Source organism: Platichthys flesus, chromosome 8, assembly GCF_949316205.1.
Source record: "Platichthys flesus chromosome 8, fPlaFle2.1, whole genome shotgun sequence".
NCBI classification, from domain to species: Eukaryota; Metazoa; Chordata; class Actinopteri; order Pleuronectiformes; family Pleuronectidae; genus Platichthys; species Platichthys flesus.
In genome coordinates this window covers 6,280,770-6,405,574 of record NC_084952.1, presented here as the reverse complement: position 1 = coordinate 6,405,574, position 124,805 = coordinate 6,280,770, and the positions used below count along the sequence as shown (strand labels likewise).

General features: G+C 40.7%; 13 protein-coding genes, 1 long non-coding RNA gene and 1 other non-coding gene across 17 annotated transcripts; 7 read left to right on the top strand and 8 right to left on the bottom strand.

The window, feature by feature from the left end:
* Nucleotides 1-10,338: 10,338 nt before the first annotated feature.
* bod1l1 (biorientation of chromosomes in cell division 1-like 1) lies at nucleotides 10,339-23,525 on the bottom strand. Its single transcript, XM_062393478.1, has 30 exons — nucleotides 23,300-23,525; nucleotides 22,482-22,606; nucleotides 22,186-22,376; nucleotides 21,550-22,044; nucleotides 20,826-20,975; nucleotides 20,553-20,704; nucleotides 20,364-20,460; nucleotides 19,808-19,934; nucleotides 19,660-19,723; nucleotides 17,745-19,548; nucleotides 17,588-17,649; nucleotides 17,351-17,474; nucleotides 16,832-16,954; nucleotides 16,701-16,744; nucleotides 16,568-16,619; nucleotides 16,403-16,461; nucleotides 16,250-16,325; nucleotides 15,915-15,973; nucleotides 15,735-15,804; nucleotides 15,452-15,498; nucleotides 15,170-15,338; nucleotides 15,001-15,074; nucleotides 14,571-14,697; nucleotides 14,219-14,271; nucleotides 13,995-14,082; nucleotides 13,768-13,847; nucleotides 13,459-13,561; nucleotides 13,191-13,314; nucleotides 12,690-12,761; nucleotides 10,339-11,333 (listed from the first exon to the last, which is right to left on the bottom strand). The coding sequence occupies exons 1-30, from the start codon at nucleotides 23,414-23,416 to the stop codon at nucleotides 11,210-11,212; spliced, it is 5,052 nt and encodes a 1,683-aa protein (XP_062249462.1). The 5' UTR covers nucleotides 23,417-23,525; the 3' UTR covers nucleotides 10,339-11,209.
* An 887-nt stretch (nucleotides 23,526-24,412) lies between these two features.
* Nucleotides 24,413-24,494, bottom strand: trnal-aag (transfer RNA leucine (anticodon AAG)). Its single transcript has one exon. It is a non-coding gene; the product is annotated as a tRNA-Leu (tRNA).
* Nucleotides 24,495-24,722: 228 nt separating this feature from the next.
* On the bottom strand, nucleotides 24,723-28,157 carry aurkb (aurora kinase B). Its single transcript, XM_062393480.1, has 9 exons — nucleotides 28,041-28,157; nucleotides 27,147-27,185; nucleotides 26,900-26,981; nucleotides 26,772-26,817; nucleotides 26,461-26,649; nucleotides 26,095-26,233; nucleotides 25,838-25,986; nucleotides 25,575-25,749; nucleotides 24,723-25,334 (listed from the first exon to the last, which is right to left on the bottom strand). Exons 1-9 carry the CDS (start codon nucleotides 28,044-28,046, stop codon nucleotides 25,161-25,163), a joined length of 999 nt encoding a protein of 332 aa, XP_062249464.1. The 5' UTR covers nucleotides 28,047-28,157; the 3' UTR covers nucleotides 24,723-25,160.
* Nucleotides 28,158-28,649: 492 nt separating this feature from the next.
* On the bottom strand, nucleotides 28,650-32,851 carry LOC133958591 (F-box/LRR-repeat protein 12-like). Of its 2 annotated transcripts, XR_009921708.1 has the most exons (4): nucleotides 32,677-32,851; nucleotides 32,458-32,533; nucleotides 29,656-31,575; nucleotides 28,650-29,526 (listed from the first exon to the last, which is right to left on the bottom strand). XR_009921708.1 is itself a non-coding variant. In XM_062393479.1 (3 exons), exons 1-3 carry the CDS (start codon nucleotides 32,775-32,777, stop codon nucleotides 30,532-30,534), a joined length of 1,221 nt encoding a protein of 406 aa, XP_062249463.1. In that variant the 5' UTR covers nucleotides 32,778-32,851; the 3' UTR covers nucleotides 28,650-30,531. The 2 variants fall into 2 exon arrangements, 1 of the variants encoding a protein (XP_062249463.1); XM_062393479.1 differs by having other exon boundaries at nucleotides 28,650-31,575.
* Nucleotides 32,852-33,832: 981 nt separating this feature from the next.
* Nucleotides 33,833-38,978, top strand: cops6 (COP9 signalosome subunit 6). The gene is made up of 10 exons (XM_062394201.1): nucleotides 33,833-33,947; nucleotides 35,822-35,947; nucleotides 36,064-36,195; nucleotides 36,381-36,469; nucleotides 36,631-36,693; nucleotides 36,801-36,848; nucleotides 36,949-37,063; nucleotides 37,521-37,613; nucleotides 37,866-37,966; nucleotides 38,515-38,978. Exons 1-10 carry the CDS (start codon nucleotides 33,905-33,907, stop codon nucleotides 38,653-38,655), a joined length of 951 nt encoding a protein of 316 aa, XP_062250185.1. The 5' UTR covers nucleotides 33,833-33,904; the 3' UTR covers nucleotides 38,656-38,978.
* Nucleotides 38,979-39,694: 716 nt separating this feature from the next.
* On the bottom strand, nucleotides 39,695-41,261 carry LOC133959154 (uncharacterized). The gene is made up of 4 exons (XM_062394250.1): nucleotides 41,207-41,261; nucleotides 41,065-41,109; nucleotides 40,806-40,966; nucleotides 39,695-40,441 (listed from the first exon to the last, which is right to left on the bottom strand). The coding sequence occupies exons 1-4, from the start codon at nucleotides 41,259-41,261 to the stop codon at nucleotides 39,695-39,697; spliced, it is 1,008 nt and encodes a 335-aa protein (XP_062250234.1).
* A 1,798-nt stretch (nucleotides 41,262-43,059) lies between these two features.
* On the bottom strand, nucleotides 43,060-51,949 carry mcm7 (minichromosome maintenance complex component 7). The gene is made up of 15 exons (XM_062393766.1): nucleotides 51,756-51,949; nucleotides 49,730-49,809; nucleotides 49,021-49,185; nucleotides 48,785-48,909; nucleotides 48,486-48,666; nucleotides 48,262-48,399; nucleotides 48,017-48,166; nucleotides 47,790-47,904; nucleotides 47,525-47,656; nucleotides 47,091-47,174; nucleotides 46,634-46,845; nucleotides 46,282-46,547; nucleotides 45,996-46,164; nucleotides 44,914-45,023; nucleotides 43,060-44,389 (listed from the first exon to the last, which is right to left on the bottom strand). The coding sequence occupies exons 1-15, from the start codon at nucleotides 51,784-51,786 to the stop codon at nucleotides 44,164-44,166; spliced, it is 2,184 nt and encodes a 727-aa protein (XP_062249750.1). The 5' UTR covers nucleotides 51,787-51,949; the 3' UTR covers nucleotides 43,060-44,163.
* A 787-nt stretch (nucleotides 51,950-52,736) lies between these two features.
* Nucleotides 52,737-71,826, bottom strand: LOC133959153 (cohesin subunit SA-1). Its single transcript, XM_062394249.1, has 31 exons — nucleotides 71,815-71,826; nucleotides 69,176-69,292; nucleotides 68,375-68,599; nucleotides 67,500-67,596; nucleotides 67,102-67,178; nucleotides 66,526-66,730; nucleotides 65,639-65,790; nucleotides 65,186-65,383; nucleotides 64,683-64,781; nucleotides 64,117-64,196; nucleotides 63,293-63,400; nucleotides 62,525-62,621; nucleotides 62,126-62,228; nucleotides 61,826-61,929; nucleotides 61,040-61,132; nucleotides 60,715-60,807; nucleotides 59,974-60,174; nucleotides 59,461-59,528; nucleotides 59,294-59,381; nucleotides 58,874-58,954; nucleotides 58,148-58,240; nucleotides 57,846-58,014; nucleotides 57,426-57,559; nucleotides 56,924-57,025; nucleotides 56,401-56,534; nucleotides 55,764-55,886; nucleotides 55,066-55,244; nucleotides 54,250-54,442; nucleotides 53,814-53,909; nucleotides 53,582-53,669; nucleotides 52,737-53,289 (listed from the first exon to the last, which is right to left on the bottom strand). The coding sequence occupies exons 1-31, from the start codon at nucleotides 71,824-71,826 to the stop codon at nucleotides 53,239-53,241; spliced, it is 3,660 nt and encodes a 1,219-aa protein (XP_062250233.1). The 3' UTR covers nucleotides 52,737-53,238.
* On the top strand, nucleotides 70,362-83,378 carry gpc2 (glypican 2). The gene is made up of 11 exons (XM_062394585.1): nucleotides 70,362-72,138; nucleotides 73,998-74,156; nucleotides 75,268-75,402; nucleotides 77,718-77,893; nucleotides 78,005-78,085; nucleotides 78,462-78,627; nucleotides 79,334-79,464; nucleotides 80,195-80,341; nucleotides 81,409-81,545; nucleotides 81,818-81,990; nucleotides 82,526-83,378. The coding sequence occupies exons 1-11, from the start codon at nucleotides 71,961-71,963 to the stop codon at nucleotides 82,795-82,797; spliced, it is 1,755 nt and encodes a 584-aa protein (XP_062250569.1). The 5' UTR covers nucleotides 70,362-71,960; the 3' UTR covers nucleotides 82,798-83,378.
* A 2,336-nt stretch (nucleotides 83,379-85,714) lies between these two features.
* On the bottom strand, nucleotides 85,715-95,183 carry LOC133958655 (integrin alpha-6-like). The gene is made up of 25 exons (XM_062393560.1): nucleotides 94,889-95,183; nucleotides 94,681-94,802; nucleotides 94,137-94,216; nucleotides 93,775-94,045; nucleotides 93,343-93,462; nucleotides 92,982-93,195; nucleotides 92,120-92,316; nucleotides 91,712-91,800; nucleotides 91,474-91,601; nucleotides 91,274-91,363; nucleotides 91,119-91,183; nucleotides 90,645-90,790; nucleotides 90,394-90,540; nucleotides 90,123-90,244; nucleotides 89,879-90,035; nucleotides 89,042-89,125; nucleotides 88,882-88,961; nucleotides 88,721-88,795; nucleotides 88,264-88,366; nucleotides 87,982-88,158; nucleotides 87,795-87,896; nucleotides 87,158-87,268; nucleotides 86,952-87,056; nucleotides 86,621-86,746; nucleotides 85,715-85,973 (listed from the first exon to the last, which is right to left on the bottom strand). Exons 1-25 carry the CDS (start codon nucleotides 95,062-95,064, stop codon nucleotides 85,932-85,934), a joined length of 3,129 nt encoding a protein of 1,042 aa, XP_062249544.1. The 5' UTR covers nucleotides 95,065-95,183; the 3' UTR covers nucleotides 85,715-85,931.
* Nucleotides 95,184-99,691: 4,508 nt separating this feature from the next.
* LOC133958661 (uncharacterized) lies at nucleotides 99,692-103,568 on the top strand. Its single transcript, XM_062393566.1, has 6 exons — nucleotides 99,692-99,763; nucleotides 99,895-100,214; nucleotides 100,428-100,778; nucleotides 100,939-101,061; nucleotides 101,183-101,241; nucleotides 101,869-103,568. The coding sequence occupies exons 2-6, from the start codon at nucleotides 100,157-100,159 to the stop codon at nucleotides 101,968-101,970; spliced, it is 693 nt and encodes a 230-aa protein (XP_062249550.1). The 5' UTR covers nucleotides 99,692-99,763; nucleotides 99,895-100,156; the 3' UTR covers nucleotides 101,971-103,568.
* Nucleotides 103,569-104,674: 1,106 nt separating this feature from the next.
* On the top strand, nucleotides 104,675-107,263 carry LOC133958656 (uncharacterized). Of its 2 annotated transcripts, XM_062393562.1 has the most exons (6): nucleotides 104,675-104,736; nucleotides 104,869-105,198; nucleotides 105,412-105,762; nucleotides 105,925-106,047; nucleotides 106,168-106,226; nucleotides 106,860-107,263. In XM_062393562.1, the coding sequence occupies exons 1-6, from the start codon at nucleotides 104,694-104,696 to the stop codon at nucleotides 106,995-106,997; spliced, it is 1,044 nt and encodes a 347-aa protein (XP_062249546.1). In that variant the 5' UTR covers nucleotides 104,675-104,693; the 3' UTR covers nucleotides 106,998-107,263. The 2 variants fall into 2 exon arrangements, with proteins under 2 accessions (XP_062249546.1, XP_062249545.1); XM_062393561.1 differs by having other exon boundaries at nucleotides 104,677-105,198.
* A 3,841-nt stretch (nucleotides 107,264-111,104) lies between these two features.
* On the top strand, nucleotides 111,105-113,437 carry LOC133958657 (uncharacterized). The gene is made up of 6 exons (XM_062393563.1): nucleotides 111,105-111,176; nucleotides 111,307-111,636; nucleotides 111,778-112,128; nucleotides 112,289-112,411; nucleotides 112,531-112,589; nucleotides 113,221-113,437. The coding sequence occupies exons 1-6, from the start codon at nucleotides 111,134-111,136 to the stop codon at nucleotides 113,356-113,358; spliced, it is 1,044 nt and encodes a 347-aa protein (XP_062249547.1). The 5' UTR covers nucleotides 111,105-111,133; the 3' UTR covers nucleotides 113,359-113,437.
* A 2,465-nt stretch (nucleotides 113,438-115,902) lies between these two features.
* On the top strand, nucleotides 115,903-119,250 carry LOC133958659 (uncharacterized). Its single transcript, XM_062393564.1, has 6 exons — nucleotides 115,903-116,053; nucleotides 116,185-116,517; nucleotides 116,712-117,062; nucleotides 117,226-117,348; nucleotides 117,468-117,526; nucleotides 118,105-119,250. The coding sequence occupies exons 1-6, from the start codon at nucleotides 116,011-116,013 to the stop codon at nucleotides 118,204-118,206; spliced, it is 1,011 nt and encodes a 336-aa protein (XP_062249548.1). The 5' UTR covers nucleotides 115,903-116,010; the 3' UTR covers nucleotides 118,207-119,250.
* A 1,719-nt stretch (nucleotides 119,251-120,969) lies between these two features.
* Nucleotides 120,970-123,416, top strand: LOC133958662 (uncharacterized). The gene is made up of 6 exons (XR_009921713.1): nucleotides 120,970-121,042; nucleotides 121,173-121,502; nucleotides 121,644-121,954; nucleotides 122,115-122,237; nucleotides 122,357-122,415; nucleotides 123,048-123,416. It is a non-coding gene; the product is annotated as an uncharacterized LOC133958662 (long non-coding RNA).
* Nucleotides 123,417-124,805: the final 1,389 nt, after the last annotated feature.

The window sequence follows — 124,805 nt, the reverse complement described above, 5'->3', positions numbered from 1 at the left end:
GAAGTCTTTGGTGAATGGGTCTATTTTCTGCACATGAATGTTCAATGACCGAACCTGCAGGCGTCTGTGCCGCAGATTTATTTTTTCATTTTTTAAAGACGAAATAAATCTGTAGTGCTCGGCCTGTATCCTCGGATGCACGTTGGATCACTGGTCATTTGATAAACGCTTGCATAGTAATGAAAAATAAATGGTTGTGCGTTTTAAATATAGACGCGAAAAAATAAACTGCTCTTCAACTTTATCATAAAAAGAGAATGTGTCGGAAAAAAATTCACCCGCAGCTCAACTGCATGTGAATAACGAAGATAAAACCAGTCCGGTCATCATATTGACCTGCTGGTTTAAGCAGCGAATTTTTACCAGCGCTGCTGTGACCTTGTGCAAACCCGTTGCGTGCATATATTATACCATCTAGTGGCCACTGGAAATACCTCCTCGTCTTGACATTTGGCACCTTTAGGGTCAGCTCACTGAACTTTACGCAGCGCAACCGAGCCTCTATTTTGCGCCTCGACCACGTTAGAAGCGTAATTTTACCGAAAAGCACTTATTTCAAGAGAAAACCTCAATTTGAAATGTTCTCTCAGCAACTTAAGCGTCCAGTGTATCAGCTGGGAAGTTTCATCCCAAAAGCCGTTAACTGGTTTCCACTCCTGCTCCGTGAGACCAGTCTAATGCTGCTGCGTAAAAACCATGGGCCATTGTCTCTGGGCTGGATGTGATGTGACCTTGGGGATAAACGTCTGTAACTTTCACCACAAGCAGTGAAAACACAACTGGGGAAAAAAAGAAAACGCGCAAACCACTGACACCGTCTGGATATTTTCACATACCCTGCTGCCCATGTTCTCCCAGAAACTGCTCAATCCGCCGGCCAACGCACAAGTGGTCCATCACATAGTTTGTATTGTATAGAACAAGAAACTTTCTTCCCTCCCTGGTTTGTGTTGGCGTTTGTCCTAAAAACTGACCCGTACACAGGACTTTACCCTGGGAAAAAATGGAAAATAAATACAAGTGTCTGCCAGTTCTCCAACAGAGTGGGCCAGTGTGTGCCTATCAGTGTGATGTCGAGCAGAGCACCGCGGGTTGCACCGTGTTTTGGTAACCACACTGCGAGGAGGAGTAATACGCAGTAAGTAGTTGTAAGTGGCAGGAAATGTAAACAGCAGCAGCAGCAGCAGGTTTTCATTCAGACAACTGTTGGAGCAGCTCATCACAAAAGAAGAAGAAGAAGAGACAAGACTCGCATCATCCTCACGTTCATCACAGCACCTGAGCAGGTATTCGGGATTCAGCTGCTAAAAGTAATAAGCCTCATACAACATGTCTGAATAAGCTGCAGCGAAAAACTGTTGTTATTCAAGTAAAACTACACCAGCAAAATATATTAAAAAAAATCATGGGTAGATTTATAAGTTGAAATATGTAAATACTCCACCACATCAAATAAGTAAATTACGAACAATTGCTGTGATTCAGACAAGAATCACTGAATGATTTGAGCACATCTATAAAATCTAACTTTGTTGGAATTTTATCTGATCAACAGTTTGTTGAGATGTCAGTAATGAAAATCAGTCATGTGAACAGACCAAGTCGGTTAACTCTATTCAGAATTAGGCTTGAGTCACTGAAGACTTGTGGATGAAGTAGCCAATAAATAAATGTAAAAATGCCATTTCTTAAAATACTCAAGTATTACCAGCAAATTGTACTCAAAGTATTAAAAGTACTCATTATATAAAATGGCTCCTGTCAGTGTTAAACTATTATATTATCGGGTTATTCTTACAGAGCAAAACAGTCACATATAATCCGTATGTCTATTGGGACTATAAATGTGTGTATTTAATGTAAATACATATGTAAAAGAATATTAAATTATGCCTGTTATTGCTATTTATCCCATCTGGATTTAAATTGAGTTTAATATAAATAAAGTGAAGAACAGCGACCAACAATAAGTTGTATTTTCCATCTCTGGTCTGTTGTCTAAACAGATAGCATGGTTGGAGAAAGAATAAACAGAAATAAAACATGTTGCTGTGTGTGTGTGTGTGTGTGTGTGTGTGTGTGTGTGTGTGTGTGTGTGTGTATGTGTGTGTGTGTGTGTGTGTGCGTGTGTGTGCGTGTGTGTGTGTGTGTTTACAGTCGACATGAAGCTGCTGCTGGAGCAAAAGGGCTCCCTCTCCTGGTGACCACGAGGACCTGCCTGCACAGACAGAGGTGATGTGGAAAGATGAGATGTTCTCTGAATAATAACTGTGCCGGGAAGAGGTGGGTTGTATCTGGGCCTGTTTTTCTACCTTTAATATCCTCAGACACGGTGTCTGCCCTCCTCGGAGACACTCCCCCCACTTTCCCAGGGAAGAAATAAACTTTAATGGCACATTATTACATTTGCCTCCACCCTCCTGCACCCTGAACGCCCCCCCCCCCCCCCCCCCCCCCCCGCCCCTTTCTCTTGCCTCTTCTTGTGACTTTCATCTCATGGTGCCTGATGCGGCAACATGCCAGTTTCTGGGGCAACATCTCTGTTTCCCCTCGTCTCCAGGGTGTGTTTACGACGGCTCTTTAAGTTCTTCTTTCTTCTTCTTGCGTGCTGGTATGAACAAGGAGGCTCACAGAATGCCATACCCCCCCTCCACCTCCTCTTACTCCTCCTCCTCCTCCTCCTCCTCATGTGAGAATAGCTGCCAAATTGTGTTCAGGTGGAGCCGCCTGTGAGAGGGCACTGCCAAGAGTCATTTGCAGTAAATGCTCCCAAAACACCATCTAGATTTCTCACCAAATATCAGATTGACCGTGATAGCAGCCTTAATCAACCTCAACGTTGGAAAGTGGAAGGGTTGCGGGTGGGGCCTGGGGGGGGGGGGGGGGCTACTGCCAGCTTTAAGTATGCTTTCAGTTACAATTCGAACCCTCTCTGCGAAGGAAAAAAGTGATCCTTGCATGCGATGGAGCACTAAATAGAAAAGCCCTTGGGAGAGAATGCTTAATACAGTAAATGGAGCCAAGAGACAAGCGGAGAGAGGTTCCCTCCTTCTCGTGGAAGAAATTCAAAACATCTCAGCAATGGCTGCATCACTGCAGACACAGGGGCAGGAGTGGAGGGTGTGTGTGTGTGGGGGGGGGGGGGGGTGGCCTGCTGTTACACTCCAATTAATGTGTAGATAGTGAAGACGTGATTTATAGGTTATTTTCGGCCCCAGCTTCCATCCGCCTCTGGCACGCAACAGATAACGCACGCAGCTCAAGCAGATCATGAAAGGCTCCTTGCTCCTGGCTGAGGGGCCTTTCTCCTCCGCCTCACGCCTAAATACAGACATCCTTCAAAAGCAGCAGACCCCCTCCACTGGTTCTCCTGTCACATGCTAAACAGCACTTCTGAACACAGGAGTTAATGTAGTTGTGAAAGCTTTAAGGACCATTTAGAAATTCTTCAGATATTATGGGCCCTTTTCTTTTCAGACGGTGAAGTGGGTGTCGGGTTTCCTGAAGACAAGGAAGACATATTTACAGGTTTGTCTCTGACAGCTGCTTGAAGTTCAGAGGAGGGAGCCATGGCTGTTATTTTGTTATCTATCAGTCTGTTGATCTTTGGATGAATCCATTCGTCTGGGAAAGGGGTTGAACATCACAGTTTACAAGGAGGAATCTTTGAACATCTGCACAACAGTCAGACACAGATAAAACATTGAGATGAAAACAGAGGACAGAAGAATCAAGACGCTGGATCTTCTGACTCTTCACTTGATAAATGATTCAAACATTTCCATTCATTGTAGTAAAGGGACATTTCTCTTAGTGCCTTATTGTCTTATTAATATGTTTTAATAGTTTTTTGGGGGAAAACGAGCTTCATGGGAATTTATTAAATTTAATGTAACAATTGATGACCAAAATACTTATTTCTCTCAATAAAGGAATCATTTAATCAACTGATATAGTAAATAGACTAAATCGCAATTTGTTTAGTGCAAGTTACATTCACCCATTCACACACAGATAGCGTGTTTATATGTAGAACTTTTGAAATCACACACATTTGCAGTGGTAGCTCGGCCATTTAGGGTCAGTAACGTGCCCAGATCTTACCCACTTCAGCAGGTGGATGGAGGGGCCGGGCATCAAACCACCGACCTTCTAGTTAATGGACGACCCGCTGATCCACAGCTGACATCTTAGTATGAAGTTTTAGATAGTTTAAATATGATAACGAATATTTAATGTTGTGGATACTTGAGACTTTCAGGGGCTTCAACTGTGAAATGTTGCATCGACCACAATGTTTACGTTTGAACTAATAAACTGTCACCAGCAACAAGTTGACATTTAAAAAAGTAAACAGGAGCAAGTTCACTTTGTGCAGCAGAAGAATAAGATGGGTTTTGCCTTGAGAAGCTAAGAATCAGCATTCAAAGAGAGCATTATATTCAGTGCCAGTCAGCGAAGCCAAATCCCCAGTAGAGGAAAGACCACTCCCAGTGCACAGAGGCAGCGGCAGGAGCGAGCGAGCCCCGTTCACCCCAGCAGCAGCAGCCTGGTCGAGGATCCCCCCCTCCGCTCCCCACCACCAGTTCCCTCTATCCCAGTTGACAGCTGTGTGAAACCACCGCCTCTGCTCAGCCCTCTGCTGGATGGATGGAGAGCCCCGCTGCTCCCCACCAGCTTAGGGCCTAATAGGAGGGCGGCTTGAGGAGGGGTTTGAGGCCGTTTATGTCGCTGGTGTCTCGTATCAAAGTGTAGAAGTCTCCCTGCTCTGAGCTTCACATCTCGATGCCAGTGCTGAAGTGAGGGTGGTGCCGTGCCAGAGCCCAAACAAGCAGAGCCGACCCATTACGAGGCTCCGTGGAGGGTTCTAAGTGTTAAAAAACGTTGAATTCTCCGAAAAGTCTTAGATACTTTCTGCTGCCTGCTGCTGCCACTTCTGTGTAAGTCATGGTTGCAGGTGGTTGGGAGACGTTACACTAACAAACTACATGTGAGATTGTGGCTGCGGTGAATTGTGCATCTTGATTTAACTGATCTGTGAAAACACTGACAAAGAAAACTCATCACCTCGAAATGGGTAAATGAAGATTTGAGCAAAATCTTGGATTAAAAACAAAATTATTTACTGGTTAATTTATGTATCCACTTCTGCTTATTAAATGTGAGGTTACATTGCTTTAATTGACTGTATCATGCATTATTTTATAAGTTTTAAAGTCAAAAATGCTTGTGCACCATCTTGTTGTTTCTGTTTGAACATTTTAGCTCATATTTTAGTTTATTTAAATGCTATATTTCTGAAATGATCAAATAAACAAAGTTCTGTGTCCAGTGGGAAACAAATTATAATGATTTGCTTTCAGTCTGTGACATATATATCTCTAACTAAGCAAAATCAATTGGCAGATATACTTGGATACGTTTTTAAAACATTCTTTAGTTAAAGTTTACAAACCTTTTATAGTTCCAGCTTTTAATGTGTGAGAATATCTCATCTCATTTTCATCCGCTTATCCGGGGTCGGGTCGCGGGGGGAGCAGCTCAAGCAGGGGGCCCCAGACTTCCCTTTCCCGGGCCACATTGACCAACTCTGACGGGGGGATCCCGAGGCGTTCCCAGGCCAGTGTTGAGATATAATCTCTCCACCTAGTCCTGGGTCTTCCCCGAGGTCTCCTCCCCACTGGACGTGCCTGAAACACCTCCCAAGGAAGGCGCCCAGTGGGCATCCTTACCAGATGCCCGAACCACCTCAGCTGACTCCTTTCTAAGTGAAGGAGCAGCGGCTCTAATCCGAGTTCCTCACGGATGGCTGAGCTTCTCACCCTATCCCTAAGGGAGACGCCAGCCACCCTTCTGAGAAAACTCATCTCGGCCGCTTGTACCCGTGATCTCGTCCTTTCGGTCATCACCCAGCCCTCATGACCATAGGTGAGGATAGGAACGAAGATCGACCGGTAGATCGAGAGCTTTGCCTTGCGGCTCAGCTCTCTTTTCGTTACAACGGTGCGGTAAAGGTGTGAGAATATGTTACTTTTTAATGTTATTTGTCTTAAATAACTGTGATTAATCTTTAATTATTCAATGATTAAGATAATTAAGGATTTAAGTAAAAGCATTGATCACTTTGGGATCTGAATATCATCCACCACTTTATTCTTCACTCCCCTTCCTCATTCACCCTTGATATGCCAACTCATCAGCCAATGAGAGCCTGCCATTCCACAAAACCCTACAGCCATTGGCCTAGAATTGTCACGTGCCCCACCCCTACCTGTTCACTAACGCTTTGGACATTTCAATACTTTCTAGGAGAGACGCTGTCTAAATCGAATGCTTTCACCATGTCGTTGCTCAGTGCCCGTAACATGTGCGCGATGTAGCTTAACCTAAACCAACTAACTCGACTTCGCACTACATTACCCATCACTCATGGCACACATATGCAGTCCAAACAAGCAACGTATTCCAAGTGTTTTCTTCTCTGGCCAGTGTCTCGGCTCCGAACCGTAGGTGGGAGCTCAGCTCACTGGTCAGGGCCAGCCCTGGTAATGTTGGATCAGAATCTTCTGATTCTGATCTGATTCTGAACCCAGCCGCCAGCAGGGGGCAGCCTCAGGACATCACAGCAGACTGTGATTCTTGTATCGTTCAAAGACAAGGTTGGAAAACGTACTGGGTTATTCTCTAACAATCATCCAGTATCTAAAAGGCAAAAATCTAAAAGTAACTTTTAAGTAAGGCTGTCAAATATATGTAGTAAAGTACAAAATATTTTCTCTGAAGTGTTTACCAAAAGCAGCATAACATGACACGGACACACGCACATGGTAATTTGGCCATCTACTTATAGTGTTTAGTTCTTCACAGTTTTCATCAGGCTGTGTAGCCTAGTTGGTAGAGCGTCCGTTCTTCAATAAGAGTGATCCGGGTTCGAATCCCACTCCTAACCATCTTTATACTGGAATTATATATCGAGTTCTAAAATTAGGTGAGATATCGCTTATTAATTGCAAACTATATTACACTATGTAAATTTAACTTAATTAAATATAAAAAAAAGGAAAACATTTAATTGAAAAAAAAAAAAAAAAAAAAAAAACTGCGCGCGCAATTTCTGCGCAGTAGGCTTCTGCGCAGGATGTGCGCAATGGGCTTCTGCGCAGATGTGCGCAGTAGACTTCTGCGCAGCATATGCGCAATGGGTTTCTGCGCAGATGTGCGCAGTAGACTTCTGCGCAGCATGTGCGCAGTGGGCTTCTGCGCAGCATGTGCGCAATGGGCTTCTGCGCAGATGTGCGCAGTAGGCTTCTGCGCAGCATGTGCGCAGTGGGCTTCTGCGCAGCATGTGCGCAGTGGGCTTCTGCGCAGCATGTGCGCAATGGGCTTCTGCGCAGCATGTGCGCAGTAGACTTCTGCGCAGATGTGCGCAATGGGCTTCTGCGCAGCATGTGCGCAGTGGACTTCTGCGCAGGTTGTGCGCGCGCAGTTTTTTTTTTTTTTAATTTAATTTAATTTTTAATTAAATTTTTTTATATTTAATTTTATATATTTTTTTTTTTTTTATATTTAATTTCTCATCATCATCATTATCATTTCTCCGCGCTGGTTCAGGGGTAAATGATGCTGGTCTTCACAGGAGATTATTTTTGTGTGTGGCCGCGGAGCCCCCCGGTTCTTCCCGGCACTACGCTGCCGGTGAGAACAGCCCAAGTATTTAACATGTACGAGGAAAGGAGGCGGACCGCTTTTCGCAGCGCTTCTACCTTCGGTGCGTCCCCGGGGTTAGAGAATGATGGTGTGACTTAATGTATCGTTTTACATTGCAGGTTTCACGTCATGAGAAATCAGTGTCCTATGTCGCCTGTACCAGGAGCCGCCCCTGTCACTGGCACTGGTTATCTTGGCTCGATGTCTGTAACCAGCCGTCCGGACCGCTCCGTGAAGAAGGAGGAGGAGATGTTTCTTTACTTGGAATGAGGCCACTCTATTTCTCGGATATACAGCAGGAGCAACACTCGCATCACCTCCAGTTGATCCGTCACTTCTCGTTATACACACACTTTTAGCGTCTTTACCCACAATACCCTGGTGCACTACGTCACACACTACAAACTTTCCTTAAAGGGGCAGGCCATACCTGCAACACAACAGCTCTGGTCTCATATACAGATGGCAAGAGAAAGCAGAGAGGGATTTTTACACACTGTCTGATAAAGATTCCGACAGTAAAGGCAAGGGGTAGTGATGGATAAGGTTTTCTTTAACAAGTTAAGTCTTTCATTCTCACTTTCCACCTTTAAACTATGACATGAACTAGTTAAAAATTTAAATGGTGAACTATGAACGTGAACTATTCATGTTTACTTGTATGAAGTGAAATTTGAACTAGTTCATGAGAGGTGTAAACTTGCACAACACTGCCTTCCGGGTTCTGCAGGTTATAATACGAGCTCACGATGATGAATAAAGATAAAATTCTTGTAATAAATCCGTAAAGGAGCAACTTCTCTATGTCACTTGTGAGGTCCCAGGGTAGTTCGAAGAAAAGATCTCTGTTGTATATAAAGAATTAATGTAAATTTTGAAATAAGAAGCATCAAATTCTGCTTCTCAACATAAGTTTAAAAACCATTTTCCCCAAAACACAAAATAAGTGTGCTCTATCTCTTCATGTTTCTGGATAATCCACAGTAACAAAATATTGAAAACTGGTGATTTGCATAAACCTGGATTGAAAATTGTATTGTGTAAAATCCATTTTTAAAAGATGTTTTTTGACGTTTGGTGCATAAATCAGTTAGAAATTGAAATGTGCAAACAGTAGCAGACAAATGTTATCGTCAAACATGTGACACATTTGAAAAAATTAGAAAAAAGTATAATGAATAGTCTTGGAAAAGTACCTCCAGACTGTAGATCTGCACAGGGACATTTAAATCAGCAGATTCAAGTTTGCTGCCTGTAATCCGTCCAACGATCCTCAAACTGCTGACTCTCAGCAGAACGCAACCGCTTGGCACTTTCTAAAATCATTTTGAATTACAATGCAAATGACCATAATAAAATGACGTCTCCAGTGGCATCGTGCAGTGAAAGGAGCGCTGTTGCTCTGCCAGGCCTGGTGCCCGAAAGAAAGCTGATCCGTGACCTTTTAAACAGTTTGGTGCTAATTTTTTAAAGGCTTGGATTGCAGCACCAGGAAATACCTGAGAGAGGTGCACCTGGAGGGAATCAGGTTCAGCCGTCTGGAACAAGTCGGGACCACAGGAGCTTTTCTGCAACGTCTCTGAGCCTCAGGTTCAGGTGCAGCGATTAAAGGGTCCTAACGTGATAATGACGGAGGAATATTTCATTCTGAGTTTGTCAGGTTTCTCCTCCATTAGCAGGCAGGAATGTCCTCTCTTCTCCTGCAGGCCGAGGTGATTGGTGGAAGTCTCTGGTTATTTACACGTTACAGACAGCACAATCCATTCAGCCAACGGACGAGATAATGTTTGAGACATAATAGTGATGGGTTAATAAAAAACTGTATATTCTGCTCTGTGCTCGGATTTAGCTTTTCATAAACAAAGAACTCCAAAGGTTTCAGTTTCCTTTCGCAGCTATAGACCTGAAGTATCATGTAAGTTTATCCTGGACACACAAACAGGTTTTAATAAGACGATATGTGGATTAAATCACATGGAAGTGTAAAAGTTTAAACATATTAAAACTCTGAATCCTCTACTGAACAATTCAAAGACTGGAGGACAGATATACAGGAGGATCCTTCCCTGGATGACTAGGGTGTAATATGTGCTAAGTTAAATAAACAGGAAATCACTAAAATATAATTTAACTGTGTGCTTACATCTCCATCAGAGTGATGGTTTAAAAATAATATCCTAGATATGCGCACATTATTTCACTGCATGGATGTAATGTTACCTTTGATCCGCAGATATTTCCTTTTGGGGTTAGATCTCGCCCCAGTAGTCACACTGGGGATTAAACAGATTAGCTAATGGTTTAGTGAAATAAGTAATTGTTGTGCTACGGACAAGATAACCTCCAAGCTGATAAGGGAAAGGGAAACCGTTGGTATCTCCTGGAGCTGCGTGACTCAACCAATAAGGAATGTTAATGTTTCGGATATGATAAGAAGCAACGTTAATGGAATTCAGAGAAAGATCTGGTCTTTAAAAGTGGGATTACACAGGATCATCCACCGGCTCTTTGCTCAGTGTCAGATATAATGTGCCTGTCTGGAGAAAAGGGAAAGAAGGTGAAAGGGAACAAACATCTTTTGGAAACAAGTGATTTGACAAATAATTAGAAATAGAAATAACAGATCACAAGTAAGAACCTAAAGTGTTTTATATTTGTTTCAAAGAATAAAAAAGGAAATCAATATTCAGCATTTTTACATTAATGAAAAAACGGTGTTAACATTAACAGACGGGTGAGATATCATTATACTGACATACACTGAACTCCAAAACAATACAAAAATGTAAACTACCTTCATGAGAGACAGCACTTTATCTGCAGTGAGTGTAGAAAATATGTTGTGAAGAAGACTGAGTTTATAGAACGTGTTCCGTCATCTTTTTCCTTTCAGTGACTGATACAAATGTTATTTCAACAGAGAGATACAAGCAGAGTATTACGTATAAAAATAAAACCTTAAAAAAGAGGGAGAAACATCTCCTTTCATTCACAGAATGAATAGAAAACAATAAATTCACCAGGGATTCTCAATGCCTCGGTGATTTCTACCTTCTACAACACAACAAATCACAAACAACATGAATAACTATGATGTCTGTGGAGGTCTCTGTCCGACTGACGGCAAATTTCAATCAATCCTCTTTATCTCACAGCACAGCGGCACATTACGCGTCTGATTGGCCAGAAATACTCTGGTTCAGTGGGCATTACTGAATGATCACAGGAATGATGGTGTCTGATCCGAACCACATGTTATTCAAAGTATTCTGGGGGATTTCTCCAAAAGATCCTCAGGTTTACACCTAGCCAGAAGAGGAGAGTGTATAATACTACCCAGAGCTTTTTAAACATCTACAGTCAATGAAGCAGAAACACTTTTAGGTGCTAATGCTCTGCGGAGGCCCCTCTGACCCCCCCAACACCAACACCAAAACTGACTTGAATATGGAGCGCAGCAAAAACAGTGCAGGGGCAAACGGGTCCGCGGCTGTCAGAGGCCTCAGCGTTTGGCTCTCTTGGAAGGGGGCTCCTCTGATTTCTGTCCTCCCCGGGTTCGCGCCGCAGGGGGGCTGGCCTCCCGTTTACGGCCCCCCTTAGCCGCCGCGGCCTGGCCCCTCGATCCGCTGCGGGGGGGGGGGAAACCAAGCAGCAAGTCAGTGCGTTTGTCTTAAGTGTCGTACGAAAGGCTGTAAATGTTTGTCTTCGTTAATTCAAGAGTTATTCAAGAGAAGTGTTGCAATAACCCCGAACGAGCACAAAGACGGGGCTTGGTGTGTTTATGTAACCGCTGGACAGAGCCAACGGCAGGAGGCCGATTTCAGAAGAGCGTTTAGGACTTGAGGACTTTTGAAATGTTCAGGAACTAGATGAATTTAGATTTCTGACTAAATCTGCTCTGAAACCACACATGGACACAATAAAAAGAAATAAAACTAACCCTAAAATAAGGAAGTGAGACAGTCGAAATACATTTTCTCACAGACGTGACGAAAAACACATTTGCATATTCATGAATGAAACAGTGTCCTCCCGAAAACATACGTACTGAGGAGGTGTGTTTCAGAGGATTTCTAACCTGGACATTTTGAGCCATGCATTTTTGTTGGGTCCACTGGATTCTACCTGATCTCTAGCAACGGTACTTTTTTTAGTGGACGTTGGAAATTTAGTGAACAGTTGGAGTGTTGGAAATCAGCCTATTATCCGTAAAGATGAAGAGACTGAGAAATACAGATGTTTTGAAATGTTTGTTTGACAGATTGTACTTACCAAAGAATATTGGCTGATTTGTTTTATATTTATGACCTGAAGCTGAAACAAGCATTTGACTATTAGAAAAATAATCCACAATGACCATTGATAACCGATTAACTGTCAGTTATTTTCCAGCCTCTGGGATAAATATTATACCACAGACCAAAGGATGATTAATTCAGTAATGGTCAGATTAATCAATAAATAATCACCCCTGGCAGACCAATTAGTCATTCAAATATATATATATATATATATAATTTATATGTTGTGTCTGTGGTGATCTATGAGTGTATTGAATTTATAGGAAAATCTATGCAGTTCATTAGTAGGAAATTTATTAATTTTTTAGGTGCAATTTGTGATAATTTATGTTGTCAGACTATTTCAGGATTTCCTTTGATTTGTCATGTAATTAGACACAAAGCCTCCTCTTCCTAAATCCAATGTAAAGAAGTTGACTTATTGTTGATAGACTGTGACAATGCACCTGTAGACTAACTCCCGGTGTTTATCATACCTTTCCTTTTCAAACAGCTCTGGCACTGCAGCAGGATTTCTTATTTTCATTCTGGACGCAAATAACTTGAAAACGTTTTGAAAATTCCAGGAAGAGGTTTGGTGAAACGTCCTCTTTCACAGGGCGGCAGGCGAGCAGGCGGGTTTCTGTCGGATTCTCCCAACGAGCTCGCTGGTTCTGCAAAACCTCAGTGAAACAAACTCACCGTGTGCCAGCTGCGGTCTCCTCTTTGCCGCTCTGTCGACTTGCCCGGGTGGAGGGTTTACTTGGCTTGTTTCTGAGAAGCAGTAAAAACAAATATGAAACAACAGTTGTTGCTTTAGTACTAAATCTCCTCGGCTCCGGTTTAATAGGATGTGACAGTGATGATGCCTTCAGAGTGCAAACACTCAGCTGGGAAATTATCAAAGATGCATTCATCACATCTGACTTCAGAGGACTTCAGCTGTACAGGCTCATGATACAGAGCCTCAGAGTTTTAAGTTGCTGTCTTTGCACTGACGACCTTGATTTCATGACACGTTATGAAATACAAACCTGTCGTCTGTTGATTTACAGAGCAGAACTTTTACTGTAGATGATCTTAACAGACAAACTAATCAAACTGTGTTTAAAATGCATGTTTGTGTTCAGACCTGATATGTTCTCAGTATGTTTCTATCAGAACGGTGGTTGTGATTGTTGTGTCCATGAGCTGTTACTTTACCTTTCAGCCTCCAGACGAGACGCTAACCGTGTGGTCGCTCTGGTTGCAGTTCCTTTCCCTTCCTCACCGTCCTCCTCCTCCTCTTCATCATTCTGCTCACTTTCTTTGTCTTCTGCCTTTTTCTCTGTGGAAAAGATGATTGACAGTTATGGAAAACAAGGATTTTATTTACGTGGGCTAGAAACATATTTTGAAAGCGACAAATTGCTTTTTTGAATATAGAACTTTTGCCTGATAATACTTTCAAGCGAGCAGTAAATGTTCTCACCTGAATCGTCTGTGGCTGCTCCTGCTGCCTTCGAGGGCCGCCCTCTCCGGACACTCCTCTTTGGGGTCATGTCCTGGTCCTCCTGCTGCTGCTCCTCCTCAATCTGTAGAGAAAAAATAACAGGCTCTTACTAAAACATATTGTTTACATGAATCAGATTTCAGTTTCTTGGGTGAAAAGAATAAACAAGACACTATTAGACTTTTAAAGGAAAGCGGTTAAAATCAAATAGTTCATGTCACTAAACAAAGCTGATTCAATGGATTCAGGATATTTCAAACTAACATTTATATTAATATGCAAACGTACATCATCAGGTTTCCTCTCACTGCTGCTGCCCTCCTCTTTGACCTCCTCCTGTTCCTCTGACCGACTCACTGAAGAAGCACCTGAAAAAATGAATGTACAATTCAGAGACAACAATCATTCAAGTAACTTGTTCTTTATAACTGATGTGGTTAAAGGCCTCTGGTCTAATTTCACTCTTATATAACTTGTATACTGTACTGTGGGTGATTGTATGTGAGCTTTCTTACCACTGTCTTTTTCTGACTCATGCTCACTTTGCTCCTGTTGATTGTTTTCCTCCTCTTCGTCTTCCTCCATCTTGTTTTCCTGGGTTTCCTATATGAACACATATCAAGACACACAAATTACAATGTGGATAAAGGAAACTCCATCTTTCATGAAAGGGATAAAGGAAGTGGATAGAGATGAAAAAAACAGGATCCTGAAGAGATAACATAACAACAACTCTCACCTCCACAGATTCATCCAGCTCTTCTGACCTCTTTCTCTTCAGTGATGGTTTACCTGGAAGAGAAATATAATTTATGAAATCTACTTCACACTTTTGCTCATCATCTCTTCCTGAATACGATCAGCCAGAAAAAAAATGGTTTAGTTTTTACTAATGGAAAAGATCCCAGTCCCCCCTCATAAAAACTCCAGCTGCCATATTACAGGTTGTTTTACAGGTTGTTAACAGTGATGACAGCGAAGTAGAGACACGCAAATTTGTGCAAATATTAACTGTTGAGATTTGGTTCACCTATTCTTTACGTTGGTAATTTCACCTCAGACATGTGACTTGAATTTAAGAACTAACTCACGGATTTCAGTCGTCTCTCTTGAGCCTGAGTTCCCTGCGTCTTCACAGTCGTCTGGAACAGGAGTCAGCAGGTGGACCGGACTTCCCTGTTCATCACTTTCCTTTGGTGCACTTTCACCTTCAGTTGTCTAGAAATTGGGAAATTTAAAAAATAAAAAAAATTCATGGATCCTGTTGAAATAAATCAGGCATTTATATTTTTGGGCCTGATCGAGTTTAAGGGGACTGTAGTAGAATTTTCTACAGAGCCAATTGGGTGCAGGACACCAATTTGGTCCATAGGTGTCATCATTGGGCTTTAAGTTACTTGTCATATTGGTAAGAACTTTCACTCAAGGTACACATGTTGAACATCGAACAGTGTCAGAAGCACAACAAATAAACCTGGTACTGTTACATGTTGAATACACGGTGCACTGCTCTCAACAAACCTTCTCTTCAGGTTTGTCTGAAGTGGTTTGATCAGCGTCCTCCTCGTCTTTACCGTCGTCTTTCTTCTGATTATCTGAAGTCAAAAACCAACAATAGAAACTTAAGATACTTGTAAATAATTCTATACTCAACAACGACTATATTTCTTATTTAAAGGGTGCAGTTTACCAGCAGTGGTTTCTTTGGATGCGGCTCCTGAACGTCTCCCCCTGCGGCTCGGAGCCTCCTCAGACTTTTCCGGTTCTTTAGGTCGGTCCTTCTCCATCTCCTCTGATGATCTGGATGATCGTCCCCTGCGAGGTGTTTTGACTTCTACGACCTTCTCCTGCTCTGTTTCCTGTTAATATTATTTTTCAAAGTGAGCTAAACAATATCGACTCAAGTTAAACTGAAAAATGAACCCGTAAGGGTTGATATTTCTTACATTACTACAATGAAGGTTGTATTTACCTCAACAGACGGTTGATTCTTACTTTGCTTCTCATCCGTTTCATCACCTGATGAAATACAAAAACATATTAATAATCGGTTGAAACCCTCATCAAGACAGGTCAGTTACTCAGTGGATTCAGTTCATCCATGAATGGTTAGAGGTTAATATTGTTTTTCAGAAATTATTATTAAAAAGCTAATAATATTAATTCTTAAATCTTATGACAATTCAAATAGTAATATGGTTGCACAAGGTCAGACAAAATAAATTGGAATAATCTCTGAATCTCTGCTACTTTACCAGATTCCTTTACTGCTGCATCTTTCTGACTGGACAGTTTTCTTTTACGTCTTCCTCTTCCCTCCGTCTTCTCCTCATACAAAGTAAAGCGGGCATTAGAACAGACTGACATTTAGCAACACCTACATTCACATAATTACGATCTGAATTTCATCCATGCAGTCCCCGAAAGAAAATTACCTTCTCTGATAGGGTGGATCCGTTCTCATCGTCATGGCTGTCTGTGCTGGATATGCTGCCTGAAAAAGACAAACAATAAGTGATGAATGAGTGAAGTGGAAGAGAAAACTGCATGAAAATCCGTTTCTGTTGAAACTCCTGAAGGTCCAGTGTGCTCTTTATGACTCGTGTGAAAAAACAAGACAAGAAAATTACTTTAAATAATAATACACACAAAAATAAACCCATAATCCTTGTAAAACATCCCCTGCAGTTTTTTCAAACTGTAAATTATCTTATTATTAATATTATTAATTAAAGTGTTCAAAACTCTTTCTATAGGTCACATGACTCACTGATCTGTTTGACGAGTTTGGACTGAGGCCCAGGTTTTGTGACCTCCTCCATCTTCTCTGGAACATCAGTTTCCATCTAAACAAAGTTCATGACAACATAAGGTCAACAAAGTAAAACATAATTCAATGTGAGTATTAAGTTTGAACACTTACAGATTCATTCTTCTCATCTGCAACATTTCCCTCTTCCTGCTTCTTACTCTCATGTTGGACTAGTGGTGAAAAGAAGTTGGAACATGGATTTGATTAATTCCCTTAAGATTTGCATTGCATAAAGTTCTATTGTTTTGTATTTGTATCTGTTGATAAAATATTTACTGTTGTCCGTTTCCATCTTGGCCGGGTTCTCCTCAGGGACCTCCTCCTTTGCCTATTGAAAGATATATTTGAATTTTAGTCTCAATTGAAAACACGCGATTAAAATTTGTGAAACACTGATTCCAATCCTCACCTCGGGGCTCGTCTTTGTGTCTGAAGGATCTGGATCACATTGATCTACATTAAGGAAGGGGTATTAAATGAATGATTACAAATAAAACCATGTTGTTCTTTTAAACAAGTCACAAGATTTCAAGCAGTCACCTTGTTTACTGGAAATGTCAGAGACTTGTTCTGGGGCATCAGAAACAGCAGCCTCTGAGTTTTCCTCTGAGATTCCTGTGACCTCTTCTGTCTCAGACGCAACAGCATCAGCAGCTGAAATGTCTAAGAAAGTAATGAAGTTAAATCTTTTATCTACACTGTAAATATTGCATATATTCATGCCACTAAATATTTTATGTTATACAAATACTTGTCAAACTTTTTTCTTTAACAGTAAATTACAACCCGTGTGTGTGATTTTGTACAACAGCTTGTGTATATCTTTTGGGAATGGTTTTCATTTAAGTCATTAATGTGTTCTACCACACCCCCAAATTAATTAAATTATGTATTATGTATTTATGTTATGTGAAATAAACTTAACCAAACCATGAGGTTGATGCACAAAGACTGGTCGGTGTAAAAGATTCTAATTTTCACATTCACAAAAACAATTATATTTGCACATACAACAGAAAAATACAACAGGAAAGATTCAGCTGAAATCAGTAAAGTTACCTTCTTTGTGGGCTGCTGGTGACGCCAGCTTCTCATCCAGCTGCACTTCAGGAGTCATTTCTGCCACGTTGACTTCATCGTCTTTCGAAGAAGCCTGAGGTTCAGTCGAGGTGGTGTCGTCCTCCTGTGAGACAATATTTCAATTAGTTACTTTTTCTTTTGATCAAAACGACGTTTACTGGGACCAGCAAAATTGTTTAATGCATTTGAATTTCACAAAGATGAAAGCTTCTTTACCTTTGGAGCAAGAGTCTCAGAACTTTCAACCTTTGACGCAACCGTTTCTCCCTTAGACTCATCTAGAAGAAGATTCATTTTTGGGATTTTAATTATGGAAACACTCTGACATGCTTACAGAGATAATTATAAGTATCTTCCTTCTTTTCACACATACCTGCACGTTTTGTTTTTTCATCAACAATCTCAGCAGTTTGTTGAGATGGAGTCGGTGACGTCTCAGTGGCTGTGATCTCAGCTACAGCAGCTGTTTGCTCGTCTGCTGGAGGACGCGGCTCTTCCTCTTCAGCCACAGTTGTCTCCATGGGTTGTGCGGCTGTCGGCTCCACTTCTGCTTCTACCTTCGTATCTTGACTTACTAGCCTTTTGGCCATTGCGCTGGCAGGATCCATGGACAGCAGAGTCAGAGCTGCCTCTTTCATTTTCATGTCTGCATCGTGAAGCGTTATCTCAGTGGTCACCTCCTCTTGAATGTTCTCAGGTGGAAGTCTGGCCTCTGCTGAGGTGCAGACAGCCATGAGAGCCAGCAGGGCGTCGGCCTCGGCCGGCACAGCGGGCACGTCGCCCAGTCCCGACTCTGTTTCTCCCTCGGTCGGCTCGGGGGTGATGTCACTTAAGGCGTCGCAGGTGTCGTCTGAGAACGAGGAGGTGACGGTGGTGGTGACCGGCTCAGAGTCAGTGCTTGTGTCTTGGGGAATAGTTTGTTTCTTCTGCGGCTCTTCTGCCTCAACACTCACTGAGGAAGTGGAGGACTTCGAAGATTTATCAGACTTTTCCAGTTTGTCCTCTTTCTGTGTTTTCTTCCCTTCTTGACTCTCATCTTTCTTTTCTGGCACTTTGTCCTTCTTCTCTAGTTTTTTCTTCGCACTCTTAACTTCTGATTTCTCCTGTGAAGGTTCTTCGGACACTTTCTTCTGTTCCTTCAAGTTCGCCTCTTTTTTCTTCTCCTTCGTGGCCTCAGGTTTGCTGACAGATGCACCTCCTGCACTTTTGACATCTGAACTCTGAACTTTCTTATCAGTCTTTAACAACAACGGAATCTTATTTTCCTCTTTGGATTTTGATTTTGATTTTTCCAGGATTCTTACTTTCTCTGTTGTCTTGACTTTTTTGGGATCTTTCTCTGTTTCAGAGCTGGACTTCTTCTGATTGTCTTGATCTGGTTTAGTCTTCTCCTTCTCACCCTCTTTATTATCTGTTGCAGGTTTGAGTTTGTCTCCTGGCCTGTCCTCAGTGTGGCTCTTGGACCTTTTCAGGCCTTCCTTGGGGTGTTTATCCTTCTTCTTGCTGCCGTCTGACCCAGGCTCCATGTCAGACCGATCCTCGGAGGAACCAGCAGAGTCCGGGCGGAGCAGCGGCTTGAAATCACTTTTAACTGAAGGTTTCTCTCCTTTAGTCTTTTCCCTTTCCTTGCTTTTATCCTTTTCCCTAACTTTGTCCTTTTGTTTGTCCTTCTCTGCCTTGACAGCCTCAGTGGATGGAGCTTTCACCTTCTTTGGACCCTCGTCAGCGACGCAGTCAGACGCCTTTACTGCAATTTTCTTCTCACTTTTAACCTTTGGTTTCCTCTCACCTTTCTCTTCAGAGGGCCCTTTCACACCTTCCTTGTGCTGAGATTCTTCCGCCTGGTGTTCAGATTTCTTCTCCTGCTTTTGTTTGAGTTTGGCACATTCGTCAGAAAAGCTGCGCTCTTTCTCTTTGCGTTCCTTGGAGTGAGGTTCTTTACGCGACGGACGGTCAAACTTTCCGAGTGACCGTTGTTTAAGAACCTCCTGGGAACCTTGTTCCAAATCCAGGATGAAGGAGTGTGTCCGGCTTTTGTCAGAAACCTTTTTGGTTTCACTGGAATCTTCTGAAACGCTGCCGCTCGTCCTTCTGTGTCTCTCGTCAGATGAGGCAGATTCTGAGAGATTTCTTATCAATTTTGGTTGTGGGGTCTTTGAAGTAGAAGATTTCCCTTCCTGATTTCAAAGAACAACAAAGCACAATGCTGCTTTATTACACTTCACCAATCCAAAGACACAATCCTGACCTGTGGTGAATCTGCTTTACTCTCGACAGGTTTCACATACCACTTTCCTGGATCCCTCTCCTCCTGTGTCTCCTTTCTTCCTGCTAGTTACATCTCCCTCTTTCCTGAAGCAGAAAATAATGCTTTTATTGAGAGAGTGTACACTGCAGCAGTTATAGGAATTAGAATCTGAGTTTAAAATGACATACCGCGAGTCTAGTTTCCTCTTCCTGTTGAGAGCCATCTTTTTCTCCAGAACTTTCCTTTCTTTGCGAGCCTCTTTGGCCCTGGGTCGCTCCGCCCCAGCAGAGTCCCCACTCTTTTGTTTTCTCCGATCTGTGTTGGAAATAAGCCTGGTTAATGATGTGAAAGTGAAAGTACACAGAGATAATTTGAAGACTTGTCTTTTAGATGGGGATAATGGGAACACACAGCAGGACCAAGCAATATAACACACAACACTGCTATTTAATTTCTCTGACTTAAAGTGGGAGCATGTTTGAAGAGAATCTCGAGGAAACTGTAGTGTTACAGAAACAAAGCTGTGACGAGAGAGACTACAAGTTTAAGGTAAGAAATTTAAGCCCAAGTAGAAGAAAATGATTTTTTCTTTTACCAGACTAAACCTTTATTAGTCTAATATTACTGAAAAATTTCCGTTTTTTTAGATCAAAACATGGGATGAGAAAAATGGAGGAAGACTCTGAATGAAATCAAGCCCACAGCTTTCAAAGTAGACGGCCAACATGTGAGAAATATAATTACCTTGTTCTTCCGCCTGTAGTGCTTTCTGTTTACGCCTTTCTTCCATTCGCTCTCTGTTCTGCTGTCTCTTGAAGAGCCGGTCCTCTTTGTCTTTTGCCTATGAGACACAGTAAAGGAAACAGACACAGATGAATGACGAAGGAGCATAAAGATTCATGTTCATGATCCATTAATTAACCAACAACTTACTGCAGATCTCCGACGTTCCTCCACAGTGACTTCATCGTCCGAGTCACTATAGTATCGGGAGTAGAGGAAGGGCTTGTGGACGTAGGCCTTTCGGCGAGGCTTTCGCTCCTCTTCACCGGAAGCATCTTTCTCTCCTGCTCTCTCATCTTGATCTAGAGAAAAACACAAACAAAAGCTCACAATCAAGCATCTGAACAAGAACATCTGTAGTAGAGGCCATATTGAACACTTCATGATACAGTTAATTATAAACACAAGTAAAAAGGTTGAGACCATCAGACGAAAGTTCCCCATCTTTGGACGAGTCCGATGGCAGCTCCTCATCCTCACTTTCTTCCTCGAATGACGACAGGTCGCTTGTGTGGACAGAGCTCACTGTGATGTCACTCAGGCCATCCAGGTCGGAATCTTCCAGAGAGTATTCTATAGTGTGATCAAATATATAGTTGAAGAAGGAACCAGAGTCAGCTGATCAACTATCTACACATCTCTTACAAATATTCACATTAATGTTTTAGAAATAAAGAAAGGGGAGAGGCAACGGTGGATCAGATATCCATAAAAATGACAAATGTATTTATTATTCTCCATTGAAAAATCTGAAGCTGACATAATTGAATGCCATCAGAATTCCCTAAAGCCTGTTGTGAGATTGTCACATTGATTTGCGTCACCAACAGTTTACAATTAAATAAAACATATAAAATAAGCAAATCCTAACATATTCAGAGCTAGAACAAGCTAAAACTCAAGAGGTTTTGGTAGATAAATTACTTTAATGTGCTGACACATAACACTGTGTTTAACACCAACATTCACATAATTACGATCTGGATTTCATCCACACAGTTCTCGAAAGAAAATTACCTTCTCTAACAGGGTGGTTCATTTTTTAACAAATAATTGAAATGGAAATGTGGTTTTATGAGGAATAGGTTCTGAAGGCAGGTTGCTTTGCCTGTATTTACAGAAACATGCAGAGAACCGATGAGCTCACCTTCCTTGATCCTCTCTTTGGCTTTCTGCTTGGCCTGACATGTCGATTTCTGGATTTCATCGTCCTGCTTTTCTTCTGAATGTTTGCCGATGATTCGGTTGGCGGCCTTTTCTTTCTGCTCTTCCGTCTGCTCCAGAGCTCCTGCCTCCTCATCCTCCATCTTCACCTCTTCTATTGACCCCTCTTTTCCCAGATCCATCTGGTTCAGAGTGTCCTCCGTCTTCACCTCCAGCACCTGGATCTCAGATGCCACCTTCATTACCTCTGACTCTTCCCAGGTTGTACCTTCATCGAGGCTGTCTCCCTCCTCCACGATGACCATGTCCTGCTCGCCGTCCTCCACCAGATCCATGTCGTCGTCTGAAGCTTGGCCTCTCAATCCTTTCTCGGTGCCTGAGCTGGCCCGGACACTCGCTTCCTGATTGAGAGAAGTGATCGTGTCCAGGATGGACATGGCGTCACTGGCTGCTGTCGTCGTTGGAGCAGACGACGAGGCTGTGAATATATGAATATGTTAACAGCTGTTCAATGTGCGATTCGATTGGAAAATTATTTCAAACCACAGGATGAAGAGGGAGAACGATTTTTCTCCTTTACTGGTCAAACATGCATAGCTAGACATGATGTGTTGTTTACCCTGCTCAGGAATGCTGCTGTCTGGCTTGGTCTCTGGTAAAGGCGGCGGGGGCAGTGGCTCTTCAGAGTAGCTGCCCGGCGACAGAAATTCACGAACCACCCTCTCAACTTGTGGCCGAAAAATGTGGTTGATTTTGGGATCCACCACCTGGGCCACGATCCTGTCCACCCCCTGCTCCAGCATCCCGGATCTAAGAAGAACAGTTTGATTCTACTTTCAGCAATTTGCACATTAAAACTAGACATTTAACATCTAAGCGGAGAAAGAAAAAAAAAAATGGTCCATGGTCCCTTACTGGAGCACCAGCTGTCTGATGTTGTTTCTCAGCTGGTTCTTGTTCAGATGTGGGCTCCATGTGTGGTTAGAGAGGTGATTGGACACAAAGTTGTCCACTCTTTGTTTCAGGTTCAAGTAAGCGGGCTGCAGGAGAAAAGGCAAGAGAGTGATCACAGATTAGGAGCAATTAACTTTGATATCTGCTAAAAAGCTGTGGATTAATGAATCAATCAATTGTTAATGTAGTACTAAGTAGTGTTTTGCTAATAAACACTAGCTTCTGATAAAGAATTCATCCACATATTTCTGTGTGGTAACTGGTTTAACTGACAATAATAAAATCATATCACAAAACGTATCCATTCAATGCTTTATTGTCACTATTGTCACAATTTGGTCCAGCGTGCATGGTTTTCAACTCCAGACATAAATAAATAAATGTTTGCTTTGCAGATTTGACATCACAAACCAGTAACACACACCGAGCTGCCACAGAAATGCATCTCAACTGTTAAACGTTAGGATTTAACATCACCTTACTCCCTTAGCCTCTGACTTGAAATAGTACTAAATGAATAGGAATGAATTAAAAACTGTAGCTAGCTAACATGTTAGCCCTTGACATGTAGCTACAGCTCCCTGTTAGCAGAAGCAGTAAAACTAATGAACAACACTGTTTGTTTCCTAATAGCATGTTTGTTTACTGCTAGCATGAAGCTAAACGAGCTCCAGAATCAAACCTGCACCTGCAGAACAAAAAAAACTGCTTTAACCGCTTCCTGAATTCAGACTTTATTGTTAAACATCCCGGGATCGTCGGGTTATGAAGAAGTTTACCTTCGTATCGACGTCTGCCAGACATTCCCTCCTGAACTGGTCGAAGAGCCCCTGGGTTTTCAAATGACTGACGATCATGGAGACGAGCTGCGGGTCTCCCGGTGGTAGACCCGCCATGTCTGAGCCGAGCGGAGGGTAAACTGCTTAAACGAGAGAACACTGGTACAACACGGGCTCATATCAGACCGGGACGCGTCTCGACTCTGTTGTGGTTCATGAAGTTCGAGTCAAGCTGGAGGCGGAAGTGAACTGTAACATGGTGATTTTGAACCGGAAGAGCTTTCAAAACGCGGTTTCCCCTACCAAAGTAAAGGTTCAGTAAGCGAGAGGGAAATTAGATTCTCGCCCAATATAATGACTTATGTTTAATTATGTAGATTCTCAATGTTGAGGGATACGAAGAAAACAACTAAATAAGATATTTGCAATTTTTCTATTTAAACTAAAAACTGAAAGCAAGAGTTGTTTTCCTGTTTTGTATAAGTACAATTATCATATTTAATATATTTAAAGAAATCCTTGACAGATATTTCACCCAGTCTTGAGACTCTCACTGCCTTTATGTCAAGTTTCAGAAGCTTTTACTGTAGAAATGTATAGAAAACTTAAAGGAAGATTTGCTTCTTTTCACTCAAATCTTGCTCATATATATAGTATCCTCGAGAGGTGACACAGATGTTTCACCGGAATCTTGTTCATGGTGACTCCCACTGCCTGTTTGTCAAGTTTCAGAAGCTTTTACTCTAAGTTTAAAGAAGGTTGAAGGGAAACTTAAAAGGCAAGTGTGGCTGTATAATTTGTTATTGGTTTGTAGTCACCAGATCACATGAAGATATAAAAAACGTTCCCTATGTATGAATTTTATTTAATAGTTGGGTATCTTATATTTAAAACTCTCTGTAGACGTGTTAACTTTAACCAACACAGTGGCACATTGTGGTTATTTAGCGACCTCTAGCGTTCTGATCCATATAAAGTCGGATCAAATAAACGACATTCACGTTAAAGGACGCTGATATAACGGTGATTAACTACAGCACGCGCTCAGTGAAGAGGCGCTGGATTATTTGACGGAGAAATATGATAAAAGTAAATTAAACGAAATCAAAAATATGGCAGCGGCGGGATTCGAACCCGCGCCTCCGAGGAGACTGGAGCCTTAATCCAGCGCCTTAGACCGCTCGGCCACGCTACCTCCAGGATAACGTCTGAATCATACGTTCTACAAATACTACTCAATATATATGTTGTATCGTGTACAAATCCACATCAAAAGGTAACTGACTGAATCGCTTTTGTAAATTTAGCTGATTCTGTATTAGACCACTTGCTTAATAATAATAATAATAATTTGTACTACAATGTTTGGTCCTGCAACCACAACCAAATGTGAATAAGGCAAATCATTTTCTAGATATCCACAATAGTTTTATATCATTTATTAGAGTTTGAAGAAAAGTCTTCAGGGAAACAAAACACACTTTCGACCCAATCCCTCAGTACACATCATCTTTAACTATTAGAGAATATATTCGGTTCGAGGCAGGCGGTCTAACAGCACTTTGGAGTCAGCTTCCTCAGATACAGAAATCCAAAACAGAGCTTTTCATTTAAAAAGAGGAGCAGAAAAGGTTTGACAATAAAATAACAAACACCTCCGAGGCAAAGTACTAGACATAGATAATAACACCACACTGTACAACATAAAAAGTCGGTATGCATGTATACCCATCATAAAATGTGCCAGAATAATGGCAGTTTAAAGCCAATGGCAGTGAAGTCAAAAGGTGCCGCCCCAGAGTCTCTTGTGGAGGATATAAAACACCCCTCAGAGGGAGGTAAGAAGGCTGGCCAGGTGGACTCAGGATTTCTTGGAAGGGTAGGTCGGGGGTAGGAGCCGGTGGGAGTTGGCGCGCACCCATGGATGGTCGATGACGCTCTGTAGTGAGAGGCGGTCGATGGGGTTGTGGCGAAGCAGTTTGGAGATCAGGTCCCGGGCACCGTCTGAGACAATCTTGGGGAATTTCAAATCCACCTGAAAATGACAAGAAGATACTTATTCATTTAATCAAGCGTCAGCAAAACCACAATATTCAAATTCATTAGACTCTTTGCACAAATAGATAATTTATGTGAGATTTCTGGATAGAAATGTGTGAATTTCCTGATACACTATAAACATTAAAAAGATAAATTGTTTCAGTTGTCTAGATAGCTCATACGACTAAAAGATTGGCTCATATTATTTCATTAGACGCCAAGAAAGAACACCAACCTTCATGATTCTTTTGTACGTGTCTGAATGGCTGGCGGTTTCAAAGGGGGGGTTGCCCACTAGGCATTCATAGCAGAGGACCCCAATGCACCAGAGGTCCACCTTCTCACTGTGGGTGTGGCCCTCAATCATCTCTGGGGGGAGGTAATCCAGTGTCCCACACATGGTGCGGCGTCTAAGAAGGTGTAAAACAAAAGGTGAGCAGGAAGTAGCAACAGTTTCTAATTGAGCAAAGGTGTGCATTGGTGATGCAGATTCCTCACCTTAGAGAAGGTGCATGAACAGACCAACCAAAGTCGGCAATTTTCAGTTCCCCACGATAGCCGAGAAGCAGGTTCTCTGGCTTGATATCACGATGGATCACTTTCTTCTCATGGCAGTACATTAAAGCATCAGCTATCTCCTCCATGTACTACAAAATTAAAAAAAGGTTAGCGGTGAATTATAACGGCAAAATGCCAACATACATTACAAGCAGTGCACATGGATTTTTTTTTTTAGATCTTTGTTAATCTCTTACCGTGGCAGTGCGCTGGTCATCAAATCTTCCACATCTCTGCAGCTCTTTGTACATTTCTCCACGTGGGGCATACTCAAGTACTAAGAACACCCTCTTGCGGTCATGGAAATAATTGTAGAAGCGCAGGATGTTCGGGTGCCTGAGGAGAACATTGAGTTTATTTTGAGGTAGCCTGTTGTTGACGCTATTTCCAAGACCAAGAGAAATTCATTTTATGTCTTTTGTGAATTAATGGCTAAACCACAAAACACTCAAAGTGTGAGGTTACATGATATTTTATTTCTTTCAATGACTATTAGATCAAATAAATACATAAATAAAAACATTACATTTGTGACGCAAAACAGTATTTTTCAGGAGACTTACTTAAGATGAGCTTGAATCTCGATCTCCCTCCTGAGTTGATGCTCCACACCTTCCTTCTCCATCTGTGACTTGAACAACACCTTCAGTGCAACGATGGCCTGCAGCTTCTTTGCTCTTGCCAGGTAGACATTTCCGAACTTGCCCTTCCCCAGTGGTCGACCGATGTCAAAGTCATCAATGGTAACTTTCCTGTGGAAAGGAGCAAAGACAGACATACTCATGTTAACCTCTCAAATAGCAAAGGCTCTTGGATGGCTGGTTGAAATCATCCATAAAAACACAACTGGAGATGGACTAGTGATTACACTTACCTTGAAGTTAAACTGGAGGATGGGCCAACTAACTCTCTTCCAGGGCCTACAATTGAAAATACAATCAAAACAGGCATTTTTCCCGAGGACAGTTGTTTCTGTAAGTAAGGAGGGAGATTTCTTTTTACCTGCGATTGCACTTTTGTCTGTTTCTGCTCGAGGTTTCACCAGAACACGCTGTGGCCCAGAAACCATGTTTGGGGTTGCAAACTAAAATTCAAAAAGGCAAAAACACAAACTTGCAGCTATGAGTGACCCAATGACCAGGTTGGAAGGAACTAAAACAGTGATCACTGACAACACATGAAGTTTAAATTCATGCAGAGATAAATACAGATAACAAATCTAAATGTGTTTACAATTATAACTACGTACCGGTCTTTGGAAGCCCCTGGGCTCATTATTTTCCTTATTCTGTAAAGAAACACACAGTGGACATTAACTTACAGCGTATTTGAGCTACTGACTGCGTCTCTCTTGACATTCAGGCGTTATCTTAGCATTGAGTCATGTTACTTATTTTAGACAATGCCAGAGGTATGCATGTATCAACTGGTCCTGAGAATACCCAAGATGGCAACTTCATCAGGGTTCTTCTCTGTGTAGACTGTGGCTGGCTGAGAGGTGAAAGAACTCAACCGGTTTCCCTGTTTGCTTGAAGACTTCTTGAATGTCCTTGATTTCCCATGTTCGGATTAGGACTGTACACGTCTGGTATTTTATTATTTCATTTCAGGATGTGTGTCCATGCATCAGATTAGACGATCTCAAGAAATAGTGTGTGTAAAGTTAAAAAGGTACCACTACAATGATAACAGAACCACATTTCGGTGCAATATAAAACCTGATTTATTACCACAGCATTGTCATATTTCAGGATGTGATTTAAATAATCCTTACAGATAAACACTATTTTATCTTCACGTCTCTGTGGTTAAACAATGACGTTAGGCCCCAGTCCAAGTAACACTGTTTACCTTGGACCCGGACTCTATGCCCTGACCCCAGTTCAACAGCAGCGGTTAATTGACATTATAAATCCGCACTTTAGTATTTCCTTCGTCGTGTGTTCACTTTATATTCAACTTGTTGTCATTGTCCGCTAGCAAGGCGTTATGCTACATGTAAGCTAGCTGTGTAGCGTAGCTCCCACACCAAACGTTAGCCACGCAACTCGAACCCGCGTCCACCGAGAGAAACGGTTACAGGTTCCGAGCGGAAGTAAAGTTCTCGTTTCACCATCAGAACCATTGAATCCTTGATAGTTACCTGCATGGTGGCGTACACACGGAGCGTTGCCTCAGTGAAGCTCAGTCCGCTGGTTTCTGCTTCCTGCGCCGCCAACGTTTTCAAAAAGCCAGCCTCGACACACGCGATTGGTTGGTGCGTTTCACACGGAAGGCTCCCATTGGCCAGAGTCACTGCGGGAACACGCCTGTGATTGGTGTATACCGGTGCTACTCAGACAGAGAACCGCCTTCTTCTCCTTTTCCTTTTTCAGCAACAATGGCGGTGTGTTTTAAATATGTATTTAAAATTTTGGATGTAAATATTAAAACTTTTTTATTCCACTATGAAACTATTTTAGAAAAACACATGAAATTAATAAATTAACTATTCAAATGAAGGAACATTTCTTATCAATACTTTTCTTACACATATGTAATTTCCTGAAACATATCATGTTTTTCGGACTTATTTGAACTAGACAACACTAATATCTGAATAATAATTGTGTTTCCTTTTCCTTTTCTGGTTCGTTGTTTTTTTAATGTATAACATAAAGTCATTGTCTCTGAACTGCTGTAACCTTTAATGAGGTTTTTGGTGAATGATGCAATCAAATCACAAAATACAAGACAAATACACCAACTTTTATTTGCTCAAAATAGATTTATTCAAAACCAGTTTCTCATTTAAGATTTCAACCTTCTTTGTTATTTACATGAGAAATCATGTCAAAAACAGTTATCTATGACCTCCCTTTACATTTTTTTCATTTCATAAGTTCTAAAGGAGTAAAATAAAATAAAATAGAAACAAGACTTTACAAAGAGGACTTTAAAAATGGTATGCTGCTCTTCAACAAACACAAAACCTGACAAACACCAAAACCACTGCTTGTGACAGACACTTTTCTCTGATCAGTGGAAAGGGTGTCAAAGAACAGGAAACAGGTGCATCATATCCTTTAGTTTGTTTCAAATCTCTCTCATTGTCGCTTGCAGCTGCTCATGTCTCTACAGGCAAACAGTAATACTTACAAATGTTGTGTAATATGCGAACTGAGTATTCAAAATACTTTGGTTGAGTTTGGAAGTGACTTTCCACGGATGTGCATTGTAGATGGTGGGTAAAGATCTGACAATATAAACCATGACACAATGTTTTGTTAACATTACCAATGTCACCAAACCCTTTACTAACCTGGCAGTTCCAAGTTTAGCAAGGCTGCTTTGTGGCAACACGATTTTCAGAGTATTGAAGTCCCACAATTTGTCTTGTATAGCCAACATTGTCATGTAGTTATATTATTCAAAGAAATATTTTCATACTTCATCGTTAAATCTAGCTCCATGAAGAGCACATACAGCAAACAGCCACAACATTAAAACCTAACAGCTGATTATCTAGTTACAGTGACAGCCGTCAAGAAGTGGGATGTGTTAGGCAGCCAGTGAACACTCAGTTCTTGAAGTTGATTCATGTTTTCTTTTTCATCATTTTGACGGCCTGATGTGTGTGAGTAATTTACCTGCAGAAGAAATAGCACCAGGAAGGACTATGAGAAAATAAAGCAAGCCAGCTAGAACAGTGCAAAGCTCTCTGGTAAAACTTAGCTCCTGGTATTCAGGTAGACCTTAGTTTGACATGTTCCACTTACCTAAAGATTGTTGCAGGCAGCATTCCCTGGTGGCAGTGGTCTCCCTCACCAGGGGAATGTGCCCTGGCACACAACAATCATCACAAAGTTCAAGGTGTTGACTTGGTCTCCATCAAGCAACTGTGTGACGTCATGAAAAGAAAAATCCATGAAAATGAATCTGATGCTGCCGATGGGCGGCTGTGGATCATGAGGTCGGTAGTTCAATCTCCAGTTCCAGTGATGCACGAGGAAGTGTCCTTGAGCAAGATACTGAGCCACAAATTTCCTCTGATGGCTTTGCTGACGGTGTCTAAATGATGTCTGATCTAAAAATACATTGTGTACAGTAGTTCTGTGCCTATGTGAATGGGTGGATGTAACTTGTGCTGTAAAGCGCTATGAAAGAAAAAGCCCCGGTGGAAACCTTGCATCGACGGATCAATTCTATTCTGGCTCCACAAAGGGGACCTTCACAATTAGAGGCAAGTGGTTGTCTGAGTTCATGTTTATATTGTGGAAGGCTGTGCATCTTATGTTCTATTTCACATATCTAGAAACCACAGTTTTGCAAAGTTGAGACTTGTTATTCCTCTAACTAATGGAGTTAACAGATTCAAAAGACATCAAGTCTATTTAATTACAGCTAACTTTGATTTCTTCAGTTTCACAGAGTACTTGCTTTTTTAGTTATTTTAAAACTTGCTGACTCATAAGGTCTGAAAACATAAATGCTGCACTGGTGAGCTGGTTCATATGAAATAGTCGTATCTTGTAAGCTGATGTGGGCAATAATAAAAACTTAAATTGATAATTACATCAATGATGCTATTTAAAATGGTATATGCCTGTGTGAAGGAGATTTCATTATTTTGGCCAGCAGCAGTTAAGATGTCATTAATCTGCATTAATCTGAATGGAGCAGTTGGTGAAAACTAGTGCGCAGGATGGCAGCAGGACAGCCAGTGAGCGACGCAGACTAGGAATAGGATCATTCATGTCCTGTGCCTTGTTGTCCTCATTGCTGCTTTCTTCATCTGCAGCTTCCTCCCCTTCCTGCTCTTCTTCACCACCACCCTCCCCTTCCAACACTGGTGGACCCTGCCGAGGCTGGAAGGTCACGTCCAAAAACTCCAGCTGGCAAAGTCCCCGGAGCATCCGGCAGCTCCGGACTATCTGCATCTCGCTGAGGGTGCAAGCCCACAGGCACAGACTCTTCAGGTCCTTCAGGCGGCTGGCACAGAGCAGGCCCGGCCCCACCTCTTTACCACCCAGCCTCAGTTCCTCCAGTCCGAGCCATCCTGCCCCTAAACCCAGGGAGGCCATCTGTAACTGGTAGCCCTGCCGCCCAGTGATGCCTATTTCCAGAAACTTGAGCCTGTAGAGCCCTTCGACACCACAGACGCCCTCCTTGGCAGCACAGTTCCTGAGCCCATTGGCAGTGACGCGAAACGTGTCTCGCAGCTCCAGTCGATGGAGCCTCTCCCATGATATCAGACTCTGCAGGTGCTGGTCCGTGAAAGAGGGCACATTGTTGAGGACTAAGGTCTCAATAGGAATCCCTGATGGAGAGCCAAGCTTTTTTCCTTTCTTATCCTGTCCTTGCCGTTGAGCACCAACACTGGATGTGGCTTCTGCTCTTTCTTGGGCAGGTGAAGAAGGCAGTGCCTGGTTGAAAAAGCTGCGAGGCAGCTCACAACCACGCAGCTCCAGCACCTTTAAAGATGGAGGTAGGACCTGGCAGCTGGACAGGCTTCTCAGGTCTGCGTGCAGGAGGTAGAGCTTACTCAGCCGAGGGCACTTTGTGGCCAAAGCTTTGAGCCAAGACTCAGAGAGAAAGGTGCCGCCTCGGGCCGAGAGCAGCAAACCACGCAACCTTAGGCACCTTAGTCCACAACCCAGATACTGACGCAGCAGGACCCAAAGAATACGGGACGTCACCTTACACACAGTGGACAGTCCATGAATATGTGTGTGTATTGAGAGTGGAGGATGGGAGGCAAAACAGAGAATATGTCAATAATTTCACAGACACACACAATCCATCTGTTATAGTGTTTACTTCAAAAGAGGCTTAGGGCAAGATACACACTAAGGTATTTTTAAGTGATTAAAAATACTGCATTAAACATTACATTTCACATTTAAACATTAAAGATTATTTTAAATGATCTAAAAACACACAAGAGATAAAAATACATGTCAGGAGGAGATGTAAGTGCATGGAAATCAACTCTGTGGTGCAGAGAGTGAAGCTAAATGTCTCAATGTTTAGTCTGGACCCTGGAAATCATAAGCAAAGCCGTAAGTGGTCAAAGAAGGTCAGAGACATATTTTATGTAAGAGTCCTCCAACTCTTTTATACAATGACCCACTGGAAAACAGAAACCTGAACATTTAAGTAAAGTATTCAGGATCCTTGTTTTGTTTCTCAGGTCGTTTGTGTTAAACACACAATAAAGATTAGACAGGACCGATCGTAACTAAGAACGTAGCGTAAAGGTCATCCAAATGCGAATGTCGGTTTGATGTGTGTAAATTTAATATAATCACAGCCTTAAAGAGACAAGATTGTCAGTAATCCCATGATTCTTGGAGGTTCTGTTGTCAGTGATTTATTGTGAGCGACAAAGTTACTCAAGGATTTTTAACTTAAAGGCTTTCAGTCACTCTCAGGTTTTCTTCTTTATCGCCAAATAAAATGGGGAAGTTGTTGAAGCACCTGGTTTTGTGTGAGAAATGTGTCTATTGTTGTGTGGCTGTGTCTAAACACCATGACGTATGACAAGATCAATGAAAAAGACCACACTGTCAGTAACTTACTCCTTTCCAGGCGGTCAGGTCGACAAACCTCCACAGCCGCTGGTCTTTAACGAGGCGTTTCCATCTCTTGCACACTCTGGGGAAGTGAACACAACAAACAATGTCATCATGTGACTGGAGTCCGAACAAAGACAGAGGTGGCAGGTTTCTGTCTCACAGGACGAGGATCTGGTTGAAAATGGGTAAAAGCCTGTGACAGCAGGGTTACATGTGTCTCACCGTCCAGCTCGGACGAGTTCCCTCACGCTCAGGAACGACAGCACGTCTATCAGGATGTTCTCGGGGAAGTAGTCCAGGTTACAGCTTTTAAATTCTTCCATTTTGTAAACAAAACTCCTCCGGACCCCTCGACACGGCACTAATAACGCGACGCACAGCGGTTGCGCACAAACCAACAATTCCCCCGGAAACAGCTACCCGGTGACTCTCGGCCCTAGCGGAAATAACCGGATGCATTAAATATAAATGTTGTATTGCTTAACGTTACGTGTGTGCGTTCAAATCTTCAGCTTTCGTGTTTAATGTAAACGAGGTGTAAATATATGACGATAATAATGTGGCAGCGCTTCTTTTAAAACACCCTGATGTGAGACGTGAGTTTTGGGAAAGACATCAAGGAACAAACTTCATCTTCTAATGAACTACTGAAGAGAAACATGAAGAAAATAAAAAATACATTTCAATTTTAGTTTTTTTTATTTTGTCTGCTGCCGATCCACTGCTCCACACGCCAGTCCAGAAGAGGGCAGTAATGCGCCTATGAACTGATTTGCAATCCGCCTATTAACATACTATTATGAATGATTATTAATACAAAATGACAAACATCATAAAGAGAGGTTGAAAGGGTAGGTGGCAGAATAAATGGGGGGAAGAAACATGAAAGGACGATGGATTTACCAAAGTCTAAGTATTAATTTTGCAAACAGTACTTTGCTAAAAAAATTGGGGGAAAATCCTAAATGTGATTATTGTGGGCAAGAGGAAACAGCTCATCATGTCACTGTCAATAAAAATTAGCAAGAAAGAAGGCATCTAATGGTAAACCTTGGCAAGATTTAATGTACATTTTGATTTAGGAGACGCTCTGTTATCGAATACTTTTCATTATCTAAGAAAAACTAATATTATTTAGAGCATATGTGTTTTTTCTCAATGTAATTCATAATATAGTTAGAATTTGTATTTGTTACATCACCAGTTTCATATTTTGAGTTGTACACTTGCACTATCTATCTATCTATCTATCTATCTATCTATCTATCTATCTATCTATCTATCTATCTATCTATCTATCTATCTATCTATCCTGATGCACACTCCACAACAGCAGGTGGCAGCAATGCCTCAAATCCTTGTTCACCAACCGCCATTAAAACACAAAGAAGAATAAGTAGACGTTGATGACGTCAACAGTCCACTGCGCCTGCGCGGATTACCGGACAAGATGGCGACCAGCAATGGTGGAGGAATGGAAGTGGATGGGGCAGGCGAGTATTTCTCACTTATCTCCCTGTTTCTGCCTGACACCGACACGAAGCTGTGCCCGGACGGAGACGTGTCTCGCACCGCAGTGCTTCCGGAGGCCGTTAGAGCCGATCTGCCGCTTGAGGCCGCGGGCTGCTCGCTGTGCGCGGGTCTGGCGTGAAGCAAATCTCATGTAGAAATGTGTCAACAAATGAATCACTTCGGATGTGAGATCGGTTCTTTTCTGGCGTGTCTCTACATCGTGAATCGGTGAAGTCCACCTGAATCCGTCCGCCCACGTGGGTTCACATATGAACTCTTATTACTGAGCCACAACAATGACCACATGTCAAAATACAGATGTGGAGCCAAAGTAGCAGCACATCTGCACCGTTCGTTGTTTAAACATCCACCCAGACCTGTTTAAAGGAGTATAAACTGTTAGTTACTCTTGTCTGACCAGGTTCTCAACATTAAAGTCAAAGGCTGGGTGATACGGTCAAAATTATATTGCGATAAACATGTTCATCAGTCATCAGTGATGACCGAAAGGACGAGATCACGGGTACAAGCGGCCGAGATGAGTTTTCTCAGAAGGGTGGCTGGCGTCTCCCTTAGGGATAGGGTGAGAAGCTCAGCCATCCGTGAGGAACTCGGATTAGAGCCGCTGCTCCTTCACTTAGAAAGGAGTCAGCTGAGGTGGTTCGGGCATCTGGTAAGGATGCCCACTGGGCGCCTTCCTTGGGAGGTGTTTCAGGCACGTCCAGTGGGGAGGAGACCTCGGGGAAGACCCAGGACTAGGTGGAGAGATTATATCTCAACACTGGCCTGGGAACGCCTCGGGATCCCCCCGTCAGAGTTGGTCAATGTGGCCCGGGAAAGGGAAGTCTGGGGCCCCCTGCTTGAGCTGCTCCCCCCGCGACCCGACCCCGGATAAGCGGATGAAAATGAGATGAGATGAGGAGATGTTCATCAGTAGATATTGATAATTGTCTTGATAAATTAAAGACAGAAGTTTGCTTCTCAGTGAAGGTTGTGGTTTTAAACTCTTTATGATCTGAGGATGACAAACAATTAATGCACGTGAGGTGGATCCTCACTGTGCTTAAAACACAAGCAACATAGCTCTTGATATACTGTTATTGATGAACATTATATTGATGCTGTTTTATTGTCCGGCCCCAGTATCATATTTTAAACGCTTTAATTCATCTCTATTCATTTTCTCTCCAGAGTTCATGTACATCTTGTTTATTTTAACAGTTTATATGATGGACACAATATCTTTTACTTAATTATAAAGTCCTGTTCTCCTGTGTTAGAGTCCTATTGGTCAACGAGTAGCTCCAACCTAGTGGGAATATCAATAAATGACAACAAATGTCTCTTAATTGGTAATTAATAAGAAAAACTTATGGTGGTTCAACAGACTTTTTGACAAACAAGAGGTTATAATGTAGAGCTTTTAATGAAAAGGTTTCACAGAGGAGCTGATTCAACGTCATGGTCATTGTGCAGATTTCAGTTTGTGTGCTGCTGTTGACCTTTATTAAAAAGAAGAGGTGTGTTTGTTCAACAGTGCCACAAACTACATCCTCCAGAATCCTCAAACCGATAAATCAACACAAAAGGTGCTTTACAACTTCCCCGATCCCGGGATGACTTCTCACATCTTGTTCTGTTCAACCAAAGATCCAAAGTTAAATCTATTTGTGATTGTAAATCCTCATATTTGAGAAGCTGGAGCCAGTAATTATTTTGAATCTTTGTTTGATAAATGACTTAAAGAATTAATCAATTATTAAACAAATATCACAATCTATGAATTGACTTTTGCATTGTCGCTGTTGCTGTATTGTAAAAGTCATATTTTGTGTGTGTGTCTGTGTGACTGTAGCCAGCCCCAGTGTTATGGCCGCAGGCGTCACCGGGAGCGTGTCTGTGGCCTTACATCCTCTGGTTATCCTCAACATATCCGACCACTGGATACGTATCCGCTCACAAGAGGGACAACCAATGCAGGGTACGTATGATGCCCTCTGCAGGAGTAACGGCACATCAGAAACCAGTGCATAGCTCATCTCATGTTCTGCAACTGAGCGTAATGAAACGGCTCATTTGGTTTTCTCTCCTGCTCAGTGATCGGGGCCCTGATAGGGAAGCAGGAGGGTAGGAACATCGAGGTGATGAACTCCTTTGAGTTACTGTCTACAACCGTAGATGATCGAGTGCATATTGACAAGGAGTATTACTACACCAAGGAAGAGCAATGTAAGTGCTGTGTATGTGTCATGGGCAAGAATGTGCTTCAGTTGTGTATGTGTTTACTTTATTTTCTGCATAATGTTTGTAAAGCACACAACATCACCAAGAGACATCACAGATCACTTAATGATAAATAAGTGTCAGTGAAATGTGGTTGTAATTCTTCTGTAACATTGAATGTGATCTCTCAGTCAAACAGGTTTTCAAAGAAATGGAGTTCTTGGGTTGGTACGCCACGGGCGGGCCTCCTGACCAGTCCGACATCCACATCCACAAGCAGGTAGGATAAAAGTTACAGCTACAACATGTACAGTAAATATGAATGAAGGCAGAAGATGAACAACCTGAGATCATCCCATTTTCAGACAGTGGCACGTGGCTCGATTATTTGAAGTTGTGCTCAGCACCCGTTCTACCGCTTGTTTCCTTCCCCTCCCTCAGGTGTGTGAGATCATTGAGAGCCCTCTCTTCCTCAAACTCAACCCGCTGACCAAACACACCGACGTGAGTTTCCCTGCATTCTAAATCCCTTCAAGAATTCAACAACTGCCCGATTATGTTCCGCATTCAGATCCAGCTGCTCGAAAACAACATGTCCTCTCTTCTTTCAGCTGCCTGTTAGTGTTTATGAATCTGTGATTGACATCATCAATGGCGAGGTATGGTATATTTACATATCATCCATTTTTTTCTTATGCAGTAACCGGATTTCTCTGAACAAACCGCTTTATCTCATGTGTGTGTTTTATTTCTGCCCAGGCGACCATGTTGTTTGCTGAGCTGACGTACACTCTGGCCACAGAGGAAGCGGAGAGAATCGGTGTCGACCACGTAGCTCGAATGACGGCCACTGGCACAGGAGAGAACTCCACAGGTTTGTCGACAGAATTGTAACCACAGCTCTGCTGCTTTAAATGTTAATGACAGTGAGTGAGCTCACTTTCTATCCAGTGTCCGGTTGGAAACCTTCTCACTAGTTTCCAAAGCCGCCTGTTTGTCGGACAGTTTATTTAACAGTTACCAGTAAAAGCCCTTATCTCCACTCTTATCTCAGACTGATGATGAATTCAAATCAAATGGATATTACAGCTTGTACCTACAATGTCTTACAATAAGCATTCTTGTACAGATTGTAACAGATTCTGGCGAGTATGTATAAAGTCTAATTCTTCAGGTAGTACTGAATGAATTTAAATAACTGTAGATAATTGTGAAACACATTACAAGCGCCCTTATTCCATTCCTTAATACTTAATGTAAAAACATTTCATTGAAAATGAATTCTGCTTGAAAACGTTTTTTACTCTGTTTGTTTTTTTTATGTCTGTTAGTGGCTGAACACCTCATAGCCCAGCACAGTGCGATAAAGATGCTCCATAGTCGGGTGAGGATCATTCTCGAGTACGTCAAAGCCGTGGAATCAGGTGAGTGGGACTGACAAGGTTTTTTAATGATGCACTGTGAACAAAGAATGTGGAAATATGTCTGGAAAACATCTGTTTCTAAATGAGATGTTTCCCTTCCGCACTTTTACACCATTCAGTGAGGCCCCACTTTGAACGCAGCACCATAATTACCAGCTCCAGTTTGATAGCATCATCTCAGCTCTTTTTTTATTGTCTCTTCATAACAAGCTCTGTCTTTTTCTCTCCCCCATCTGCCTTCATGCGCTGCAGGAGAGGTGCCATTCAACCATGAGATCCTTCGAGAAGCAAACGCCCTGTGTCATAGACTGCCGGTCCTCAGCACCATCAAATTTAAAACTGACTTCTACGATGTAAGCAAGCTTTTAGTCTCACGTACACACTTAATGACTATTGTTTTACATTAAAATATCAGATTTTAAGTACACTTGGATGATGCTGGTGAAGATGATGACTTGGTATCTGCGATAAGGGCCAGTGTTGATATGCTGTAAACAAACACATGTGCTTTCCATAGTGGAAAATATGCGTCATGTCCTGCCTCTGCCCAGCAGCCACTGCTCCCCTGATTGTTCTGGATATTTTCCCGTCTATCTCCTGCTGCATTCTTTATATGTGAAAAGCAAACTGAGAAAGAAAATGTCCTGAAAATTGGGGCCGGACATTTTGCAGAGTTCTTGTCTGAAAACAGTTTATTACACTCAGCCTCAGGCCCATTTATTCTGACTGAAAATAGAAATCCTTTGAAACAGATATATTCTTTCTGAATCTGATGATTCTCTTGAAATAAATGTTCTCTGCGCCTTTGGTCTGGATAAAGACAAGACAGTTGTTTGAGATGATTGTAGTGAATCCTGATAACAAATGCTTCCTGTAACTGTGCCTCCTGTTTTCCCTGCAGCAATGTAATGACGTGGGCCTCATGGCCTACTTAGGAACCATCACCAAGACCTGCAACAGTATGAACCAGTTCATCAACAAGTTCAACGTCCTGTACGACAGACAGGGCATCGGCCGGAGGATGAGAGGACTCTTCTTTTGAGCTGGCGGTCAGCTAAGCCAGAGACAAACAAGCACTGCAGTTTAATTTCTCTGTTTCGTCTTTTTATTTTCTGTTTGTTTGTTTTTTGGTTAGCTAAGACAAATTCATAACCAACAGTAGCTTTTCAAACCAGTTTACCATTTTCATTTACAACCACGAGTGTATCCAAGAGCACTTAATTACGCCGATCAGTAAGAGATTTGTACAAAACTCTCGGGTCAACACAGAAATGAATCCACTGTACATGATCGTTATATTATTTTACCCTGTTTGTTTTATCGTTTCTGTTTGTAATAAATGATCTGCTGATTTTCTTCATGGGACTTTAGTTTGTCTTCTTCCTGAATTTAAATGATTATAAACAGCATAGACACAGAACACGACTCGTAAAAACGTCAGACCTGCACTTTTAAATGAGCCTGTGAAAGAACAGTAACTATGTGGAGCGCTGCTACAGCTTCAGGTTTATTGTCAGGAGTGTTTGCAGTTAGCTGGTCCCTTGAAGTGTGTCCCCGCTGTGCGATCGCCTCGGGAGGTTCTGGAAAGATGGGCATACGCAGCAGGAAGACGGGGGGGGCAGTTATGGCTGCAGAGTCGGAGGTCTAACTGGAGTCAGCATTTACATAAACCAGGTGTAATGACCCCCTGCATACCACAGGTCTACTTTACTGGTCTGCTCCCACCTGCCATGTGGCAACAGCTTCCTCTTTGGGTCTTCATGCAGTGTTGTAAAAACATATTCAAGGACAGAATACTTCTCGGGACAGTTTTGAAACATTTTATTAGTCATTAGTCCAAAATACATAATTTGCATTACATGCTTGTGTTGACTGCTTTCTTACATGCTGACATTTAATATGTCAAGTTGTCACTTTAGTGAGGTTCATACAAATATTGCAACTTATCAATGCTTTTTCTTTTTCTGTGACGGTGTAGTCGCAGGGAAGCTGCAAGATAAAAGTGACAAAAAAAGGAACTTGTGCTACTTAAATGTTTTCAATGAAAAGTCTTGTGTTTCCTCTGACACCTCCCAGACGTTTTACTGGCTGGCCTCCGCAGTCTCATCAGCAGGTTCAGAAGGATCCACAGGCTCGGGGTACTTGAAGCGGACCGGGTCGTACAGCTCATCCCTGGGGTCGTAGGGCATAGGGTAGTAAGGGTAAGGGTAGAATTTTGATTTCTTCTCGATGGGTGCAGGAGGTGCTGGTTCCTCCTTCTTCTCCTCCATAGGTGGTGGTGGTGGGACCACACCCTTCCCTTTCATAGGCCTGGGTGGGCTGTCCACCAGGCAGTCGGGGTCCCAGTACGGGTCACAGTCGTACTCCATGCCCTTGAAGGTGCGGACGGGGGCAGGGCCAGACTTGACAAGGACCGGTGGAGGCGGTAGGACAAACTTCTTTGGTGGAAGAGGTTGAAGCACTGCCACAGGGGCGGGTGCAGCCTTCTGAGGGGTGCAGTGGGGGTGAATGCGGGGGTCGCAGAGCACTGGAATGGCGCCGCTGGGCAGGTAGACGATGTGGGGCTTGCAGAGCGGGTCCTTCTTGTTGCACAGATAGAGCACATCGGCCTGGGACATAGATGGAGCAGCAGGGAGTGGAGGGGGGGTCACTGGGGGCGCGTTGGGCCTCGGGACCCCTTTCATGGGAGGTGGAGGAGGAACCCCCTTCATGGGAGGTGGAGGAGGAACCCCCAGCTTGTTCTGGTAATAGGAGGCATTGGGGCCGTAGGTCTGCTCCAGTTGCCTCATCTGCTGGTAGAGCATCCGCAGTTTGTCGATCTCATAGAGCTGAGAGGTGGAACAAAGAGAGACATTGAAACCAGAAGGAAAAAACACTCATTTGTAATAACTATAATAAATAATAAATAAATACAATTCACCTCTAGAGAGTAAAAAGATTTAATCAATCAGTGAGTTCCATATTTTACAACTGTGTTTTAATTTGTTATTTAGGCATAATTTGAATTCCGATTATTTATATTTTGGCAACTAATTTCTGTTCAGTGAGGTGTCTTTGCAAAAGAATTTCTCCTTTTCTCCTTATTACAGAAGTCAGGCAACTAGAATGAGAAGTTTGAGGGCCAGAGGTGGTGTGTCCACCTGACCACATCACCATATCCTGACATGAAGCCTATAGACTGTTGTGTCTTACCCCCTCAGTGTGTCCGATGCTGCTGTAGTATCGGTAATAAGCCTGGAAGTCGGGGTTTCCTCTGTGCCATCTGGGGTCCGCGTTGCGTTTGGGTCTGGAGTGAGTCAGGAAGCTGTTTGCTTGCTCTGAGGCGATGTTAACGTGACTGACAGGAACCATCTCTGTTGACAGAAGAGGCGATCACTTTTCAGTTACTGCTGCACAGAGGGGCAAAAAGTTGACTTTTAAACTGAAAAGGGATTTTAAGCTCAGAAGTTACCGTCCTGCTCGATGGAGTTCAGTAATGATTTGGCCTCCATCAGCCCTGGAAGAGGAAACAAAACATGTGTTAGATGTTAATGTCCCAAAATCATGAGACATTTACTTTTCAGCAGTTATACAATAAAGAATTAGACACTGACCTGGGAGCAGCATCAGACAGCAGAGAGCCCCCCCCAGCCATAATGTCGAAATCATCTTGAACAACTGATACAGAAAAAATAAATGTTGCTTGAGAAAATATGTAAAGTTCACACAAAATACTTGTTTTCTTATTATTAAAGTTTAAATTAGACATAGAAAATGTATTAACATATCTATCCAACATTATTCACAAGGCTAGACAAGTTTTAAAAGGTAAAAAAGCACATTTTGGGGTTTTCTTACTCAAATTGAGGCTGTGTAAGATTTAATAAAAGTGTTTTACACAAAGGAAGGAAAAATTTTAAGAAGACTTGTCTCCAGATTTATCTATTGTCCCATCAGGTTCTTATGAATTGTGATGAAAAAGCAGTTACACCATGTTAACTGACTACCATCCAGTTTCTAGTTCAGGATACTGAACAACTCTGTCCCATCCGTCCGTGTGTCACTCACCTGGCTCAGTAGGCTGTGTTCACTGGACCAACTGGGCTGACTGGGTTAAATACAGAAGCCAGTGTCAGTCACACTGACGCATCATCTCCCGTCCAATGGGATTTCACCGAACCTGAGACCAAACTCTGGTCCCCGCCTCTCTCTTTAATACCGTTTAATATGAGGCCCTGTGGCGCCAATTAAGAATAATAAAGCCCCCGGACTTTAGCAGCAGAGTCATAACGAGAACAGACTTCAAATGGAAACTCCCCCATTAAGTCTGAGAGGAAAGCATCACCTGCTGGGACGACTGCAACCGTGGGGGAAATGCTGCCGACTAACACAATGTCTCAGCCAATCAAAAAAAAACTGCAAAGCAGCATAGATGACAACTCACACAACCTCAGCGTAGACATGAGTCGTAAAGAGGATTCTGAAACACTCACAGCTCCTGAAGGTGCTTGTTTTTGGACCCAGAGAACACCTGCTTTAACAAAGAGTGGCTATCACCTTCCTCTGGGTCTGAACATGTCCACGATAAAAAATCTGAAGTGCTTAAATTTAAACTGCATTCTTACAGGAGGCCGTCATACAGGATATGTGACATGTCTGAACTTCACTGCGTGTGATGCACGGTCCCTGGGTTCAACTACTTAAGGTGTTTTAGTGTTTTAAACATGATACATGGTGCTAATATATACACGACGTGAGTTGAAAGTAGCCTATAATGACTGTCTTAGGATACTCCTGAAGAAACCCAGGAGTACTAGAGCCAGTGAGCTGTACTGTAATATGGGTCTAACCACCTTCATGCCCTTGCTGAGGAACCTTACTTTTAAGTTTATGAGTCGGCTGGACCGCTCTACACATTTTATAATTGATCTGATGAGAGATCCTGGCCGCAGCTCTGTCAAGTACAAATCTAGGATCTGGGAACACTGGCATGAGCGCCTTTTTTAGCCCTTCTTTCCTTGTATATTTATATGTAATTTATTGTTTGTATGTATTGTTTTTTTTACCATGTGGGCCTTGAGCCTGTAAAAAAGTTTATATATATAACAAAGGCAGTTTTTACATTGTTTTTGTTACTTTGATCAATCAACACGATTCTCTTATATGATGCACCATGATGTTGCATCATCTCAAAAACAAACTACTCAACACCAGTCTCCAAATATGTGGTTTTCTCATCAAGATCCATAATTATTTCCAGACAAATTGGTGGAACTGTAAAAAAAAAAAAAAATATCCTGTGATGTTAAAGTAATAAAAGCTGGGGAGACAAATTACATCCGGCCCTAAAATGTTATGTTTTTTCTTGGCTTCCTTCCACAAAGTTTAGTGGAAATCTTTCTGGTAGTTTTTGTGTGATCCTGCTAATGAACAAACAGACAGACGGGGTTAAAACAGCTGCTCCATCTTGATCAACAATAAAATGAACTTTAATGCATTAGGAATAATCAAACAGTACAATGGAATTGGCCCCACTGATGACAAGCCCTTTCCATGCACAGTTTCATGCTGTCTTTGCTGATACAACTTTTCAAACGCAGGCCTTCATATTGAGTTTTTATGTTTTACATCACAGAGGATTGACTTTGGTGTTAAACTCTACATAAAGGCTTTTTTTTCTCCTCCAACTCTTTTTATAGAAAGTGAACGATGATGGAAACAGCGTCTGGTTTCAGCTCCTTGTTCTGTTTAACAAGGAAGGTGTGTGAGGTGTTAGTGGAAGCTGCAATAAGGTCAACAGAGCTGCTCCAGTAACATACCAGAGCTGTTTCAGGTTTAACAAACACTGAAGGTGAAACTTCAGCAGGAGGGTTCATAGTGTTGTGAGGACACGGACTCAACATATAAGGTATGAATGGAGAGATCGACCTGTGCACTGACTGATTGTTACATGTCATTTTAGTAAAGATGATTCTTAGGTATCAACGTGCACATAAGATTTTAATTATCTGCATATAGATGTGCTCTGAAGAATGAAAGAGAAAATTAGGTATTTTCAGGAATGACAGGGTTTGTTGAGACACCTAAATGAAAAGCAAACTAACTAAAACTCTCATGAGTAACCTCAGGTGTTTGAGAGACGTTCATGTGCAAACACACATGACAAAAAGAACCAAATACAGTTTATTAATGAACCATCAATTTATTTTAAAGGGAGTCACAATACAAGGCTCAACTGTAGTTTCTCTTGCACGGTTTGAATTTTTAAATGTACAGAAATAATCCACTTCAGCAGAAGCTTTAAACTCTAAACTGCAGATCACAAAATAACAAGTTCTGAAAGATATTTACAAGTGTGTTACTGGTGAACAGGAATCTTAAAACACTGAATCTCCGACAGCAGATTCTTGCAAAAATAGTCGAGCTTAAAATCATCCAGGTAATGCTCGACTTGCTTGAGAAAATGCTGAGGAAGGGAAAAAAAGAGCCTCAATAGAAGTCTGTAGAAAACAAAGAGTTTTCCCCTCGGGTGGCTGAAGCACAGCGTGCGTGGAGACGTGTCCCAGGTTCCTCAGACGAAGGTGATTCGACTGCGGGCCTGGTTGAGCTGCCACACGTTCAGCTCCTCGTACTCCTCCAGGGCCTCCTGGAACTGGTCGGGGGTGAAGCCACGAGTGACACAGCGCTGCTCTGCCTCGGCCATGCGGACTACGCCGCCAGCTCCACCGCGGCCGACCACGCCCTCTGTGGCGAGCTCACGAACCAGAGAGAAGATGACATCAGCCGGTCTCTGGGCCCTGTGCAGGAAGAAGGACAATGCTCACTTTTAGACCATGGTAGAACAAACTTGTTCGCTGACAAGGAGATGAGTTTCATCTATTTCTTTTTTAATGTAAAAGATAGTTGAGAATTTTATTTATTAATTATATTTTTAGGCATTTTGCCAACTTTGGACAAGTAAATAAAACAAACTCCTAAAACATCAAACTACTTTGACGGCTTCAGGAGAAACATGGCTCTTCCCATCGCCATAAAAAGCCTCTTGGAAGTTTTCGAGTGCCTCTTCGAGATCAGTTTATGGTAAAGGGGCTTGAACATGTTAGCCGTCTGGACGCCTGACTCGGTGAACATGCTGCCGTGAGAACAGAGCTCTATAAAACCCAGAGACGTTTTACAGCTTCCTGCAGGATATACAGCCTCTGTTACAGGATTATGAGGGTCTCGTAAAGACGACCACATCCGGTCACTCGAGATGTGCGGAGCTGCCGTTGACTTCATTTCGATGTCGAGACAAGACTGAGATTCCGGTGCGAACACTGACCTTGTGGTGCTGGACTTGTCAGCTTGTAGCGAGTCCTTTGACATCTCCATCAGTCTCATGGCCTCGTTAACATCCTCCTTTTCCACAGTGTCCATCATACGAAGACGAGCCTGGGGAGGGAGGAGAGGAGCAGACGTCCTGAAAATCCAGTTAATTCATAAACAGGAAATTCTAGCTTGACCAAAGAGTCCATCTTGATTACGTAGGCTGCGCTGTGCCGGCACTGTCAGACCGAGACAAGTGCAATGCCCTCTGGGACCGTCGGCAATTGCCCAAGTCTCCGCCTCTCAACACCAGCAAGTCTCTCTACAAGTTGAAATTCAGACATCTGACCAAGAAATACTAAGAAAGACAGAAGCTTGATACTGTAAAGCTCAGGTTGTTGGATGGGACACGTTGATGACAGCTCTGGTCATGGTCAGTTTTGCATGGGTTTGCACAGCTGCACCTAAAGCACACAGGCTGACTGCCCACCCTGCAAAGCTGGTCAGGACCAGATAAACCTCAGTATCTCACATGTAGGGTTACGAAGGTGCAACAAGGCTCAGTTGTTGTGGAGCTGTAATACATGTACTGTTCAATTCAAGCAGTTGCCTTCACACATACATTGTTGTGGGAGCAGTCTGCCCCCTGCTGGAAACATTAGTGGAGCACATGGCCGACCTGTTTGCCTGAAGTGCTGGTTTTGCAGTAGGTTGATGATGCTACCTGCACAAACAGCACTTTTGGCAACCAGAGGCCGAGTCAACAGATTCAACTCGTTCAGGAAGCAGGAGCATTCCTTAAATTAATAAATAATTACAAAAGCTTTAATACAGTTTTAACAGCTCATGCATATAATTAAACAATTATTTTCAGTGTGAGGACTAGAGAGCTTCTGTCCAGCGTGAGAAATAAGTGCTCACATTGCAGTAGGCTGGGTTATCATCACTACCTGCACTGTAAGCACTTTATCTCACACTGGACTATTGAAAGCACAGGGAGATAAAAACCATATAAATATTTTAACTCCATATTTGGCAGCTTTCAAACGATACTGTGATTTGATCTGTGGCCAACTTAAGTGGGGGTGCATTTCTCACCAGAGCAGTGGCTATACGGAGGATGGAGAGGAGGGTTCGGGCGGAGGTGAAGGTGGTGTCCTTGCTCACTCGCGCCTCTTTCCTCATCTCCACATAAGCAGCGGTGATGTAATCAGCCAATGCTTCAGGCACCACTGGCTGCCGCTTCTTACAAACACCGATGTAACGTCTGGAGAGGAATTTTAGTCATCATTTAGTTTCTGGGTTTGGACATTGTACCGTTATAACTCACAAGTCTTTATTATTTAAGTAAAACAGCAGTAAATACACTGCAGATCATCATCACCTCATCAGCTTCATGTCGATGGGGGTGAAGTGAGTGGGCGGCTGGCGGCAGTGCTGGTGGACGTAGGTGATGTGCTGGGCCAGACGCAGGTCAGCTTCGGCATCTGGCTTGTCCTGGATCAGCCAGAGAAGGTCGAACCTGGAGAGTAGAGCGGCCGGCAGCTGAATGTTCGCCTCGATGCTCTTCTTGGGGTTGTAGCGGCCGTAGGCGGGGTTAGCTGCGGCTAGAATGGAGCACCGGGCGTTGAGGGAGGTCATGATTCCGGCCTGGTAGAAATAGACTTGTGTTTATCAAGCCTTACATTTAAATTTAGTAATAGATTTATCAAACCACCCATTGTGCATGTCTTTACCTTTGCAATAGAAATGGTCTGCTGCTCCATCACTTCGTGGATGGCTGTGCGGTCAGCGTCAGCCATCTTGTCAAACTCGTCAATGCAGCAGACGCCCAGGTCGGCGAGCACCAGGGCTCCACCTTCCAGGGTCATTTCTCCAGTAACGGGGTCACGCATCACGGCTGCAGTCAGACCGACTCCGGATGAACCACGACCCGTTGTGTACTGACCTGAAAGTCAGACGGAAAAATTATCAAATGAGACATGAACACAAAAAATCGTTTTCCTTTTTTGTTTTTATTAAAACCAAAAATTGCAAACGAAGCCCAAACTCAGCATTTTAGCAAAAACAACCTCTACTCAGCTCGTCTCTAGTCAGACATCACACTGAGTTAATATTTTACTACGTAAAACCTAATGGAAAGAAAATGGATGACCAGATCAAATATTTAACAAGTTCCAGGACTTTACTCACTTCGAGGAGCCAGACGGTCGATGTAGCACAGCAGCTGGGACTTTGCGACTCCGGGGTCTCCCATCAGGCAGATATTGATGCTGCCTTAAGGAGGAAGAGCATTGTAAGTTACTGCAAAATGTCAAAAGTGCAAGTATTTGAGCTACATGTGAATCTACATACATCTATTGAGCCCTTCAAATGGATTTGGCATGTAATGAACCTACATGTTTTAACTCATTTAACAAATCCTTTTCCGGCCTTTGAGAACATTTGCTAATTGTCTGAGTTAAAAAATTGAATTTCTCATGATATGAAGGAGGTGGGATTAAAAGAGGGATTTATCACCATGACCCAGTGGGAATCGAAACATTTTCCCACTGGTAGGTGTGTAACATTTATTTCCCTCTGATAAAGGGCCTTGATCATACTGTTGACTTTATGAAGAAGCTCACCTCTGATTTTCATGCCTTTGGGAGCCTGCTCCACCCCCCCAACCAGCAGCAGCAGCAGAGCCTTCTTCACGTCTTCATGTCCGTAGATCTCTGGTGCTATGGAACCAGCTAGTTTCTCATAAAATCCTTCATCTGCAGCAGAGAAACAGTCACTTTAGTTTTATTTAAAAGAGTGAGACGAGTATCTGCATTGGCAGGTTTTGGCAGTGATGTGGGTGGATGTTACTGAATCGCCCACACAATCCCCCCCCCCCCCCCCCCCCACCTGTGATGCCGCGCAGCTCCTCGTCATTCAGCTCCTCGTTTCCGAGCGCATCATCCTCCGTCTTGTTCATGAGGGTGATGCTGTGGGCCTCCATGTACGTCTCTGACAGAAGACCCTAAAACAAAGACATTTAACGGAGGGAGACTTTTAACATAAAAAAAGAAATATATATATAACCTGTTAAGTCCCATCTTTTTATAGTTTGAGTTTGTGGTGAAACCACTCACCTGTTGTGCTTGCATGAAACCTGAGCGCAGAAGAGGAAGGAAGACGCCTGTGATGGCCACGTGGTCGCCTGGCTGAGCGAGACGAGTGTTCTCTCCGCGGGCGTACACAGACATGCTCCTTGGAATATTTCCAACAGGCACTTGATCGCTCTATAAAAATACAACAATAACCTGATGAGAAAACTGGCCCCAGGTGACCTGCTTTAACACAATTGTCCGACATATGGGTTCGATTAGCTCCTCACCTGTTCCTGAATACGAATCTCCTGGAATTTCACGAACTTGGAGCCTCTGGTCTGCAGGTAGAGACGACCCCCGGACTTGTTGGTGACACACTCTTGACTGGGACACATGATGAGGGGCATGAAGGAGGGAGACTGGATCTATAGAAGAAGAAGACATTATGAGACATGTCAGATCATTTCAAATGTCATCACAGGATGGATAACAGCATCTAAATCAAACTTACTGGTTGATAAGTCTCCGCACCACATTGGTCACATGTGTATGTAGCTACTGCCATCATGGGTTTGACCTCGGTGGCGCGGGTGACGATGCCTCGAACCGGCACGAGGTGTCCAATGCTGTCGGCTCGGACATCACGCACCACTTTAGGTTTGGACGTAGTGGGAGACTTAAAGTACAGCTCGCTGTGGACGGAAGATAAAAATAATAAGAGAAGTGCTTGTACATAACAAATTAAGTATCACAGCTGGCATTGCAGATCCAACAAAGGCACATCAAATTCCACTTTGAGTCTGAACTTACAATCGCCTCATGAGTTCAGGTGGGTATTGGTTACGTGGGTCTCTGGTGTCTGCTGGGTCGCGACCCCTCTGTTCCATCATCAGCCTGTGCTCAATGTACACGTCCAGGGAATCTTTGGCCACAATCTGGATTGAACCACAGCACAAATGTCCATTTAAAAATAAACTCAATATAATGGTTGCATTATTGTTAACGAATTGGTTTTATACTGCATCAACTAATCAAAATCGACTCACATCTCTCTCTTTGTACTCTGGCAGCAGCTCGTGGACTGCGTCGGCAAACAGGGCGGTGTAGCGCTTGGCGTTCTCACATACGCTCTCCACCAGCTCGGGGTCTTCCTCAGCCACATCGTCAAGATCCACAAAGATAGACACCTGCTCCCTGTGGGCCAGCGCCACCTGAACACACAGATGAGGGCCTAGATCAGCAGCCGCGTCTTCACAGATAATGATGAATAACGACTTTATAGCCAATCCCCATTACATTGGCCTGCAGATCTGTGTGCCTTGTAAACACTGTTTGTATTCTTTTTACATTGTAAGTGTATTGTTTAATATGTTCATTAAATTTCACTATCACCTTTACTGCTATAACAAAAATGTTCCCAAACTGGAAAACTTAATAACATTATAATGTAGATAGAGTGAAATATTTATTAATAATCAAACTCACATGACATAATTAATAAGCGATACTGGCTCTATCGGGGAAAAAAAAAAAATCAAAACATTTTTATTCAAATTTATTTAGAGTAATATCTATTAAACAAAGAAGCAAAAAAAAAAAAACAATTAAGGGGACAAGAGAAAACTGTTCAGAACATAAAGTCCCCAAATGTACTCTGTTTTAAAAAAAGGATCTGTCAACAATCCTCCCTAGGATCAGGAAAAACAGTTTCTCTGAAAGCTACGCCCATTTCCACCGTGTGTTTACTACACTTACAAGCTGAGCTCCATATTTGAACACCTTCTTCCCGTTATCATCCTCCGTGTAGAACTCTTGCAGGAACCTTTTGCATTTGTCTGCAAAACACAAAACAAACAAAAACAGCGTTAGTTTGACTTAACAAGTGAAACAACACAAAAAAACAACACAAACACATGCCACGTCCATCAGAGGTTGTTATTGTTTATCAGCTGCACGTCCACACCAAAAAGAAATCCCTGTGTAGTCGCGTTACATGTTGATATTTCTTTGAAAGTTAAAATCAGGTTCGTTGGTTAAACACTTGAAGTTGATGAAGAGCAGCGGCAGTGGGCCGACGCGCTGGAAGCTAACGTGTTGTCCTGCGACGACCCCCCCTTTGTTGAGCAACATGGCATCCTGTAATCTCGATGAGTCACTATTGACCAAAGAAAAAGACACAAACCGACACGGACTCACCGCGCGGAGCTCATCTCCCTCCGCGGAACCTTTCTACCGGAGTTCCAGAGAAACACGCGACAACGCGCAGCTTCGGGGCGCGAGAGAGTCAACACAACAGACGCGCTCCATCTTTAAAAAGAGGAAAACATCCCCTCACTTCCCCAAAGACACGCAACTGAGAGCAATGTGTGAATCTGCGCGTGGCGGGGGGGAAACTGACCTGCACGCGGGGGACGGATTCGAACCACCTACTTTGACGCAGCGGCGGAAGACACGCAGCTCCGCGTTTTTATTTCTCCGCGCGAGGATTGTTATTGTAAACAAAGCAGCACATGGCTTTTGTGCCCCGTCACTATTTGGATTCCTCCGCGGAGTGCGTCCGCCAGGAAAAGTAATCCCGACTGTTGTTTTCAAAAGAGCCAGTCAACCAGCCATCTTCTGACGTTAGCCTCGGTTAGCTCGTAGATGCTAACACACATCCCCATGTTAACCACTGTGGAGACGAATCAGAGTCGAACTCCCTAACAGCGGGTTTTACGCAGCTGTTGTATTCACATTGGAGATCGTGTAGAAGTACATATTTATACAATCAATAAAAGTGATTACACACTGTTCCCACTTGCTTAAGTTGAAATACTACTACGCTCGGTGCGTGTATAAAACGACACCTGCCTTTAAGCAAGACGCCAAAAACCAGCTGTAAACATTAAGAAACAGCTAAATACAAAACTAGTGTAATTCACAGCTAGAGGGGGCGCTAACTTGCTAGCATGCTAACGTTAGCAGGGGAAGCTAACTCAGTGAACGTTTAGTGGTAGTCTTTTTTTAAGTTTTAAAACACTTTAAACGAGCGTAAACAAGAGACGCCTCAAAACGTGATAAATTCAACCATAGCGCGGAATAGCGTCGGATGTCGTATTGACGCTACGTGGTTTTAAACGTCCACGTTGACTTTGCGTCCGCCGCTTTTTTGCGGTGTGAAATAAAAGTGGAATCACGAAACGAGCTAGCGTCTTTAAATCGAGGCTAACACCCGCCAAGATGTCGGTGCAACTTTAAAAACACGTGCACTGCGAATAACTATCCCACTTCTCTACAGCTGTTGTGTTAACAAACTTTCTAACGTGACTTTGATGCTAACAATGACTGTTTCCGCCTCCTCTGCAGGAGCAGCCGAGGCTGGTGTAGGACATGTGCTTGAACAGTGGCGCCTGCTCCTTTGTTAAAGCGGATCCATCCGGGTCACTGTCAGCAGACACACACACACACACACACACACTAACACAATGCATGACTGGGTCCTACAGAGTTCTGGAGCAACCAGAAAAGTTTGTACAACTTCAATCTAAACTGATTCCTCGGGTTTATTCAATATAATACACGCACACAAGTGAATTTAAGTGACTGTAGTTTAAGTACATAAACATGTTCCAGAGATAAAGCAGCTGATGGAATGAGACAGTTTGAAGCTGCACAAAATAAACTGACTAATCAGATCGCTTCTTAGTTCCTATTTAACGGGTTAGGGTTAGCTTTTCAGCGAGCTGACGGTTCACTCGTTCACATCGACCTGTTGCTGTTATTGTGAAAGTTCCCACGTTACCTTTCTCTGTCGCGTAATCCTTACGACTCATGTCTGCAGGCGGTGACGCTCAGCGGCGCTAGCGAGACTCCAGGAATCCAGAAAGAGACAAAAAGAACGGTTTAAGCCGTGGGTTCGAGTCTGAGCGATAGATTCTGTGTCCGGACTCCAGTGTTCATTCACACGCAGCCTCGGCTTCTCCCTGGTCTCGACGCAAGAAGTGGCGCGAGTCTGACGTCTCCGGCGGCCAATCACATCGCTGCTTTCCGCGCGGTGGGGCGGGATTTGTCCGTGGCGCGAAAGTTGCGGGCGACCGCGCGTCAGGTGACTCGGCAGACTTCCGCCCGTTCGTCAGGAATGGCGCGAAAAGCGATGATTGGATTTCAGTCCGAGTGAGTGACCCCGAGGTGAACCGGGACCCAAGACTGGACATACAGACCTGAGACCAGAGGCTGAGAGGAGGAGGAGGAACATCTCATCCAGAGGAGGACTATTTTATGTTGATCACTACTTTTACATAAACCGCCATTAACACAGAGCAGACATGTACATAAACAAGACTCCTGTAAATCTCAGTGTGAAGGACGTTTCATGTGGTTTCCAAGTCATTAAAATTGTGCAATATTTCCATTTGTCTGTTCAGTCTCATAAATCCTTGTTCGATTGTATTAAATATATTTACATATTAACTTGTGGTTGTAGGCTATTACATGTTTACTAATTTACCGTTTCATCCCCTTTGCTGCTGTTACCTCTTTATTTAATGTCTTTTTGATATATGGAAAACGTTTGTGTCATTGGTCTAATAAAGGATGGTTTATTTTACAGGTAAATGACATATGTTGATTTGGTTGAACATGAGTTAAATCCAATCTAATAGACATAAATAATCTGCTTTCCATCAAAGGCAGCACAATTAAAATGTGGCGTCCACAGCCACTTCCCAGATATTATTTACTTCTTCATTTTGAATTTCAGTTTATCAACAAAATCTAATGTAAATCAAATAAAAACACATACAAAAACAATAACCCTTTTTAATTCAACATCTTTTAATAAAATTTAAGTTAACAAATCTCAAGAACTTAAGGTGCCATCAACAGAAGTGCAAGATGTCCTGAACCTGAATTCATAATGTGGAACACAGGAGGAGGCTTTCAGCCTGATGCCAGGAAACAGTGATCTAACAAAAAACATTTATTTTTAACCATTTGGCAAGTTTCTGGAACTTAAAAAGCCAGAACTGTTTCTCTGTGAATTCAAAACATAACATTTAGACAATTAATTATTTCAGCCTTTGTCTCCAAACTTTAGAATCATCTTGCTCTTTTTTCCCACCACCAACCAAATCAATGACTTCAAACTTATGTGATATGTGAGCTCAGTATCAACTTAAGTAGTTAATACTAAATAGACTTGAATGTATTGAAAACACAGTAACGTTGAAGAGGTGCATTCATCAAACAGAACAGATGCTCCACAGATGATCCAGGTCTCTGTGGCCTCAGTCGAAGAGCTCGTCCATAAGGGTGGCTGAGTTGTGACGTGTGGACGGCTGCAAGCAAAAAACAGGATGAGTAAAAAATAATGAATCATAATAAGCCTGTATCAACTCCACACATCACAATATAATGTGTTTTCAATGGCATTCATTTATTTCTTAAGCTCAGTTAACCTGGTCCAACACTGTGGCACAGCAGGGTATTTATAAGATGCTAATTAAACTGATACCAGATGCTTTGACGATTTAAAGCAGACTGATAAACTTAAAATACACCTTGTCCGATATAAATTATAATTTGTTGTTAAATAGCCTGAACAATATGCACCAAGATGTTTTTTTTTACCAGAGTGTATCCAGGTTCAAGGTCAGAGTCATAATTTTCTATCTCGTCCTCCTCTTCCTCTGCCTCTTCATCCTCAATCAGAGACAACCTGTGAATCGCACACAGAACAGTTTTATCTAAGTTTCACTGGCTGATAGCAGCTATCACCACACCAGACAAATACATTTTATAAATATGAAAGAAAACATTCTGGGATGATGCAGTTAGTATTCTGCCCTCAATTCAGTCTTACAGGGTGAGGTTGGAGTTCAGGTCTTGCTGATCCAAACTGGTAATGGTGGAGTGAAGCAGCCGTCGTTTGGAGGGCTTCACCTTTCTCATCTGGGGCCTGGAGAACAGCAGCAGGTACATTTTTTAGCCATTAAGTAATAAAAGGTTAAAATTAACTTTATTTTAACAGGAAATAAAGTCAGCAGGGCCTTTCAGTCAGAAAGGTTTCTGCAGCTGCGACATGCACCCAGAGAAATTGTCCCTTTTCCTCAACTGGCCAAACGCAGCACAAACTATACATGTAGGACAGAACAGAGAGTGATGGGCTCCTGGATGATAGATTAACAGAAAGTAATTGCCCCATGGCAGTTTCTGACACTTCACAGGTGACTGGCTGTGAGCTCCCTCATCTGAATTTCGGGTGGCAGATACTGCAGATGAGTTGGAGCTCAACTTACCCTGAGGAGAACTCATCCTCAGACTCCAGCTCATTCAAGCCGCTGCTGATATCCGACTCTGCTGTGGGTTTGCTGGAGGCCACTGGCTTAGGGGGCTGCCTCTGGACGGTGGAAGTGAGGGCCGGGGTGGGAAGGCTACTGTGGAGGCTGCTGCTTTCCAACCAGGACCCTCTGGTGGCGCTGGACACTGAACCTGGAGGACAAAACACACAATGAAACATAATTAACCAGGCCATGTACCTCATTGTGTGGATTTTAGAAACTCGTACTAAACGATTGATAAGATACAGTGTCATGGATTCATAAACTATTTAGAACTGACAATGAGAGATTCATGTCTCTAACAAAAGAAAACTGAAACACTGTTAAAGTAAGTGATTATTATTTATCTCATAAAACAAGTAAAAATACCAGATATTCACTTGTTAAAGCTTTTCAAACGGGAGGATTTAGTTTTTTCTCTTATATAATATTGAACTCTTTCTCAGTTTGGACTGTTTGTTGAATATAAAAGGGAAATGTCCAGTTGGAGTTAGGAAAACTTCTGATTGCTATCTTGTTTTTTCTTATCAGTTTCCTTGACAATTAAGCAAAAACGTATCAAAAGATCAAAACAGTAATTGGCTGAAGATTATAAATTCTTCCTCACAACATATCAGCATCAACTCCAACAACACGATTAGTTTTATGACCCTCACCTTTGACCTAGTTTTAAAATGGTCATCAAAAACAATTTCCCACATCATTCCCTGATAATTCATCACCTCTTCAGGTATTTCTGCTCATGATTACTATGCATCCCGACACTCCACACACCTTGAGCAGTGGTCCTCTTGCGCTTCGCCGCTGGAGTCTCATGTGAGGAGGCCGCCCCCCCTCCCTCCTCTTGCTCCCTGGGTCTGGAGGTTAAGCGCGTCTCCAAGGAGTGCTGATACATTCTGACCGGCGGCCAGGAGATGGCAGCACTGGGACACTCTGATTTCAGCAAGGCAGCCCTGGGAGGAGACGAGGTGGTGACAGGAGAGATGAGGACAAAGAAAAATACAAACCTGAATGTTTAATGGTTCAGTTTTTCAGGTTTCTATAAATTATAGCGGATCAATTCTGATACAGTTAGATTATTAACACAAACAGAAAAGCATCATCTATCAGGATGAATTAGTTTTATCACAAAAAGCTTATTCTAATTGTTTATTTAAAAGCTTTAGCACACAGTTAAGAACACGAATGCTTTAATCCCATTTCTGCTCCTCTGATAATAAATTGCAGTATTGACTACATTTCTTCAACTCAGTGCATCTGTACACAGACCTGTGTGCTGTTATGCAAAAGAAAGACATATTTAAAGTATCTTAAATAAAGAAATATACATCCCCCGATAGAAAAATTAATTTTCTTGGCTGTGATTCTGGAATAAACTACTTCTACTGAATAATAGCAGGGAAATCTGCTGTAACACTCGCAGCTGATTCTGCAAATCAACCTTCCACTATAACAGTAAACATGTTCCTCACATCTGGGCTCGGTCCTGCTGCAGCAGCTTAAAACTGAACTCGCTGAGGATTTCCAGGAAGGCCACGTTCCGGAGCGGCTCCTCTCCCTCCTCTGGGTCCCGAAACGCAAAGCGTATTCCGTCCCTGAGAGAACACCAGACAAAAAGAAGAACTCAAAACCACATTTATAACAAAGAGTGAGCAACTATAGTGTAAGACACTTATGTTTAATTTAAAGCCTGCGGGATGTTTGGCGATTCATAAAGATATCCAAGTTGTCATTACTAACATCTTTACATTAATAATTATCACTCTTATTGTTTTCATTATGACAGCTACTCTGTCAGAGCTGAAACAATGATTGTACAAAACTGGCCTCTCTCCCCCTCCCCCATATCTCTCTCTCTCTTGTCTCCCCTCTCCTCCCCTTTTATCTCGAGTCACCACAGTTAATGAGGGAGTTTTTTCTCTACACAGTAGCCAGAGCTGCTCTTTATGGCAACTGTTGGGTTTCCTATACCTTCTGTGTAAAGTGCATTGAGATAATGTATACTATGATTTGGCACTATACAGATAAAATTAAGCTGAATTGAATCAAGTGGAAATGTGTGCTGGAGGAGGCCTGTGTGCGTTTGTCATTGACATGTGTTTCACCGACATGTGCAGGGCAACCAGTGGTTTGCGGACACGATGGAGATCGATGCCAAAGCTCATGGCGAGCCTCTTGCCCAAGTCTCTAATCTCATTGAGATCCCGCCTGCTGTGCTCCTCCGTAAGCATTTCTGAGAACAGCTGAATAAAGACAAACATGACTTTGTGTTATTTAAACAGTTCTATGGATATGCACGGACAGACACACATGTTTGGACAAGGAAATAAATCAGCTCCAAGCAATGCAAACACAGCTTTTGATTGGCTTGGTCAAGCAAATAACAGAACCCGGCCTCATGAAACACTCAATGGAATATTACAGAAAATGTAAATAGATGCAGAGATTCTTTGGTCACCTGCTTAGTTCAATAAGTATGATAATCATATAGTAAATGTAAATTGTGAGGCATTGACAATCTTAATAATACATTTTCAAGTACTCAGTCATGTGTTCTTTAAGTTAACACATGCCTGACAGTCTAATTATTGATATTATTCGGATTATTAGAAATGCATTAATACATGCACACCTGCTGCAGGCTCAGACAGACGGTTTTGGCGCTCAGCACAGGATTGATGAGCTTGCTCCTACTCATCGTCTCTTTAATGATATCACCAAAGTCTTTAAAGTACTGGAGGAAACCGCAAAAGAGAGAACAACAAAGAAACACAGAGTTTTGATCATTAGTCTATTTAGCCAACACCACTGGTTCAATATCGAACAATGTAAAAATAATTCCAGTCATCCGTGCGTCTTTCAGCCTCTGACTCATTCTTAGCACCTCGCTGGTGGTAAAACAGATCCTCTCACCCTCCTTCACATCCACTCCATTATTCATTTTTCGGTTTGACAAACTGTTTCCTAACCCATTTAATACCTCCAAAGAATGACAGTCATACTCAACTATTAATGTAATATATTTCAGAAATCATGAATTTAATTATTTTGCACACACTTGTGACACAGCCAGTTAATGAATAGGAATATGCATTAAATATGAATATCTTTATGCCATTATTCTCCATCTCCACCTTGCTGTAGTGCTTGAAGACGTCAGTGGCAGCAGAGAGGTCCAGGACCCCGTAGATGACCAGCTTACAGTAGCCCCCCAGCTGGTTCCGCTTCCTCTGGAGAAGGGCTATCTTCCTCTCCTCCTCACCCTCGACTAGAGAGGGGAGGAGAGCCGGTCAGAGAAACGAGAGGAAAATAAAAGAAGGTGAACAATTAGACCAAGTCAACATGAGAATTGTAGACAGAAGATCCAGAGTAAAATCTTTCAGTCGTTAACTCGACTCGAAAAACAGATACAGCTCAATTCTCATCAAAAGACTTGAAAAACTGTCTGCAGGCATACGTGTTGGCTGACACACTGTTGAGTGTATTTCCTTCCACAACCAAACTCAATCAATATGAAAAACAATAAGCGTAAATATCACATCCTCCAGTCCTACCGTTGAGCTCATGATCTTCAGAGTCGGTGAAGACGTAGTCCAGAAGGAAAGCAGCCATCTCAGAGCGCAGCAAGTCAGAGGGAAGGTGGACCAGGGACTGGAGGGCGGGTTCGGAGCGGACTGAACTCTTACTGTACAACATTAGCAAGTCACACAGCAGCTCGAATGCCTGTGGATGGACAGATTGTGTGTGAAAACTCTCATGCTTAAGGATCAACTGAGCAGATAATCCGTTCAGACCACCTTAAAATCGGTAGGAGTGAATCGATCCCAATTATGTTCTCGTGTGGGATCATTAATACCTGTTCTCTGACCGCTGCCTGGTTCACTGACAGACACGTCTGACAGACTTTGCAGAACGAACGCACCTCCCTCCTCAGACGCGCCAGTTCAGACTGGAACAGAGACGACAGAGGGACAAAAAAGACAGATAGAGAAATGCAACAAGCATTATAAATTCTAAATTTATCTTTCTTAAGAACACATGAATGTTATCGAGCCATATCGCCAGCGTCTATGGTTATGAGAGAACAGAACAGAACATATGACGAGAAGGATACGTGTGAGTCCGAATCCTTTTTAGGAAAACACACAAGTGGCTGGATGAGTAATAATGACACGCATGAAAGAGAATTGAAGTGATTGAAAGAGAGAACAAAGGGTTGGGAATGATTCAATCGAAGAATGAGATACAACAGATAAATAAAGAGAAACTCTAAGAAAAAGTGTGAATGAGCAGGAAATAAATATTGAAGTAACAGATTGCTGTGTTAATTGCCTGCTGTCCACGCAGCTGGTGAACTGTTGAACAACACAGACAAGAAAAAGTCCACAAACACACAGGAAGGCCACCAACATGGCCACCATGGGTCGGCTGGGATGTCTGACGCAGGTTGGCTTAGCACATGTAGGTGGGCTGATACTCGGTGGAGCCACTTGAGTGTGTGAAGGACTGGGACAAGGTCAAACTGCTTTAAAAAAACACTGAATGGAGGAATGGTGTATTCTCTTTCATGGCAGACGAATACCTCAGCTGGTTTGAAGTTGACTGCATTCACTTTAGCCCACATCAGGTGAAAGGCAGCACACTTCAGAGCCGACACCATGAGCTGAAATTATAGAGACGCAAGTTGAAACTCAGCTTTCATGAAAAAAAACAAAAAAAACTATGTTCACAAGTAACTCTCCTGTGTGGCTTCTGCTCATCATAAAAGATTAAAGTCTGTTTTAGGATAAAAACATCAAACACATTTTATTTAAGTTTTCATGGAGCAAAACTCCGGTGACATTGATTAAGGTGAAGAACAATTGTGGTCAATCAACACAATTTACATCACACATTTTCAGCTCCATTATTCATATGGTGACCATCATATTCTTGTTTATCCAAAACATCTCAGGGCTGAATCAGCCGAGTTAAGTCTGTAATATCAGAGTTTATATCAAACCTCCTTGTCGAGCTCTCCAGACTCCAGCCGGCTCTTCAGCAGCTCAACACAGGGGTCAAACAGCTTCCAGCCTGTTGGGTCTTTGGCGCTGGACAACAAGAATAGACAAGACTCCTTAATATAAAATAATACAGTGTGTGCAATGTTATATAACAATGCACACTTACCCACACAAAGCAGCAATCCTCTTCAAGGCAGTGGCGGCACTGTACATGTCATTGTCATCTGCAGATCCCTGAGTACACAAACAGACTCACACTCTTAAGAGAACGGATGCTTTATATTTTATTCATTCATTTTATGACAGAAACATGTTAAAGAAAAATAAACACTTTCACAAAAATACATGCTTGTATTAAACCATCCCGACAGTTGAGAAATTAGATTTGTCTACTGATTCAAGCAATTTATATATATTTTGGCCTTGTTGTTAACGTCTCTGAAACAGTTCTGTTTCATTAAATTAATTTTAAACTGTTAACTTAATGCGTCTATGGACAAGTCGCCTCATTGATAGGGAGACTTTTAAGTGAGCAACGTCCCAGAATGAACTGTTAATATTGCAAATGCAGGATGGAAGCTTGGAATACAGATGTCGTCTCTGTACGAGCATGTGCTCATGCATTTTTAATACATGCCATCTTTTCCGGTCTGAGAACCTCACTGACACGCTCACCCACCTGCAGCAGGTCACTTAAGTACATGTTGAAGCACTCGGTGAGGCCGTCCATCAGCTGGCTGAATGCCAGGTGGGCACGGGAGGAGAATGTGTACGTGTCGGAGCAGAGAGCGCAGACCAGGTGGGTGCAAGCCTCCAGAACAGTGGCATCTGTGTGCTTCGTCACGATGCCACACACCAGGGACAGCAGCAGGTCCAGATGCTAGGAGAAAGAGGGGAGCGTGAAAAAAAGATGGAGGAAAAATAAGAAACGGAAAAGTAGAATATTAATTACAAAAATTCCGATTAAACATCCAGCAGTCACTGTTATGACTCCATTGTAACAATTATTGAAGACAAAACATTATAATAATTCCCTAATATTGACAAAATAATCCCTTTAGAATCTGACCTCATATTAATAAGTGCAGGTGAAGCTGGTGGTTGAGTGTAAGTGGGGTTTGTGTTCCATTGATACTGGACACTGCTGTTCCACCTCAGGGTTGTTATGCCACTTGCTCCCAGATATTGCATCTAAAATCTCTTGTAATGAATTTGTATTTACAACAGAATAAAGTGTGTATTGACTGTATCCTATTTATGCCCCTGCTGGTTGTACATGTCTGCTGACTGAGGCAACTGCCGCAGGTGAGCTCATTAGCCATATACTTCAAAATAAAGGGTGTGTAGAGGAGTATGAGAGGAAGGGTGTAAAAAGGAGGTAATGCTTCCTGGTGGTGATTCACATTCCCAGTCCTCCTACCCTCTCCAGCCACTGAGCACTGTTGTACATCTCCAGGTTGAAGTAGAGTGGAGCTTTGAGGAGGCGGCTCACTTTCCCGGCATCGGCAGAGAACTGCAGGTCAGTGAGGGCAGAGGGAGAAAGAGAACGAGCTCTGTATTACTACAAAAAGTGTAAGTACATACTTACACAAAAAACACTGTGATTTTCATTCTCAAAGTAATATGAAATACTAAGGTGACTTCAGATAACTGTTAAGCACCATCAACTCATTGTTTAAATGCTGAATATAATGGATTGAAATACGTTTAACATCAGCTACTTCAAGTGAACTTTGATTGTGTACCTTGGTCAGTAGCTGCGGCAGTAAAGGGATGAAGTGTGTGGTGATGCGTCTCCTGTCTTGCTCCTGGATCTTCTTATCCTTCATACTCTGGTGCTAATCACATTTACATTCAATGAAGAGTAAAGGAAGAGTAGTTAATACAAGAGACATTGGAGGTTGTAAGTGTTTACACTTGATTTCTCATGTGAAAGTAACAGGACCACAGACCTGAAATAGCTAAATTCTGAAATCTTGAACGGTATTTATGTGCATCTGTCCTTTATTTTCTCCTGAATTGTATTTATTTTCTGGAACTATTCAAGTTATTCAACTCTGAAAGAGATTGATATATAAACACACTATTTGATTTTTGGGTGCATATACATGTATGGGAATAATTGATTAGTAAATCTATGTGAGATGGGTCTTGTAAATTATCATAAACTGTATCAAAGTAATGGTCTTTCAAACAACATTTTGTTTTGGAAGAAAAAGGTCAGATTAAATCGTACTTTTAACAGCTAACATTCTTAAATTTGATCTCAAACGATTAACTGGAATAATGAAGGATCAATTTGTATATATTAAAGGATATTATATAAAATGTATTGATTATTTACTCCAGACAGATGCAGTGTGTCTTGTCTCTTCCTTTTGAGTGTCACAAAGTTTTTAGTTTAAATCTATGACTTTTAAGAAAGTGCAAATTGTATAAACAAAGTGACATTTCTCTCGCCCCCAAGGTTCCACTGATCCATGAATCATGACTACAGAGTGTTCAGCATGTGTTTGTGTTTGTGTCAGCACCTTCTTGCCCTGAGCTCTCCCCACAGGTGAGGTTGACTGTGCCGCCTGTCTGACGGCACACATCATGAGCTCGATGAGAGCCCCCTCCTCCTTATCTGTGAGACCTGACAATAAAGAGGCAGGAGAACAACTGAGTGGGTTTTATTTGAGACAACGAAAAGCAGGAGCAGAGAAGAAGCAGCAGAAGTCAGAAAAGGAAGCAGACTTGACGTTTATTATTTTATGAACACGTTGTATTACAGTGAGGACCACTCAGATACGGCTTAGTGTGTGTACAAAGACTAATTTCCTTCCTCTCACCAGCCTCCTTCAGCAGGAACGTTGTCATCGTCTCCCAGTCTCTGAGCTCAGAACCTGCCACAGCCCACAGACTGTCCACCAGGTACGCCCCATGTTCATGAAACTGTCAAGAGTGAATGAGTTACTTTACTTTAGATGTAAAGCAACAGTCTGATACTGAACCTATGACACAATAGATTCAATACAGTTAAACCCTATAACAGTGTTCCTTCAAAAACTATAAATGGCATCTGTATTCATTCTAATATGATTCTATTAAGCTTCTGGAAAATGTAAGAGAAGAGAAAAATGTGCAAGTAGATGATCTATATGCACATTTTAATCACAGTGTCAAATTATTCTACATAAAAACAGAGCGAGAGGCGGATTGAAAAAGAGAAGGAGGTGGAGACAGGCTACCTCACTCTGGGTGTAGAAGGAGATTAGGATTTGTAAGAAGGCTGCCTTGTCACTTCTTTCATTCTCCTGTTTGTCACTGGAAATCAAACCTTTCAGTCTGACACACATACACACACACAAACACACTTATCACATATGCAAAAACAAATAAATGTGTTATAATTGAGGAGATAGACCAGGTTTGAAAAAATGGACGACAAGTCTAATAGATAATTATTCTCAATTAGAAGAGGAAATTATAAAAAACGTTTACACACAATTAACAGAACTTGTTAATATTCATCCATGCGTGGTCATTATGACGCCTTATGTTTAATCAACCTCAATATCATGGCATGCTTTTAAATGCTTGTGCTCGGTTTTGACGACATTATCACACAACAGAAATTAAAAATTGTCAAATTTGGGATGAGTCACACACACAAACACACTTATCACATATGCAAAAACAAATAAATGTGTTATAATTGAGGAGATAGACCAGGTTTGAAAAAATGGACGACAAGCCAAATGGATCATTATTCTCAATTATAAGAGGAAATTATAAAAACGTTTACACACAATTAACAGAACTTGTTAATATTCATCCATGTGTGGTCATTATGACGCCTTATGTTTAATCAACCTCAATATCATGGCATGCTTTTATATCCTTGTTCTCTGTTTTGACGACATTATCACACAACAGAAATGAAAAATTTTCAAATTTGGGATCAGTCACACACACACAGCTGCTCATTAGTCTGTAAAGGAAGGATGAAAGTGTACTTGTTGTAGAGGAAAGCGCCGGCTGCAGACGCCAGGCCTCGGTGTGAAGCATAAACAAGGGGATAGATGTGGCTACACTCCTCCTCTCTCAGGCCCTCTTCTGACCTCCTGCATGGTGAACACATACAGACAGATACAGGTCAAGGTAGTGAGTGTTACATTGAACATACAAGGTTTTTACTTAATCTTTTCAAGTTATCCGTGGTGAAGTATGTCTTTCAGGCAAACAATTTAAGTATTTTTCATAGGATTAAACAGACCTTTAATAACCAGCAGTTAAAAATCATGAATCTATTCCCCACTTTCGATGATGAGGGGAATCTATTCCCCACTTTCCTGTTAATTAACCCCCAAAAACGTTCAACTAATATGTGACTTGAGTCTATTGTTCAAGATGTTGGCCGACGCGAGAGATCACGACTCTTGATGTGAATCACGACCAAGTGCTATCACAGCTATGAGTCACCCTTTCATTTCGATTGCTGAGAAGTTAAGACTTGGAATCACTTGCATTCAGCGAGGATATATTTGTGTCTTATTATTTTCACATTGAATTTTGTTTGGCTGTGTGAGCATAGATTCCAGATAATAATAACACTCCTGAAGAGTTTCTCATTCAGGGATTTGACGCAAAAGCCCTAAAGCTGTAAACCAACACTAAGGATATGAGCTAATATGGTACAGAGCAAACGAAGCTCCAAAGGCACTTGTACCGGTAAAATATAGAATACTTGGTAGGTTCAGGTCAGCTACAATGAAATGCCTGCAGTGTAAGTTGCAGATAGTGTCACTGAGAAACCACCAGAGACAGAGAAACCCCTCACTGATGGATCAGCAGCAACAGATTGACCACATCCACTGCCACGTCTGAGTCCTTGTCCAGAGCCATGCTGAGCATCCTCTCCTAACACACACACACACACACACACACAGACACACACACAGACACACACACACAGTGGCACACCAGACACATGCATGATCATGGAGGCAGACAAACAGGCATAAATAAGAAAAGAGCAGAAACGCATACATTTACCCAGACTCACAGACATATATGCACACACACAAACCCGTTGATTAGTCGCTAAGCTGCGGCATAAAAAACATTTATCTGCTGCAGCACACACGGCTTAGCAGGGTTTTTTTTTTCTGTGTTTGACAACAGCTTATTAACCATCAGTAACTGGCAGCAATTAACACATCCAGCCACCCACCAGGACAAAGGAAGATATCCCAAGCAACAAAAAAGATAGGCAGGCAACAAAATTGAATTGAAAAAATAGATGAAAGAGAGATTCTGCAGCAGACAGACAGACAGAACTGGGGAAAAGCAGAAATAAAAGAGGAATTACATGAGGTTTGATTCCAATCCAGAGGGATGCCTTACTTTAAATCTGCTGGTAAAAAGCTCCAGGCGGCCAATGAATTCCTTCTCCTTGTACAGGCCCTGCAGGGCACGCACACACTGCAGACGCACTGGACTTTGCTAAGGGAATGAAGAACAGAGTATTGTAATACACTTTCTCTAACCTGCGTACATACTAATTCCCAAGTCTGTTCATAGTGAAGATTTATCTTTGTGCAAGTGTGGGTATGTGATCTTTCTTGCTTCTGTCTGCAGATATTCTTACAACTGGGTTTGGTACAACAGGCTGCCGAAGACTGAAAATGAACATAAAAAAATAAGTGGTTCAATCTGAATTGGCCAGCTCCCTGTGCTCTGGAGTCCTCGTCACTGGTCTGGAGAAAGCTGCAGACAGACTGGTGCTACCTCTGTGATAAATGGTGTTGTCAGCCATGGCCGGAACAGCAAAATAAATGAATGACAGTTACATTTAACACTTTACTTTCTAATGTATTTTCAACTGTCTAGTCCTTTGTGTTTTCAACCTTATCATGCAGGGTCCACCCCACGTATTTGAGACATCCATCATTCAGGAAGTCTTCAGGATCTATTTTTATCCACAGGCCCAAGTCCTCAATGCACAACACCCGTATGTCAGTCAGCCGGTCCCGGTACCGATGCACAAACACACCCCGGAAGGTAGCGTTCATCATGGAGGAGAGCTCCTCTCTTTTTTCCTGGAGCTGGGGCACATAAGTATGAAACTAATGCTTACAGACAAATCTGTCAAATATACATTTCATTTTGAGCAATTAAAAAGACATCAGTCCTCTGCATTGTTCTTTGAATCATTTCCCATGAAAGCAAACCAAAAAAACAACTCTGAATTTCCTTACAGGTTAGATGTCACTTCCCCGCTTTAATGTTGTGACCTGCATGTTTATGAAAAAATGGCTGCAGTCATGCTAATGTGTGTGTGTGGTGTATGTATGTGTCACCTCACTGAGGGTGGCCTCCAGCTCCTCCAGTCTGTCAGAAGCTCTGTCTTCCGAACTCTTGCTGTGCTCCATGTTGTGTTGCCGTTGGGTGGTCTGCAGCTGAACAGACACTATCACAGCTACTTCCACCAGCCCGGTCATCAGCTTCATCGCTCAATACAAAATAGAGGTTGACAAGGTCAATTGAGATAATATAGCCACATAACACACTCACTTACTGTGTCCAAAAAAAACAAACTAAATTAATCTTTAACAAGACAAACATAATCTCTGCCTCTTTTAAATGACAATTTTCACTAATGTTCATTCAGGTTTTCAACAGATTTTATTTTGATGAAAAATTATGTTGCACAGGTTCAGGCACAAAATGCGCCAAAGAAAACTTAATTTGAGTGATGTCTAATAGTTACTTTAATTGCGCCCTTCGAGACTAAAGACTGTTAATTGCTAATGATTTCTACAGTTCTACTCACATTATAAATAAGCTGTTGAATTTCTTTTTTGTCATTGGTTGTAAGAAAAGCAGAAATGACAACCTTAGGCAGCGTGTGCCAAAGAAAACAAAGAGACACAACAAAGGAAAGCTGTACATGCGGAATACGTACTGAAAAAAAACAAACAAAGGAACCTGTCTCATGACTAATACAGATGTCAGCTGAATGGAGCAAATTATTCTGTCTCCCAGAAAAGAGGAAAGAAAGCAAAACCTCTGGTATCACAGACATGGAGTGCAGGTTTCCTCCATTATCAAAAGCAAGTGACATTACTGATGGGTCTACAAAAAGGAACACCGCCTTTAATCTACTATGACAACACCTCAATGCTATAAGCAAAACTTCCTTGTGAAAATGTACTTTCTTTCACCTGTACTGTACCAATGTGCTTACCAAGAAGGGTGCTGGTGTGTCTGAAGGCTCGGACCTGGGAGTCAGACAAGCCCGTGAGCAGAGCCAACAAGGAGGGGAAGAGGTATTCATCATAAATGAGGCTATTTCGACAGGAGCGAACCAGAACTGCAGCAAACTCGCACAGGCCGGCTTTGAAACGCTTCAGCGTGGGGCCGGGAGTGCATAGAGGATAGTTCACTGAATCCTGCAGGAGGAAGACAGCAAACAAAAGAAACAGGAAGCGTCTCAGACATATTTTGAGGTAGAAACCACTGGTTTGCTAATAACAATTGTGTCAGTGGCAAAACAGAGTGATTAACTCATTAATAAGTCCATTTATCAGCAGATCTTAATTAGTGTGTTCCATCACGCTGTGCTGCATCCTCCCAATCAGAATGTCCTGGGATATTGAGGTCATTTGACTTGCTCAGTTAATTCCAGCAGGATTATTCGCAGTGAGAAGGGTTAACAAAGACTCGGAGACTTCAAACTTGATCTTTAAAGATAAATCTTAACTCTTAGGGTTTACTTTGACAAATATAAACTAATTCTAAACTTGTGTTTTTCTTTTCTCACCTCATTGAACTCTTTAGTTAGAGAACTGATGATCTCAGCATTCTGCATGCTGTCAAGCATCTCTCTACTAACCACACCTGGACAAAACGATGAAATGTTAACACACTGTGAAATCCAAAGGACATAAGCGTGCTCGTACAATAATGTTTGTTCTTCTACTTGTAATAACACAGTTTGATTTTATTCACATTTTAATTCCACTCAGACAAAATATTGATATACTGTGTTGTCAGTAGACAGATAAGTAGCACAGCAACTCAACACTGAATCGTTAGCATACCGGAGGATCAATAGTTGACTGCTGATCGTTGCCTGACTTGAAATTGGAAAGCTAATCTGTTGAACTCTGACCCGAACCCCCCACTTCCCAGCTACTGGCTTCCCTCTTGACCTCTGACCTTTGCATCCACAGGACCGAACAATGAAGTTGATGAGCACCAGCAGCCCCACCTCTCGGCTTCGCTTGTAGCTGTCCAGCCATTCGTCCACCACCGTCTTTAGATTGACAGGGAAACAGACAATGACAACGCTTCGCTCAGATCAAAGAGCAGATGGCTATAATACCAAAATGTCATTTGAATAATATTATGGAGTTCAGAAATAACATTTCTATCATTAGTCTTTTATATTTTTAACGTGTGTATTTGTGTATTCCCATCTCTATCTTGCCCATATATTTTCTGGCCCCCCAGTTTTAATCACCTACGCTTTTGCATAATCACTTTGTCAACCGTAGCTCCATTATAAATACAAAGACTCCTTTAGAGCATCTGTTGTGTATGTAATAATGGTGTAGATTAGAAATGCAATATAAAAGAAGTACCGAGTGAAATAGCCAAAAACCGTTAAACCTTTGTGAAGCAGATTCAATTTGCTGGATGTGCTCTATGACAATGGGTCTTGAGCCGAAATCCCAACCTGCATGTGATGCTGCTCTACACTGATCACCACACTTTCTTTCTTTTGTAGTATGGGATATTTCTAATCTTTACCAAGAAGAGACCGGGGCACAGGACAACAATAGTTGGGATGGACGCGTGCCGTCAATCATTGACTACTCTACCCAATGGAAGGACTCCTTCCTCATTGCGTAACAAAGCCCAATTCTATGGGGTCACATCAGTCAGCCATTGACAGCACATGATAATCTCTCTCAACGGCAGCTCTACAGAGGCTTGTGTCTCTTTTCACTACAACTATCTCCTTCCTTTGATGCATTTATCCATACAAACCATTTCCCCTTCCCTTCATGTCCAGCTAAGGGCTTGCTCACCACCATAGCACTCTTTCCCGAGCAGACTGCATTGTATATGTCCTCTGCACTGATGCCCGGGTTTCTCTCATTCACTCCTCTCGAACGTCTGGGAGAGACCTGCCTGGATGACCCATGGGAGTTCTGCTGCTGCTGCAGGGAGGGGTCCACAGGAGCGGGGATGGGGCTATTATGGGGGCTGGACGTCACCCTCAATGCAGATTTACGCCTCGGTCTCTTGGGTGGCTTGAGATGAAAGAGAGATGGAGGGGCAGCTCAGCATGAGTTTAAGAGTGAAATGATGCAGTCAACTGAATTAGTGGTAAATAAAGCATGATATGGTGTAGGCTTCAAACATTGACCTCAATGTTGCATGATATCAGTTGTTTGCAAGAACTGAGAGATGGTAGACAAAATATGAGACTACTCTGGTCTACTTCCTGGTGATTAATCTAAAGCCGTTTTCAGACATGAAGTGCGGGTAAAGTCCGGAGAACTGGCTACAGAGTTTACCCACATGCACAACACAGCGGGAAGTTCTCTGCACAGACGCGTTCACAACAGCAACAAATCCTCCACATTATTCAGGCGAGAGGTGGAGCAGCCGGGTGCAGCAGGCAGGCCAGGCGGAGAAAGTCCGCAAAAACGGTGGTGCCTCTCACTCAGACATTTGCGTTCACACATGTACGTCCTCCGCAGGAGGTAATGAGTATCCGCTAAGTTCAGTGCATGTTTAAGAGCATCTTAAGTGAGAACCTTTTAAATAAGCATTTAATATTCTGACAGTGATTAAAAACACATAAACACATAAAAATACTTCACCTGAGGTCCAGGCACTGCACGTTTTCTCCTTTTGGTGGTTTTTATTGTGGCCTCATAATCACTGTCAGAGTCTTCGTAATCCTCCAGCTCATCAAGACTAACAGACAAGGAAAAAGACTGAATCAAGAGAAATCCCACAATCAACTAATCTGAATTTTACTGAGACTAACAAGATTGTTTTGCTTAAGTCTTAGTTGTACATTTGACCAATTAGGCCTCTACATGACTGCTCCTCCGAAAATGTGATTTTACTTGTGCTGTCTGTGACAATAAAGATCTCTTGCAGTTTGTCTCAATAAAATAGTTTTAAGATCCTTTTCTAATAGTAACTTGGGTATTAATTCTGAACACCCTTAGATTTGCTAACTAGTTACGCCTGCAACAGACACAAACATGCTGCCAAGTCTGTATCGATATATGTAAACTGCTTAAATTGACTGAGATGAGATATTCAGACTTGTCTATTTAACAAAACTCCTGTTGAATCTTAAGAGTATAAAACATTTAAACGTTTGGTTCATTAATCCACAGTTTTTAAATCTGTCTGAAGACAACAAGCTTAGCTTAGCTTGGCTAACTTTACCTGTCCCACATTGAATCTCCAGCATCCATTGCTGGTGACACACGTTCCAGGTATTAGGAGAAGACTCTGACCTGCTGGTTAGCCGGTGTTTGCTAGCACTGCTACAGACAGAGAGACGGGACAGCGGGTTAGCTAAACTCAATGTTAGCTAATCTCAATGTTAGCCTCTACACCACTTCAAGCTAGCACCTGAGCTAAAGGCTAGCATTAGCTTGTTTCAAACACAGTTTACAGTATTTAAAACGGAGTGCAGACTTCTTCACGAACAGATTAAATTAGTAATAACTTACAGCAAAGTTGACGTGTGATTATTACAGAAGATCAATAATGGATCACTACGTTTTCTCTTGAGTTTCTTGGTTTACGCGGATTTTTTCCCTCTCGTCATCGTCCGGTCAGAGACGAGAGCGCGCAAAGGTTAGCTCCGTGAATCTCTGAATGCTGATTGGCCCGCGCCTCCCCAGCTCAGAAGGTGACTGGTCATTTCAGAGGGGTCACTTGATTGTTATTGGTTATTCCACAGTACACCGTCACTGATTGGATTCTCTTAAAGCTACTGCTGGACATGAGCCTATAGGAGAGAAATACTTAATTTACCTGAACATTGATCCATACGTTTCCTCTATAAATGCACATGTTCACAGTTATATGTAGTTTTGTAACCTGCATAAGCTTTTAAGTCTGTGTATAAGTTTACTTTATTCATCGACCAAACAAAACAATTTAAATGAAAACACAAAATCTCAAATCTTGAACAAAAGGCGCAGCAAGAAGAATAATCTTATATATTCTGCCCCTCTTTCACAAGACATGAATTAACAAAGCAAATACAAATAAATACAATTATGATAGCTGCAGGCCACAGCCCCTCACATACCTCTATTGGTTCTTATGTTACAGTTCATTTTCTAGAGTGTGTGTGTCTCAGCTGCTGTTCAACCCCCCCCCCCCACGGGCTCCTCACCCCTCTCTCCCCTGTTGGTCCATTGTTCTGTGTTTGATGGGTTATTATGACCACAGTCAATCCAGCAGAGGTGAAAAACAGTCATTCTGGTCAGGTCCTTCAAAATAAAATGTTGCCCACACTTCATTGTTTGTCAGGTCTTTGTGGCTTTTAAGCATCTCTTTGTGGTTGTCCCGAATTTTTTTTGTGGTCATCTAACTGAATTAACAAAAAACTTTAATCGTCACTAACCGCAGATGCTCCTATATACCCTTGGAACCTGAGGCCTGTGCACAATAGGCCCGTGCTGGGATTTATCCATGTGCAGGGGCAAAAGACATTAGGCCCTCAATGGGATTAGTCCTGAATATAGTTGTATAGATAAGTCTCTATTTTTATAGAGTTCCTGTATTACAATGACACCAAATCCATTATCTATACTGCTTATCCTTTGAGGGGGAGCCGTCGGTGACAATTTTACATTTTGTATTTATTAGTAAGCTGGTCTATTTCCGTGTTGAATCTTTTATTTCTGTGCCGTAGGAGGACTAGGAAAGTCTTAAAGACATTAAAGAATCTTGAAATTTTTATCCTAAAACATTCTCATAACAACTCCAAAATTCACCTCATTGTTTTTTTCATTCTTTAAAATTGGTAAATTATCTCACCAAAGCTATTATTATAGCCAATTATGTGATACATCGTGTAAGTATCACATCAGACTAAACTAGGGCCAAATTCCTTGTATGTTGTACTCATACATGGCAAATAAAGCTGTTTCAAAGGCAATACACACAATTGCTTTTATTATTGCAGGACTGTTGTAGTAGAGACAACTAACTGCACCTAATAAATGCTCATTTTCAAAAATAGTTATTTGTGTATTTCTACATCTGGTCTGCTCCTTTGTTGATACATGTGAACCTTTATTCTGAAAAGACTAGGTGTTCCGGCACAGTGTGAGGACACTGAGGATCGGGAGTGTCCCGTTCACACGCTCCACCAGCGGATCACAGGAGCAGCAAACTAACCGAACGCGGTGGATGGAAACTTTATGTCCGGATGCGTCTTTTTGTTGCACCTATCCGGGGAAACTGTTTTTAACAGACTGACGATCCGGGACATTGTTCCGGTTTTGACTTTTCATCTGAACCGGCCACTCACTCACTCATCCATCACTAAGCCGCTGCACCCACAGTCTGAGAGGCTGGTTTAAAATCACCCCCTCCTCTGGTGTGTGGCTGAGCCCCGTGGACAAGATGGACCCCCGGCTCTCTGTCCGTAGGTACCCGCTGCTGGTGCTGCTCTGCGCGGCCGCTGCCCTGTCGGGGACCCGGAGCCCCGTGGCTGCAGCGGGGAGGAGCTGCGCCGACACCCGGCAGGTGTACGCGGAGAAGGGCTACGGCACAGACACCGCTCCGCTGACTCAAATCTCCGGTAAGACTCTGCAATAACCTGCGGGCGAGGACAAATGACAGATTCGGAGTTTTCTGGGACTAATGCAGAATATTCCCAGAGTCACATGTTGTCCTACACGAGCCTTATCGAGTTTATATTGAAATTATAATAAGAAGCACGTAGAAATGTGGGTGGAACCTGGATTAAATTTTCATTACGCACATTTAGGTCCGCAGAAATCACTATGAGAACATAATATCCTTATTCTAACACATGTGTTAACAAAATACAAACAACACATCACCATGAGAAACTATGATAAAGTACAATGTGGCTTCAAACTCACTAATAAGCACCAGCCACACACACTGCAGCGGTATCATGGTGAGATTTCCTCCAGAGAACTGACGCTGGGTGGTTTAAAACAAATTACAGCCACCCCCTCCTCCCCTCTGTGCGCCTTAAATAGGATGATTATGGGGATGAGCAAATTGCCAACACCGGTGCAACAAAGAACCTCGCCCCTAATTAGTCTCTGCCTACTGGCCAATTGTTAAATCCCTGAATATAACCAAATATATATATATATAAATATATATATACACACATAAACCCACAGGCTGTGCTTTTAATCCCATCTGCCGAATGAAGAGGTGTGACAGACAGTTTGGGAGCTGTGACGTTTTTGGGTGATGGGATGGGAGGATAGAAAAGCAGAGGAGACATAAGCCCAGATTTGTTAAAATATGAATGTGAGCAAATGATGGAGCCGGCTTGAGTGGATGAAGATGTAACCTACTTTTGAGAGGTTTACCCTGATGGTGTGGGTGTGTGTAGTCATTTGTCCCATCCTATTTAGGACCCTTCTCCAGCAAAACCACTGGCCTTATAAGGACCAGTAGATCTTATGAGGAACAAAGGTCAGGCAAAAATGTAATTTCTCAGGTCCTAGTTGGGTTAAGAATAAGGTTATAGGCATTAATTGGTCATGGTTATATTTGGGATGATGAGTAGAGAAAATGCAAAGTCCTACTAAAAGATAGCAAAAAAAACCTTTCACTAAATTCATTGTTTTTCAAAAAAGTCGCTTTATTTCAATTCAGCTGTATTTGTGGGTGTGTGAGTGACTGAGGAAACCACAATATTGATTGATTTTGTCTGTGTGTGGTGTTTGTGTGTGTGTGTGTGTGTGTGTGTGTTACCGCTGCCTAAGTCTTGGCTCACTGTCCCGTGGGCCAGGGGAGCAGATGGCTGGGAGAGCAGAGGATGAGGAGAGGCAGTTTAGAAATGGAAATAGAGGGATGAGAGAGGGGTAATGGTGAGACACACAGAGAGAACAAAAGAGGCGGAGAGGGGAACATCAGCGTGGGTGGAGTTGGGATTGAGGACTTTCAACTGTAGTAATTGCAGTAATATTCCATTTTGGATGTGAAACGACAGGAACAGAAAATTCAAACCTTTTGAATGCTGCGTGTTGTTTACTCCCCTCCTGCTTGACGTTTGCATCTCATTACCTCGGACGTATCAAAGTCTCAACCTGAGCAGACAAAGAGAGACGGATTGAAGGTGAATAATTCATTCAAGGAAATTACAAAATTTCTATCACAAGCTTGTGTTTGACAATATTTCCCCACAGTGATGAAACTGACTGATAAGTGGAGGCATTGACTCTTTCACTTAAAACATCTGGTAATAGAGCGACTGATGTTATATTTTAGTTATTTATAATGACTTTATTGGTAGGAAAAGAAGCCCACAGTGCTTTATATGTTACCAGCTTATCATTTCACATTTTGTTGCGATTAAAACAAAAAAGATCTAATGTATCCACATAACTTTCTAAGCCTGTGATCGGTCCTGACTTCTCTGTCTCCCCCGGCCATGGCCTTCCTCCCCAGGTGAGCACCTGCGGCTCTGTCCTCAGGACTACACCTGCTGCTCCAGTCAGATGGAGGAGACGCTGGCCCTCCAGAGTGAGAGGGACTTCATGAAAGCCGTGGAAGAAAACAGCCAGTTCCTGTTGACCACCTTCAGCCAGAGACACCGCAGATTTGACGGTGAGAGGATATTGCTCATGTTTAACCCGGTATGAAATTAAAAGAGCGTTAGTCACCTTGAAGCCATTTTCTGCACATTTGATGGATAGACGGCAGTCGGCTTGTTTTCATCTCTAACTCCTCCATCTGTCAAGTTAGCAGCAATGATTGACAGCTGATAAACACATCTGTAGGATCTCTTACTGTGCCGATCCTCTCAAAGTGCCAGCTAGAGATCCTGGTAGGACTCATGTTGAATGTGGGAGAGGTGCTGACATGAAAGGCTTTGACAGCTCCCGCAAATTCATATAGTTATGGGACTAGCACACACAGATTATAAAAAATAAAGGTCACAAATTCAGCAGAGGCTGAAATATGTTGACAATTAATCCTTTAAGCTTCAGAAACACTAGATCCTACATTTCCCACAGTGCAACTCAATGGTGTCTTTATTTGCAACTTCGATGGTGTCCTTGGTTCAAACCTTCAGGAGTGAAAACGTCCTTAAACTCCTACATGATGGTTTTGTACCACGCAATGTCTCAGACAGGAGATGACCCGGATGATGTCATAGTGATGTCAGATCCCTGTCGAGCTGCAGTACACATTATGAATCAGTTTTCACAGTAGGCAGTAGGTCTATTCGTGTTCAGTGAACTGACCTTCACGTGTAGAATTGGTTAAGTGCCCCTTTCAACAAGAGGTCAGTGTCGAAACCTTCCCATCTTTAATGACACCTTTAAAGTCTGTCTGTGTTTTAGAGAACTCAATCCACATCCTAGCAGCCACAGCTCAGAGCTGAAGTTCCACCTTCTCCTCCTACCTGCTGTGGTTCTGACCTTTTTTTCTCCCTCCTCAGGCTTTTATATAATATACGTGATGAATCATTTAAAAATGCCGGAGGAGTGGGAGACTGGATATGAGTCTTAAGATGGATTTTAAATAAAAGTACACGTTGTAACACTCATTTATCAGTGAGCACGATCGGATGTAACTGTCCCTGTGAATCTGGGAAGGGGGGGGTGGGTGGTGGCTGAGCGCCTACGTAGAAACCTGGCAAAGATATATGAGAAGAAGAGAAAGTGGGTGCAACGTTGGAATAATATAATCTGCTCTTTCTGCCTCCCTGCAGAGTTCTTCAGGGAGATCATCGACCTCTCGGAGAAGTCTGTGAACCAGATGTTCACCAAGACCTACGGCCTGCTCTTCACCCAAAACGCACACGTCTTCCAGGAGCTGTTTGTGGAGCTGCGCAGATATTACTCTGGTTAGTTCAGCGTTATAATCCAACTCAGCTGCTGTAACTATACAACATGAACTCAAATTATGATTTTATGTGTTTAGATGGTCTTTGCAATGTGGCTCCACACAAATCAATAAAATGAGGGGCCTCCTTGTGGTTTGGTGCTCGAGGATGCGTGTCCATGATTCCAGCTGGGGACCTTGTTTTTGCATATCTCCTCTTTCCATATGTTTTGTCAGACTCCACTCGAAGCAAAATGCCAAAAACGGTCTGAACTAGAAAGGCACTCATTAGAGCACATAGCCACTGCCACGGCCTAACAGTCACCTCAAATTCAACCATGCTTCACCGAATGTCACACGCTCAAAGATATCACTCTCCTAAATACACCTTTTCATCAAGTACTGTGAATTATTCTCTGTGAAATTGGGGGAAATGTGACCAAATTTAAAGAAAGTGACAATGTATTTCCTAATCTGGCCTAACATTTAATGGGTTCTTCCATGTTTCATACTACAACCTTTCAGGTTTCATATATATCGGTTCAGTAGTTTTTGCTTAATCCTGCTAAAAGACGGATAAATAAAAAGATAGACAAATGAAAAGCAATGGAAACACAACCTCCTTAGCACAGGTAATGGAATGAGCTCTGGACATTTCAGGGCCGTGTTGAAAATGGGTTAATCCTTCCATTAACTTTTATCAGAAACTCCCTGAATGAGTGTGATGCAATACACTTCTTCTATATTGTACTGAATTAAGTTTAAGTTAAATTATAGGAGAATCAAGATCCATGAATTATTCTCTGAGAAATCAAGACATTTTTTGAAAAACAGCATTTCTTACAATGTTAGAGACAGTGAGGCTTCCTCCCTCATCAGGCTCCACCAGGCTTCATGATAATCCGTCTGGTAGATATTAGGAAATCCTACTTACGAGCTCACAGGCAGACAGGGGGCGAAAACATAACCTCTTTGGTATATGTAAAAAAAACAAATTTCAGAGGATATTTATCCAGAAAAGCAATGTGGGTCGTGTACAACTCTGTTTTCCCACTTCATGCTCCTCTAACAGTATCATGACTGGATAAATGCAAAGAAATATTTTTTCTTGAGATCCGGTCAGAAAAGGAGCTTTGACGATTCATCATTGCACCAGCAGTTTAGGGGGTCTTATCAGTCCATGCCCACATTGTGGTGAATCCACAGCACTGTGGAGGCAGTGGTGTTCTTTGACGAGCACTGAGATGCCAAGAAGAACTGGAGAAAACGTAATGAAATCCCACGGATGCCAGGATGTTTCTATTTCGGCTCCGAGTGGCTCTGTTTTGGCATGACAGCCGCTCGCTGGCGAGTCTGTCTGCAGGCTGTCGCTGCTTAGTCAACCTTTCTTTGTCTGCCAAACAGCATGGACGGCTAATTTGTGGCTGTATAGTAGACTTCAGATTGGAGAGTTGCACATTCAGAACCTGTCTGCCAGTTGTCAAATCACCCGAAAGCAAACAAAATAGTGCAGCACACACAATTTATCATGTCTTATTATTAACATGTCATTGTGTTGTGTTTATTGGACCAGTGCTGGTTTGATTACAGTGTTTTGCACCAGCAGCTGTGTCAAATATCCTAACTTGAAGCATGTGTGAGACCAACCCTGTAAAGTCAAGTTAATGTGTCTCATCTGTCTGTTAGCAGGACTACATAAAAACTACTGAACTGATTTTCTTGTAACTGGGTGGAAGCGTGTTTGGGCCAACGAAGAACCTATTCACTTTTTTTCAATGAGTATTTAAAACTTCTTTGGATTTTGTGAATCAAAATATGTATCTGTAAGAGGGAGTGATCTTTATTCAGTTAAATTATGGCAACACACGTTCCTTTCAACTATATCCGCGAAAAGATATTTCGGCTGCGTTTTAATGTGAGAAGATTCCAGAACATTATGTGTGGTGGTTTATCTGATCTCAGTACATGTGTATGTAATATGGTGATAAAGTGGCCGTCAGCCTTGGTGGAGGTATTACCTGTTATCTGTGTTTTCTTTCTTGAAGGACTGTGAAATTGCATGCACACCCTGCAGCCATCAAGCAGGAGGTGTTGAACACAGACATAACCTGAGCACTGTAATTCTCAGTCTGTGAATATATATATAATGATTTAGGCTTTATTAGTCTTTTTCTTTATTTCCCAAGGAGTCAGTAACCGCTGGGCAAGGTGTGTTTGCATTTTTTCAGCAGTGACTAGATGATTACAATACAAGTCTTCGTTTCAGAAACCCCTGCAGGAACATGTTTGTTGTTGATGTTTTCTATCAATTGCTCATCGTGGCTCCTTTGTCCACAGGGGGCAGTGTCAGTCTGACCGAGGTTCTGTCAGACTTCTGGTCCAGACTCGTGGAGCGGGTCTTCTCTCTGGTCAACCCTCAGTATCAGTTCAGCGAGGACTACCTCGAGTGTGTCAGCAAACACACAGAACAGCTGCAGCCGTTTGGAGACGTGCCCCGCAAACTGCGAGTACAAGTGTGTGGGCTCGGGATGGACTCTTTCAGAATACACGTGGTTGTGATTCAGTTAAACTGTGCAGGTCGTTGAGTTGTGACTGATTTCTTTCTGTTTTCTTTCCACATTCAGGTATCCAGGGCTTTCATTGCAGCCAGAGCTCTATCTCAGGGCCTGGCTACAGGTCGGGATATCGTTAACAAAGCAACTAAGGTGACAGCGTCTTATTGGTTGTTGTTGCCTATTTGGTATCCACTTTCAGGAGCAACATCAGGCTCATATGTGTAATACACGTCCATGTTGTGATAAATTTTAAGTTACGCTACAAGGAGCTTTAAAAAACCATTAAAACTGTTTAAATTTCAAACAATCATCAATAATGTCAAATATAATATCATTGTATAAATCAATGTTATTAGGTGACTTAAAAAATAATAGTAAAATCAGGCCAAAAGCCCAGTAAGCATTTAAAAGGTTGCACTACAGAAGAGTTTCTGTGTGTTCTTATTATTTATATATTTCATTCTGGAGCTGCTGACATGCTAAGTTCCCTTGTGTAGTGATATTCATATTGTGCCTTGTTTTTCAGTTGACAGCAGACTCCGAGTGTGTGCGTGGCCTGATGCGTCAGTGGTACTGCCCTCTGTGTCGAGGGCAGCCCTCCCTGCGGCCCTGCCACTCCCTGTGCCTTAACGTGATGAAGGGCTGCTTAGCCAATCAGGCCGACCTCGACACCGAGTGGAATAATTTCATTGGTGGGTGAGGGCAGGCTGAACAATGTAACCCAGTATGTTTTTAAGTGGGTTTAGGGTCATTATACATTTGGATAAAAGGTATTTATTATGTATCTTTTGGTTTTGAATTATTTTAGATTCTTCAGAAAAAATAAAGATGTTAGGGCCCAAGTGACATTTAAGTGCACTATCATAATAATAAACGGAGCGGACGTAAAAGTGAAATCCTTTTACTGCTCCTCTGTCACTCATTCACTTTCCACTTCCTATTCCCCTAATGAATTCCTCCTCCATTAATCATTCATGCTTCTCTGCTCCTTCCCAATTGATCTGTCTTCCTGTGTTTCCTTTCCCCTTTCATCAAACCCACACATTCCCTGCATTTTCTTTCTTTTCATCTGCAGTGCCTCCTCTCACCTTTCATCGCTCCATCCATGTCTGCTGCACTCAAACCCATTTCACCCCCTTTTCTTCAACCACCATTCATACCCCTTCTTTCTTTCTCCGCTTCTTAAACACCTCAAACAGATGTAAATCAAATCTCTTCAGCTGGTTGAGCCCCTGAGAGACACCAGGAAGTGTTGTCTTGATGTTCATCAGAACAATTTGCCACCAACAGAGCTTATCGTTTGGTTTTTGCTTGAACATCCTGAGAATAGAAGCGAATGTGGACAAAATAAAAAAATGTCATCATCCTACATTCTTTATTTCTGTCTCTTCCTCTCAGATGCTCTTTACCAGGTTTCAGAGAAGTTGGAGGGGCCGTTCAACATGGAGCTTGCAGCCGACTCCATCTCTGTGAAGGTGTCAGAGGCTATCATGCACATGCAGGAAAACAGCGTCACCATCTCCACCAAAGTAAGAAAGAAATGATTTGCATATAAAAAAGGAACAGATATAGACAGTGATACATTTTTATTGTTTTCCAAGAATTTTGCAATCGTCTTGTTTTTACTGAATCTTGAGAAAAAAACGATTTTATTTGCGACTCCCTCCACCATCTTAAAAAGATCCCTCTCTCATGTCAAAGCTATAATTGTACTTAATGTTTAATTCTAATTTTAATCTCCCTGATGAGACATAATACAAGAAATTTGATGAGAATTATACGCAGAGAGCAAAACAACTTCACACCCCGATTAAAATGTGGCCGCCAGCCCAGGAGCTAATCCACCAGAGACAGTGACTTCTGAACAGAAGTAGAAAAACTCTTTAATTTAGCTTTGTCTTATTGCAGTTTTACACTAACAGTGTTTGATTTATGGAGACTATGGAGAACCATCCCTACAACTGATTGTAGACACTGACTCACAAAGCGTCTCTCTGCTTTCAATTACAACATTCACATTAATTTAAATACACCTTTTGATTTTGAGCCTTATCGTTTTTAGGTCCTGAGCATCTAACACTTTAAAAACATTTTAAAAGCTCATAAAGAGCAACTACAGCTTTCTAGACAAGTGTTGTAAAAGGGCTTTCGGGCAAAAAGCCAAGATATTCCTTACTTTTATGTTTCATATTTCATTATATTATCCCCAACCCCTCAGCTGGTTATACTAGTTGCTGTCTTGTTGTGGTTTACCTCCAGGTGTTCCAGGGCTGTGGAAACCCCCGACCGACTCCAGGACGGACTCAACGCTCACCGAAAGAGTCCGGGGGAAACAGGAGGCCGTTCCGCACCTACAGCCCGGAAGAGAAACCCACCACTGCTGCAGGCACCAACCTGGATCGACTGGTGAGGAAGAAACATGTCCACTTTTTACATAGTTTATTAGCTCTTCTTATAATACATTAGATGTTGAAATAGTTTGAACATGCATGACTTTATTGTAATGGCCACTTGGGGGAAGCAGAACAAGGTGTAAACAACACTGAAATATTATCACTTATTAAAGTTGTTATGGTGAATATATTCGCTAAAAGATATAGTCTTACAAATACTGAGTGAAGGATCCGAGAGTTGAGTTGAGTGCAAAAATGAATACTCACATTCTTGGTTACTGAGTATAATGTTCATTGTATCAATAACAAAATAATTCTACTGCAGGATTCATTTAGTTTAGTAAAGCAAAGAAAAGTTAATGCAAGGCTGTTGTATGCCTCTTTCTAAAAGTGCTGTTTCAGTCTACATATACGTTTTTTTCACTAAGATAACACATTTACGAGGCAAGAAAGAGTTTTGTAAGGTCTAAGTGACCTTTGACCTCCAAATTCTAATCAGATCACTCTTGAGTCCAAGTCAATATCTGTGCCAAATTTGAAGAATTTCCCTCAAGGTATTTTTGAGATACCGTGTTCACAAGGATGGTGCAGACAAGCAAACACTCAAACAATCAACAAGACAATAGTTTGTTTTGTTATGGTCACATGTTTGGGTTGGGTGTTATTTAAATTTATTACACTGAAGCTACAGTTAAGTCAAATGTTTGCTTTGTGCCTGCATCAGGATTCAGACATGACCACTGAGCAGAAAGCAGTGAGAGGAGAAAATATGAGATTGAAATAGTTTCAAACAAACACGATGAGAGTGCAGCCATCAGGGCCCAGACAGTTTCCCACTGACGAGAGTGAGCTGCAAAATAAAACCGAGAGCAGAAGGAGAGTGCAAAGTACAGTCATTATTTATTTCTATTTATAAGATATAAAAGAAATGTGATTGAAAAACTGACCCATATTCAGTGCCATGTCAGGTTTTTGACTTTGTCAGCACTGCACCCTTCATATGCTTCCTCCACCCAGCCACAGCAAGCAGGGAGAAAAGCCGGTGTGAGTCATAACCAGTTCCTTACCGCCTCCGCACAGGTTACCGAGCTGAAAGAGCGACTGCGGCCGATGCAGGGCTTCTGGGTGTCCCTCCCACACACCACCTGCAACGATGAGAGGCTGGCTGCCGACGTCACTAATGAGGAGCGCTGCTGGAACGGGCAGACCCGGGGGAGGTGAGGGGGATCAGAGCGGGGATGGAGGGAGGGTGTGGTGGAGGCGGAGGTGGAGAGAGGGGAGTAGGGAGGGGAGGATGGTACAAAGGTGGCAGAATGCTAAAGATGGAGCTTGGTTTAATTTTGCCACCACCACATCCTCCGTGTGTCGGCCTTCTGCACAGATACACATCTTCACTGCACATCCAGGCTGATTTCAACTGCTTTGAAATTATCTGTGTTTATGTGTGAGCGGTGTTTTCTTACATGAATTCCACTGCGCCCGATCTCAGGTACCTGCCGGACGTGACGGGGGACGGGCTGGTCAGCCAGATCAACAACCCAGAGGTGGAGGTGGACATTGCGCGGCCGGATGTGAGGACCAGACAGCTGATCATGGAGCTGAGGGTGGCGACCAACAAACTGCGACATGCTCAGAGCGGACAAGACATGGACTTCATGGACAGTGAGTGTTCCTGATTCTGGATATTTATAAATCTGCATATATCTTAAGTGTATATGTTATATACTGGTACTTTTTTGAGGTAAATTGAAATGAAGTATGAAGATCAGGAACGAGCTAGATTATTCTTTCCTACTTTTTCTTTCTTCAAATGATTTTTTTTTCGTTTATGAAATAGATAGTATGACATCACAAATATAATAATATTTGCTCAAAGTTCACCTAGTGGATAATTTAGCCCCCTATCAAAGCCAGGTAAGTGAAACGTGAGGGGGGAGTTTCCTACATGTGCGGGAAGCGGTTGACCAATCACAACAGAGTGGGCCAGATGACCAATCAGAGCAGACTGGGCTTATTGGGAGGCGGGCCTTAAAGAGACAGTAGCTAAAACCAAGTGTTTCAGACAGAGGCTGAAAAGAGGAGCTGCAGCAATTGACAGTGAGGAAAGTGGTGTGTTCCTGAACATTAAGGGTTTGAACCTTTTTAAGTAATAACTCTATCTTATTGTACACGTGAGAAATCTCTTCTCTTGTTCCAGGTGAGGAGGGCAGTGGTTCAGGGGGAGGGGATTACGGTGAAAGGTACAATGATGACTGGCCGGGCTATGGGCCTAACTCTCCCACTTATAACAAACCCCCTCGTAACCCGGACTCCAACCCTGCAAAGCCTCCTCGGGTCCGAGAGAAAGGCGGCTCCAAGTGGAACAGGAACAACGGCCATGGACGGGTTCGTTCGGGGACCAGCGGGCTCACGTCCTCGCTGCTATCTTTGTGTTCTTTCCTGGTTACTGCTGGCCCCATGTGGAGATAACCGGTTATTACAGAGTAGAGGTTTTCTGTCTAACTGAGTCTCAAGCACATTGTTGAACAAAATAAGTCATTCCATTTTTTTACACCAGCGAAAAACAAAAACAAAGATAAAACAGGTTAATTTAGCAATAATCAAAAAACCTGTTTACAGCACAAAATAAAAAGGTAAAAGTTAATATTTTTCCTACTGCCCAAGCCACAAAAGAGGCAATACCGCATGATAAAAACGAATACTAAATCAATACGTACTGCCCTTTTTTTAGTGCCATTTGTTGGAGATGTTTGACCTGTTGGAGTCATGAGCCGGGCTGCAGCATAGAGGTGGAACTAAAGTACTGAAACAGCAAAAGGAATGAGCAGCATGTGTGGGTGACGGAGTCGGTGATCTCATGGTCTGGGAGAGAGAGAGAGAAAGAAAGAGAGAGGGAGAGATTAGTGGAGCTGGTTGATTACTGTGTAGTTTCAATGAGCAGCTGAAATGGTTCGAGTGCATTTGTTTGCTGCCTTTTCTCACAAAATTAAGTTGATTCATGTTTTTGATTTGATTTCTTATTGTGGTTCATTTTTTTCACTTTTCATCTTGTGGAAATAGTGACATTTAATTGAATATTGATTAATTAAATATTGATTAATTAAATATGAATTAATACAATATTAATTAATTAAATTATTGATATAAAAAAAAGAAGAAGTCAGGATCAGTCTTTAAACCAAACACGGGGCTTATTTTGAATGTACCTAGATGCTTAAATTAATTTTAGGCTACGTGTGACAACAAGGGGTTAATTAATTTATTATTAATATATATTATTGTTATTTTATATTTCATTGTTGTTATGATTTTAAGGGTTAAAGGCTGAGTGTTTATCCTGTGAAAAAGTGTTTGTCTCAGACTTTCTCTGGTAAAAAAGGAAAATCAAGCTCTATTTATTTATAACTCAAACCAATAATTTTAAAGTCTGAAACCAATCAGAATAAAACTGTACATTTTTTATATTTATTTGAGCCAAAAAACCAGCTGCACTTTTTTTAAATCTTTACCAGAGATAGTTGAGGAGGAACATGTGTGAATGAGTGTTTGTATGTCTGGTGTTTTGTATAGTTTGTTGTTACATGTTCCTGTTGTGAGGACATGCTGAGAAGAGGTTGGGATGTTTTCAATGAGGCGTTTTTCTACTTATTTTCCTAAAAGCAAACAAAAGATGATGAAGACAGTGAGCTAATGATGTGACGTAAAAATTTGGATTGAAAATTGACGGAAACACAAGTTTGGTTTACAAATGCTTGATGTGTTTTCATAAATATACAATCAAAGATAAAAAAAAGTGAGGTTATGAGGAGTTGGTCATTAAGGAGAGTACATTGACGAGCGTAAAGTAATAATCTGACTCTTAATACATACTCTCGTGTCCGTATATGTTGGGTATGAAGCTAACGCCAGCAGTTGCTTAGCTTAGCTTGACTAAAAGGCTGGAGATAAAGAAACGGCTAGCCTGACAAAAAGTTAGGTAAGAGAATCGGCATACAAGCTCCTTAAAGTTAAATCTAATTTTTAACATATGTGTCTTGTTTAACGTGTTTAAAAACTGAAGAGTACAAAACAGGAATCAAGTTTTTTTCATGGCAGGTGTGATTACCTATTTCCCAATCAGCTGTCAGCCAATCAGCTCGCTCAGCAACCTGAGAACGGTTACGTTTTTTCTGCATAATAAACAAAAGAGGTTTGATGTGTGGAAACGTGAACTTTAGAGGTGCTAGTAGTTTTGAAGTCAGGTACTTCGCTCAGTACACTCACATGTAGTACACTTTGTACACACTTTACCGACATGGTGTTTAAATTCCAACCAAATCAAAACATGGCAGTTGGTGCACTCACTGGTGATGCAAATATTTTGGCAATCTCATGGTGTGACTGACAAAGTTTCCTCCAGCTAATCTGCTCAGTTTACGTAAAATAACTTTTTTGTGTTACACAACATGAAAATTATTCATTTTAACTTCCACCCGTCTCGGCTGCCGTTTTTACACATTTAAAAACAGGTTGACGATCCCTTCCCTTCCGCTACGTGTCCAAGGTGGCAACGGTTGAGGGTCAACTTTTTAACAGTTTAAAGTGCACAATTCAGACAACATACAATGCACTGCATGTTGTTGTAATTGTCAAAATAGAGTTTGTGAGTGTGGAAGTTTGAAAAAAAACAGAGACACAGCATTTGAACAGAGAAAAGCTAAGTGTTTCAAAATGTTTCTAGTCTTTATGCTAAGCTAAGCAGCTGCAGATTTTGTAAATACAGAAAAAAAAGCACATTTCTCAAGATGTCAAACACTTTTCTAAAGATGGAGTTGATGGATGGGACCAAAAGAGAACAGAGATGGAGAAAACAAGCAGAATGTACCGATGATGCAGAAGGATACTTCTGACGCTATTGAATGAGGAATATGTGATGTAGTCAAATGGGCTATTGCACAAGTTCAATACAGAACATGTCAAGAAAAAGGTTTCATTCTAAAATTGATAGATTTAAAAAAAATATACAAATATATTATTCATGATAAATTTGATTGTATCCTCCAAAACGACAAATGATGATAGGTGGATCTGATTCTGGAATAAAACACTTTCTAGACAACAGGAACCACGTAAAAGAGAAAACAGTGTGTCACAGTATTTCAAAGCAACAGTGTTGTAATAGTTTGTGAATTCGATGATCAGCAGTCACATTAAACCACAGAGGTGCAATGTTTCCACTGAATTTCAGGTAAATTGTTCATCAGCACAAACTCTACATGGATTCCCTCGACTCGCACAGTCCTTCATGCTGAACGTTTTTGTTTCATGTTGTCGTAAAAAAAACCTTTTGTTATCAAACAAGTGATATTTTCAGCTTCATTAAAAAAAAACTCAAGAAAAAAGTGTGTTGATTTATTTTTTCTTTATTTTTCATTTTATTTCTTACAAAATCTGCTCAAAGTAAATGTACAACAATAATAGAAATGGTCTGCATCGAATGTGTCTTTTCAAAGAAAGCTGTATGTAATATCATATATTTAAGAAAAAAGTGACCCTGGTCCCTGATGCATCAGGGACCAGGGTCATTTTCTTCTTTCAGGCTGTGAGAGGAGCAGTCTCTGGGTTTACAGCTTCTTGTTATGTGCGAGACAGGTGATGCATTCATGCTGAAAAGGACAGAAAATAAGGGACAATCAATGTGTGTGTTGTGGAATGGAGAGTAAATCATAGTACAGAGCTAATAATAATTCACTTTAACACAATAGTCGTAAACAATAATATAGTTGCAAAAATTGTTGCTCCTACAGTATATTCAAGACTTTTTGCCTTATTCACATTTTATACATTATCTTGAATTGAGCTAATCCAAATATTATTATTGTTATAATATACTTAAAGTCAACATGAGGGGCGTGTAACTGTTATTGTTTACTTCAGAAAACTATTCAAAATAAGGGACAAAATCAGTTCAAAGAAAACTCATATTAACATTGCTTCATACGATCAGTCAACAGCATTTGTCTTTTGACCTATTTTGCCTGAAAAGTGCTCTATGAATAAAGTTTTTTCCATTATTACTAAATTGTGAAATGCAACTTTATTGTCGGACAAATGTAAAAATTTAAGCAGGCCCTTCCTCCTTTGAAGAAACATGAAAATAATGTATTTTAGGAATAGAGCATTGCCATTTCAACCTGACATCACTGAAATGATCAGAAAACTGAAATGATTTATAGCGTTTAACACTTCCTCTTGTTCAATTGTTTAACCACAACCACAACACACATTATTAGAGATTCATTAAACTTTTTACCTTCCACATCAAGTAGGCAGAAACGGCCAGCAGCAGAAGCAAAGCAACGACTGTGAGTAAGATTATCCACCAGGCAACTTTGGTGAAGTATTCTGTCTTTTTCTCAAAGAACACTGTTAGTTTAACCTATGGACAATAATACAACTTTCTGTATTATCTGAGTCTTTAAATACATTAACAAGTAAACATTGTAAAATTCTAAAATAACATATCTTTGGCTTCTATGCATAAATGACAGTGTTAAAAGTGTTATTGTGAAGGATCTTAAATCCTTTTCTAAACCAAAACAGTAGATTATAATTATTTCAATTATTATTCATTCTGATGTTACCTTTGTGCCGGGCTTCTGTACTTTCAATCCAATATTCTCTGGAGAGTTGGTTAAACTGAGGGTCGCATCCACAACAATGTCAAGATAGTTCAAAAAGCTGTAATCCTGAATGAGAGGCACAAAATAAATGAGGTTGTCACAATAATAAAAGCTGGTTATGTCAACCCTTGAAGAGAGGAGGAGGTCTTTCACAGAAGTTGAATAACCTCAATCAAAGTGGTGTTCCAGAGGTATGAATGCAGAACCATCACTGCAGAGCTGTCCAGGCCCAACAGAGGGCAGCGTATCTCCACACACTTCAGTCCATCTGAGCAGGTCTGAGGAGGAGACACACACACACAACAGGCCTGAGGTCATCACACAACTTCACACTGAGTTTTCTCTACGCCTCCAATCCAACCTTTACTCATTTCCCCCAAATCTCTCCCCATCACAGACGTCTCACTCAGGGTGCATCAACAAATTCCTGTGTAAATAGGAGACGACTGGATTTGTATTTGTATGACCCACTGACTTAAAATTAGATATTATAGCTAATTTAGATGAATAGGACCCACATCTTTTTTCAGTGGATTTTAGTGCAATCCTCTAGTATCTGTAAAATGATGTATGTCATGTGACCTGTATCACTGTATACAGGTCTACCAGATATACAGGACACATCTCTTTAATTGGATTTTATCTTATTTCATTTTCAGAGACTGTTTAGAAAGTCAAATTATTTTACTTTTACCAAACTATACCAAACTTTATGGATGGAGATTTGAGGATTAAACCCAAACGACTGCACTCACTCTCATTCATGAATGTAGGTTCTTGTTTGTATCTTTAATAATGTCTTACCAAAGTTTTGCGTTTCCTTTTTTGTGAAAGAAAGGGGAACTGGTCAGTTGAGAGTGCTTCGTGTTCGGCTTCACGTCTTTTCCTCGCTGGGTGGAGCCAACCCTTGTTGTCAAACATTAGCCAGTTACAGGAGGGTTCACATGCAGTACTTACACAATAAAACAAAAAGCTGAATTGTCTTTATTACCTTTACGTGTTTGAGAGGATTGATTTCCTCTGCGGGTGAGCAGGAGACGGACTGGACACCGTCACTGCTGATCTGAGTCAAGTACAGACGCCATTTTCCCACAGAGTTCTCCTTTGGCCAGTGGATGTTTAGTGACGCGTTGGCGAAATATTTCAGTGGTCTGCCCAGATTAGTTATCTGAGAAACAGAAACTAACAATTTCACTGAACTTTGTTTGTGTGAGAGAAAAGAATTGTATTAATCATTTTAATGTATGTAAGTTAGCAACAAATGGCGTCTCACCCTGAACTCATATCGAACCCGGGTTCCAATTTCCTCCACTGTCTTTATGGCACTTTCACCTATCACGTTTTCACCAAGTGACACTTGGGAAGGTCTGGCTTGTCTGCAAAAAATATTAAATAAAATCAGATCTTTGGGGATTTTTCTAAGATTAAAACATCAATAATAATTACCAAAGAATCCAAATATTAGTGGACCAAACAAAGCTGCAGATTTAGAACCTAAAGATTTATGTCTATTCTCTCAATTCAAGTTCTATTTGGTTTTATTTCTGTTTCGTGTCATTAAAAACGTTAATGGTTAAACTGTAAGATATCAAGCCTCAATCACATTTCCACCTTATTATCAGCTGATAGATCTGTTTTACTTTCTAATATCAGAAGTAAAAGATCAATATCAGTCCGGCTCTGACAACATGACACAGCTTAAAAAGGTAGAAACAACATTCGGTACCCACCCATAAACTTGAAGCTCCAGCTCAAAAACCACTTTGGCGACTGCCTCTGCAGGTTGAATGGTCTGCACACTTGTCCTAAACCACGAAATAATTAAAAAGCTGTTATTCATAATCACGCGCAGCCCACTGATCAACAACTTTACAGTTCTGTCATCTCTTACGTGGTAAGTTGCACGGTGACGTTGACGTCTTTTGTACTCAGGGAAATGCTGGTCGTGGTGAGTAGGACATAAAAAGTAATCTAAGGGATTAGAACAGTCACTGGATTAAACAGGGGGAGAACATGATGGGGATGTGTGTATACTGAGCTGTGACACTCACCTCAGCGTCTCGTCTCAGTGGGTTTCCAAGCTCACAGTCTATTCGCGTTCCTTTGTCATTGGCTGTACAACTCATTTGTGTTTCCTGTGAAGACAAATTAATTTATGGTATGTGCATATATTTATATATACCAATAGTGTATATATCCAAATAAGGAAACGGTCAATTGAGGCAGGCGTGTATTTATCCCAATAATGTTATACATCCATCACAGCTTTTTCCTTGTTATTGTGTTTATTTTGTAATTAACCTTTACTATTTTTGTTTTCCACTTCCCCTTCACAACATTTTGTTTTGTTTCAAAACCATGTATAAGTATCTGAGTTAATAAATGGAAAAGGTTTTGGGTAAAAGTATCTTTATATCCTTATGAAACCCTGAATAATTTAATTTTAGATGTTGATGTTTAGATATTTTAGATTACTTAAGTGTTAGGGTCGAAATGAAACACAATTTTCTTTACAGATTAGTTTTTTAAATTTCCCTTATTTATTATCAGGTCTTGGTGGTTTACAGAAGTCAATGACATGTAGGTATTTTATTGTATTGTATGAATTTTTGTCTGGGACTGAAGATCACATTTTGTCTAAAAGACTAACTCTGGTACACTTATATGAACCATTGTGCTCATATTAATTATTGTACATTGTCCCTTTTGAAAAATAAGTTTTGATTTCTGTCCAAATTTCTCTGAATGAACATCCCACAGTGATAACACATCCCTGCCTGCTACGGGTCTGTGGATGTGTGTGTAACACAGTGTAGGCTACGTATGTGTGTGTGTGTTTTTATATTAAATGTTTTAATATTACACACTGAGAGTTGTCGTATACTCACTGCTGCCGTGTCGTAGATAACAGAGGAGTAATGAAGAGTATCTGGGAGCATGATGACTGAGTGACTCTGGTGGGCGTCGTCCCCGTTTCTGTTGGTCACAGTTATTTCCAAGGCTATGTCTTCCTCCGAGGGAGTGATGACTGCTACACCGTCCTCTCTGGAGACACGACCACAGGTGAGTAAACATTCATTTAGAAACACGTGTGTCACTCTGCTTTTCTTTTGGTTCACCTTTTTGTCTTACCTGGCGAGTGACGTGAAAACATCCTGATCCTTTTGTGTTTTTCTGGAACAGAACTTGTATTTTAACTCCAGGTTACTTTGGCAAATGTTGTCGCTGCCACAGCCCTTGCTTATCAGGAGGATCTGTTAGAAACAACACAGCAGATGTTTCTTTATACAACTGCATCCAGCGTCTTTACATTTGGCTTGACCTGGTCTCAAAGACTAATAGACACATTTCAAAGGATTTAATTCTGTCAGCCCTGAGGAGGAACAAGGACGTATGTTAGTACCTCTGAGACAGTGCTCCTGTCCTGGTAGAGGTTGAGGACAGGGGTCACATCGGGCAGATCTGCACTTGTCCTGGTCGTCTGACTGGAGCTCCACAGAGACACAGTGACGGAGACGGGGATGCTGTTCAGCCTGTCTTTGATATCATGCTTGAACAGAGGTTTATTGTGGATCAACATGTTTTAGGGTGTTGAGCTCTTTAAGGGACATTTGGACAATAATCATATTTATATTACAATAGATGTGATGGTACCAGAATTCGAAGCTTGGTGTCGACACACATTTCTCTCCCTTGTCCCAGGAGCTCCAGTTTTCCTTGAGATAAACCCACGAATTGGACTCTGGGAGGAAGTCCTGCCTTTCTCCTCTCAGCGTCACCCTCAAAGGTGAAGTTGAGCTCTAAAGAGAAACCATGAGAGCGTATAAGTGATACTAGAGTCAATCTTTTTTTTTTATCGATTAGTTTTATTTTTTTAACATTACAAAAAGTCTTTTTTGACATAGTCTGGCATATTTAGGGGACTGATATCTGTGAATTTGAAAAATTCAAATCCGATCCATGTAAGAATCTGGATCTAGTGAATTTAAATGTGGTTTCAAAAGGGGACTGTTGGCTGAAGTTTGTGCCATACGAAATTTCCATAAAATGTATTCTATTAATCAAAATACAAGTGAAAACCCTTGGATTCAATAGGAAGAGAAATTAACTGATGATAAGGAAACTCACTCAGTTTGGGGTTGAACGATGCCGGATGGGAGGTGAAGGTAAAACACGCCTGAGCTGTGAAATCACTTGACAGATATTTGTGCAGAGACATTGGGTGAAAAGCCAGTGAACCAGCAGGTAGAAGACGTTATAATTTGTGTTTTTGTCCAACTTACCATGTGCGTTTATCACATTGGTCCTCTGTGATGTCTATTTCACTTGGTTGCAGCTGCAGAGTGCTGCCAACACTGACCACTGGCCTCGCTCTGGACAAGAGGCGACAACACAACAGTGCAGTACAATAGAAAGTCTCCAGTCAACACAAACATAATATGTCCCTCGTATCAATGTGTTCGTGCTGTGGCTGTGAAATTACCTGTAAATAAAAACTGAATCTGAGAGCGAGCCGACGGCCAGGTCCGGGTACTGGTTATCATCCACATCCAAGTGCCCAGACAGAGAATATCCAAACAGATGAATGTTTTTGGATTCTGATGAGAGGACCTGGAGACGTGAAAATATGACATATCATCAAGGTCCAATCTCATTTTCTACGTATTTCCATTAAGACATTTGAACTGTGACCTTTTCGCTACAAGGCCCTCGACCCTCACCTGTGCTGGTTTCTTGTTGATCCCATCAGAGGAGCCACAGTAGAGATAGACCCGACCAGAACCATCATACGGGGCCCCCACAGCAACATCTGTCAGAAAACAGGCAGATGAAGACAGAGGGGGGGGGGGGACGTGGCAGCATGAATGGGAGACAATTGTAGAAGTTAATTAATGCGGCCAAAATCAATTTAAAGTTTGTTTGCAAATAAAATCCCTAGAGGGTGGGGAAAATGCTAAATGTGATTAGAATTGGATGGAAATGTTTAACTAAATAACGTCCCTACAGTGAACTTTCAGTTTGGTTTAATTGTGCTTTATTCAAGATGTGTTTAAATCCCAAACTAGTATCATATTCTCACTTTTCAGTTTATTCAGTGGATGATTCATTTAATATCAAAACATCACAACCTCCATAACCATCCTGATTGATGTCTCCTATGTTTTCCACTGCGAGGCCGAACAGGGAGTCGCTGTGTCCAAGAAGCTGAGTTGGAACAACGTCCGCCCAGTTTCTGCCTCTGTTGTTGATGTAGATGTAAACCGCTCCTCCAACAGAACCATCTCTGACGGAGAACTGTGGTGCTCCTACAGCAAGGTCCTCCCATCTGAGAACACAGCACAGGAACAGGACGTTTTAACAGTGTCAGTCAGTAGAACTGGATCAATGGGCCATGTTGGGCTCTGTGACGAAGATTGATGAAGACCAATTGCTGAATACTAATCCAAATAAAGTAGTAATAAGTCATGTTAATACAAGTTTTATAACTGTCTTAGTAAAAAGAAGCCTAATTATTCATCAGTATAAGTAGAATCATGTATCATTTATCATTTTGAAACCTTATGAGTATTGATATATCATAAAGTTGTCACACAGACAGAAAGGTCATGTCATGGCCTGCCAAATGACCATCAGATCTCAGTCACCGCCTAGTGGCCAGCTGCAGAACATACCATAAACCCCACCTCCTCCATGTTAGTGTATGGGACATGGACCAAACTAACAAGTCTGCACAGACGTTTTCACAGCTACATTCGAGATGGTATTTTTGAAAGTGAAAATAAATCGTCAGGCAACATAGAAGCTCATATGGTCACTTCAAATGTATTTGGACAAATACTCAGGACCACCAAATCAAGGAAACTTCCTCTGGTGACCATGACTATCACCAAATCACATTTTTATCGTAAGATTTTACAATGAACCTTAGTTTAGGATGGATTGTCCTACGTGCAGCACTTTTTAAATCTGAATAGATTTCATCAAACCTACCCATCATTGTTCAAATCCACCACGGCCACATCATAACCAAAGGAGGAAGCCAAGCCTGGACCAGAGAGGACCAACTCCACAGACAAACTTCTCCCTGCACCAGGATCCACTTTGAGAAAAGCCACCTGGCCGCTGAAGCCTCCGCGTGGCGCTCCTGAGACAACCGTCAGCTCACCCTGCCTGATCAAGGTCATACCAGAGTCAATGGAGAATCCTTGAGCGTAAAAAAATGAAGCTGGATTATTGGAAAGTTATACATTATAAAAGAAATATGCTAGATCTCTATGGCTGAAATATCCTTTACTACATGTTCAACATTTCATATACCATCAATTTGACTCTGACCGGACTAGAAACTGACCCAGGTAGCTGTCTCTCCGGAGAGGAATGAGCTTTGGGTTAAATCGGTCTATATCCCCCGTTTCACGAGGATATTCACTAAAGACGTCCAGGTTGTCCAAAAGCTCCAGTCGCACTATCCCTGCAAACAACAAGAACAAACATTATACAGAATACATTTTTTTTTTAAAGTATTATATCCCTGAAGATTTTGCGTTGAAAATATGCATAATTTATTGTCTAAAATGTGAATCGAATTAAAATATGTAGCTTATTCTTAAGGAGAAAAAGCATATTTAGCATTTAACACATTACAAAGGGTTTAATGTTAAAGTGCATTTCCCGAAATAAAAGAACAAACAAACAAAAAGGGTAAACCCTTATTTTGTCTCAGTTGCACATTTTAGTTTTTACTGATGAAACACCTGAGCTGCAGCTGTAAGCTTTATTTTACCTTTCCACATGTAAGCGCCGGGGGCCCCGAACAACAGCGACCGGTTGTCCTTTGCAAAAGAGGCTCCGTGGCCCTGCTGGCAGTACGCAAACCACTCGTGGCTGTTTTGCCGTCTGCTGAGGTGCTCAGAATCACAAACAACCCTCCTCCAGGTCCTCTCTTCCCCCCCGGCCTGCAGATCGTCACCTAGAAGGTAACACTGACCCGTCAGCAGGTGAGGGACATTCCCGCTGGGGCTCGAGCTCCACTGTTGGTATCGATGGGCACAAGTCTACAAGGGACGGAAGGGGAAACTATAAAAATCTGTTGACTGGTTCGTTCTATTCTGATTTTATTCTTCCAGTGCGGAGTGTTTCGCTTACCATTACATTTTGCCCCGGTCCTTGGCTCGTCACTCTAACTCCCATCCACTGGCCATTTATGTCTTTGCTTTTGAGGAACTCTACAAAAATAAACAAGCTGAGCTCACTGAGAGGCCAAAACATCACTTTAATACAGTAGAAAAAGCAAAACTCAGATCCTGCTTTTAAAATGCTACTTACAGAGATGTATTACTGGTATGTACTTAATGTATCAGATGTCTAAATGCTTATTAATTTTTTAATTTTAACTACCTCATATACATTTAGGGATCACAAGGTTAATATGCCGGACAGGGAGAGGTAATGAAAAAATAATCTAGGCTGTAATACATCTGAATCTATATAAATCTATGAAAAGTTCTCAGTGTTTTGGAACCGGCTGTACATATTCAGTATTTCAGTCAGAAAAGAAAAAGTACAAAATAGCATTTAATGATTATAAAGTAATATAATTTACATATAACTTGGGAAAATACACTTTACTCTCCATTGTTTGAAACATATTAGGACAATGCAATCTTCAGATGAAAATAAGCAGACAAACCTTCACTGTTAAACTCAATGGGCTGACAGCGCTCGGACGTCGTAGTCAGGTCACACTGGTAAACAACACCTGTAACGTTCACCTGGTTCTGGTGTTTTGCTTTTGGAGCTCCGACCAACAATCTGGAGGAAGACACCTCAAGTTGTAAAGACACACACACACAGAACTCTCTATCCTTTAGTTGAATAACGTACATATTGTCACTCACAGGTTCTTTCTGGCCGGCCTCAGCTGCTGGTGAAACGCAATGGAAAATCCAAACAGGCTTCCTGGATCTCCGCTTCTCTGCAGCACGTTGTGAGTGTCCAGGTTGAAAGCCGCCACATGAAGTGTCTGGAGGTGCCAAACAGTGCACATGTACAACATGTGCCAGTGCTGGGCCATGATTCAAATGTGTAATCAGCCGTTTTCTCACACCATGCACCGGCTTCCTGAGAGCACAGAGGGAGTTTATGAAAGGGAATGGCCCTAACAGGTGCTAACTGGTTCGCTGTTAAGGCAGACAAACAGAGGGTGTGGTGCTGAGACATTTACCTTGGTAGTAACAAAGCCGGACTGTTCAGCGTTTATGAGCTGATAACTAGTTAATATTAACCGAGTCCTACTCTGATTAAAATTAATCGTGAGACACACCGTCTGAGCAACCCTTCTTCCTCTACGGCACTCGATCATGGCAGATTATTTAGAAAATGTGTTTATAGGTCACGTAGCCTTTAATGGACGCTGTAAAAAAAATGAGTGTCTGACTTTCGCTCCAGAGATTTGCTGACCTGCCATTCATTCACTGAGCAACGGTAAACTTATCATGCAGGCGTTTACCACCTGCACCCTGTCAGGAAGTGAATGTTTATCGTTAAAAGTTCATTTAGGAGACAAACCTAGGCCTAAACTTTTAGGAATGTACGTAAAAATGAACAACATGTGTTCAGGATCCCGTCAGGATATGTCAGCCTCATCTGTAAATCACGACTTTTCACTTTGTTTTACATCGTCAAATACTTTACTCTGTTAAATGTCCCATCCATTAAGTGGGAGGAGGCGGGATTCAGACTTATTTTTACAGGCAGTGGAGTGGCCCTTTGATCTACAGGTTTCAGGCTAGTATAACCAATGACCATTTAACAGACAAATATCTTGTAGTCTGAGCCCAGCAAAAGGAGAAGCCTACCACCAGGAGGAGCCAGAGTGTCGGTCAGCGCCACATGGTATTGTGTTTCAACAGCTGTGTATGAGAGATACTTATCACTTGTTCTCACACAGACCAGAATACTCTGTCAGAAGCACTGTTATAGACTCTTACATATACTGTCATACACTCTTGTCATAATAAATATCAAAATCAAAGAAAGATTATGATTGTGCATGTAAGAGAGCATATTCGTGTTTGTGTAATAGCAATTATCATCTCTCTTGGAAGTGTGTGTGAGCAATTACACTTAGGGCCTCGCATAGGGAAATGATGATGGTCTTCACAAGTCACTCTCTCTGTCTCTCTGTCTCTCTCTTTCTCTCTCTCTCACTCTCTCTCACGCAGAGAGAGAGTGTCATTTTTCGGGCCCATATAATAGAACAGACATTATTCACACACTCGTTTCTGACAGAGAACCACGTAGTTAGCTACTCCCCAACAGTATAATTCAGAAAAAAATAAGAAACATAGTTTACAACTTAACATCTCTATCTCTTACTGATCTGTGTACATTAAATAATAAATATTTAAGCATAATATCACAGGCCCTTTTCAGACGGTGTATTATGCTGTTTTTTTCTACTTGGGATAGCTCTCTCTTTTTTCAAAATACATGTGTTTGCATCCTTGAACTTTATATCCCAAAAATTATTAATAAATAAATTAAATCTATCCACTTCAAATGAGTTTACATAGAGGGTCAGATTGTTTCATTGTTTTTTCCCCTGAAATATTTAAATTTAACAATTTGTTAGCATAAGCACTTATTAATAATACAGTAAATGCTGATGAAGTCTCAGTAGGCTATATATTGTTTTTATATATGATATAGAGCAATCTATAATTATCATGCAACCCAGATGAACCCACTCACTTTGTTTGAACTGAACATCCGTGTTTTTTTAAATATCTGTTGCTACTTCGCTACCTAACAAGTTGCAACATGTAAATATGAAACTAGTTAGTGGCTGAAAGATGCGTTTTCCTCTCTGCTGTTCTAGATAACCTGAGGAGGCCTGAATACATTGCATGATGTTTGCAACGCCACATAAACACTATGAAGATTTTTCATAATTGTGTTAGCATGAGTGTAGCGTGGCGGTCTGTGGGTTGGAGGAACAGAGGTTTGAGAGCAAAGCTGAGAGGAAACCTGACTAAGAGAATCAAGAGATATGGAGAGCTCACAGATAATCATATGAGAGAGAGCGTTGTGTATTTGATCTTCATCTTCAGTTATTTTTCTCAGATAATAGTTTATTTTACATGTCATTTTCACTCAGAGCTAATTAGTCTTACCAGGCTTTCTCACCTGTCTGAGACTGATCTGTTTTTTCAAATTTTGTTTCACCGCACGACTTTGTCTAATGCAGATGGTCACACCCACACAAACAGAGAAGGGGGAGGAGTTTCAGTGTGTTTTGACAGATGTGTTTTGTATTTTTCCACAACTGCTGTGAGCTGTATGGCAAACAATTAATACAAAATTAGAATTTTTTTGTATTTCGGATTAAATGTACATGTTATGTACAAATGCATTTAAAACATGTGCAGCTTTTCATAAAATGCCAGAGGACAGACACTCAAACACAGAAACTCCTCCATCGGTCTTTGTTCAGGTTCACATCTGCCACGACAACAAGTAAAACCACAGGCTGCAGCTACACTGAGAGAAGGCTGGGCTGTCTGTCTGCCCTGAGACCAGCTACTGAGGCTGTTGACTCACCACAGCTAGGGGCTTCAAACTGATATGTAGTGAGGGAAGAGCGACACACAACTTCAGCAGGCGGATTTTAGTTGAACAAGCTGAAAGTGTTTGTGTGTGTGTGTGTGTGTGTGTGTGTGTGTGTGTGTGTGTGTGTTCAAATATATGTGTATTTTCATTTGTTTCCCCTCATTGTGGAGATCCTATCATCATCTGTGCATTTTAATGATAATTGACATTCAGAGTTACAGGTTATTGATAAAGCTTTGAAATTGAGCTTGAAAAATTTGAAAAACATTTTTCAATTTCAAATATTTCATTTTCTAATAATTTCAGCCACAACTTCATTAGTGCATCTCATCTGATCCTGGAACAGGCAGGCTGAGGCGCCATGGATTTATAAAAACATTTAGTTGTATGTAACGACCGCCTTGTAATTTTTTTTACATATTTTGAATACAGCAAAAAAAGCATACATTTGGCAAGTGTGTGATTATAAACTATTCTTGTGAGTTGATGTGATATTAAAAATCATACCAATAAAATTCGGGTTTTCCACTGGAAGTTTTAATAATAGATATAAAAGCAGAACGAGCTCAGCTTCTTGAAACTGAGCGTGAGAAAAGACTGTTCGTATTCACACCTTTATTTGAAACCCTCACCACAGCAATGCTTAAGTTTCCATTTGGTCTTTGGTGGTGACTGTGCTCATGTGTTTCTGTGTATTCTGCTGTAGTTTTAGCCCCATATATTGAAAATATATGATTTTTACTTAAACATGTTTTACAGGTAGTTCAAATTGTACCATGAACTTTCATTTTTTGGTCTTTTTTGATGTTGTACAGTTTGTTGTGTTTTGTAAACTCGATGTGAATGTGTTTCTGAGATACTGTGGCAGTGGAGCTCTGCTTCCTGCTCACAGCCGCCTGTAGAGAATACAGAGGATGGACGGTGTGACCACAACCACCTCCCAGCTCAACATGCTGTGCTTGATGTGCTGTGTGGGGGGGGGGGGTCATCACTGGCTCATCCAGCATTTCACTGTGTCAAAGAGCTGCATACACCATTTTGTCTTTAATTTATTTCATACAAAAAATTTTTTTAAATAGTATTTTTATTGATTTGAGGAAGCAGAATCTTACACTGTAGTTATATATTGTTAAGTGCTGTCAGAATTGATTCGGGCTTCAAAGCTTTGGCATTTAAATGCTTCAGGTTATTGTATTCTATATCCCTTTACATCTTAATATCCTATTAAATCAAAAACATTATTCCCACAGTTATTCAAAGTTACCTGCACTACATCCTGCTAAACCTGTGGAGTTGAATCAGATGTTTGTAATTGTTGAAAAATGAAAGTCATTAATCTAAACTCAAAACTGGTTCATCACTTGTCCAGAAACCTAACAATAAAACAGTGTTATTCCACTGGACTTCAATATGCATTTAAAATGACCTTCAGAGACAATGGGATGAAATGGTGACGACTTTAAAGAAAGCATCAAAGTCTTTATAAGGAAGTTGAAAAGTATGAACAGAATTAACCGACAGGAGCAAGATTAATTTTTCTAGAGGTTATAAATGTCAGTTTCGATACATGTTCTGTTAGTTGCCCAGCCTATATTACAATGTAAGACTGTGGGGAATATTCTTGGTTACGTCCCTTAATCACAACCGCTCTGTACATTGACGTCTTCTTTGGGCCCTCCACCAACAACTCTCAATAAAGTTGATTGAGTAGTTTTATGGTGATCCTGTTGACAAACAGCAAAGAATACACAAGAAGGTTGATTTTTTTACTGTTTGTGGAAACCAGTCTCGAATTGGTCACAGTGTGTTGTTTATTATGTTTAGGGAAGCTCTCTCATACTTGACCCCATGTAATGTGTGGGAGGTTATTATAATGTGTACTTTGCATCATGTTGTGTTACTCTACTGTCATTTTTAGAACATGAAACTCAAGGTTGCTGTTGGTTGCTTCATGTGTTTTAGATGGAAAGATAACAGATATTATTTCCGCTGTGAAAATGAGAGGCCAATCATATTGCTCTCACGTTGTTCCCTCCCACTTGATATGATTACATGAAGGAAATCTTCCTGCAGTTCATAAGCATCTAAATCAACGACTGTCTGAAGAGGATTCATTAAAATGCTGATCTTATTCCAACTGCTGCTGCTGCTCGGAGCGACGCGTAAGTCAATCTCTACATTTTATTTGGAACACACGGGATGTTTTAATTGTTGTTCTTGGGTCAATTCAGCACAGCACATTTATTAGTCTGTTATTATCATTAATCGTTGCTCAATTTAATTACATTTTTAGGAAGTGCATTCGGTCAGATCTTTGAGACAAAGACTGCTGATGTCGGAGATGATGTGAAGTTGACGTGCAGCCGCCAGAAGACAAATGTATCGGCCAAATTATTTTTGTTTCTGGAAACTTGCCTGAATTCTTGGGAGGAACACCTTCCTATGATGATGATCGTGTTAATAAGACTCCTCACTTTACAGTCAAACAAGAGCCTGGAAGCTTTGTTCTGTACATTAACAAAGCAGAGCCGAGTGATGCTGGAGGTTACTACTGCATGGAACAAAATTACCTTCACATGAAATTATTGAGTGGAACATTTCTGAAAATTAAAGGTAAATAAAAAAACACAAACATTTCACATCTTTTAAAAATACAATTACTTTGCAAACACCAACAAGAATTTATAAGCAATTTAATCTTGTGTCAATATTGTCTTAATGAAGAGAGTACATATCTTCTCAATTTACGTCAATCATCTGAGTAAATGTATTAAACTTGTTTTGTTTTTATTAGAGCTTGTTAGTTTTTATGTTTGTATTTCCCAGGACCAGAACCTGATATAACGGCCGTCCTTCAAGTCCGTCCATCTGACCCGGTCGGTTCAGGAGACTCTGTGACTCTGCAGTGTTCCGTCCTGTCCGACTCTGACAACCGAACATGTCCAACATATGACAAGCTGTACTGGTTCAGAGCTGATGAATCTCATCCCAGTTTAGTTTATGTTCATGGCAGTAGTGGTGATGAATGCAACAAGAGCCTTGAAGCTCGATCACCCCACAGATGTGTCTTCAATTCCTGTAAGAGTTTTAGTTCCTCTGATTTTGGGACTTATTACTGCGCTGTGGTCACATGTGGAGAGATTTTATTTGGACGAGGAATAAAACTGGAAAATGAAGGTAACCGTTTTTTATTGTTAAATATCACATTCTTGTTTTGAATTTAGAATCAATAGAATAAATTCATATCATGTATCACAATTTGTCATATTTTTTCTTTTGAATTTAAACATTATTTCAAATCCTAATTAACTTTGGTTATTTAATTATTGTGTTTCAGTGGTCAACATCTGGAATGAACAGAAGGCCAATACAGTTCTGTGTCTGTTAAGTGCTACATTGGCTATAAGCCTGATTGTTGTTGTCGTCCTGTTCAAGAAGAAAATGTGTGATTGTTGCAAAGGTGATCAAATATTCTCATATTTTACTTATTTAAAAGAATTTAGCAAAAGATAAATACACAGAATTAACATTAATCCTTTGTGTAAATTGACCTGGAGCCTCTTTTATCTTTTATCACACAGCTGGAGTTTCTTTACAAACAGAGGCTGCAGCAGTCGGTGGTAATCCGCCAAGTCAGCAGGTAAGGTACATGATGAAAAGACAGAAACAATTAATAATGGAGCCCAACCTGTTTATTGATTCATATATGATCCTGTCACCGACACATCGGTATCTGCATTTGTTGCTGGACAGTCTGTCTGTGTCAGTCCGACATGGTTCAAATGATCAAAGGATCAAAATGATCTGGTGCCGAGTTTGACCTGCAGTTTGACCTCGTTGTCGACCACTGCTGTCGTTTATCTGAGGACGTAGAAGAAGACGTGTTCAACTTGTTCCACATACTGAAGGCTCAGTGCCTTTAAATCTATTTATTATTAAGCATATCACAATTCCAAGTTGCACAAAAACACTTCTGTGGGCATTTTACAATACACACGCCAAATGTGAAGTTGATCAGACAGATGGTTTGCAAAATATATGTGCTACATTTTTTTATTTATTGAACTTCTATGTATTTGATTGTTATCGTTGTTACCAATTTACACACACACGCATTAAGGACATTTTTACAAATATATTTTATGTTATATATAATAATAGCACCAGCCCCCTAATTTCTATATCAGTCAGGATGGTTAGTAAAGCATTGGTTTCTTTTCATATGTTAATTTCAAGACATTTTGTGTTTTTCCACATGCTTCCCCAGAGACACGAGGACTCATTGGTTTATTCTACAGCAACCTTCAGCAGGAGGAAGGCTGGCAAAACAACGGTCTACTCTGATGTCAGAGCTTATGGAATAGATTAACAATCCAAACAGTTGACTTTCTGATTTAAAGAGCTATTATCATTCATGGCTTGAACATTGTCAAATGAACAGTCATTCCCATAAAGTGTCACATCTGATGTTTATAACAATATTTGGATCGTATTAAAAATATTTGTATAAAACGCATTTGCAAATGCTTTTGGTGACACCCGACAGAACTGTCACTCACACTTTTCAGCTTCTATGCTCCCTTCACTGGTTACCAGTAGCTGCCCACATCCGTTTCAAAACACTAGTACTCGTGTACGATGCGGCGAACGGATCGGGTCCAGTCTCCATCCAGGACACGGTCAAACTTCAAACCCCAGCCCGTCCACTTCTCTCTGCATCTACCAATCGGCTTGTTGCTTCCTCACTGCGACTTTAACACTGAACTAAATCACCACTGTTTGCTGTCCTGGCTCCTCAATGGTGGAACGAGCTCCCCATTAACATCAGGACAGCAGAGAGTCAACCCATCTTCCACAGCAAACTAAAAACACATCTCTTCCGACTTTACCTTGAATAAAAAAAAAGAAAAAGAAAAAAAAAAACACCCTCTGGCACTTTTAGTTTGGCTTCTTGAAGAAAATGTTACATTCTTGATTCTTGTTGTTCTGGGTTCGTACCCTCATGGTTGATGCACTTATTGTAAATTGGTTTGGATCAATGCTTCAGCTGAATGAAATGAAATGTAATGTTACTGTGTATTTGTTTTATTTTTAACCTTTTTTATTTTTAGAGGTCAATTGTGCTTCTACTCAAACTGGCTTTTTGAAAGATTCAAACTTTCACTCTGTCTCTTATGCAAATTAAATCTATGAATAATATGTTTGTTTGTGTTTATTGTTTAAATCTTAATACGTGAAATGCACTGTAAAAAAACTAAATCTAGAATTAACATTTGACATTAAAACAAAAAATATGTTACCAATAAACTAAACCTCATAGTGAAGCTTTTAGGGAAAAAATTGTTTTTGTTATCTCTGAATCATTGATTTAGATTTGCAAGATCAGCAAACTCAACTACATTAATGCTCATGTTACTCCATATGTCTGATAGAAATAAGTAACTGTTTGCACACTTATTGTTGTTCATAGTGGGGGGGTAACCTGTCAACCATGTGCATTTAACTGAGAGCTTCAGATGAGTCATTCGAAACCCTCACCACAGCAATGCTTAAGTTTCCATTTGGTCTTCGTTGTTGACTGTGCACGTGTGTTTCTGTGTTTTTTGCTGTAGTTTTAACCCCATGACTTGAAAATGTATAATTATTACTTAGATAAGTTTCACAGATAGTTCAACTTGTACCATGAACTTTCATTTTTTGGTCTTTTTTGATGTTGTCCACTTTGTTGTGTTTTATAAACTCGATGTGAATGTGTTTCTGAGATACTGTGGCAGTGGAGCTCTGCTTCCTGCTCACAGCCGCCTGTAGAGAATACAGAGGATGGACGGTGTGACCACAACCACCTCCCACCTCAACATGCTGTGCTTGATGTGCTGTGTGGGGGGGTCATCACTGGCTCGTGTAGCATTTCACTGTGTCAAAAAGCTGCATACTCCTTTTTGTCTCTAATTAATTAAATATAAACTGTTTGTTATATACTATTTTTATTGATTTGAGGAAGCAGAATCTTACATTGTAGTTATTAATGTTAAGTGCTGTCAGAATTGATTTAGACTTCAAAGCTTTGGCATTGAAATGCTTCAGGTTACTGTATTCTATATCCTTTTACTTCTAAATATCCTATTAAATCAAAAACATTATTCCAACAGTTATTCAAAGTTACCTGCACTACATCCTGCTAAACCTGTGGAGTTGAATCAGATGTATGTAATTGTTGGAAAATGAAATTCATTACTCTAAACTCAAAACTGGTTCATCACTTATGCAGGAACATAACAATAAAACAGTGTTATTCCACAGGACTTCAATATGCATTTAAAATGACCTTCAGAGAAAATGGGACGAAATGGTGATGACTGTAAAGCAAAGCATCAAAGTCTTTATAAGGAAGTTGAAAAGTATGAACAGAATTAACAGAAAGGAGCAAGATTAAGTTTGTTAGAGGTTATAAATGTCAGTTTCGATACATGTTCTGTTAGTTGCCCAGCCTATATTACAATGTAAGATTGTAGGGAAATGTTCTTGGTTACGTCCCTTAATCACAACCGCTCTGTACATTGACGTCTTCTTTGGGCCATACCCCCCCCCCCCTACTCTTAATAATGTTGGTTTAGTGGTTTTATGGTGATCCTGTTGACAAACACAACATCCTTGACCAATGTTGTCATTTTTACTGTTTGTGGAAACCAGTTTCGAATTCTGTATAAACACCATAGTTCAATAGTGAATTAATTGAGATGACAAACACAAATATGTGCTAAATTTGGTCACAGTGTGTTGTTTATTGTGTTATAAGGGATGTTCTCTTATGCTTGTTCCCATGTAATGTGTTTACTTTGCTTCATGTGCAAAGTAAACATGATGTTGTGTTACTCTAGTGCCATCTTTAGAAATATGAAACTTGAGGTTGCTCTTGGTTGTTTCATGTGTTTTAGATGGAAAGATATCAGATATTATTTCCGCTGTGAAAATGAGAGGCCAATCACATTGCTCTCACGTTGTTCCCTCCCACTTGATATGATTACATGAAGGAAATCTTCCTGCTGTATATAAGCATCTAAATCAACGACTGTCTGAAGAGGATTCATTAAAATGCTGATCTTATTCCAACTGCTGCTGCTGCTCGGAGCGACGCGTAAGTCAATCTCTAGATTTTATTTGGAATACACGGGATGTTTTTATTTGTTCTTCTTGCGTCAATTCAGCACAGCACATTTATTAGTCTGTCATTATCAATTATCGTTGCTCAATTTAATTACATTTTTAGGAAGTGCATTCGGTCAGATCTTTGAGACAAAGACCGCTGATGTCGGAGATGATGTGAAGTTGACGTGCCGCCGCCAGAAGACAAATGTATCGGCCAAATTATTTTGGATCCGGCTTGTTTCTGGAAACTTGCCTGAATTCTTGGGAGGAACACCTTCCTATGATGATGATCGTGTTAATGAGACTCCTCACTTTACAGACAAACAAGAGCCTGGAAGCTTTGTTCTGTACATTAACAAAGCAGAGCCGAGTGATGCTGGAGGTTACTACTGCATGGAACAAAATTACCTTCACATGAAATTATTGAGTGGAACATTTCTGAAAATTAAAGGTAAATAAAAAAACACAAACATTTCACATCTTTTAAAAATACAATTACTTTGCAAACACCAACAAGAATTTATAAGCAATTTAATCTTGTGTCAATATTGTCTTAATGAAGAGAGTACATATCTTCTCAATTTACATCAATCATATGAGTAAATGTAGTAAACTTGTTTTCTTTTCAATAGAGCTTGTTTATTTTTATGTTTGCATTTCCCAGGACCAGAACCTAATATAACTGCCGTCATTCAAGTTCGTCCATCTGACCCGGTCGGTTCAGGAGACTCTGTGACTCTGCAGTGTTCCGTCCTGTCCGACTCTGTCAACCGAACATGTCCAAGATATAACAGGCTGTACTGGTTCAGAGCTGATGAATCTCATCCCAGTTTAGTTTATGTTCATGGCAGTAGTGGTGATGAATGCGACGGGAGCCTTGAAGCTCACTCACCCCACAGATGTGTCTTCAATTTCTGTAAGAGTTTTAGTTCCTCTGATTTTGGGACTTATTACTGCGCTGTGGTCACATGTGGAGAGATTTTATTTGGACGAGGAATAAAACTGGAAAATGAAGGTAACTGTTTTTTATTGTTAAATATCACATTCTTGTGTTGAATGTAGAATCAATAGAATATATTACTATCATGTATCACAAATTTGTCACATTTGTTCCTTTTGAATTTAAACATTATTTCAAATCCTAATTAACTTTGGTTATTTAATTATTGTGTTTCAGTGGTCAACATGTGGAACGTACAGAAGACCAATACAATTATGTATCTGTTAAGTGCTGCATTGGCTATAAGTCTGATTGTTGTTGTCGTCCTGTTCAAGAAGAAAACGTGTGATTGTTGCAAAGGTGATCAAATATTCTCATATTTTACCTGATATAAGTATTTAGCAAAAAGTAAATACACAGAATTTACATTACTCCTTTGTATAAATTGACCTGGAGCCTCTTTTATCTTTTATCACACAGATGGAGTTTCTTTACAAACAGAGGCTGCAGCAGTCGGTGGTAATCCGCCAAGTCAGCAGGTAAGGTACATGATGAAAAGACAGAAACAATTAATAATGGAGCCCAACCTGTTTATTGATTCATATTTGATCCTGTCTCTGACACATTGATATCTGCATTTGTTGCTGGACATTTTGTCTTTGTCAGTCCGACATGGTTCAAATGATCAAAGGATCAAAATGATCTGGTGCAGAGTTTGACCTGCAGTTTGACCTTTTTGTCGACCACTGCTGTCGTTTATCTATGGACGTAGAAGAAGATGTGTTCAACTTGTTCCACATACTGAAGGCTCACTGCCATTAAATCTTTTTATTATTGAGCATATCATATGTCCAAGTTGCACAAAAACTTACACAAAAACACTCTGTTGGTATTTTACAATACACACACCAAATGTGAAGTTGATTAGATGGAGGGTTTGCAAAACATATGTTCTACATTTTTTCATTTACTTAACTTCTTTGTATTTGTTTGTTATCGTTGTAACCAATTTACACACACACTTATAGGAAAATCTTTGAAAATATATTCTATTTCATATAACATTAGCATCAGCCCCCTAAAATCCATAATGCTCAGGATGGTTAGTAAAGCATTGGTTTCTTGTCATATTTTAATTTGAACATTTTGTTTTTTTCCACATGCTTCCCCAGAGACACGAGGACTCATTGGTTTATTCTGCACCAAACTTCAGCAGGAGGAAGGCTGGAAAAACAACCGGGAGAGGAAATGTAAAACCTGCAGATGGAGAAACGGTCTACTCTGATGTCAGAGCTTATGTGATAGATTAACAATCCAAACTTTCTGATTAAATAGCTATTATCATTCATGGCTTGAACATTTTCAAAAGAACAGTCATTCACATACATGTCACATCTGATGTTAATAACAATATTTGTATCGTGTTAAATAATATTTAAAAAAAATCACATTTGCAACTGCTTTTGTTGACACCAGAGAGAACTGTGCAATTAAAATTTCTAAGCATTTTTCAAGGTCAATCGTGCTTCTACTCAAACTGGCTTTTTGAAAGATTCAAACTTTCATACATTTTCACATATGCAAATTAAATCTATGAATAAAACGTTTGTTTGTGTTTATTGTTTAAATCTGAATAGATTTAATGCACTGTAAAATAACTGAATCATAACATTTCTGTTTTTACAAAAATATACAGAGAAAATCGCTAATGTGATTAATCATGATTAATCCATAGAAACCTGTGATTAATTTGATTAAAAATGTTAATCATTTCACAGCCCTAATAATAACGTTTGACCTTCAAACTAAAAATATTTTATCAATAAACTAAAAATCATTTTCATATAATGTGAAATGAATGTTTAGACTTTAGTGTGTCTACAACATCCCACAATATTATTTCAATGAGGCCAGAAGCTCTTCACTCTGGGTTTCCCTCTTTTGGATGTATGTGAGCAGTGACGCTTACAGTTTGAGTTGGCAATTCTCTTTTTGTACTTGAAGGCAGCACGAAGGAGCCTGATGAAACTGACTCCTCATTCAGAAGAAGAGTGTCTGAAGGAGTCTCTTGTTGTCGCTGTGTGGTGTCGCTTTGTCTTGAAAATCCACCTCATTGGCTCTTACTGATCCGACATATTGACAAAAAATACATCTTTAACCTCAGAGGAAACAACAGACATAGCTGATATCAGCCAACTATGAACTTTTGTTTGTGGTATCACTGCAGTGCTCAGTGAAGTGGAGGAATTCATTTCCATTGTAAGCCAAACATGGTGCTGCAAGAGATGAGGACTTGTATGAGAAAGCTGTTTCCTGCAACAGGCTTTGAGCATCATCATCACTACCATCAGACACCAGAGAGAAGCAGTTGCAGCCAGTGGTTACTGTGCACTGTAATCAAGTGTGGCCCTAAAAGCATGTTATGAACTTTAATATGAGCCTTGATAAGAAAGAAGTTCCAACCTGCTGAGGTGGTGTTTTAAAAAAAAAATAGATTATTTTCAACATACTGCAGCCCACCTTCCTGAAATCAAACAGAGAGAGATTGAAGATGTGATGCCGAAATCAAGCCACAATGATGATGAAGTTTCAGTGAATGTGGGTTTGTGTGCATCTCTTTGTGTTTCAGATGCAGCATGAAGCCAAAGACCAAACTGAATCTAAAGGAGGAGACAAAATACATTTTGATACAATATCAGCTGCAGGGCTTTTGTTTTATATGAAATCTCCCAGTTGATACACTTGAGTCCACCCTTGTAAATAAATCATTGGTTTAACAGTAACCTCAAGATTATTATGCATCAAAAGCAGCACTTGTAGTATTGAGAACAACTTTAGTGTCAAAGTAATGCTTTTGAAACATTGACAAACCAGAACATGTTGTTTCTTAAATAGTTGTTTGTTTTATTAATAACATTAAGCATTTAACAAACCCGTTTGAATGGGTATTCAGAGGATAAACATAATATCAATAAAGGCTGAGAAGAAAAACACTGCAAAATAATTAGTTCTAAAATAAATAAATAAAATCCATAAATAAAGTCAGATATGATAAATAAAATATGACACAGATAGTTACAACATGGTCGTCACAGTAGAAGTGTCTCATTACAACATATAATCGGAGCACATCTAAGATGTAACTGTCCACTCCCTCTTTCTGCTGTGTGGCTCAGTTCAACTGAATCACCACACAGGGTGAGCTCGTCATCATCCATGACATTTGGATCGGTTGGCCCCGTTTCATTGAAGGTGACTCCTCTGACTTTCTGAATTACTGTCACAAATACCTAAATATGTTTTAACACAGCAAGAAAGAAACAATATATTAAACAATCTACAATATATCTCATCAGTAGATGTATCAAAAGCACAGCCTCAGCCCCACAGAGGGTGTAAAGTATTTTATTATGTTAATTTTACATTTTGCAACTTTAACGCTTTGGTTCACTCTCACTTCTCTCATTAGAGTTACTACCTGAGCCAAGGAGACGTTAGTTTGTTTGTTTCTCTGGTTGTGGGATTTGTTCACAAACTCTTGAACCAATTTCCAATTCATTTTTTGAAGGGGCAAGACCCAAGGAAGAACCCAGCACATTCGGCTGTAGATCTGGATAAGTGAGTGAAGAAAGCTATTTTTCATTTTCACTTTCACTAATAAACATTGTGATATATGGCATTAGCCTGAGTGGAGGTACAGTAAATGCTGTCCTAGCACACTTTGAGTTTACCAGTGCAACAGGTGAATTGTTTGCCCCAAACTCTAATAAACTAACTTTATCCTACCCAACCAGCTCCAAACAGCAACTTTTAGGGACAAAATTGTTCTTATCATAGGTGAATAATTGACTTACATTAGCAAGATCAGTAAAACCAATTAAATGAATGCTAAAAAAGAAGTCACTTTTTGCAAACACATTGGTGTTGAACGTAAGGGGGGGGGGGGTAGCCTGTCAACCATGTCCATTTGACTTAGAGCTTCAGATGAATCATTTGGTGTTTCTGTGTCTGTCTCATGCATTGTATTCTGCTGTAGTTTTAAGCCCATAACCTGAAAATATATAATTATTACTTAGACATGTTTTACAGGTAGTTCCAGTTGAACCACGAACCTACGCTCTTTGGTCTTTTTTGATGTTGTACAGTTTGTTGTGTTTTGTAAACTCGATGTGAATGTGTTTCTGAGATACTGTGGCAGTGGAGCTCTGCTTCCTGCTCACAGCCGCCTGTAGAGATACAGACGATGGACGGTGTGACCACAACCCCCTCCCAGCTCAACATGCTGAGCTTGATGTGCTGTGTGTGGGGGGTCATCACTGGCTCGTGCAGCATTTCACTGTGTCAAAGAGCTGCATACACTTTTTTGTCTTTAATTTATTTCATATAAAACGTTTTTTTAAAATATATTTTTCTTAAACTGTGGTTATATATTGTTAATTGCTGTCAGAATTGATTCGGGCTTCAAAGCTTTGGCATTGAAATGCTTCAGGTTACTGTATTCTATATCCCGTTACTTCTTAAAATCCTATTAAATCAAAAACATTATTCCAACAGTTATTCAAGTTTACCTGCACTACATCCTGCTAAACCTGTGGAGGTGAACCAGATGTTTGTAATTGTTGTAAAATGAAAATTATTACTCTAAACTCAAAACTGGTTCATCACTTGTGCAGAAACACAACAATAAAACAGTGTTATTCCACAGGACTTCAATATGCATTTAAAATGACCTTCAGAGAAAATGGCACGAAATGGTGACGACTTTAGAGCAAAGCATCAAAGTCTTTATAAGGAAGTTGAAAAGTATGAACAGAATTAACCGACAGGAGCAATATTAAGTTTGTTAGAGGTTAAACATGTCAGTTTCGATACATGTTCTGTTAATTGCCCAGCCTATATTACAATGTTAGACTGTGGGGAAATGTTCTTGGTTACGTCCCTTAATCACAACTGCTCTGTACATTGACGTCTTCTTTGGGATATACCCCCCCACCACCACCATCACCACCAACAACTCTAAATAAAGTTGATTGAGTAGTTTTATGGTGATCCTGTTGAAAAACAGCAGAGAAAACACAACAAGGTTGACTTTCTTACTTTTTATGGAAACCTGTCTCTAATTGGTCACAGTGTGTTGTTTATTATGTTTAGGGAAGTTCTCTCATACTTGACCAAAGGTTAGTGTGGGAGGTTATTATAATGTTTACTTTACATCGTGTTGTGTTACTCTAGTGTCATTTTTAGAAACATGAAACTTGAGGTTGCTCTTGGTTGTTTCATGTGTTTTAGATGGAAAGATATCAGATATTATTTCCGCTGTGAAAATGAGAGGCCAATCATATTGCTCTCACGTTGTTCCCTCCCACTTTAGATGATTACATGAAGGAAATCTTCCTGCAGTTCATAAGCATCTAAATCAACGACTGTCTGAAGAGGATTCATTAAAATGCTGATCTTATTCCAACTGCTGCTGCTGCTCGGAGCGACGCGTAAGTCAATCTCTACATTTTATTTGGAATACACGGGATGTTTTAATTGTTGTTCTTGGGTCAATTCAGCACAGCACATTTATTAGTCCGTCATTATCAATAATCGTTGCTCAATTTATTAAATGTTTAGGAAGCACATTCAGTCAGATCTTTGAGACAAAGACTGCTGATGTCGGAGATGAAGTGAAGTTGACGTGCCACCGCCAGAAGACGGATTTCGGAGCTAAACTTTTTTGGATCCGGCTTGTTTCTGGAAACTTGCCTGAATTTTTGGGAGGAACATATTACTATGATCACACTGGTGTTAATAAGACTCCTCAATTTACAGTCAAACAAGAGCCTGAAAGTTTTGTTCTGTACATTAATAAAGCAGAGCCGAGTGATGCTGGAGTTTACTACTGCATACAGCAAAAAAACCTTGACCTGAAATTATTGATTGGAACATATCTGAAAATTAAAGGTAAATAGAAAAACACAAACATTTCACATCTTTTAAGAGAATAAATATCTTCTGAATTTACTAAAATGCATATAATTAATTGTATTAAAATGTGGTCTTTTCAATAGAGCTTGTTTGTTTTTATGTTTTTGTATTTCCCAGGACCAGAACCTGATATAACTGCCGTCATTCAAGTCTGTCCATCTGACCCGGTCGGTTCAGGAGACTCTGTGACTCTGCAGTGTTCCGTTCTGTCCGACTCTGACAACCACACATGTCCAACATATGACAAGCTGTACTGGTTCAGAGCTTATGAATCTCATCCCAGTTTAGTTTATGTTCATGGCAGTAGTGGTGATGAATGCGACGGGAGCCTTGAAGCTAACTCATCCCACAGATGTGTCTTCAATTTCTGTAAGAGTTTTAGTTCCTCTGATTCTGGGACTTATTACTGCGCTGTGGTCACATGTGGAGAGATTTTATTTGGACAAGGATTAAAACTGGAGAATGAAGGTAACCGTTTTTTATTGTAAAATATCACATTCTTGTTTTGAATTTAGAATCAATAGAATAAATTCATATCATGTATCACAATTTGTCATATTTTTTCTTTTGAATTTAAACATGATTTAAAATCCTAATTAACTTTGATTATTTAATTATTGTGTTTCAGCACTCAACATGTTGAATGTACAGAAGAGCAATACAGTTCTGTGTCTGTTAAGTGCTGCATTGGCTGTAAGCCTGATTGTTGTTGTCGTCCTGTTCAAGAAGAAAACATGTGATTGTTGCAAAGGTGATCAAATATTCTCATATTTACCTGATCAAAGTATTTAGCAAAAAGTAAATACACAGAATTTACATTAATCCTTTGTGTAAATTGACCTGCAGCATCTTTTATCTTTTATCACACAGCTGGAGTTTCTTTACAAACAGAGGCTGCAGCAGTCGGTGGTAATCCACCAAGTCAGCAGGTAAGGTACATGATGAAAAGACAGGAACATTAATAATGGAGCCCAACCTATTTATTTATTCATATTTGATCCTGTCACAGACACATCGGTATCTGCATTTTTTGCTGGACAGTCTGTCTGTGTCAGTCCGACATGGTTCAAATGATCAAATGATCAAAATGATCTGGTGCCGAGTTTTACCTGCAGTTTGACCTCGTTGTCGACCACTGCTGTCGTTTATCTGAGGACGTAGAAGAAGACGTGTTCAACTTGTTCCACATACTGAAGGCTCACTGCCAATAAATCTTTTATTATTGAGCATATCATATTTCCAAGTTGCACAAAAACTTACACAAGAACACTCTGTGAGTATTTTACAATACACACACCAAATGTGAAGTTGATTAGATGGAGGGTTTGCAAAACATATGTTCTACATTTTTTTATTTATTTAACTTCTTTGTATTTGTTTGTTATCGTTGTAACCAATTTACACACACACTTTAAGGAAAATCTTTGAAAATATATTTTATTTCATATAACATTAGCATCAGCCCCCTAAAATCCATAATGATTAGGATGGTTAGTAAAGCATTGGTTTCTTGTCATATTTTAATTTGAACATTGTGTTTTTTTCCACATTCTTCCCCAGAGACACGAGGACTCATTGGTTTATTCTGCACCAACCTTCAGCAGGAGGAAGGCTGGCAAAACCAGCGGGAGAGGAAATGTAAAACCTGCAGATGAAGAAACGGTCTACTCTGATGTCAGAGTTTATGGAATAGATTAACAATCCAAACAGTCAACTTTCTGATTAAATATATATTATCATTCATGGCTTGAAACTTGTCATGAGAACACTCATTCACATAAATGTTACATCCAATGTTATGACAATATTTGATCGTATTAAATAATATTTGTATAAAATCACATTTGCAACTGCTTTTGGTGACACCAGACGGAACTGTGCAATTTAAATTTCTAAGCATTTTTCAAGGTCAATTGTGCTTCTACTCAAACTGGCTTTTGAAAGATTCAAACTTTCATACATTTTCACATATCCAATTTAAATCTATGATTAAAACGTTTGTTTGTGTTTATTATTTAAATCTTAATAGATTAAATGCTACGTAAAATAACTGAATCTATAATAACGTTTGACCTTCAAACTAAAAATATTTTATCAATAAACTAAAAATCATTTTCATATAATGTGAAATCAATGTTTAGACTTTAGTGTGTCTACAACATCCCACAATATGATTTCAATGAGGCCAGAACCTCATCTCTCTGGGTTGCCCTCTCATAAACGTATGTGAGCAGTGACAGTTACAGTTTGAGTTGATCGTTTCTCTTTTTGTACTTGAAGGCAGCACGATGGAGCCTGATGAAACTGACTCCTCATTCAGAAAGACAGTTTGTGAAGGAGTCTCTTGTTGACGCTGTGTGGTGTCACTTTGTCTTGAAAATCCACCTCATTGGCTCTTACTGATATGACGTATTGACCAAAAATACATGTTCGGCCTCGAAGGAAACAACAGACATAGCAAATATCAGCCAACTATGAACTTTTGTTTATGGGATCACTGCAGGTCTCAGTACAGGGGAGGAATTCATTTTCTTTAAAAGCCAAACATGGGCTGCAAGAGTTGAGGACTTTTATGAGAAAGCTGTGTCCTGCAACAAGCTTTGAGCATCATCATCACTACCATCAGACACCAGAGAGAAGCAGCTGCAGCCAGAGGTTTGTGTGATGTGTGCACTGTAATCAAGTATTGACCTAAAAGCATTTTATAAACTTTAAAATGGGGCTTGATAGGAAAGAGGTTCCAACCTGCTGAGGTGGAATATATATAAAAAAAAAGAGAGATTTGTTTAAACGTAGTGCAGCCCACCTTCCTGAGTTCAAACAGAGAGAGAGAGAGAGAGAGAGGATGTGATGCCCCTTAGTTTGAAAACCCAGCTACATTGATGCTGAAGTTTCCGTGAATATGGGTTTATGTGCCCCATATATTGAAAATGTATAATTATTACTTAGACATGTTGTACAGGTAGTTCCAGTTGAAACATGAACCTCCACTTTTTGGTGTTTTTTGATGTTGTCCAGTTTGTTGTGTTTTGTAAACTGGATGTGAATGTGTTTCTGAGATACTGTGGCAGTGGAGCTCTGCTTCCTGCTCACAGCCGCCTGTAGAGAATACAGAGGATGGACGGTGTGACCACAACCACCTCCCAGCTCAACACGCTGAGCTTGATGTGCTGTGTGGGGGGGGGGGGGGTCATCACTGGCTCGTGCAGCATTTCACTGTGTCAAAGAACTGCATACACCTTTTTGTCTTTAATTAATTAAATATAATCCGTTATGTTAAATTTTTTTTGATTTGAGGAAGCAGAATCTTACACTGTAGTTATATATTGTTCAATGCTGTCAGAATTGATTCAGGCTTCAAAGCTTTGTCATTGAAATGCTTCAGGTTATTGTATTCTATATCCCGTTACTTCTTAAAATCCTATTAAATCAAAAAACATTATTCCAACAGTTATTCAAAGTTACCTGCACTACATCCTGCTAAACCTGTGGAGTTGAACCAGATGTTTGTAATTGTTGTAAAATGAAAGTCATTACTCTAAACTCAAAACTGGTTCATCACTTGTGCAGAAACATAACAATAGAACAGTGTTATTCCACTGGACTTCAATATGCATTTAAAATGACCTTCAGAGAAAATGGGCCAAAATGATGAAGTCTTTAAAGGAAGTTGAAAAGTATGAACAGAATTAACCGACAGGAGCGAGATTAAGTTTGTTAGAGGTTATAAATGTCAGTTTCAATACATGTTCTGTTAGTTGCCCAGCCTCTATTACAATGTTAGACTGTGGGGAAGAATTCTTGGTTACGTCTCTTAATCACAACCGCTCTGTACATTGACGTCTTCTTTGGGCCATATATCCCCCCCACAACTCTTAATAAATTTGGTTGAGTAGTTTTAACGGCAAAGAAAACAACATACTTGACCAAGGTCGTCATTTTTACTGTTTGTGGAAACCAGTCTCAAATTTTGTTCAACAATGAATTAAATGATGAGAAAAAACACAAATATCTGCTGCATTAGGTCACAGTGTGTTGTTTATTGTGTTATAAGGGAAGTTCTCTTATGCTTGATCCCATGTAATGTGTGGGAGGTTATTATAATGTGTACTTTGCATCATGTTGTGTTACTCTAGTGCCATCTTTAGAAATATGAAACTTGAGGTTGCTCTTGGTTGTTTCATGTGTTTTAGATGGAAAGATATCAGATATTATTTCCGCTGTGAAAATGAGAGGCCAATCATATTGCTCTCACGTTGTTCCCTCCCACTTGATATGATTACATGAAGGAAATCTTCCTGCAGTTCATAAGCATCTAAATCAACGACTGTCTGAAGAGGATTCATTAAAATGCTGATCTTATTCCAACTGCTGCTGCTGCTCGGAGCGACGCGTAAGTCAATCTCTACGTTTTTTTGGGAATACACGGAATGTTTTAATTGTTCTTCTTGCATCAATTCAGCACAGCACATTTTTTAGTCTGTCATTATCACTAATCGTTGCTCAATTTAATTTAATTTTTAGGAAGCATATTCAGTCAGATCATTGAGACAAAGACTGCTGATGTCGGAGATGAAGTGAATTTGACGTGCCGCCGCGAGAGGTCTGATTTCACAGCCCAAAAACTTTTTTGGATCCGGCTTGTTTCTGGAAACTTGCCTGAATTCTTGGGAGGAACACATTCCTTTGATTACGATGGTGTTAATGAGACTCCTCACTTTACAGTCAAACAAGAGCCTGGAAGCTTTGTTCTGTACATTAATAAAGCAAAGCCGAGTGATGCTGGAGGTTACTACTGCATGGAACAACTTCAACTTGACATGAAATTATTGATTGGAACATTTCTGAAAATTAAAGGTAAATAAAGAAACACAAACATTTCACAACTTTGAAAAATACAATTACTTTGAAAACATTTTTTCAGTTACTAAACACAACTTATAAGCAATTTAATCTTGTCTCTATATTGTTTTTATAAAGAGAAGAAATATCCTCTCAATTTACATCAATGCAAATAAGTATATGTATTAATGTATGTTTGTATTTCCCAGGACCAGAACCTGATATAACTGCCGTCATTCAAGTCCCTCCATCTGACCCGGTCGGTTCAGGAGACTCTGTGACTCTTCAGTGTTCCGTCCTGTCCGACTCTGACAACCGAACATGTCCAACATATGACAAGCTGTACTGGTTCAGAGCTAATGAATCTCATCCCAGTTTAGTTTATGTTCATGGCAGTAGTGGTGATGAATGCGACGAGAGCCTTGAAGCTCACTCACCCCACAGATGTGTCTTCAATTTCTGTAAGAGTTTTAGTTCCTCTGATTTTGGGACTTATTACTGCGCTGTGGTCACAAGTGGAGAGTTTTTATTTGGACGAGGAATAAAACTGGAAAATGAAGGTAACCGTTTTTTATTGTTAAAATATCACATTCGTGTATTTAAATTAGAATCAATAGAATAACTTAATATCATGTATCAAAAATTTGTCATATTTTTTCCTTTTGAATTTAAACATTATTTCAAATCCTAATTAACTTTGGTTATTTAATTATTGTGTTTCAGTGGTCAACATGTGGAATGTACAGAAGACCAATACAGTTCTGTGTCTGTTAAGTGCTGCATTGGCAATAAGTCTGATTTTTATTGTCGTCCTGATCCAGGAGAGAACCTGTGATTGTTGCAAAGGTGATCAAATATTCCTATATTTTACTTATTTAAAAGAATTTAGCAAAAGACAAATACACAGAATTTACATTAATCCTTTGTGTTAATTGACCTGCAGCATCTTTTATCTTTTATCACAGCTGGAGTTTCTTTACAAACAGAGGCTGCAGCAGTCGGTGGTAATCCACCAAGTCAGCAGGTAAGGTACATGATGAAAAGACAGAAACAATTAATAATGGAGCCCAACCTATTTATTGATTCATATTTGATCCTGTCACCGACACATCGGTATCTGCATTTGTTGCTGGACAGTTTGTCTGTGTCAGTCTGACATGGTTCAAATGATCAAAGGATCAAAATGATCTGGTGCCGAGTTTGAGTAGAAGAAGACGTGTTCAACTTGTTCCACATACTGAAGGCTCACTGCCAATAAATCTTTTTAATATTGGAAATATAACATGTCCAAGCTGCACAAAAACACTTCTGTGAGCATTTTACAATACACACGCCAAATGTGAAGTTGATTAGACGGACGGTTTGAAAAATATATGTGCTACATTTTTTTATTTATTTAACTTCTATGTATTTGATTGTTATCGTTGTTACCAATTTACACACACACGCATTAAGGACATTTTTACAAATATATTTTATGTTATATATAATAATAGCACCAGCCCCCTAATTTCTATATCAGTCAGGATGGTTAGTAAAGCATTGGTTTCTTTTCATATGTTAATTTCAAGATATTTTGTGTTTTTCCACATGCTTCCCCAGAGACACGAGGACTCATTGGTTTATTCTACAGCAACCTTCAGCAGGAGGAAGGCTGGCAAAACAACGGTCTACTCTGATGTCAGAGCTTATGGAATAGATTAACAATCCAAACAGTCGACTTTCTGATTTAAAGAGCTATTATCATTCATGGCTTAAATATTGTCAAAAGAACAGTCATTCACATAAAGTGTCACATCTGATGTTTATAACAATATTTGGATTGCATTAAAAATATTTGTATAAAACACATTTGCAAATGTTTTTGGTGACACCCGACAGAACTGTCACTCACACTTCTCAGCTGCTCCGCTCCCTTCACTGGTTACCAGTAGCTGCCCACATCCGTTTCAAAACACTAGTACTTGTGTTCCATGCGGCGAACGGATCGGGTCCAGTTTCCATCCAGGACATGGTCAAACTTCAAACCCCAGCCCGTCCACTTCTCTCTGCATCTACCAATCGGCTTGTTGCTCCCTCACTGCGACTTTAACACTGAACTAAATCACCACTGTTTGCTGTCCTGGCTCCTCAATGGTGGAACGAGCTCCCCATCAACATCAGGACAGCAGGGAGTCAACCCATCTTCCACAGCAAACTAAAAACACATCTCTTCCGACTTTACCTTGAATAAAAAAAATAAAAAAATGAACAAAAAACCTCCCTCTGGCACTTTTAGTTTGGCTTCTTGAAGAAAATGGTACTTTCTTGATTCTTGTTGTTCTGGGTTGGTACCCTCATGGTTGATGCACTTATTGTAAGTAGCTTTGGATCAATGCTTCAGCTGAATGAAATGAAATGTAATGTAACTGTGTATTTGTTTTATTTCTCAGCATTTTTCATTTTTAGAAGTCAATGTGCTTCTACTCAAACTGGCTTTTTGAAAGATTCCAACTTTCACTCTGTCTCTTATGCAAATTAAATCTATGAATAATATGTTTGTTTGTGTTTATTGTTTAAATCTTAATACGTGAAATGCACTGTAAAAAAACTAAATCTAGAATAACATTTGACATTATAAACAAAAAATATGTTACCAATAAACTGAACCTCGTAGTGAAGCTTTTAGGAATTTTTTTTTTTGGTTATCTGTGAATAAGTGATTTACATTGGCAAGATTAGCAAACTCAACTTAATTAATGCTCATGTTACTCCATGTATCTGATAGAAATAAATAACCGTTTGCACACACATTGGTGTTCATTGTGGGGGGGGGGGGGGTAACCTGTCAACCATGTGCTTTTAACTGAGAGCTTCAGATGAGTTATTCGAAACCCTCACTACAGCAATGCTTAAGTTTCCATTTGGTCTTCGTTGTTGACTGTGCACGTGTGTTTCTGTGTTTTTTGCTGTAGTTTTAACCCCATAACTTGAAAATGTATAATTATTACTTAGACATGTTTTACAGGTAGTTCCAGTTGAACCATGAACCTCCACTCTTTGGTCTTTTTTGATGATGTGCAGTTTGTTGTGTTTTGTAAACTCGCTGTGAATGTGTTTCTGAGATACTGTGGCAGTGGAGCTCTGCTTCCTGCTCACAGCCGCCTGTAGAGAATACAGAGGATGGACGGTGTGACCACAGCCACCTCCCAGCTCAACATGCTGTGCTTGATGTGCTGTGGGGGGGGGGGGGGGGGGGGGGGGCATCACTGGCTTGTGCAGCATTTCACTGTGTCAAAGAGCTGCATACACCTTTTTGTCTCTAATTAATTAAATATAAACGGTTTGTAAGATTGTATTTTGTGATTTGAGGAAGCATAATCTTAAACTGTATTTATATATTGTTAAATGATTGATTCAGGTTTCAAAGCTTTGACATTGAAGTGCTTCAGGTTATTTTATTCTATATCCCTTTACTTCCTAATATCCTATTAAATCAAAAATAGTTATTCATTAGCCCCAAATGTGGGAGAATTTTAAAGTGACCTGCACTACATCCTGCTAAACTTGTGGAGTTGAACCAGATGTTTCTAATTGTTGTAAAATGAAAGTCATTACTCTAAACTCAAAACTGGTTCATCACTTGTGAAAGAACATAACAATAAAACAGTGTTATTCCACAGGACTTCAATATGCATTTAAAATGACCTTCAGAGAAAATGGGCCAAAATGGTGACGACTTTAAAGAAAAGCATCAAAGTCTTTATAAGGAAGTTGAAAAGTATGAACAGAATTAACTGACAGGAGCAAGATTAAGTTTGTTAGAGGTTATAAATGTCAGTTTTGATAAATGTTCTGTTAGTTGCCCAGCCTGTATTACAATGAAAGACTGCGGGGAAGTATTCTTGGTTACGTCTCTTAATCACAAACGCTCTGTACATTGACGTCTTCCTTGGGCCATACCCCCCCCCCCCCCCCAAACCCCCCCACCCACAAACACACACCAACTCTTAATATAGCAGGTTGAGTGGTTTTATGGTGATCCTGTTGACAAACAGCAAAGAGCACACAACATCCTTGACCCAGATTTTCCTTTTTACTGTTGCAGGAAACCAGTCTCGAAATCTGTTTAAACACAATAGTTCAAAAGTGAATAAAATGAGATGGCAAACACAAATATATGCTGCATTTGGTCATAATGTGTTGTTAATTGTGTTATAAGGGAAGTTCTCTTATGCTTGATCCCATGTAATGTGTGGGATGTTACTGTAATGTTTACTTTGCTTCATGTTGTGTTACTCTAGTGTCATTTTTAGAAACATGAAACTTGAGGTTGCTCTTGGTTGTTTCATGTGTTTTAGATGGAAAGATAACAGATATTATTTCCGCTGTGAAAATGAGAGGCCAATCATATTGCTCTCACGTTGTTCCCTCCCACTTGATATGATTACATGAAGGAAATCTTCCTGCAGTTCATAAGCATCTAAATCAACGACTGTCTGAAGAGGATTCATTAAAATGCTGATCTTATTCCAACTGCTGCTGCTGCTCGGAGCGACGCGTAAGTCAATCTCTACATTTTATTTGGAACACACGGAATGCTTTAATTGTTGTTCTTGGGTCAATTCAGCACAGCACATTTATTAGTCCGTCATTATCAATAATCGTTGCTCAATTTATTAAATGTTTAGGAAGCACATTCAGTCAGATCTTTGAGACAAAGACTGCTGATGTCGGAGATGAAGTGAAGTTGACGTGCCGCCGCCAGAAGACGGATTTCGGAGCTAAACTTTTTTGGATCCGGCTTGTTTCTGGAAACTTGCCTGAATTTTTGGGAGGAAAATATTACTATGATCACACTGGTGTTAATGAGACTCCTCAATTTACAGTCAAACAAGAGCCTGAAAGTTTTGTTCTGTACATTAATAAAGCAGAGCCGAGTGATGCTGGAGTTTACTACTGCATACAGCAAAAAAACCTTGACCTGAAATTATTGATTGGAACCTTTCTGAAAATTAAAGGTAAATAGAAAAACACAAACATTTCACATCTTTTAAGAGAATAAATATCTTCTCAATTTACTAAAATGCATATAATTAATTGTATTAAAATGTGGTCTTTTCAATAGAGCTTGTTTGTTTTTATGTTTTTGTATTTCCCAGGACCAGAACCTGATATAACTGCCGTCATTCAAGTCCCTCCATCTGACCCGGTCGGTTCAGGAGACTCTGTGACTCTGCAGTGGTCCGTCCTGTCCGACTCTGACAACCACACATGTCCAACATATGACAAGCTGTACTGGTTCAGAGCTTATGAATCTCATCCCAGTTTAGTTTATGTTCATGGCAGTAGTGGTGATGAATGCGACGGGAGCCTAGAAGCTAACTCATCCCACAGATGTGTCTTCAATTTCTGTAAGAGTTTTAGTTCCTCTGATTCTGGGACTTAGAAGGATTAAAACTGGAGAATGAAGGTAACCGTTTTTTATTGTAAAATATCACATTCTTGTTTTGAATTTAGAATCAATAGAATAAATTCATATCATGTATCACAATTTGTCATATTTTTTCTTTTGAATTTAAACATGATTTAAAATCCTAATTAACTTTGATTATTTAATTATTGTGTTTCAGTGGTCAACATGTTGAATGTACAGAAGAGCAATACAGTTCTGTGTCTGTTAAGTGCTGCATTGGCTGTAAGCCTGATTGTTGTTGTCGTCCTGTTCAAGAAGAAAACATGTGATTGTTGCAAAGGTGATCAAATATTCTCATATTTACCTGATCAAAGTATTTAGCAAAAAGTAAATACACAGAATTTACATTAATCCTTTGTGTAAATTGACCTGCAGCATCTTTTATCTTTTATCACACAGCTGGAGTTTCTTTACAAACAGAGGCTGCAGCAGTCGGTGGTAATCCACCAGGTCAGCAGGTAAGGTACATGATGAAAAGACAGAAACAATTATTAATGGAGCCCAACCTATTTATTGATTCATATTTGATCCTGTCACAGACACATCGGTATCTGCATTTGTTGCTGGACAGTCTGTCTGTGTCAGTCCGACATGGTTCAAATGATCAAATGATCAAAATGATCTGGGGCCGAGTTTGACCTGCAGTTTGACCTCGTTGTCGACCACTGCTGTCGTTTATCTGAGGATGTAGAAGAAGACGTGTTCAACTTGTTCCACATACTGAAGGCTCACTGCCACTAAATCTTTTATTATTGAGCATATCATATTTCCAATTTGCACAAAAACTTACACAAAAACACTCTGTGAGTATTTTACAATACACACACCAAATGTGAAGTTGATTAGATGGAGGGTTTGCAAAACATATGTTCTACATTTTTTTATTTATTTAACTTCTTTGTATTTGTTTGTTATCGTTGTAACCAATTTACACACACACTTTAAGGAAAATCTTTGAAAATATATTTTATTTCATATAACATTAGCATCAGCCCCCTAAAATCCATAATGATCAGGATGGTTAGTAAAGCATTGGTTTCTTGTCATATTTTAATTTGAACATTGTGTTTTTTTCCACATTCTTCTCCAGAGACACGAGGACTCATTGGTTTATTCTGCACCAACCTTCAGCAGGAGGAAGGCTGGCAAAACCAGCGGGAGAGGAAATGTAAAACCTGCAGATGAAGAAACGGTCTACTCTGATGTCAGAGTTTATGGAATAGATTAACAATCCAAACAGTCAACTTTCTGATTAAATATATATTATCATTCATGGCTTGAAACTTGTCATGAGAACACTCATTCACATAAATGTTACATCCGATGTTATGACAATATTTGATCGTATTAAATAATATTTGTATAAAATCACATTTGCAACTGCTTTTGGTGACACCAGACGGAACTGTGCAATTTAAATTTCTAAGCATTTTTCAAGGTCAATTGTGCTTCTACTCAAACTGGCTTTTGAAAGATTCAAACTTTCATACATTTTCACATATCCAATTTAAATCTATGATTAAAACGTTTGTTTGTGTTTATTATTTAAATCTTAATAGATTAAATGCTACGTAAAATAACTGAATCTATAATAACGTTTGACCTTCAAACTAAAAATATTTTATCAATAAACTAAAAATCATTTTCATATAATGTGAAATCAATGTTTAGACTTTAGTGTGTCTACAACATCCCACAATATGATTTCAATAAGGCCAGAACCTCATCTCTCTGGGTTGCCCTCTCATAAACGTATGTGAGCAGTGACAGTTACAGTTTGAGTTGATCGTTTCTCTTTTTGTACTTGAAGGCAGCACGATGGAGCCTGATGAAACTGACTCCTCATTCAGAAAGACAGTTTGTGAAGGAGTCTCTTGTTGTCACTGTGTGGTGTCACTTTGTCTTGAAAATCCACCTCATTGGCTCTTACTGATATGACGTATTGACCAAAAATACATGTTTGGCCTCGGAGGAAAGAAAGGACATAGCAAATATCAGCCAACTATGAACTTTTGTTTATGGGATCACTGCAGGTCTCAGTACAGGGGAGGAATTCATTTTCTTTAAAAGCCAAACATGGGCTGCAAGAGTTGAGGACTTTTATGAGAAAGCTGTGTCCTGCAACAAGCTTTGAGCATCATCATCACTACCATCAGACACCAGAGAGAAGCAGTTGCAGCCAGAGGTTTGTGTGATGTGTGCACTGTAATCAAGTACTGACCTAAAAGCATTTTATAAACTTTAAAATGGGGCTTGATAGGAAAGAGGTTCCAACCTGCTGAGGTGGAATATATATATAAAAAAAAGAGAGATTTGTTTAAACGTAGTGCAGCCCACCTTCCTGAGTTCAAACAGAGAGAGAGAGAGAGAGAGAGAGAGGATGTGATGCCCCTTAGTTTGAAAACCCAGCTACATTGATGCTGAAGTTTCCGTGAATATGGGTTTATGTGCCCCATATATTGAAAATGTATAATTATTACTTAGACATGTTGTACAGGTAGTTCCAGTTGAAACATGAACCTCCCCTCTTTAGTCTTTTTTGATGTTGTCCAGTTTGTTGTGTTTTTTAAACTGGATGTGAATGTGTTTCTGAAATACTGTGGCAGTGGAGCTCTGCTTCCTGCTCACAGCCGCCTGTAGAGAATACAGAGGATGGACGGTGTGACCACAACCACCTCCCAGCTCAACACGCTGAGCTTGATGTGCTGTGTGTGTGTGGGGGGGGGGTCATCACTGGCTCGTGCAGCATTTCACTGTGTCAAAGAACTGCATACACCTTTTTGTCTTTTATTAATTAAATATAATCCGTTATGTTACCTTTTTTTTTTTTGATTTGAGGAAGCATAAT

Bases quoted from the DNA above. Each gene is read 5' to 3' on its own strand.
- mcm7 (XM_062393766.1), bottom strand. From the start codon at position 51,786: ATGAGTCGTAAGGATTACGCGACAGAGAAAG. The intron at 48,400-48,485 runs GTAAGTTTGATT...CTTCTTCTATAG, and splicing joins GTGCGGAGACTTATCAACCA to ATCCAGTCTCCCTCCTTCAT. The intron at 46,548-46,633 runs GTAAAGACATGC...TATTTCTACCAG, and splicing joins AGACCATTTCTATTGCAAAG to GCCGGAATCATGACCTCCCT.
- LOC133959154 (XM_062394250.1), bottom strand. From the start codon at position 41,261: ATGATTTCGACATTATGGCTGGGGGGGGCTCTCTGCTGTCTGATGCTG. The intron at 41,110-41,206 runs GTCAGTGTCTAA...TTCCTCTTCCAG, and splicing joins CTGTCTGATGCTGCTCCCAG to GGCTGATGGAGGCCAAATCA. The intron at 40,442-40,805 runs GTAAGACACAAC...TCCACCTCTCAG, and splicing joins GCATCGGACACACTGAGGGG to CTCTATGAGATCGACAAACT.
- LOC133958657 (XM_062393563.1), top strand. From the start codon at position 111,134: ATGCTGATCTTATTCCAACTGCTGCTGCTGCTCGGAGCGACGC. The intron at 112,129-112,288 runs GTAACCGTTTTT...ATTGTGTTTCAG, and splicing joins ATTAAAACTGGAGAATGAAG to CACTCAACATGTTGAATGTA. The intron at 112,412-112,530 runs GTGATCAAATAT...TTTATCACACAG, and splicing joins AACATGTGATTGTTGCAAAG to CTGGAGTTTCTTTACAAACA.
- LOC133958661 (XM_062393566.1), top strand. From the start codon at position 100,157: ATGGAACAAAATTACCTTCACATGAAATTATTGAGTGGAACATTTCTG. The intron at 100,215-100,427 runs GTAAATAAAAAA...TGTATTTCCCAG, and splicing joins AACATTTCTGAAAATTAAAG to GACCAGAACCTGATATAACG. The intron at 101,062-101,182 runs GTGATCAAATAT...TTTATCACACAG, and splicing joins AATGTGTGATTGTTGCAAAG to CTGGAGTTTCTTTACAAACA.
- LOC133958656 (XM_062393561.1), top strand. From the start codon at position 104,694: ATGCTGATCTTATTCCAACTGCTGCTGCTGCTCGGAGCGACGCGTAAG. The intron at 105,763-105,924 runs GTAACTGTTTTT...ATTGTGTTTCAG, and splicing joins AATAAAACTGGAAAATGAAG to TGGTCAACATGTGGAACGTA. The intron at 106,227-106,859 runs GTAAGGTACATG...ATGCTTCCCCAG, and splicing joins GTAATCCGCCAAGTCAGCAG to AGACACGAGGACTCATTGGT.
- aurkb (XM_062393480.1), bottom strand. The intron at 26,982-27,146 runs GTACGTAGTTAT...TTTGAATTTTAG, and splicing joins CCAGGGGCTTCCAAAGACCG to TTTGCAACCCCAAACATGGT. The intron at 25,750-25,837 runs GTGAGGAATCTG...ACACCTTCTTAG, and splicing joins GTTCATGCACCTTCTCTAAG to ACGCCGCACCATGTGTGGGA.
- bod1l1 (XM_062393478.1), bottom strand. From the start codon at position 23,416: ATGGCGGGTCTACCACCGGGAGACCCGCAGCTCGTCTCCATGATCGTC. The intron at 16,955-17,350 runs GTAACTTTACTG...TTACTTTCTTAG, and splicing joins ACCAGCAGCCCACAAAGAAG to ACATTTCAGCTGCTGATGCT. The intron at 13,562-13,767 runs GTACGTTTGCAT...TTTTCTCTACAG, and splicing joins GTGAGAGGAAACCTGATGAT to ATTGAGGAGGAGCAGCAGCA.
- cops6 (XM_062394201.1), top strand. From the start codon at position 33,905: ATGGCGACCAGCAATGGTGGAGGAATGGAAGTGGATGGGGCAG. The intron at 35,948-36,063 runs GTACGTATGATG...TCTCCTGCTCAG, and splicing joins AGAGGGACAACCAATGCAGG to TGATCGGGGCCCTGATAGGG. The intron at 36,694-36,800 runs GTGAGTTTCCCT...CTCTTCTTTCAG, and splicing joins CGCTGACCAAACACACCGAC to CTGCCTGTTAGTGTTTATGA.
- gpc2 (XM_062394585.1), top strand. From the start codon at position 71,961: ATGGACCCCCGGCTCTCTGTCCGTAGGTACCCGCTGCTGGTGCTGCTC. The intron at 75,403-77,717 runs GTTAGTTCAGCG...CTTTGTCCACAG, and splicing joins GCTGCGCAGATATTACTCTG to GGGGCAGTGTCAGTCTGACC. The intron at 81,546-81,817 runs GTGAGGGGGATC...GCCCGATCTCAG, and splicing joins AACGGGCAGACCCGGGGGAG to GTACCTGCCGGACGTGACGG.
- LOC133958659 (XM_062393564.1), top strand. From the start codon at position 116,011: ATGCTGATCTTATTCCAACTGCTGCTGCTGCTCGGAGCGACGC. The intron at 117,063-117,225 runs GTAACCGTTTTT...ATTGTGTTTCAG, and splicing joins AATAAAACTGGAAAATGAAG to TGGTCAACATGTGGAATGTA. The intron at 117,527-118,104 runs GTAAGGTACATG...ATGCTTCCCCAG, and splicing joins GTAATCCACCAAGTCAGCAG to AGACACGAGGACTCATTGGT.
- LOC133958591 (XM_062393479.1), bottom strand. From the start codon at position 32,777: ATGGAAGAATTTAAAAGCTGTAACCTGGACTACTTCCCCGAGAACATC. The intron at 32,534-32,676 runs GTGAGACACATG...TCACTTCCCCAG, and splicing joins GAACTCGTCCGAGCTGGACG to AGTGTGCAAGAGATGGAAAC. The intron at 31,576-32,457 runs GTAAGTTACTGA...ACTGTGTGTAAG, and splicing joins ACCTGACCGCCTGGAAAGGA to GTGACGTCCCGTATTCTTTG.
- LOC133959153 (XM_062394249.1), bottom strand. The intron at 62,622-63,292 runs GTACACTTTCAT...TATGTGTGTCAG, and splicing joins GGCGCTTTCCTCTACAACAA to ACTGAAAGGTTTGATTTCCA. The intron at 55,887-56,400 runs GTCGGTGAAACA...GTGTTCTCTCAG, and splicing joins CCACTGGTTGCCCTGCACAT to GGACGGAATACGCTTTGCGT.
- LOC133958655 (XM_062393560.1), bottom strand. From the start codon at position 95,064: ATGGCCCAGCACTGGCACATGTTGTACATGTGCACTGTTTGGCACCTC. The intron at 91,184-91,273 runs GTAAGTTGGACA...ATATCTGTCAAG, and splicing joins CAATGTGATAAACGCACATG to TGATTTCACAGCTCAGGCGT. The intron at 90,245-90,393 runs GTACTAACATAC...TGTTTCTAACAG, and splicing joins ACAGGAGCACTGTCTCAGAG to ATCCTCCTGATAAGCAAGGG.